A 127172-nucleotide genomic window follows, 5' to 3' on the forward strand; every position below is an offset into this window, starting at 1 on the left:
TCTAACCGATACCGATATATGGCCGACACCGAAAAAATGACCGATATTGCCGACACCGATACATCTCTAATCCATATGGCGAACCACGGCCTATCGTCCGGTTACTATTCCAAGTCGGGTATGGGATTAGTTATATTGTTTGTTTTCGGAACAAGGACTTGGTGGTGGAGGAAGCCGTAACCGACCAGCGGTTACGTGAACCACCCAACGACGGCGAGGAGTCCAGCAATCCTCTCGCACATAACCATACCTGCATGAGATTCGAACCTGCGAACCCACGCAGAGTAATTAGAGGTGCGGTGGCGAGCGTATTCCTAACGCTTAGCCCGTTGAGCCACACCGCCGCGCCTAAACGCTAAGCAATATATAATGAACGTCCAACTGAACCGACAAAGTGGTGCAACGCTCAAGGTCTAATTACGGCATCCTTCTCGAATTGTGGTCTTCTTGCGCACTGACCCTAAATTTGAAAAACTGCTAATTTCTTCCAATCGCTCCCTGAAGGTTATAAATATGTCATAACCAGCATTGAGTTATAAAAGTGATGCAGCCAGACTCTGCCATCATCAACTAACATCAACATCAACTAACATCATCAACTAAACTTGAAATGAATGTTATCTAGAAGCCCTTTGAGGGGATAAATTGAATGTCCATGGCAAACTCCTCGTCGCCGTAGGATGGTTCACGTACACGCTGGTCGGTTACTGCTTCCTCCACCATCAAGTCCAAGCATTTGAAAACTGTCTAACTAATCCCAAGCGAGATATGGTGTGGTAACCGGACAAGAGGCCGTGGTTCGCCATATGATTATCGGTTTTCCTCTCCCCTGGGATAAATATGTAAATCCTATCCCAAAACTATGCTGGTAAATTTTGTGCACGGACACTCATAAAAACAATTATCAGGTAAATACTAATCACAAGTTAACAGGTCTGTAATTGATGAGGCCGATATTCTTGCAATATGCACACAAAACAAAAACAGTAATACGCCAGTTAATGAATGTTTAAAAAGGTTGGTAATTGGCATGGTCATATCATTTTACATAACAAACTGTCAAACTGTACTGGTCAAGGAAGATTAGCTAAAATGAGTTTCATTCAGTTCTTCACCAAACTTTTCTCTTCGACCTTCGTCTGAATAAAATCCAAAAATTAAATCTCCAGATACAAGCAACGAAATTTAAAATACAGCTGTTTATTATACCAAATATACACAAAAACATAAATATATACCAAAAAACGTATCTATCTGTACAGTTGGAGATATCTCATTTACAGTGATCATTGTATTTGCTGATGTGAAGACTAAATGGAACTAAGAAAAAACCGGAAAGTACAAAAACTAGGAAGGTGTCAAAAATATGTCCCATATACAATGGCTCATACATGAAATGCAAAGCTCACCCCAAGCTCAAGGCAGAGTGTAACCTACGGCTGGGAGCGCTAAATGGATATAAGAATAAACTTCAAACATTGGAAAAACAAATAACCAAACATAAACCAAGTATAAAACCATATCAAACACGGGGTATATATAATTGATATTTAACAATCTAATTTATCTACAGATTATACTTGATCATAACTAATTACAACTAATTTTAATTTCAAAATATATACAGCAAAAGTAACCAAAAACATACTAATAATCTAAAGCGCAAATCATGGCGACTCCACGTTTTATCCAGTGCTTCTGCGATTTTTCAGTTGGTACTTCAACAGCGATGACATAGTTGGTAGAATGTCCAGTGGTCGACAGAGTTCCAGCTCTTGTTAGAGTTTTGTAGATTGGGCATAAGTAGATTCCTGATGTTGGTGTTACTCTGCAAAAGAAGGCAATGACATTCAGATACTATCTAATACTCTGAAACATATTTCTCGAATTGCAACGTGAGGGATAGTTGATGAAAATCCAGCAAAAACCCAAAGTGTACGTCAGAATTTGTTTAAACAAAACAAATCATAATCCTTAAAAAGTGGTCATTACTGCAATTAGGTTTATTTTGGTAAAATGATTTGATATTAAAATTAATAATTGCACAATCCTAGAATGCCATGCTACAGTACCGGTATAGGATGTGTAAGCAATCAGAATATGATTTCCATCCCAAAACGCGTTATGCTTCGGCTTACTATATTTACATATGCTGAGACTATGTAATTCTCTAAATAATTGCTTAATTACTTCTATGAAAATGAAGAAAATACATTTAACATCTGAACTTCTGTTTGTGTATGATTGTACCCAAAAGTTTCAGTAATTTAGGATGAAAGTTATGTTCTCTCTAGAATATGTTGTTCCAAATAACATGGGTTCTCTGTTTTTTGGGGTCATCACCTCATACTTGAATTTAAATGCTATTTTGACAGCTTAGTGTTTGCTATATATCAATAAGCTTCCATTGGATAAATCTTCGATAAGACAAATGGAAATATTTTACATATGGGAATATAGTTTGTAAAGACTTATCAAGCACATAAAGTAGAGATTGAAAACACTCGAATATAGTAAGTATTATTGATCAAAAGAATTGTGCCAAATCATACCGATTTGCAGCAGGAACAAGCCACATGATAGCCATATCTGTATATAGTTCTTTTGCTTTGGATTCTGCTAACATACCAGTGGTACCATCCCATCTACAACCTTCCAGAAATAGACCACTGATATAACATCCATCTGGTGGTCGAGATTTCAATTCATCTTTAGATTCTTTCATCACCTGTTATTTAACAACAAAGATGTGAAAAGACCCACACATTTCTTCTTCCATTTTTCTTCGAAGTAATCAGTAAATAAAAAGCTAGATTGCTTGCTAGTGAAACTATTTGTTTCTACAATAACTTGATCCATAAATCAGCTCGGTGGTGTAGTGCATAGTGCTAACCTCTGATAACCTTGCATGGGTTCGCAGATTCGATCCCATACTGGCTCACTAATCCCCTACCCCAAATGGACTTGTAACCGGACGAGAGGCCATGGTTTGCTATAGGATTGAGCCGTCTTATCGCCTTTTCTCTCCCCCAGAATAAATATGTAAATCCTATCATATCTTAAATTGTACTGAACTGACTAAATTTGACATACATATCGAATTCATAGGATTTCACATTTCATGGAATAAACCAGATAAATTATATATTAGAATTGAGCTTGAATAAAAAGGGTAATAGTCTGAATAATGATATATTTCTGAGAAAATGCTTTTATGAACAACATTGACATTAAAATTAAAGTAAACAAAAGAGGAACAAGTCAGAATGTATTAATATGGAATTTTGAGCAACTAAAGAACTCACTTTGAAATCAAATGAAACAGTATCAATGGATACAACTTCTTTTCTTGCATAATTCTGCAAAGTACCAGTCAGAAAAGCCTGAAAAATAAAAGTAATGCACATATTTTTCAATCATTTTCAATGCATTTTCATCTGAGATAGAGGTGTTTAAGCAACAGATATCAGACTGCTGTTTCGACACAGCAAATAAAGCCTATATTAAAAAACATAGTATAAAATGTGAACCTGAGGAAAGAAGAATCCAGATATCCAGAAAACAGTAGGTACACCATGATCAATCCAATGCTGAATAAACTTCATTCTTGCAAGAAGATCTTCAGTCCAAGATGCAAGGGGTTTTAATGATGGATATGCCTGAAATGCAACAAAGGTTTTAAATATCTTATAAATATAATAATGTTATAAAAAATCGCAATAAGAATTGAAAATTTACACAAGAAAATATTAATCATATAAATTTTCAGAAACTACTTTCAGATTTCTTTTCCAATTGTTGATAATTAGGGTCTAGTTCCCTGAAAGCTGTCAAGGACTTCTAGTTGGCGTGGCATAACCATTTTTGCATATGTCATTTCTAACCCTCACCTGATTACGTCATAAAAAAATTACGTCACTACAACGTCACAGGGACAAAATAAGGCCTGTTAAAGTATACGGTTTTTCGTCTAAAATGCGCAGACGATCAACCGAAATCAATCAAGCTATTTCTCTCGTTTTCTCGCCGTACCGATCCCGATATGAGAGAGAATGCTGGCGTTAGCGAGTTCGTTATTGTCGGCGGAGATGCCATTTCAGACGATCGTAGCTTTTCTTTGGAAAGCTCCATGGCGTGATTGTGACGTAATTTTCGGATGACATAGTCAGGTGGGGGTTGGGAATACTAAATGTAAAAATGTTTGTGCCACGCCAACTAGAAGTACTGACAACGTTTAGTGAACATGCACCGATAATTATGTAGATCAGGGGTGGGCACTTCATTGTTTGAGTGGGCCAAATCCAGATAATAACCTCAAAAATCATCGTCAGTGGACAAGAAAAAGCTAGGACAGTCAGGGTCGTAATTCAGCAGGCACAATATTGGGCCGGATGAAACAGTTCAGTGGGCCGGATCTAGCCCATGGGTCATAATTTGCCCACCCCTGATGTAGATGATTTACACTGAGTTCTTTGAATAAAGGTAAATTATACAGGTAAAATACTAATAATACCAATATATAATGAACCACAGAAAATGCTTCAAACAAACCTTTCCAGCCCACATTTCAGGAACAGCATTGATGTATAAACTGTTGAACATTTTTTCCAGAGATTCTGACATTACAACAAGACCTTTGATTGCTTTCAATAAATCTTGAGACGAAGAAATGATGGTTTTCAGCAATCGATTGTATCTGAAATGTCATAAAATATTCTAGAAATCTTTCTCAACTCATCCAAAATGGGAAAAAAGTCATATCTGTATGAGTGAGAATTTTAGAATCAGAAGATACCATATTGATAAAGGTTTAAGTAGCAATTGGTATTCAGTGATTATTAGTAACCTTGCTCAGAATTATGTCTGACAAGTTACGCGCACCTCAGTTCAAAAAATTTTCCCATAAAAATGGTACGAGCTACTAATCACTACCATTCTCCTACAAACTGTTTCGGGTCAACCTGTCACTATGATGTTCCGAGTCCGACCTAGTTAAGTTTAAAACAAAAACTGGTGTTTTTCAATCCACAATATCAGATTTATTAAAATATGGAAGAAATGTGAGTAATGTACCAATCAGGGTCCAAACTGAAACCCTGATCAATGATTAAAGCTTAATTGGGCAAATTTACTATATGTTAACTTATAACACTTAACAAAATATAATATGAATACCTAATTTAAGTGAAATTATATGGAAAAAAGGAAACATTGTGACCAAAATAAATTGATTATGGCAATGAAATGTTACGATATATCTTGTGGCTAATCGATGCAGAACAGCATTCATAAATATCTTGGAATGCAATTTTAGTAGAAAGTTTAATTTTTGTTTCTGCTTGGTGTAGCCATCCATATATGGCATTAATGTTACGGATAATGAATAAATTTTTTGAAGAAAGCATATTCAATAACCATTAAATATAGTCACAATCGACCGACCTGATGACTTCTTGCACTACAACTGTGTTCATTGACTCTTCGTACAAAACAGGATATTTTTTCATCACCATTTCAATATCAACAGGTTGTGGGACACTTTCCAAAATATTCTTTGCAATTTCTTCCACCATCTGTAGTAATAGAATCAGAAGTCAGAGAACAAAAATCAGTAAAAACAATATAAATTTCAAATAGGGTTAAGTGTTTTCATGATGCAATGGCTAATTAATTAACAAACAGTTTCATTCCAATTTCCTTGCCTTCGTGCAGCATTACTCGCACGAATACTTGAATTTGATGCTTGATTGTAACACATCCTGGCTTTATATGCAAATCACTTTTAATACAGGATCACCCAACTTGTGATAACCAAATGTCAACAGAATTTTACAACTTTTACAAATTGAAGTATATACAACTGTTCTGAACAATAATTTATTTAATCATCCAATCTACACTAAATCTGGTAAATTATAATTGTATATTGTAACACAAAGGCATTATTAAAGTATCAGCTAGCATATTTTCATGAAAGTGAGAAATACTGATGAGTCTGTAAGTGAGTTTGTAATTACGTCTCAAATTAGATGACCAGAACTAATGTATTTTTTTGCCACAAACAATCTCAATGGTTCAATGAATACTAATTTGAGTTATGTATTATCTGTTTTTCATTTTTTCCCCCTCGGCACACAAAATAAAGATTTTTCATATTTATACAGAGAAAAGAAAAGTCCATTAAGATGGCTCTAGGTTTGGTGAACCACGGTTTTGCATCTGGTCACCAGTCCAAGGTACGAGAATAGTTTACTATTCATTCATTTCAGATGCTTGGTGGACATGGTGCTGATCGAAGCCATAAGTGTAAGGTAATCCACCAGCGATTAATCTGGCCCATACTATGCTGAAAAAGAGTCTAGCAATCCATCAGACAAAATTATTCCTCACTAAATTACAAACTTTGAACTCGCACTAGATAATAACATGCTGTGATGGCAAGTGTTTTTTTCTACACTCTCCAAATGTTGAGCCACATTTTTACACAATCTCATCTTCGAAACTATAAATACATTACATCAATAATCCTAATTGACACAATTGAATAACAGAAAAAATGGAGAATTATGCAAATCAGACCTCTTCACTTGATCTTCCACCACCAGAGGTTGATCTGGGTTGAAGCATAAGTAAAGCATTGAGAGCAGAGAATGATTCATTCTGAGCAAATGTAATGTTGGCATTGTCGTGCATTCCAAATATCTCTGGCGTATCATTAATCGGAAGACTTCGAATATATTGAATGTATCCCTACAAACAAAGAATACATAAATAACATGCAAGGTACGAATTAGCGCAAACTAACGTTCATAAGGTTAAAAAAGTTACTTAATTGAAATTTTCAAAAGTCAAAAAACCTAGCTAATATCAATTGTGATAAAAACAAAAAAATAATTATTATTCAATTTGAAACGTTTTTCAAAATGTTGTATGGCTCTTTCATTGTCATAAAAATGAAAACAGTCAAAAATGTCACCCAAGTCAACTTAAATATCATGGTTATTTATTCGGAGCCTTATAAATTCTCAGTTGATAACATTATTAACTTGAGCCAGTAACTGAACTGAAGTTAATGTTTTCTTATACTGTATTAGTATATTGTTTTGCACCCTAATATGATGTTCGGCGTAGGTTGTAAGTATTGACTATTTGGGGTCATCAAACATTTTGTTATATAAATAGTGGCAATGAGTCGTAAAATGCCCTAGAATAGCAATTAGTGATGTGATACATAAATAAGAACAACAAAAACATTTTACTATGAGCCCATCGCTTTGAGGCTTGCTTAACACAAGTCACTTCAAAATACACAAATAAAACGTGGCCAAATTTCCTCCTTTGAGCTAATTTGATAATTTTAGATTTGTATCGAGCCATTTCAAGCCAAACTTACATTGTTATCTAAATCAGTGTCAATCTGTTTATAAATTCCACTTTCAGAGTAAACATGATCTGGTTTGAGTACGTCCATACTATAAAAATCAGATAATATATTCATCAGACATCTACGATCCCAATCATCTGTCACTCTACCACCATAATTGATATGACCAGCGGTGTACGTCAAGACCTGAAAAGATAGATGAGAGAGTTATGGGCATGGTATGCTACAAAAAAATGTACGGTATATTGGATACCAATCATTTACTTTCCTAACCAAGCAAATGGGTACTCCCGTAGGATTAGGCCATAGTTTTATTCCGATTTTCCTCATTTTAGTTCTATTACGACTACGAGTTTGAGGAATGTCTGTGTTAGCCAAGTGGACATACCTTCTGCTCATAGGTTTCAGTCCTTTTACACAACTTGACGTAAAGTAGGCAAACAAAATTTGTTACCTCCATATTGATACATAGGCTTCTGGCCGCCAACAAATGTACATACCGGTGTACCAAATATGGAGAATATGAAAATTGTTTACTAGTTTTGTGTTTGTCACCGTAGCTGACAAATTTCCTAATAATACCCTTCAAACTAGATATGAAGTGTCAGTGTTTGTAACTAATTTCCAAAAATGATGAATGTGTACTATCTGTAAGCACAACAATTTTATAATAGCTTTCAATTAAACTGTTATTCACAATTTATTTATATATTTAGTGTTGTTCATTGAAATAAAATTTAATGTCATTATTTTTTCAGTCTGATTTAGAGAAACATGCAAACATCAAACATGCACTTCATGCATGGAGCAATCAATTACAGCGCAAGTGGTTTTTTGATAAATGACAAGGTTTAATAAATTACTAACCTTGGAAGGTATGTCATCATATTCATCCAAGAACATTTTCAACTGAGAAATACAAATTCTCAAATCTCCAGTTGTAAATTCATATGGAATATTGAATCCCAATGCTCCAAATTTTCTTCTTTCTAAAGCAACTCCGTGGAACAAACAAAGGGAGAGGAGAAGAGACTTGAACTCACTCACCTATAACAATTTAGTGATTTTAAAATTGAAAGAAAAATAGAAATACCAATGCAAAATGTTCAAATGCATTAAGATGAGAAAAATCAGGCAGCTAATAAAACAGACAATATTCTGATTATTTCTATTATTGGCAACAAGTCTACAAGTGACTGAACTCAAATCACTGAATATTGAGACAGAATTTTCATGTTTATCTCAATGTAGAAAAAAGGCTTATCATACCCTGAACTATGACCTCTGATTCAGTTAGGCCCAAATCTGGTACATGATTGGTTTGAAAAGTTAAACATTACAGCGGTTGGAGGCTTTAGAAAGCTGTACCTGACCACTGAATACATGAACCATCCAGTGATACCGTGGAATTCCGACATGCTTATTTTATTAAGGGCTTTAAGGACATTAAATAAGTTCTTTCTTTTGCAGTCAAATTGGTTGTCAAATCAAAAAACAATGGCCTGTTATAACATCATTGTTCACATACCGGTAAGTTTTCACTTGACAAAGCTAGCAGTACAAATTTAATGTAAAATAGGAAATCGTCAACCAAAAAAACAGCCTAGCACCTTGCTGCAAGAATTCAAGAAATCATCATTTTGAGACATGTAAGCTCGTAACAAATTAGCTTTGATTCCTTTCGGAGGTTCGATTGTCATCTTACTACCATTCTGTAGAATTGAAACTGGAAACCGGTTGCTTGGCATAGATGTCAACCACAGTCTAAAGTCACGATGGACCTAAAACAAAGCGATTCAAAAATATAGAAAAATTTATATTAAATGGCAAGTTATTACCAAAGATTGCACACGCATGCCTAGATTTGACCAAGTTTAAAATAGGTTTCGACAAAATAGTCACTTTTATAGAAAGAAACAAATACTTGTATGACGAAAAAGACATACAGAATTGTTTTGAAATATATGTTGTTGTTGATTACAAAATGTCTAAAAAAGTTAGGTTGAGGATGGATAAATTTCAGAATGTACATTATTTTTTACAGGGAATCCTGATATATGTAAAATTGCAAAATATGATCTTTTTGCATAAGTCAGATGCAGTGGTGTCATAGCATATGGGTAATAGGATACGAGAAAAAAAATAGTGAATGCCTATTGCCTATTAAAAGTAATACAAACAATAAATGTCATACAAACAATATATTATTACTGCGGGTGATTTACCTTTTCTGGATCAATACTTTCAATCAATCTTTCCAGGGAAGGCATCCAACTTGGTGACAAATGGCAATTTTGGAAGAAAACCCATTTACCACGATCCATCGCACTTCGTAACAATGCTTCTGCTCTAGGACCCTAAAAAGTAGTAAAATACTTTGCTGAATGAATTGAAAAAGTTGAGAAGAACAGGGAATAAGATACGCCCAATTCATATCATTGTATGATTTGCTCAAGCTAAATTTCAAACTTGAGTTTTAGTGTACTGAATTCAAAGTACCTTCAAAAACTTCAGCCTTGAAAAAATATCTTCATGGATCAACCTGGAAAAATTTGATAATCTTTATAACACTTACCTGTCCCTGTCCGAGTGATATAGCAGATAACTTTTTGGAAAATCTCATTTCTTCGGCAAATTTGTACAAATCTGCTGCAGGGTCAGTTCCAGATGAAAGCACAAAAATGAGAGGAGTGATTGCAGATGATTCTTTGAATACAACTGCTAAATCACTGGTCTGAGGCTCGATGAAACGTTGCCCAAGGTATTTTGCAACATAGTCTTGCATTGCGTTGGTAACCTGAGTGATTATAGATAGGAGTTTACAATTAAAGTTGTTTCATCAGAAATGCTAAATTTCAAGATTATTCTTTAGCCTACTAACTTAAAAGTATAGCTGGTTAACAGAGGCTAAAATCACATATTATGGATGAGGCAATTCCATAATAAAAATTCTAGAAACTATATACGCAGTTAAATCTGTTGCAGTACTGAAAAGTCTCTCGCATTTCTCAAAGTGTGAACATGTAATTTATCTTCAAAATTGGTATGTTATAGCGATGACAACTTTATTACTCATCGATCTTGATCGGTAATTATGTTGATAGATATTTGTCTGTTTGTTTGTTTGTCTGTCTGTTTGTCTATTAGAAATACGCGATATCTCACGAAAGCGAGGTCGATCTGCTCCAAATTTCGCATGTGTCTTCATCATATCTTTGACCAGAAGCCTATTGATTTTGGATGAATTATGTCGTATAATTAGCGAGTTATTAATTAATTAGCAGTGGGACACGCGGTGGCGCTTTCGAGTCAAAGCAAAGAATACATGCCGCTACATCGATAAGTCGGTGGTCTCCGATCACTATCTCGTTTCAGTATTAGCTATAATGCGACATTGGAATTTTCCATAGTTCACCTCCTCAGATTATATAGGTTAAATTGTATACGGTACATAACCAATATGGTTGAAGTTTAGACAACAGTTTTCCTTATATTTCCAGAACATTTTATTCACTCAGTGTGACTCTTTTCGATTATTATTGCCAAAGCTTGACCAACAAGGGGTACTGATACAGAATTGTGAACATCAATTTATTTAAGCCATATCTCCCTACTGTACAATACTTGACCATACAAAAAGTGATCTGTGCAAAATTACTATACCTTGTCAGCTCTTAGGCATCTAAGCACAATAATTTTTTGGAAATCGTCAAGATCTTCTTGCCATTTACCAGGCAATGGTTCACGATGAGGTTCGACTGAATCAAAGATGTTTCTGAATCCATCAATGTGATTTTGGAAGTCTTTTGCAAATTCGGAAAATTTAGGCTGCAACAGGTAAAATTAAGATATAATATTAATAGACAAGTAAAGCTGCATTTTACGAAGTATTAAAAAGTAAGTAAATCTGTATCATAATGTATTTTGGTTCTTGCGAACGTTGGTCATTGAAGCCACAAATTCAATATTATTATAGATAGACTCAAGTATGCTCGTATGCTTTCTTATAGCAGAGCCTACATAAATCGTTTCCAGAAAATTCGCCGCAGGAAATGCTGCAAAAGAATTTTGCGGTAAAACAAGTATTTGTGATAAAAACAGTTAGGTTTATAGGGTTTGGGTATGCTCTTAAATAACGAATCTTCTTTAAATAAAAAGGTAGGCTACTTTAAAAACCTAACTGCTTTTATCACAAATACTTGTTTTACAGCAAAATGCTCTTGCAGCGATTCTTCCTATTCGACGAAATTTCCTGTGGCGAGATTTCCTACGGTGAAATTTACTGCGACCAATTTTCCTAGAACCTACATAAATTAGTGCATGGGTTTCGAATGACTAACTGTAAAGAGCTAGAGAGTACAATTTTTGACTAAGGTACACGAACAAAGTGCTACAAATCCTTATCAAAGAGTAGCTTACCAAAGCAGCCAACATCAATATGTCACCCCATGATCTGTCAGAAATCCAGTCTGGAGCAGGGTTTGATAGTTTGGCTGGTGTAACTGTTCCTCCAGCTAACAACCATCTCCATTCATCCATGTCAATTAGATTGTCATTCATTTGGATTCGAGCCTGTTTATTTGAGAACAATATAAGCATTTTTACTGAGATAAATTTGCAGCAAATCATGGTTTTCTACAGCAATTAGATTGAATTTTACACAAAAAATACAATATTTTGAGTATTCAAGCATATATATGATTTACCAGTATTAAAATCTCCACTCCAAGATAAATTACAATACTACTAGACATGGTCAAATAATATGACTGATGTGTATAATCAAGCTTACAAAGATAAGTTGATATGATAATTTGAATATAATGCATCATGGATAGCTCCAATTAAACTATTTATGTTTTGGATATGCCATAAACTATACACAACCATCTTTAGGAATATCTGGATTGAAATTTACCCAGACATTCCTATTTTTGGTCAATATACCATTTGCCATATATTGTTTTTCATATTAACCTATATTTTTCTACTTGAAAATAATTTATTTTAGCTTTCTGAAAAAGAGAATCTGCTTGTCTGATCATCTACTTACACAAAGCAAGAATGCAAACATAAGCTTGTGACGTTCAAACAAAGATCTGCAGACATTGGAATAAAGACTGAACGTATTGTATTCATTGATGTTATGAATTCTTTCCTCAATTGTATCTGAAACAGAAAGAATATTCACCAAGATTATCTACAAATAGTAGTTACATAAACCCTGATTTTTGATCGTATTTAACAGACACCTTCAAGTCTTGAGTAAATTTATATAGTTTTATTCACTTTTAGAATTTTGAAGATCGTCCATAACTTTGCTCGGAGTTGAGTCTTTTGAACTTATTAAGTGCATGGGAATTAAATTTGAGCAGATTCTATAAAAAAGGATAACCACGAAATTGAGATCAAAAAGGACTAAAAACATAGAACTTTAAACTACTAGTGTGCTGATAAATACAATTTTAAAAATTCATATGTTTGACTATGTAAATCAAAAAATATTTCAAATTCAATACCGATATGTTATTGACTAGAATAATGAATAATAGATTTTATTGATATTGGTTTGGTTTTATCCAACAAGCAAAAAATGTACCAACCGGCTCTTGCAGCATTTGCAATGCTGTTCAAGAAAATTCCGACAAACCATTCTAATGAATACTGATACATGGGATCAATATTAGCAAGATCAGACACACAGAAGAACAAGATCTGAGTACGAACAGCAACAGGAATATACTGAGATCTGGTTGAGTCGATGTCTTTTTCTGTCTGCTCTGCAATTTCGACTTTAGCCTGCGCAAAAATGGATTGATAACAAAGGATTTAATCCAATGATTGTAACAACTTGGTGCATATATATAAAAAATGCAGTCTTTTGTATGACAACGACAACTATCCCAACTGCCCCAGGGTTACCGGTACCAAAAGAACCTTGATAAAAAGTAAAATTTTATTCCGCATTTTTTTAAAATATAATTTGTATGTTTTATATGAAATGAAAAATACAGCTTTTGAATCAGATGAAAGAGTTAGACATTGCACTTGTTGCACTGAATAATATTTCTCAAGAAGTTATACATGTTAAACTGAATTAAATATGTAATGAAGGAGACTTTATCACAAAAAATATATTTATATCTCATCAATGTAGTTAAATTTAAGATACTCTGGTATTGGTTGCACGTTCGACAAATACACAGATTACTTTAAAATATGTCTTAATTGAATGCATTTTGAATATAAAACTAATTTTAGAGCCAAACCAATTCTGTACAAACCAATTCTGTACAAAATTGTCTTGAACCACTTTCATGCAGCGCCTGTTGCGTGTTTTAAAACTGGACGGAAACAGTACTTACTGTACAAGCGCAAAATACGATATACACATACAATATTTCAGTCTGGGCAAGCTCGATAGAGCATATTATTACATAACAAATTTCTAAGGTTTGCCGCTACGAAGGTCTAACTCTAAAGTGAACGTGCAGAATATTGTGTGTCTTGACTGAGAAATGACTCTACAATAACAACTATGTAGAATGCAAAAATTATTTTCCCACTCCAAGAGTAGTATGTAAAATTTTATTCGCAACAAGGCGTGGTGGCGTCAGAATGCCCAATTTTTCCTGATTCCGAGCAAGCAAAAAATCGGGCTTGGAGGAAATTGTAAATTAGATACTGAAGTTTAAGCAGTCATGTAACATTTGGGGTTTGAGAATATTTATTTTCTGCTGTTTAGATGATATTGTACATGGATACTTGACAAGGTTTATTAAGGAATTTTCAACACTTGGATCGCGAGCTATTTTGAACATTTTTGTCAATCACTCCTGCTGTACAACAACGTGCATCAAGGAAAAATAAGCTCAGATTACTGAGTACAAAACAACTGAGAAAATGACAACAATGACGAGACATACATGACGACTTGCACACAGACTCACTTTTAACTTCCAATAACAAACTTTATATTTTCCTCTCTTTGTGAAAGCAATAATTAACAAAAACATATCTAATTTTAATATATTTGAATAATTTTCTTCTGTTCTATTAATATTGAGTTAAATGTTAGTAATATTCTAAACCATTAGAATATTTAAGTTGAGATAATCCATACAGTTTAGTGTAAATGAAATAAAAAATACATGTGTTTTGAAGAATTAGGACAAATGAAAAGGCACTTTTTTTGTAAAATTTGCTAGTCTGATCACAATTTTGATGTAAATATTTATATTCAGTACATTCAAAATTGTAAATAATTAGAATTTCATCTTAAACAACTCGGATGAAAAATTCCCTAATTCGAAAACATCGCATATATATACACAAGGTAAAGTAAATACAAGCTTTGCCAACTACTTGAATTTAGAATAACTAATCTATAGCAATAAACTATTTATTTTTATGATCTTTGAGTGTTAATATCGGAACTGTGGAAGTTTTTGTTCATATTTATTTGTCTTTAATGTTCAGCAATTTGAAATCTGAGAGTCAGCATTTACGATGGCTTAAAATTAAAAAAGAACTTTGCATTGTACTGTGTGAATTAATTTGGAGGTTTTCAAATGCAGCACAGCTAGAATTTGAAAATATCTGAAATTTCATACTTGAAAATACTTTTCTGTGATGTATACTCTGGATAGTAAATGACCGTGGTTCACCATATGATTAAGCTGTTTTATTATCTTTCCTTTACCCCAGGATAAATATGTAAATCCTACCCTAATAATTTCATGTTAGCTATACTTTGACATTATGATATCACAAGCGTTCACATAGACATACAGGGTAATCAATTATGCATATTTGAATGAATTCTTTGCATCGAGCACATTGTGTGTCATTGTCAATCATCAAATCTATGAAAATATTATATTTATAAAAATATAATATAAAACAAACCTGAATTTCTCCAGCCTTGATCTTTGAAGCTTCAAGAATTTCAATCAGTTCAACATTATCCACTGGATTTCCCTCTGTTGCACTTAGTCTGTACAAAATTTGATCTTCAATTTCTTTCAATTCTTGTTTCATTTTTGCGTTGGTTATGATCAGTTGATTCTTTGCCTCTTCCAAATCTGGACGTTCCTCAGCTACAACTCGACCAAGAAGCTGATCTTCGAGACCACTGAATTTGTAATAATGAAAGTTATTGAACAGAATTTATTTTCATATTTATTCGACTGAGCCAAACAGCTTAGTTTTAAAAAATTTAAATATTTTCTAAATATTTTTTTTGTATTTCTACAAGAAAAGAAAAAGTCGTAGCGCAATGAAAAAAATATGAAGCAAACAACGATAAAGCAGTTCGTCCTAAAGAAGAAATGTCCTGAAGAAGAGGAAAGCCAATAATAATAATAAATTTGTGAGCAACTTTTGTTTTTATGATTTAAAAGTGAATTCACCTGAGGGCTGCAGTTTGCAGATTCTGTTTCTATATTAGTCTCACAAAAGAACACATTATAAATACAATATGGCCTATAGTATCTAACTGCAAAAAGGAAACATACCTTGGAGCAAGTGTAAAGTTGACCACAGTTACTTTAACTGATACTTCAGGAGTATAATGTGGATTTGGTAACTTTGATGTGATGTAAAGTTTGAAGTCATCGTGATATGGAATCACAGCATCACCAAGTTTGATCACTAGACCACCTTGTTGTTTAAATGTCTAGAAATATTGAATAATGCTATATATGTTCACTGTGTAATAAACATTTATACGGCTAAAACTTTTTCTTAAATCATTTAAGTTTGAGCGTTCAAGTTCAAACCCTAGTCCGTCAAACTATGGTAATATATTGGGTAGTCTAAGAAGAACCACAAAACAACCATCATTCACAACTCATTAACTTAATACATCTGAGTGAAATTGGCCAAGCAATCTTGTTCAGAAAATTCCGCCTTGTGACAACAAACAGTCACAATATTTAGTTGGTAATTCTGATGACTGCTCCTATTGATATAGTATTATCGTCTGTAAAATATTTAAAAAACCTTCAAAAACTTCAAAGCAATTTAATACAGCGAGAATAGATCTTTATAACAGCAATAAACTATGAATGGTTGAAGAGCATGTCTTGTCCATTTGTATGATATGAAAATTGGAATTTTTTTTCAATTTTGTGGAAAAAGAAAAATATAGATGAATTTATACTAAACATTCATACAGAAAGAACTGTACAATTATACTACTGCTAGTAGTGATTTGTTGTGATGCTGCCAATATTCAACTACATTCAATGAGTTTAAAATCTACCAAATCTACCGGTAATTAGAAATAATCCATGAAACAGTGCCATAGTGTAGTTAGCATACTTGTTTCAAGAGAATAGGTTCCAAGGCTGGATCTAATTCTTCCATAACATTTTCAAGTAACATCGGTTTTCCAAATCTGACAGCATTTTCTAAACTTCTCAGGAAATCACGATCAGTGAGTTTGATGACATCGAGTCCATTTTCTCTTTCCATAGCTTTGACCCATTTGTTAGCCTAAGTAAAAATATTTGTCTTATATATTTATACCATGCTAGTGAATTTGTCTTTAATATTTATTTGGCCTCGGCTACTCACAAACTTTTTGGATCATGAATGCTCATAACCATACGACTAGAAGGTGTTGTTCACACATCGACTATGAATAGCATTTTCATACCTATCCCAAAAGGAAGGAGAGCCGATAGGATAGCTCAGTCATATGGTGAATCACATCAGTTTACCAGTTCAGGAGATTCATTTACTAAACTTTATTAAGATTTAAGGTGCTAGTAAAGCATCGACTTTCTCAAAAATCAAAAATTTTAGTGTAATTCACTGAATAATCAATTTGAGCAATTAGGAACTACTACACATTCGACAGATAAGAACTGGTCTATTTTATTTACTTTTATTTATTTCAAAAATTTCTGTGGGCTCTATGTGATTCGTTTTTTTCATGTGATGACGTCATCAAATTAAATAATTGCACACTTTGTGGCATACTACTTCGTTTTGACCCTAGCTATATTTAGCTTCAAACAAGCTAGTAATATAACTCATACCTGTCCTTGTGGATCAATAAACAGTGGCCATCTTTGAGAGTATTGTACAATCACTCCATTCTCAACACTCAAATTATCCCGAGGTAAACCACTGATTTGCCAACTTCTGATTCGCACTGGATCGCTCAATGTGCTGATAAGAGTAGGTGATTCAGTTCTAGGTACTTTATTTTGATCCAAAGCTTGTTTCCACTCATGTAAAAGATCATGCCTGTATTCACCCTGAAATAAAAGAACAGAACCATGAAGGTATTTCATTTTGAAATACAGTCTCACACAATAGAAAGTTACCTTTGAATATTGATTGCTTTTTTATTATATAAATGGACAAATTATTTTAACTATAGTTTGGAATAGTTCTGCTCTGTCGATTTTGACATGCGCCTCTCATTACTCTGAGTAGGTTCGCAGGTTCGAATCTTGTGGGGGATAATTATGTGCAAGAGGAGTGTTGGACTCCTCATCGACACAGGGTGGTTTACGTAACCGCTGGTCTGTTACAGATTTTCCCACCATCAAGTCCATGATCACATATTATTTGAATTGCTATCATATTTTGAAAGTAGAATTCATTTACAATTTCAATAAGTAAAATTTGACGCATACCTAATTTCACCACCCAATAGCAATTTAGAATTTAATGAATTGAAAAGGAAGAATTCTAAACTACTTGGATCACTCATTCCTCAAGCTACTTAAAAATATATACATACAGTGAAGGCTCCCAGGTAAGCAACAGATCCAGCAGACACCATAACATCACCAATGATGTTTGCAATCATGTGATTGAGTCTAGTAACAGTTTCATGCCATCTGATTTTTTCATCGGCCAATCCATTGATCAGTTTGTCTGCTCTGATGAGTCTATCTTCACACTGTTTGCATTTTGCTTCCAAATCTTCCTTCTTGTTTACACCTGAAATATGTTAGTATTGCATTTTAAATGAGCATAAAATATAATATGTAAATAAAGTAAGTAAAAAAGGATACATTTAATATAATTTCTTCAAACTATGGTCATAAAATAGTTATGGTCATTTAGAGTTACCAAATTTTAAATAAAAATAAAAAATTATTTTTTTGGCTATTTTTATCAAGCCAAATTGGAATTGCATGTACATCACATGGAGTTTAATGGTTAATTTCTGAAAATAAAAGCCTATTGTCATTCAATAAATGGTGGTTACATGCCAAATAAATGCTAAGTTATACCAGCCTTGTATTCTTTATTCATTTATCTTTGAATATGCTAAATTGCTTGTTTTGTGATCTGTAGGGAAATAATTGTTTTCAGTAAAATATAGCAACTCCAATTATTGAATGATTCTACAAGTAAATTTGGAAATTCAAATTTACTGCCTCATTCGAATGTTGAAAAAACAAAATTTTTGTGTATACTCTCTATTCAGTAAAATATTGAGAAAAAAAAAATGCATAGAACAAAAGTACTTACACAAAGTGTATTTCTCTTGCAAGGTTGCAATTCCTTGTTCAACTTCTGCAAGTTTACCTTTTGCTTCATCTAAGATTTTCTGAGTAGCTGATAATTCTGCTTGTGCTTCAGCTAATGCAGCACGTTTTGGTGCCACACCTTTTGCAACAAAGTTATATCTAAAAAAAAACAAAAGTAAAAGTTATAACACAGTAACTCATATAACAAATCACTAAAACTGGATGATACCAATTTTGCAAAACTAAACTAAATCCTAAATTTTAATAAATGGAGCAAGCACGAAAAAAACAAAACCAGGAAGAATCCAATCTTGTAGAAAGACTTCAGAGTTAAATAATTTAGATACCGGTAATCTAATAGGCTCATCTGTTACCTCCATAGCTTTTTTCTTGTCAAAAAGATAATGGCATTTCAAATTTCAGAGTGAAAGTGGGTACTCCTGTAGTATGCGAACCAAGATGGCGGACACCGGAACATAGTATGTGTACCAGGTTAGGGTTAGGCTATAATTTTATTCCAATTTCCCTTATTTTAGTTCTATTACGAGTTCGGAGACTAGTCAAGTGACTCCCGTAGTATTTGTACCTGAAATTATGGTCTAACCCTAACCTGGTACACATACTACGTTCCGGTGTTCTATTTTATTTGCTAACTCAATGAATTACCTCACCTGGGTAATAATACTTAGCAACAATAATTTAAACAAAACGAGATAAAAAAAATACAAGTCTGTTCAAAAATATCAAATGCATTCAACTATAGTTGATAATTGCTATTAAAATATTTACCGTAATAATAATTAATATAAGTACATTGTATATATACAACCATCCAGATACGAATGTTCCCAGATCGATTTTAGGAAACAATTTTGAATAAATCAACAAAAAATAAATAAATTCATAAGCTTACTTATGCATGGCTCTGGCCCACTGGCAGATAGAGGTACATGCTTTTGATACTTTAGCAATTGCTTGAGGCATGAAATCTTCATTATCAATATAGGGTTGAATTTTAGTGATAACAGAATCGGGGATGTTGTCACGATCGAACTTGAACAAGGATTCCAGGAACTGAAAGAAATGAGAGAATGAAACAGTGTGCACAAAAACTAATTTTGTTAGGATAAAATATCTGAAAGAAAGAAAACTTTGTAAAAATTACTGATTTTCAGATACGGTAAAATGGAACATGGTTGCCATAAAGTCACGCACCAAGGTAAATATCGAAATCTCAAAGATATAAAAACCTTGGAATCATTTAATCTTGATTTTTTATAGAGTCTTCTTTAATTCATCATGATAACATTCTAAAATTAGAATGAGTCACCTAATAATGTACATCGGCATCATGGTAGATTATGAGTTTTATCTTGGTGCGCGACATAAAATAAGATTATTTTGAACTACCGGTAATCACAATCCAGATGATAATCAAAGTTATTACAATTTCGAACATATAGAAGTATGACTCACTTTGCCAGGATCTTGTAGAAGTGCTTTACCAGGTTCCCAGTAATCATCAACCTTTGTTCCCATCTTTTCACCAGCAACTTTCTTGGGTTTAACTTCCCTCATGATGCATACTGCCTCAATAACAAGACGCACACCAGCTGGTGGCCTCATCATTGCTCTCACCTGAAGTAGAAAATTTTATTTGATTGTTTCTCAAGTAGATTTCAGTTTATTTTTGAAATTAAATTAATTCTCTATTATGCTCTTGCTACAAGATCTTAGATTTTTTAATAAATCTGCATTTTTACCATTTAGAACAGAGGTTTTCAACCTTTTTTCCGTCAAGTACCCCCCGAGTCACGAAACAATCAACGCAAACCCCCGGTAATCAGACACCGAACAAAGTTGTGATATACTGATATATTGACTAGCAATTTGTTGCAACACCAATTTATTGACCATAAGTAACTAAATTAAATCGTCTTTTTGGTATTATTGCCCTTGTCGTCTGCCTAGCTAATGAATTCTTAAAATCTCTCCCAAGTTACAATAAGCATAATTTTCTAATGCTCGCAGCACGCTGTCTTCAGAGATTTCACAGTTTGTACACAAAGCTTTGAATTTCACATCGTTGCATCACAATCACAACAACGCAAGATCAGGTAAAATCTACGTTTCAATTGGCGTCTAGTTTCATTGGGCACGCATTTTCCCATGGTATTAATAAAGGATATTAAAAAACAGCAACATACAAAAACTTGACTGTCATCCAAGTACCCATAGAAATCTTCTCATGAACCCCTGGGGGTTCGCGAACCCCAGGTTGAGAACCCCTGATTTAGAATATGCAAAAAATTTCAATTACATTTTATTTGGGATTTTGACATCCTCTACCATCTTTATTAGTGTTTATGTTTATATGTGTAAAGAAAAGGTAAAACAGAAAAGATGGCTCAATAATGCCAACCAAGGCATTGCAGACCATTCTCAGATACCAGATCATATTAGATATGAGAATAGTTGGCTAGTTAGCGAATTTTTCCAATGGAGTTGCCACGAACTTTATACAGTTGGGCAAGCTTCATTTTCAACTTTCATGAAAGATTTCTGGAAACGAGCTCGCAAACCGGGACACATTCAAAGCTAAAAAAAAGTTCACTTTATGGTCAATCATGCCATAAATATGATAACAAACCCAGATTAAAACTTTGAAAGACATTATCTCATTGACAAGAAAAAAGCCACAAAGTTACCAGATAAAATACTAGATCATTCAAATTATTTTCAGATTGATAATAATGTAGTTATGATGTCCATAACAAGCAGAGTATAGTAATATTTAGCCGATGAATGAATTTTAAAGGCTGGAATCAATCGAAGAGTTTCCCAACATTCACAGGACAAGATTCATAATAACATGCTCTACTTCAAATATCATAATCAAAATTTAACATGGAAGGGAAAACAAAATATCTAGGTATAGACATTCCCTACTAAAGATATGATTCAACAATAATTAGCATTTAAATACCTCAATGACATCATTTTTGTTCAAAGATTTCAAGCTTGCCAGAGCAGCCTCTAATGCAGGTAAAGCTTCATCAAGATCTCGTTGAGCGCTTTCAGCAATTCCTTGTGCTTTTTCTGCTTGCACTGAAGCTTCTGCTTCCTGCTTTTGCACAACTACTTGTGTATCTTTTGCTGTTATCTATAGGACAAAAAAAAAACGAGGCAATAGTTGTAGGATAACTGCTGAAGACATTTGTTGAAATTATACAATCTAACATTTTTAAAGCCAGTGTATCTGATCACAAGCCTGGTACAATTAACTCCACAGGTGAACTGGTTACAAAGTAAGAAAATGCCCATAATCATATTCCTTACTATTTACTGCAGGAAGTATGAGTTTGCGGCTTGCGGCAAGCATCATGAGGAGCATGATTTCTATACTCTGTGCTGTTGCAGAGTGGATATGGAATCGTTGGCTAATACTCTTTTTACTAATAATGTAGTGTTATACTGAGAAATTGGGGCAGATCTTGATAAGTTTACAGTTGAATACTTCACTAAACCACTAAATTGTGGAAGAAATTCATCAAGAAAAATTTTCTGGTTTGTGCAAATCCGAGAGGTGTATATGGTTTCTTCTACAGTACCTTGTTCATAATGAAGGTAATAAAAACTTGATGAAACCGCTTGAAAATAGTTAAAACAAACATAGTTTTATCTTACAGTATCTTTCTGAATTTGTTCCATAGTGTTTGCTGTTTCTATTGCAGCTTCTTCAAGTAATGGCCTCATTGTTTCCAGTTCTTCCTGCATTTTTGCAACGTCATCCGCTGTACTCAGAAGCTACAAATTCAAAGTATTTTGCCGGTAATCAGAATTAAAGCCATCATATGAACTAAGTACAGTGTACACTGTGATATTTGGTAGAAGGTAGAATTTGGTTGAATTAGTCAGTGATAGTGACCAGCATTGTAATATGTCACTTCAATGTCCAAAAATGTAGTCTTGTAATGGTAAAACTTTTGCAATCTTCGATTGAATACTTACTTTATCCAAGCCAGTTTTCATTCTGTTTTTGTTAGTGCTTAGTTCACTGATTTTGAAGCCGATAAGTTTGCTGAATATTCCAAGCAATTCAAGGTATGATGTAGGGGTGACATAATTGTGTCGAGACAATTCAGCAAGAAATCTCTTTGATGCATCAGCTACAGATTGATGCATTTCAACACACATGTTCACCATACCTGATGAAGAAGTGAATTTAATGAAATGAAGATATTTCCTTATCAAACATGTATATTGATATATATATGTGTGATACACATGTGAAATTCACGTCACTTAGTAGGAACCGAGAAGGGAAGGTCAGCGAACATTGCCCCAGGTCTGCGGGGCTCAATCTAACTTAGCTTCAATTTTGTTGATTACCAACCATGCATACTTCCGTCACGCCAACAGCAGGAAAAGTCAAAAAATGGAACAATTGAATTTATTGCAATTGAGTTTACGAGAATACACGGGGTCGAGCCTTCTCTTGAACATTTAGAACATAATCGCAACATGAAGAGTTCAACTTATGTGGAATAGCCTGCAATGCAAAGGCAAGCACGTTTCTAATGCTTAGCAATATTCGCTAATCGGCAAGCCTTAGAGTACCAGTACACTACATCCACAGATGATGATTTATAATCTGTTTATCATGAGATCCACACTAAACTTCAAAATATGTCTCCATTCAATTCATACCCACCTTCCATTAAATCAGCATTCGATGTATCAATATCCGTAATTTCACTCAAGAAAGTGTTTGCAACACTCTGCAATGCTTCTTGTGGCCATTCACTGAACCAATCAATTGTACAGCAGGTGATGAGCGAAGGAAACATACGAAGTCGAGCACGGAAGATTTCACCAATAGGGCTAGTAAAAAGAAGGTTAATATTATGAAAGTGATTCCCAACAGAATACACATAGACTTGTCAAAAAAGTGAAAAACTATCATAACAGTAAGCGGGTTCTAAATCTAAATCATATTTCCAATAGAATATGACATACTATACAATCTGATCTGAGAATGTATTGGCATTACGTTAACTACGATGGCATCATAGGTTGAAGATCCCTCGCCCAGGATGTAATGAATTGGGTTGGTAATGCTGAAGCATTGTTTGGATGAGAAGCATAAGAGTACCATACAAACAAAAAATAAATTACCGTACCAAGTTTTACAAAATATACCAAATTCACCAATCTCAGAAAATTATGTTATACTACCGACCTCCTTGGTAATAATGAGAAATGAAATGAATATATCGTGATAATATTTTGCTACACAATGAATTGAATGAGTTGCACAGCAATAGCATACAAAAATTCCAACTGCATGATACATTTTTCAGTGCCTCGTGGCATTTTGGTGGTTACTCAAACTTTTTTTTGAGGTGAGCCTTTTTCTCTCTAGTTGAGCATGACTTTATTCTATGATGAATTCACTTTGAAAGAAACTGCGATCATTTTCACTCACCTCATACACACAATGCTGTGTAGATTTGCTTTAACACGTTTTGTAAAAGCATTGAATAGGTTTGATTTTGTTGGTGGAAGACCGGAATCCATAACTACTGGTTTCATTGCAGTAAATATCTGATCTTGATCATCAAAATTATAAATGTTCGGTACGTCACCAGAGTTCAGAATATTATTCAGATCCTATAATGAAAGTATCTATGTATATGGTGATTTATTAGAGAATTTGTTCCAAAATTCTGAAGGAAAATGTAGTAAATACTGTCTTTTCATATGGGTTCGATACTATTACTGGACATGGATTGGACCTATGGATTACTTTGCAAAATAATCTATGTTATTAAAAATTGCATCTTTTCGTGACTAGTGGACCAATTGGTTCCAAATTTTCAACACTTAATTGTTGCTATATGGTGAATACGGTAAGTTGAATTTACTTTTTCAAATTTTCTCTGTCCCATAAAGCTCGATATTGCACATAAATTTTGCTAGTTTTAGCATATATCGCGTCACCATGTGGTCTCCATCAGCCCAGTCCACCAATATTTTCGCCCAAGCCAGACTGCCTTCGCACGGTCATGTATTTGAGCATTGCTCGTTTGTTTTTGAAATAAAGTTGAAAATTTATTTCAACATTTTTGGAAATAATTGCAACACTATTTGCAACACTATTTTAATTGCAAACCCTAACCCATTTTTTTTCTTGAATCTAACTTTGTTCAAAAATTCAAATCTACATCTATTAGATCAATATATTAATATCTCAATGTTAAATTAACTTAATGTTATTAACTTGAATTAACATTGAAATAATATTATGAAGAATTTTTTTCAAAAGCATTATTATCATTTGCTAACAAACCTCCAAGAACGATTCATCCTTGATCTGAGTGTCACAAAACAAGAAAACAATTGGTTGATTTTGCAATCCAGCTTTCAACATGCATGTTTTAATGTCTTCCCTCCATTCATTCACTCCATAGTTCTTTGCAAGTTCAATTTGGAACAATTCATAATCAGCCCTGAAATACAATACGATCCAAAAATCTCGAGACATAACAAAAAATGGCAATTTTATACAGCGTGTTGAGACAAACTAAACTCATTTAAGTATGAATGCATTTGCTCGATGAAGCATTTGAAACAAGCTTGCCATCGCAGTTCAGTTTACCCTGCGCTGGTTTGCAGATTTGAATCATGTGGGGAATATTTATTTGCAAGAAGATTGCAAATAGTAAGTAGTAGTCACCTTAGTAAGGTGGTTCAATTAACCTCCGGCCAATTACCCTTCTTCCACCATCCATGAAGTTCATGCATTTGTGGCAAAAAGTGGTTTAATTTTTCCCATCCCCATCATGGAGAGGTAACTCAACAAGAAGCCATAGATCACCATATGATTAGGACATTTTATAGGTTTTCATTGTGATTTGTGATAATTATGATCTATTCCTAATAGTAACATACATATGAGTAGCAAGTCTTGATAAACTCTGTCGCCCACTTCCTCCAACTCCTAGCAGTAAAGCATTTCCAAGCGGTTGACGAATAATACGAGATATTCTGCAAACGTGTTGAACAGCATCGAGGAAAAGTACAAGTTTCATTTGAGCTGTATTGACTTGATTGTAATCTTCAAGGAATTCATCAATGACGCCAATCATCTGTGTTGTAAAATAAATCAAAGTTGTTTTGATATGACCATAAAAACTGGATTACAACATGTTCCTTTTAATTTCATAGGAACTGTTCAACACTATTGAACTTGCAACACTATTCAGTTAGGGACAGTCGACACCATTGGACTATGTGCTGAAGATGGGGTAAAGACACATGTCCCAAAAGTCCACAAATGCACCAGGAGATATTGGTGGAATGAAAACTAAAAGCAGTTCAGACAAAATTAATCAATATAGAATAGTGGTTTTTAATGAAAATGAAATCAATCTGCAACATCTTCGGCATTATTGTTCATCTATATAGTTTATATAAAATGATACAAAAACTACACCTTTTTATGATCTTCAGCATAAAGATATAACTTGTTGTCTGAGTTTGGTTGAAAGAAATCTCCAAACAACACGGGCTTCAGGGGAATAACATCCTCCAATGGCATCTGTTGAAAAATAAATGTCGATAAAAGTCAAAGCTGGTAATAACCATAATGCCATTTTCTAATTTTTAGATGATAATATCAAAAAATGAATAATTCCAAATTTGAAATTTTGGTTATATGCAACATCGATTAATTTTTAGTGAAGCGCATTAAAATATAAAGTTTATTCAAATTCAGTTTATAACACTCAAAGTTGACATGCATTTATGAATGGAAAAAATAAGCTTACAGATTACAGCTCGACGATGTGGCGCATCGAGCTTAGTAACAGGAATAGGCTCTCCATCGCACCTCTGATTACCCTTGCAGGTTCGCAAGTTCGAATGGCTTGCAGGTTCGAATCCCATGCAGGGATAATTATGTGCAAGAGGACTGCTGGACTCCTTGCAGCCGTGTGGTGGTTCACATAACCGCTGGTCAGTTACGACTTCCTCTACTATCAAGCCCATGCATCTGAAAACAAACAACTGGCTGACTAATCCCATACCTGACATGGACTGATAACCGAACGAGAGAACGTGGTTCGCCATATGATTGAGCCATTCTATCGGCTTTCCTTTTCCACAGGATGAATATGTGAATCCCATCCTAATTATTATCCTACAAACGATCATTCGTTTCAATTGTCACTTAAATCTTGACTACCGTATACAATATTAATATTTTTTCTTACTTTGAAATTATTCACAATTTTTTCTTCCAGCATGTTGGAAAACCAGTTTCTATCTTCATCATTTACAAGACGATCTTGAAATATTCTGCAACTCTCGTGATACCACAGACGAAGAAGCATTTCTTTGGACTGTGATTAAAAATATAAATAAAATGATATAAATTTGTAGACAAGGTGAATGAGCAAAATATTCATTGTTAAACTATCGATTCAGTTCCAGCTAAATCATTGAGATCCAAGATGATTAGCTTGTGATATGAATAATATTATGTTGTGGTTTAGTTTAGTGAGAAAAACTGCAATCAGTGATTACATTTGCCCTCGCATGAGGGTCAAAGGGTGAGCAGGATCGATTATTTATAATGAATACCTAATTGTTCAATTTACAATCGACCAAGGACTAAGACGCTGGAGATTGCTACTTTTTTCAGAAAATATTACAAAACATTGTTTTTCGTCAACGTTTGATGCTTGAAATATAGCATGCCAAATTGACCCTAAACAGCTTCTGACATAAGAAACAAGGCACAATCTATTTTATTTCAATCTTAGCGATTTTTTAGCCATTAAACTCTGAGGATATTCCAATATCACAAATGCTGATGTCCTTCACCAGTAGTCCTGATCATTATTTTTGATATGCAACATACAGTATCATAAATATTGGGGCGATGACCGGCATGCTCCTAATGTGTCAATGAGCAATCACAAAGGTTGATGTCTGATTTCAGCAGTTGGCCCACTTGGGTGACACTTACTTCCACTTTACTGACTTCCATCATCAACATTCCTTGGAAAACTTTGGAAAGATCTCTCAAGTTGAAAGTATAATGTGATTTAGCTGGAGTTGGGAGAAGTTGTGTGGTGATTGTATCGTACATGTAGATGGTAGAATCTACTATTTCATTGCAAAGTTCTTGAATATCAGCTGGTGCTGGTTCTGAGGTAAACAAATCAATAATGTTAGATTGATTGACTGGTACTATTGATACATATTTCCAATAGTGATCTAGGAAGTTTTCAGAGGTGTGTTATATATTTTGGGTGAGATAAACATTATTATCTCTCTTTGACTTCGGCAAAACATGCTGAAATAATGAGAGCAAAAATTTTGAAATTGCAGAAAATTAACAAACTGTTAACCAACAGATACAAACTAAAGATGCTCGACTATATATTATTTTCAATTTATAAATTCTATCTTTATATAAATGCATTACAACCCTTTTTAAACAACTTTCAAACATTATAAGCATTTACTTAGCCTTTTTAAACTGTTAGCTAAAAACATACCGGTAGTTTACATCCTTTTATATTTCTCTTCTACTGTCTAAAAACTTTAAAATGAAACCTGACCAATATCTAACTCCTCAATAAATAGATATTAAGTACTTCAGATAAAACCCTCAACTTATGTGTAATAATTGGTAAAGTATCTGAACTCACTTCCGAAAGCAATGAGGCTCTTCGATCCAGCTGAAACATGAATATAATGGTAACTACATTCTTAAATCTTATAGTAAACACCGCCACAATCCAATCAACCATAGCTATAAAACTGCACTTCAAAATGGCAAATTTGCTGTTAATACTGTGGTGATCTTAAAAACTGAGCTGCATAAACTCCATATATTCACTAACAATAACAACTACTTATTCTAATAATACCTGTGCTGGATTAAGTTGCTATAAATCGAAAAAAAACAGGAAGTACTCAATAGATTACTATTCTGAAATGAAGCATTTGAATATATATTCCAAATTTTGAGTGCTCAACAGAAAAGGTATCACACAGTCTCAGAGATTAATGACTAAAAGGGAAAAAAATAAGATGAACTGTAGTGATTGTTACTCATAGCTTTCAGAATGCTGGCACTTTTGTGTGAAAAGTGGGAACTCAATTACCTGAAGTGATATTTTTTTTGAAAAAATGTATTTTTAAATTATTCGTAAAATTGAATTTTTTAAAATGTTTAAAATAATTTATATATTCAAATAATTTTTTAATTGATTTAAAACTCATTATTTTATTTCAAATAATAAAATTAAATTTACTCAGCCAGCTTTGAACAATGGTTGCAAAGATTCTCTTCTTGCTTGATATTTCCATGTCAGTGCAAGACACATAATTGAAATGTCGAAGTAGACGTTGTGTGATAGGATTTCTTCCACCACCTGGTGGTCCCATAGCACAGACAAAGGAGATGTCAACAAGTCTCCTGAAATCACCTAAAATGAAGATTCATGAAGATATCAAATTTAGGAAGTCGTGCATCCTGCTATCCATCAGGAACATCGTATCAGTAATTATGTCCCATAACAGAAATATTGTTCAGGGCTACCGGTTAAGAATATCAGCTTTTATTATATTTGAAAGTATGCTACTCAAAATCTTGAATTCAAACTATAATATTACATCTCAATGAAATATTTTAGATAATGGCCATGATATTGTCAACCTTTTTTGCAGCAAAATGAAAAAAAGATTGTCTTGTCTGCCTGTTTGAACTGTATATTAAATAAAAAAAAAAGGCTGAAAGTTACATGCTTGATTCATGTAAAATAAAAAAATTGTGTTATCTTCACTCAATTTATAGTTGTTCCAATCCATTAAACCAACGGCAGGTCAAACTAAATTTTAACTTTGATGAAAATATACCATGATTCTTTATTAGAGTGAGACTTGACTTTTTTAAAAAAAAAAAAACTTGAATTATTCTAATTATCTCAATATAAAGATAAATTGCCTTACCGATCAATTTTCTGTCGTACCATCCATTATGGTCCATCCATTGTCTCAGTAGTTCGATAGGTGGTTGTGCACCATATTTTTCAAGTGCAGGCATATTCAAATCATCAATGAAGAAAATGGCATACTTTCCAAGAGGTGGTGCAAAAACTCCCTTCCTACGTTTGTCAAGTTTGCCATCAATGAGATCCTACAATTATGAATGTAAATATAAAAAATATATAAACAATTTCAGAACAAGCAATAAAAACATATTATTTCTAAAAGATTGTATAAGAAAATTGGATAGATTTCAAAAACTTCAAAAAACACTCCGAGAGACCGTGCAGTATAGTGCAATATGACATATGATCTGGAGCCAGTACTGCAATAAAACATTAAGACATAAATAAGAGCGAACTATCATCCATTCCACATATCATAATATGCTGAACATTTAATATTACAAATTCTAGTTCCGGCAGAACACAAAAATAGACTACCGGTGTGTCACACTGTATCTTAGATTACTGTACTAGATTTTATTAAAAGTTTCATAAACTCGTACTATTCTCAGTTTTTTTTTGTATGATATAAACGCTACTTGGTTTCAAAAATAGCGAAAAGTGTGGAACGATCAATAATCTATTTACCACACGACCCGATATCATATCTTTATATACAGTAATAGGAAATAAAACTGGAATGTTGATGTCTTTAGAAAGTGTTGTCATATAAAAACACTAAAAATGAGGATCATAAATGATTTGCCTATAATATTTCAAATCATACAAAATATTAAGAGTCGTACTTGTGTTTGGTTTGCAGATGTCTTGGCAGAAAACATCATGAAATTAGGAATATATTCTTGCGGCATTCCTTTTAATAATTTATCTCCAACGACAACTGATTTCCCTGTACCTGTGGGACCAATCACCAGAACCTACAAAATAAAAATATGTTATACATTAAAATAACAATCCCCCTTACAATTAGTCAAATAGCATGTTATATTAGTATGACTCAACTCGACAATCATTGGATTGCCTACCCAATTATTACACTCTGGGTGAGATGGTGGGCATGAACTTTGAACCTGATATCTATAACTTGAGACAACCTTTTTAGCTAACAAACTTGGTAATCTGTTTGTATACGCTTTATTTGGAACAAACTTTCAATACAAATAAATATTATTTAGTACATTAAAATTAACTACTGTACCTGTTTCTTGTTGCATACAAGCATTTCCAGAAGAGCTGAAGTACAGATGGTATCGATTGTGGGAATAATGATATCTGCGTATGGAGTAGCTGGTGTGATTTCAAATGATGGTGCTGATTTCAACCAACTTTTCCAATGGATCTGCAATTATCGATATGGATAATTTCACCTCAGTTTTTATGTAAATTGTCTTGACTCAAGATTGAAATTGGGAATGGTACTTATTAGGGTGACATTTCCCTAATTTTATCGGACATGAAGTAGATCCATAAATCATTTTACAAAATTGTTGCCATTGGGGTTGTTGATGGTAGAAAATTTCCGCAACTTGACGATCAATTGATTTAAATTTTCTGTATGCAAGAATAGCACTATCTGTATGTTTTTAATGTACTGCAGTTAGTCATTTGACTCCTCTTATGTATTATCTTGTCTTCAGTAATATCACCAACTTACAGACATCTCTTTTGTAACACAGTTACCAAACAGAGCAAATAGTTACACTACCCCGATGTTGACAATTTGAAGCAACATTTGGGTAAGTTCATGCAAAAATACTTTAGAATCAAATCATAACAAGCCAAATTGCATCCTTTCAAACGTGCACTGAGATGATCGTTTAAACTATGCCTTTGACACAAACATGTAGTTATGTGGTGAATATTGTCTGGTTAAAGTGTTTTCACTGTAATGCCCAGCCAAAGTGATTGGAAAGTGCCAATAAGAACCTGTTTCCCTTCTGCTGTATTATCCTCATCATCATCCATTGAATCACCAGTTTGTTTCTTCGTAATCCCAACATCATCAAGTTGATAATCATAAACCAGGCCTTCTTCTGGGAACGGTAGTTTTACCTAAATTACATTTTAAAAAAATAGAAAATTGCAAATAAGACAATACAAGTCCATAATTTTTGTGAACTTCTATAAAAACAAATTTAATTGAAAATTTCATATTCAGTATTTTCCAATTCAAGTGACTCCCCGTTTATGCATAGTGAATATTTCTTGTTACATCTAAATATTTTAATAATAATAATCATTCTACAGAGATTATGCTCTCTAAATATGAAGCATCAGTTTAATCAAGATTAGTCTTTTAGGTCTCAGCCCAAGTTGAATAAGCGAATAGTTAACTTGTTTCCTTGTTTTAGATACATAGACTGGATGGCAAAAAAATTTGCAACCGACCTGCAGTTACATGAGCCACCACTATGACTGCAAGAAGTCATCCGCTCGCGCATAATTATAACCTACAAGATTTTAAACTTGTAAACCCACTCAGAATAATCACAGAAATGAATGTGTCTACTATTTTACTCAATCATTAATTATACTTATGGTATATACAAATAAAAAATGTTTAAAATTTATTAAATAATGAAAATATTATCGCTAAAATGTGAGGTAAAATGTTCAAAAGACAGCATGACAGTTACCAAAGAACTTAATCAAGTAACTTGAAAGAACTTTTTAACGCAGGAGTAAAATGATTTAAGTAGAAGTCACCATTCAACACTGTGTCTATTCTTACCTCACATTCTTTCATTTTTTCTCTGACATAAACAGAAAACTTTTGTCGTCCATCATTATCAGTTGTACTTCCAATACTCCAAATCAGAGAAAAGAAAAACCATGGTTCAATGAGATCTGGCACTTTTGCTAGTTGTTCATCACTCAAAAAAGGCTCACCCTGGACATAGAAAATGTAGAATTTTAGCACATATCAGGGCATATTTTGAATCTTCCCTGCTTGATATTCAATATTTCAGCCATGAAATCATCCAAAATTAGCAAAATATGTAACATAACATTGTACACTAGGGAGTCTGAATTTGTAAACAAGTAAAACAAATAAATTTCTGGGAAACACTTTAACGAGAGATTGGACGAGTAGTTGAAATGAAGGGTTTTCAATTTCCATAGCAGCAACAATTTGAAAACTGATTCATGGACCCTTAAATATGCATGTTAAGCATGGGAATCAATAATTAACATTTTTCATTGAGAAAAGTCATTTATTGCACTACATTCTGAAAATGAATAGTCTTGAAATCTGAAGAAACTCCATCAAGCTGCTGTACGATTGCATTTCAAACATTCCTGTATCACAGATATTCTTTCATCTCAAATCATAATAATGTTTTTTCGTTTTATTTGATACTAAAACAAATTGAGATATTCATGAGCTTTTGTTATTCATTAACCAAAATTGAAAGGATTTGAATAGCCATAGGGCAAATATTCCCGCATTGTTCACAAATACAGGGTTTTTCAACATGCAAATTCAGGCATACATACATGTTTAATTGAATTAAACATTACATGCGTTGGCAATACATTGTAACTACTGTAAATTATTCAATAAGAGTATTTCATTTAAGTATGTAATCAATATAGACAATGCATGCAAGATGAATCATATAGTACAAAAACATACAATAATTAAAATTTAAATTTTCATCATTTGACTGAAAATATATAATGCAGTGGTAAATTGATTTTTTCTATAATGACAGAAATAATTAAACAAGCTGGAATTGACAAGAAAAGATTTTTAATTTACTGTCAACCCAGCCAAGCAAGATGGCTAAACGCCTAAGCTGAAGTTAATACAAATATTGGCAATGAAAAGATATTGCAAACAGCATAAAATTGTTTTGTTGGATACCAAGAATTTCCCAATATTCAGAATGATAATTATAGTTTGAGACCAGGAAATTTAACATGCATGCATACTAGGATAACTAGGATAACAAAAAAAATTTGGTAATATATAAAGAACTACAAGAAACAGAAATAAGGACTCCATTTTTTATAGAAATAGTATTTGAAATTAAAAAAGACTTGTGATATAAAGTAATATCCACATAACAAAAGTGAAAAATTATAATATTTGTGCCTATTCGCTACATATACAATGTCTAGTCAACAAAAGATGTTGCCATGCCAACTTACAAGTGACATATATTTTGCAAAACGTGAATCCTTGGCTACTTTAGGTTTTGCTTCTCCCTTTGTTCATAGAAATTAAGTTTACGGTAAATAAAAATATAAACAAAATAATATTCCTCATAAAAATGTCTGCAATAGAGGTGGGATAATGAATATCTGTAGTGATGCTCCAAAAATTCCATCAGTTCAAAAAAATGAGATAATTTTCAAGTCACGTTTAAATAATGATAGCGGAATTATGGTAAGTTAAACTTCAAACAGTCATATTTGAATTAACGAAATCAATATTTTTTATTAAAATATGTTTTTTAATGCAGGAAAATCATGATTTCATTCCATATGAAATTGAAATATTCAAAAACAAAATAAATTACAGGGAAGATACATAAAATAATTTTTTACATGAACTAGTCCTTTTTAGTTCACAAGCAATGGGTCCAATTTGAACACAAACTATACAGGGATTCTATAGAAAACCTAGTATTTTAAAACAACATTTCGCACTTTTTTTCAACTCTTTTTATGAGGAGCATGTGTTGTAAACGTTTTTTTTTTCTTTTTTCAGTTGGGGATGGTTAAAATTATGTGAGAAGTTGACTACTAGTACTCACCACTATTACCACTCATCACTGGGAACATTGATTTTTTACATCTAACTTGAGAATGAAATTGGGTGAAAGGCTGAGTCTCCGCTACCATGATATACATAAATTCATAATTTATGTTTACAACCCCACATTATTCATCCTTATATAAAAACCAATGAAATTGAGAACAAGAAAATAATTTTCTGAATTGAATATAATAAACAGCATTTAACAATAAACAATTCAAAAATTGATCTCACCTCTTTGGGAACCAGTGGTGCAAAGAAACAATCCATCAGTCTCAACATACTGAATACAAGTTGACCATTTACTGATGTAACCATTTCTTTCATCTTGTGACGCAGGAAGTCTATGGAAGGCTGAAATATCCAAACGATTTTGTAAATCAATAAATAACACAAGAGGAATATGCTAAATATGGGTGGGTAAAAGACATAGAATTGAAATCTCTGGAATGCAGAAATATAAAATTGGTTCATAGAATCTAACACACTACACAGGCAGAAGAATCTCAATTTCAGGATATTATTAAATTCAGCACTCTTCCTAACTCTATTTGACTGTGCATGGCATTTGTTATATTGCTTGTCTGAGTCAATAATATAACAGAAATCTATTATGAAACAATTTGTATTCGAACATTTTTAAGATCCCACCCCATAGAAATCCTATAGTTACCTCCAAAAAGCGATCAAAAAGTGATTTAATCTGTTCTTGATGTGGCAACAATACATCTGGTATGTTTCTCATCCAACATTCAACAAATGGGTTTAGTCCAATATAACCAGGTTCAAGATAAACCATACCACAACGAGACACAGTAGCTGGTGATGCAACTGCCAAATCTGCAACCTGGAAACGAGCAAGAGAATATTATTATTGATAGATTGAAATGGATGATTGACTTGACAACATTAGCAAATGTATCACTGACATGTGACAATGTGTCAGTATAAATTTAGAGTGGCATGTGCGATAGGCTAGAAAATTAGTGAATGGGGCTACATATGTTTGAAGCAAAGTTCAAAAATCTTGAGTTAAAGTCCTTATAAGTGTAACTCAAACTTTAACAAAGAGTAAAAATTGGATGGGCCATCTTAAATAAGAGCATTTAGTAATCCAGATCCAAACTATTTTTCAAATTGAAACTTTTTGGCCAGACTTGTAACGGTGGACAGTGAAAAAAAGAGCACATTGAACATATTTAAAACAGCTTTGTTACAGAATATGTTGAATGAAAATTTGACATGAACTTAAATTAGCTAATACTAAATTAAATTTTAACACAAAAAATATTTTTTGATCTGATCATTAGTTCTCGTAACAAAGTTTTTTAATAAAATTTATCAGGATTTTGCTTATTTTCATTCAATCAACATTTTTAGGCAACTTACCTCAAACATCATTGTCATGTGGTCAGTAAGTTTGATAATTTCTCCGCTACTTAGGCATAATTTTTTGTTATCATCGAGCACAGTGTTCATGTTTTCAATCCATACTGCATCAACTGGTCCATCAAACATGTACCTGTTAAAATATTAATATATGTTCTATTTTGATGAAGTTTCATCTTAGGATATGAAAATCTTTTTAAGTTTTAAAACAAGTATAAACATTGTCTTGGTGACTAATGTTTAAATTTAAAAAAGTTGCGACTGTAAAAGTCAAAAATTAAAAACACATTATTTTTAGACTGGTCATTGTGTTCTCATCGTGAGTGACAATAAATGTTGTAAATTTCTCCATGTCTGACACAAAATGAAAAATATCAATTTATCAAATGCAACTTATAAAAATCTTTCTGAAATCTTGTAGAGAGTTAGAAAATGTAGAATTTTGTTCAAAACACAACCACATTTGTCTTGTTGTTTGAGCATCATAAGCGTAACAAATAAGAAGTATTTGGTAAAAACCCCATTTGCACCACATCATACAGACAACCTCATACACACCACCTCATCCAAAGTGTGATAAATTGGGTGTGAATGTGATAATTCGTAATGCCAAAGCAGAAAGATTTCAGTCCTCCCAAAATCAGATACTGCTTGTGCGCTGGGGGGAGATGGGTCGATATTTCATATATGGGATGCCACAAGGGCGAAAAAGTCTCGTTAAAATACATAAATTTTTTAATTAACGATCACACATTCTCACCATCGTTTATCTTCATCAGTGGCAGCAACACCTTGTCGAATTAGGGTTGACAAAATTCCGTCGGTCCATTCATGAGTCATTGCATCAAATTCACCATACAACTGACCCATAGTGATTGATTTTGGATTCAAAGTTTCAACCTGAAACAAATTCACATAATCAAAGTCTATGCAGTATTTATTATATTAAACTACTATGCACTTTGTCAACACATATCTTCGGTACAAGCATGATGCAATTGAATGTGTATCTCAGCATTTATGTCTGTGCATCAGAAGCATAGAACCGGTTAGCTATACCCATGTCAAAGACAGACTGGTAATGAAAAGCTGTGGTACAATATTGAGTTGTCTTACTAACATTACTTTGATCATAAATAAATATAAAATACTCCTCTATTCAGATTGTGTTATACATTTGACTGAATGTGAAATAACAGTTCAATGCGTGTATTGAAATTTCTTGGTTCCCATTTGTGCACTGCTTTCAAATTCAATTCAAAGTGATGGATTTAATGTCATTAGAGTGTATGGCAGCTCAATTTGTATATGTTTACCAAAAGCAAAGAACTATACGTAGGAGCAAAGTCAATAAATTGATTTTTAAAAATCCCAAAAACCAAAAAAATGTAAGAATTGGCAATAGAAAATGGATGTCCCAGACTTGATCTATATGTCCCATTTGTATGAATCTCACTTAATATCAGTACGCCAACATTCAGCCAAAGTATTATATCTTCTATCCTCACCCAAAACATAGCATGAATTCCGCTTCAAATGATTAATTTACCTCCACAATATATGTCTGCCCTAACTCAGAACAGAAGGGCGCATGGGACAAGTGTGGTAAAAAAGGGATAAATATGGAACATTTTTGTGACATCAAACAAAATAACTTCGCTGCACAACAGATTTAAATTTAATTTTCAGAAATAACATATTTCCAATCGAATCACACTCAAAAGATAATAAATATATGAAGATTGCTTACATGTACAGCTTCATAGTTGCCACCACTGACAGAAGGTTGTCCTTTGATATTTGTGAGAGCTTTCGCAAGAACATTCGAACATTTTGTTTTCCCAGAACATGTTGGTCCAACCAACATAAGACCATGCCGTACAATAGTGGTTTCATACAATTGAATGCATTTGGTGACAAATCCTGTAATAACAATGTAATAATACTAGTCATAAAATATTGCAACAGCCATCCAAGTTTGTCAAGAGTTATTATCACATTACATATATAATACTAGATGCTGAAAACACGATAGGATAAGATTTACATATTTATCCCGGAAGAGAGAAAAGTTGATAAAATGGCTTTTCATCTGGCTACCAGTCCATCTCGTATTGAATTAGTTAGCCCGTTATTTGTTTCAGATGCATGAACATGCTGGTGGAGGAAGCTGTAACTGACCAGCGGTTATGTGGGCCACCCTACAGCACGAGGAGTCCAGCAATCGTCTCGCACATAATTATCCTCCACAGGATTCAAACCTGCGAACCCACTCTGGGTAAGCAGAGGTGCAATTAGACATTTAAAGATAGGTGGTTAGCACATTGCTATAACTATGCGGGGGTTGCAAAATAATAAACTACATCTCAGAAATGAAAAAATTCAAGTCATATAGTTGAAAGAGAAGCAAAACGTTATAACAAAAATGTTAATTATTGCACGAATAAACCCAGAAACCATCACATTAATCACCTTCGACATCTTTGCAGCCAACTTTAGGACAAGTTGATTGGATTGATTCCATGAGAGCACCATAATCAATATCTTCTTCTTTAATTTTGGGGAAGAGATCAGAAACAATACCTGGAATTGTGAAAATGATTGAATAGATGAGTGCTTCTCAAACTGTGCATTGCATCGAACTAATAATTTCATTTTGAGTGTGCTACAAAATATCAATCCATTCAGAGAGAGAGAGAGAGCAATAAAGCAGACGATATTGGACACTAAGGCGTGTTAGGATCATTTATGTACAGAAGGCAATCTTATGTATCACATTAACTAAATGTGCATGAGTTTCATTAAAAAATCTTCTTGTCATAATTTAATGGTAATAAAGTTACACTTTATTTCCAATTCATCATACCCTGTAATATCAGAAGTAAATGAGTTTTTAATTTGGAAATTTCGGGAGCCTTTGGATTAGGTTTTATATATCCCTGGAGATAATGAAGTAATCTGACTCTGTATTACACATATTTTTACAGCAATTGGAATAAAATCGATCAAATACTGCATAAACAAAAAGAATTGCAGCAGTTATCAAATTGGCAGAAAATTACGGTTGATTACACCAAAATTCGCATTAACAGAATATAGAGCACAATTGGTATATCTTCCCTTATTAAGAAGTAAATAAAACTATTCAAAGTTCAATAAAGAATGTTAACAAAATCGAGTACCTCTGAAAAGTTTGAGATCATCGAGCAAGAACTTGGGTACATTGACATCTCTGATAGCACGCAAGCAAATCAATTCTTCATTCATTTCTTGATGTTCTCGCTTCAAGTTACCTAGATATAATTTACTTATTAAGATTTCCATTTCTGATAACTAACAGTTATTCTGATTCTTTGAATAGCTCTAACAGTCGTGATGGCTTAACTATATTTTATCATTGCAGGTAAGAACCTTGTATCTGGCCCTTGATAAACCCAAAAACCATAACATCTGTACCAGAGGGCAAAAAATTGAACAAGCTATATCAGGCAGAAAAAATTTCAGAGTGTAGGCATCAAACACCTTAGAAAAAGTAATGGCATACAGGTACATGCATGATAACACTTGTCTATAAAGTAAGTAATAACAGAGAAAAACAGATGAAATAAATCAGTTATTAATAGTCATACCTGCAGCCGAAATGACAGTTTTCACTGCTCTCATACCAAAATCATAATGATCTTGCGAACTAAGTTGTTCAGATGATAATTTGAAAGTCGCGGTGATCTTTCTTGCCAAATGCTGAAAAAAAAAATGAATATGAAACGATCTTATTAAGGCAGGACAAAGCACTGAACAAAGTTCAATTATGCAGACATGCCAACAGAAACAGATATTACAAATTGTGCCCACTGGTTGAAAAAAATACATCAACACAAAAAGTAATATCTTGCCAACCTTTGCATTGCTAAATCCAAAACTGTAGAGTGAAATTTCAGCAATCATAGAATAATCTGGAACCATCATTGCCACTGGTCTGAACAAAGCCTGAGAAAAAATAATTTAAAAAAGGATAAAAAAAAGTATTATAGATGGATTTTTCCAAACTTTATAGGACATAATATTTCGAGTAAAAAAGACAATTTCGAGTATCTGAAATATAAAAAGTGCATTGCTCAAAAATGCTGTTTATTACTAGTCCCACCCACCCTTTGTCCTACTTGTATCACTGGTGAGAAGGAATAGAAAACTTTAGAAATACGATAAAGTTAAAATCTGCAGTAGATTTTATATTATTGGGACAAATGGTACAAGTGGTGATCCTAAAATGATTTTTATTCAATATCATGAATTAGGCCAAAACTCTCGCTTTGCGTAATATCATATCTTCAATCTACGGTATGTTATTTACCTTCAAGTTATCGGGTAACTCTGTTCTTCCAGCATAACCCGGATTCATTGTAATGAACACAGCACATGAAGCTTTAAGATTCAATTCAACACCTTCAAACATGAATCTGTCAAGTCTTTGTTGTTGTGCTTTCTGGATTGTTGCAATTTGTTGAGCAACGACTGATAATACCTGGGAAAAAGGACAAAAACATCAACAATTTTTTATTGAGAAATTGCAACTCTAGTCAAATAAATGACTGCAAATATCTTCACTAAAGGCCAATACCAGCAGTTCCATTGTTTCTGACAATTGCCGATCATTCAAAAAAGAATTCAAAAAGAGTTGATATCATTACTCTTTATTTTGACCTGAATTTTATTTTTAGCCTTCGCTAAATTAACCCTGTTCAACATAACCTAGGATATTTATAAATATTGAGGCCGACTACAAGTCTGTTCAGAACTCTGTTATATTGGCCAATCATGACATGGTTAAATCATCTTATCGTCTTTCCTCTTCCCATCATCCTATCCTAGATGAATATAAAAATGTTGAATTTTGTATAATATAAAGAAATCAATTATACTACCTCAATATCAATTCTGTTGAATTCATCAAAACAAGCCCAAGCTCCAGAGCTAGCAAGTCCTTTGAAAAATTTTCCCATTGCCATGAAATCCAATTGATCGCTGCAGTTGAATACAACTGTTTGAATAGCGAGTGCTTTTCCAAGATCTTTCGTTGTTTCTGTTTTACCTGTACCAGCTGGTCCTGCTGGAGCTCCACCAAACTTGAGATGCAAAGCACCAGTAAGAGTGAGGTAACATCTAGAAGTATATATTTGTATTAAAGCGAAGAAAAATAATGAGGATGATTTTATCATAGTTTAAGTGTAAAAGAGCGTAAACTACAAATACATAAGAGAGAATAGTTGTAGATAGAAAATTGAAAACAATTACTGGTATATAGAGAAGAGCTTAGGTTGCTAATAATTCAAATTGGTAATATATTTTCCACGCTTCCTTAGCTATTCTTGAATACTGAACCTTTTCAAAACCTTTCAGATACACAACCCTCTAAATCTCTTAAGTACTTTCTTTTATTAATAAGATAAATGATAAATAAGTCACCAAAAGTGAATTATCATTATCGATAATATTCAGCATGATATATCTAAGTCACTACATCAACTACAGTCTGTTAGTAATTCTTTGTAGATCGTGGAAAGTTAGTGGAGTATTTTATTTAATTCCAAATGGGTTCCTATTCTTATGCCATTATCAAGTATTTATACAAACTATAATTCTGTTTTGGTGCATATTCAGTAATCATGAACATAGCACACATAAAAAAATACATGCTCATCCACATACACATAAGTCACTTGATTTTACTATAAAATTTCACTGACTTAACAACTCTAACAATAGTTTTTACCTGTCAGTCAATGGAGTGATGACCAATCTCCCAGTGTTACCCAGGTATTCATAGCCATATGCAAATTCAGCATTTACAGCACGAACAAACATATCATCCCTCCAATAATATCTCAACTGACTGATCCATTCAAAATCATTAACGGATTGGATGTTTTCATCGCGCAAGTTGCCAACAACATCTCGAGCATGTACCTAAAGAAATGGAAATTATGAAGCTCAGTTACAAAAGAATATCAAAGGCATGATAACGTTAAATTGAAATTTAGATCTCTATTTCCATTATACCTCTCTTCTTGAAATATGCTTTCACATTCAATAAACATAAAAAAAAAATTCAAGTAGTCTGTTTCAGATGATTGAGGGTTGGAGGTTGCATGTCATTAGTATACATAAAATTTTTAAGGTCAGAAAGAATAGGTACCATAACTAATATGGCACACACTTTTCAAAATTATTGCACTTGGGTTGGGATAAGATGGCTCTTGTCATTGCATCAACAATGTTTGTAGAAATCAACACAAATCCACATACGGTATATTAAAAAGTATAATATTTAGTGAGGGAGCAAGTCAATCAAATGATTAAAAAATTTAGTAAGGTAAATCATAACCCTTATTCCCAAAGATTCAGAATTGAAATAGGTTAGCAGTTTATCATTGCAGATGCATGACAATGAAAAGGAAAAAGTAATATACTGAAACAGATCAGTGTGTAGTATACATTTGTCCAATGTCTCTTATTTCAACATCTTGAGTCGAGATTAAGTATTGTGTACTCAAAAACCTTCCCACTAACCTCGATTACAATCAATGCAGACAAGATCATTCTTCCCAGTTTGCTGAGATTTCCTCTCACAAGTCCAACCAAATCATTTAACATTTCAACCAGCTTTTCATAAAAATTGACAAGATCATGAGCCTCGATAGCTTCTTCTACTGTTGATGCCCAATACACTTGAGAACCAGCAATGACAACTTGACCTGTGAAGCAAACAAGAGTTGTCTTTTTTAATCAAAATCAAGAATGAATACTTTTTTGAATTACTTTGATAATACTTCAAAATTAGACCACATTAAAAACCCTATTTATATTTCATTAAAAGTAGTACACAACATACCAGGCCATTGTAACACCCATTCAGTTCGTTTTGTATTTGGATAAGCTTCAATTGCAAGTTCACATTGTTTGCGAACAGATTCTCTCATGACACGTTCCACTTCTCCCAACCAATCTTCAACGTTGCCTGTAGGGAAAAGCTTTTCAGAGAAATCTACCATTTCACCTTCTCCTGATATCATCTGTGTCATGCTCATATCCGATTCAAATTTGATCTAAAAATGAACATTGTTCCGATGAATTAGACTGAAAACAATGGTAATTTTGACAGTTAATCCAGCAAATCTTTTTGGGACTCTGAATCAAACCGATCAATCAAATCATATTTTATTAGCCATTAGGCAAACGGGCATAATAAATTGAAAGCAAAATAAAAGATATGTATATATATATATATGCCTTTGCCCAGAATGGACAGGATAACCGCGAAATGACTTTTCAGTCTACTTGTCAGAGCTACCTTGCATTAGCTGTATGGAGAAAACTTATAAATACACAGTTGCAACAACATAAGTAACCTAAGAAAAGCATAGCCCTCAATCGCTTTTGTGGGCAGATTTGAGGCATTGGGATGGTCATTCCGTATCCAGGCTGAATAGCGACTGTCAAAACAACGACTGTCATGATGGCGACTTCATAATAGCGACGTAATCAAGTGAGCGACTGTCATAATGACGACCGCATTAAAACAGCGACTGTTATAATAGCGGGGGGGTGGAAGAGTGAGTGTGCGTGTACAAAAAGTTAAGTCGCTATCATAACAGTCGCTGTTTCAATGCGGTCGCCATTATGACAGGCGCTGTTTTGACAGTCGCTCACTTGTTTACGTCGCTATTGTCACGTATTGTGACAGTCGCTATTTGGAACCCGAGCTGGTCATTCATGTAAAGAAAAAACAGAACACCTAAAATTGAGCCCTGAGGGACGCCACAGGTAAGAAGAACAATTTGAAGACTTTTGACTGTCATTTGATGAATGCTCAAATTGTGTTCGATTCGTTAAATAGGTAATTAGGAGACGCAGTGATATACCTCGTATACTGTAATGCAATAATTTGTGCAATAATACTTTGTGGTCTACTGTATTAAATGCTTTTTTTTAAATGTATCAAATGCTTTTTGAATAAACATCCCTGAGATATTTTTTGCGAAAAGTTTCAGCCAAGATCTTTAGTTATGGAATTCACAATCTCATAACTCTTTTCTTGACATATCGAATTGAACTAATTTTAAGTCTTGCATGAATCGACATTTACTGGCACATTACACAATGTGGTTTTCATAGCTATGGTTCTGGCATTTAAGCAGCCTCCTGTAATTTTACTCAGAAATGAGTCTGCTCCACTTCTGCATGAGTGAGCATAACTTTACTTTGAACAAATGCTCTTAAAAAAAATATTAATTGCAAATCGAAGACATACCCTTCTGAACAAATTTAATAACAAAAGCAGAAACATGTGATGAGAGAAAGCCCATCCATTGTATGTTGTTACCTTTGCAATATTTTCAAAGCACTTTCTCAAATGAGGTTGAACAGCAGTAGGATCTTTAGTTTGCGAAAGAATCTCAAGAAGTTCATCATCAGACAGGAAATAAAATCTAGGATGAAAAAATGGAATTTAGAAATAGAATCATAACAAAAGTTGAAGACTAAAGAAATGGCAAATTTACAAAAATTTTCAGTAACTAACCTTGGGAATGCAGTTCTTTTTGTCTCAAGATATTCACTCAGTCCTTTCTGTACTTGTTCCAATAATTTATTACATTCTTTCAAATTCTCCAAAAGCCGAGAATCAGAGCACAGTGAGATGACCTGATAAACACATTACTTCAATGTTCATGCACATCATGATGACTTATTATCTTATACTCCATTATAAAAAAAAAATTGAAAATAATATCAATTCTATTAATCTATATGTATGTGGAAATAAATGAAAGACTACAAAAAATATAATTTAAATTATGATTAATTTACTGCAATTAGGATGGAACAGAACAAAATAAAATGACTCAGTGACGTGTCCTGCCTTCATGATCAGCCAATAACTATGAACTAACAAGCTTTTGCTTCCAAATAAATTGAATTCGGATATTCAAAATCAAAATATACTAAACATAGAACAAGTTCTAGATTTACAATTTAAACATCAATGTTAAAATTTTACGATTCAAGTTCAATTTTATAAACCAATTTTATTCCATTACTTCATGTGTGAAGTTCACAAAGCATGAATGATTAAATTATGATAATTCAAGAATTAATGAAAAAGTTATTTACCATTCTTATTCTATTGGAAAGAGCAACTCTACCTGTGTGTTATCATTTGCATTCTTCATAATTTTCCTCCACATTCTTTCCATGGTTTGATATCTTTTCCCTTCAACAGGTAATTGTCTATTGATATCTTCTGAACTGAAGATCGGTTCTAGGTAGAGCCATGATCTTTGGCAAACCAGCCATTCATCGAGAACATCCTAAATTAAGTAGAAAAAAGTTGAGAGAAATGACAACCACAGTGTCTAAGTCTAAGTAAACTTGTGACAAAGAAGGTAAAAAACCTAACATGTCGAATGTTTTGCAACCTTATGTCAAAGGACGAGGTAAAACATTTAAACGTTTTTCACTATGATAAAAAATCAAAACTAAGATCTTCAATAAATATGTATAAAAACACACCTGTGTAAGTCTGAGTTTCCCTTCCCATGTAGTGATTCTATCTTCAAATGGTTTCTTGTATGGAGAAAAGGACATTGTTTGTGTCATCACAATATGATCATCAAGAAGTTGTGATGCTTCATCTGGTGATTTGATGATAAAAGTACCAGTCTCTTTGTACGATTTCACCTGTCAAAAAATTTTGTGTAAATGTTAAATTTAATGAGATATAAAATGCTGATGAAAATGTACAATTTTGATAAAAATTCTATGTTGTTCAAAATTTGTCAATGATGAAGTCAGTTCAAAATCCCAATCAAACACATACTGTATTACAGTAGTTTCCCAAAAAAAAGAGTTTCTGAACTGTTTTGATAGCTTTACAGGACAGCAAACGTCAATAACAAATTTGCTTTTTAAAATGGCATGAAATCATTAAAATTTAAGTATTAACTAAACCTTAACTATTTCAAATACCTCAAAGTTCACAGGCTCCCATTCATTCTCCATCTTATCAAGAGCTTGTTCAATAGAAAATTCTTTTCCTGCAACTTCAGCAACTTTAGCAATTTTATCGATATGATCTGCCAACTTCATCTCAAGACATTTGCTGAATGTGAGTGATGCCTGACAAGCAAAAAAGATAATAAATAGCAATAATCACACACTAAAATGATCAACTGAAATAAATGTCTATCATTTTGCAATACAAGTTGAAATTTGTATAAAAAATCTAGAGTTTTAGCAATTCATACTATCAAGTATCAAATATACTTATTCTCCCACTCAATTTCTCTGGCGCTTCATTTAATTAGAAATATTTCACATTATATGTGAATACAAACATGAGAATAGTCAACTATTTTCATACAAACGTTCATTCAGATGATTCTTTCATTTCAGTAATATATTATGCCATGATACTGATTACACAGTTGGTAATCTTGGTACACATATCAGTTTTTGCTTCCTATAGTTGTAAAATATTTGAATGGTAGCCGAAAATATATTGATCCACCACCATAGTCTAGTCATATTTTTAAGATGGAGATGAAGTCGAAATTAATTTCAACCTGAAGTGGAGGAGCAAGAGTCGAAAGAACAATTTATGTACACCTCGATTATGCGGTCGGACTACTTTTTTAAAGTTGTTCCTGACCCCACACCCTTGCTTCCTCAGTAAAATTTTTTTCGATAAAAAGCACTTGTGTTCATAATTTCAATATGATACGATACCAACAACAGTACAGAATCGGAGCTCCCGTAGTATGTGCACCAAGATGGCGCATAACCTGAACATAGTATGTGTACCAGGTTAGGGTTCAGGTTGTGCGCCATTCTGGTGCACATACTACGGGAGCGCCACAGAATCAACATGTACAGTATCTACCTTTGGTTGTACAGAAAATCCTAGCTCTTTAGACAACAAATCCCAGTGACGAATCCTCATACCAGGATTTCTCAATCCTTGAATCAATGGAATGAAAGGCTTGAAATCTTCCACTCTACCTTTCATCTGCAGAGCAACTTGTTGAACACCTGTATTGAATCAACACATGAAAAGTTGGATTAATTCACGCTAAATTTCTACCGAGTCGAAAATACATAATAAATTATTGCTAGCATTGTAAACTTAAGATTTTTAATTGCTTGGTCCAACCAAATCGCCCATTGTCTTCAATGATTCACCAAAGATTTGTTAGAAAGTTTAAAGTTGTAAACACGAGCAATCGCTTCATTTTTACATAAGAAAATTAGAATGATCTAAATACGATACGACTTTTTCATATTTAGTCAACAGGGAAGTAAGCGAGATAAGTTTAAGCAGATTTTTCATAAAGTGAACCACATTCTCTTAGCCAGTTACCAGTTTATAATGGATTTTTACAAGATAATTAGTGATTTGATAACAAGCATGTTACTAATGAGTGCCATATTGAGCCAACAGTCAATAAAACAAAAGATATGATCATACGTGAAAAATAACTGTTCTAGTTGTTTACCCATTCTGAGTGATAAACTCAGTTTAATTGATAAAATCAGAACAGAAACAAAAAATTTGTCTGACCAGGAATATCTTTGAACTGCTTTCCACATTTATGTAGAACTCTGAAACTTTCGTTGACATTCCTTTCGAGTTGCTCAGGGTCAATCGAGGTCAGAGGATCATTCATCCATGACTCATGCCATCTGAGCCAATCAGATGTAGTTGTCCACAAGTCACGGAAAGGTTGGAAGTCTTTCATTAACTTGCCCAGTTTATCATACTGCGTGGGATTGATAGTGTTGAAGAATGAATGATGAAATGAATAGATGATTGCAGAATGATGGTGAAATGTCAGATATGAAAATAAAATGACGCAATGTTAGAATTTTATTAGTTGAAGTTAATCATAACACAAAATTGAATCGTAATTGATGTGAGACATAGTCAGAGCGCCAGCCAATGTTTAATTACCATTTTTTTTGTTATACCAATTTTACTTGAGTCTGGGATCAGATTCGAAAGACTGATTTGCACAGAATAGGAAGCCAAAGTCAAAATTTAGGACTGGCTAAATATGAAGCCAGAACACCGAAGTTTTTGTTGTCCAAATTTTGTGGTCATAGGTTAGAAGCTCAAGCCAAAGTAAAAAAAATTGTGTGAAATTGCGCCAATCACAAATTCTAAATATTTTAGAGATTGATTTAATAGCCCTGATTGAAACAAGTATAATTCAAAACAGTGGCAAATAAAATTTAAAAATATACATTGATAAGTGTCTATGTTAGACTAATGGCAAAAGTAGATGTATGCATGGGAAAATTTTATATAAAATATGGATGAAGCGTTAAAATAGTAAAGTAGCATGAAAGATCACTAGGTTTAGGCCCACTATACAATAGCAACATAAACAACTAGTAACAGGCAAACTTTATTTACTTCTGGGCCAAATAAACACATATACAAAGCGTGCGAGCCATATTCATTTTCACCTGGAAGCAAACGACACATTAAACTTTTAATTATGGCGCACTTGCGACTGGTTTGGCTTCTTTGTCCAAAAAATAGGTACAAGCGAATAGGTTTGGAATGTTGCTTGAAAAATAAATATTTTCCCATCCAAGCACTTTGGAAGACTTGAACCTCATTGCCAACTTTCCTATGTTTCCGAGAAATTTTAATACCAAATTTTAAAAATCAAAATAAACTGAACTGAGCCAACTGATGATGGAAACATTCGGCAAGTAAACAGAATACAACTAACATGAGCCTACTCTACTTACTACAAAGCAAACGCCCCACAAAAATCAACATGAATTCGTTCGCAGATAATAATAAATCTATGAGCAATTTTTGTTTTTGTACATAAAGAGTGAGGTCGAGGGCCACTTTGTCTGCAGGAGGTATGTGGCCTGAGGGCCATAGTTTGTCAACCGCTGGTCTAAACTAAATGACGGGAAATATTAAGAACAAGGAAGATGTAAATAAATTTTTCAATACAATTTCACGTTTATCAATTAAACAATAATGAAACTCATTTTTTGACCGACATCATTTTGTTTACAAAATGTAATAATTTGTAATTCACAATTTTTTGGCTTGCTCAAATCCAACCAAGTATCCATAGACAGCTCTAATGAGCATAGAAACAAGTAACATTGCTTTCAAAAATGAGAAAAATCTCACTCAAATGACATGCAGAGAGTGTATGAGAAATAATTGTTATCTATATGTTTGTGTACATCGAACATAACTAAATGAATGCTTTTACACACTGTGATTTGCAAATCTCTGTTAGTATTTAAGCAGGTCCAAATATGCACAATACACCAATGAGTATATGCAGAGAATGATAGATGTTCCCACTATATACACATCCATATTGCTTTTCATTCGGTCAAAAATACAAAGCATTATTAATGTGTTGATAATACCAGACTTGTATAGTGAAACTTCCAAAATATAATTTCACACAGAGTGATTCTTACTGAACAATATTTTATGATTATTTAGTGAATAACAATAATTGTAAATGTTCAAAATATGTATTAACTAAATATCAAAATTGTTTTTATTCAGCATTTTATGTGACATGTTGAATAAGCTTACAATCATAGTTTGAGTTCAAATTCTGATAGCTTCATAAGTTCATAACCTTGAAATAAATTTAGTTTCATAAAATTTTATAAATTTGAATTGTTTAAAAAGCAATAAAAGCCAATTCATTTCAAATCAAGCGTAAAATATTCTGAATGTATATAATCCAATTAGTGAATGCAAGAATAACTCCAAGTGAAATTTTTCCCTTTTCCGTGTTTGTAAAAAACTGCTTCTCGAAAACTCAAAGTAAATGGATTAAATTGACTCAGAAAATTACCAATTTCCGGATTAATGAAATATAAATATTTGAGTCAAATTATTCCATAGTGACCAGAGCATAGATGAATAATTTATATTCTTTCTCTGAGACTGCCTGAAAAAATACTGGTAAAAAAAACAATAAAGAGGCAATAAGAAATAAAAGAATAATTATCCAAATGACAGTTACTTTGAAACAACAAAATAGGAAATTTTCATGCCAAATTGATCGACCAAAATCAAATAACACGATTTAGTAAATTTGTGGTTTTATTTAAATAGCTTTGTAATTTGAATTCGCTTTTCCCAAAGAATAGATTAAAAAAAGTCTTTTGAAAATAATAAATATTCTTAAGTCATGAATGTTTGAATGAAATTTAAAATAAAATTCAAAAATGTTTTTTTTTTCAAACAGTTAATAGGAAAGTCAGGTTGCGAGTAGTTATTTTGAAACAGACAAATTATTGAAAGAAAAAATCGATAGGATAAATGTAGTACAAAAATGACGCATTAAAATTTAGTAGGGTGGGGTTCAATAATATGACTTAAAAACCATGATTGTTCAAAAAAATAACTTCGCTGTTTTGAAATGAAGGCCTCTAAGCACAACATCATGAAACCACCCATATTTTGCTGGTTATTATTTCAAAAAGATCAAATCAATCATAATAATCAACAGAGAAAACTACGGTAACTGATTAGAGCATTTGTTACTATCATTAAGATGGTTAGAGAATATAAAACAAAACTTACATTGGTAACGGGCATGTTGAATAATCTTTCACGTTGATTGTAGACTTGTGCAAGTCCCTGACATTCTTTAAGTTGTTTGTTAATTCTTCTTACTTCATTTGCAACTTCATGAGCTTTATGGATTTCATTGTGAGCAGCAAAACCAGCCACAACCATCTGAAGAATATATATTTAGTTTTGGTACTGTATCCCCATACATGCACAAAATGATTCAAATATTTGAATACATTCTAAATTTATGGTATTCGATATAGTAAATATATGATTGTTGAAATATTTTCAAATAATTTTTTTTCAAAATTTATACCTATAAGCATTCAACATCTGATGGTCAGAGATGAAATAAACTTCAATCAATGTCTGACACAGAATATAAATTCCATCACAATTATGTCTATATTTTAACCCACGATATTATATTCAATTTCTATGAATTAATAATAATTTCTACATATTTCTTTTTTATATAATTTACATATTTCTTTGTTATCTACTACTCAATTACGAAAGTTTTATCGATAATAATCCACATTATTCAAATTATTATTTTAGAATCTATTCGGAAAACAAAATTATACAGTATTGCACGTCCCTGGTACTAGAGTACATTACAAATCTTTATGGGAAAATTATGGAAAATATTTCGACCCGCTTGTATTATCACCAGAGCGCTGATAGCAAATTAAACGAAATTGCATGACTTACATTCAAAGTATCCATTTTATCTTGGAATTGATTTTGATCTGATAATTGTAGTTTGTGGAAATGTTCTTCCAGTTCTTCTAATGACTTGTATGTCGAGTCCATTTGATCTTCCAGTTTTTTCGGCCATCCTATAGCAGTCCATCTAAGACAAAATCATTATATGTTAAAGCTCACTAACATAAAACTGTACAGTTAGCATTTTTGAGCAATAACAATAATCAGATTTTTGAAAATAACTTATATTGCCGATTTTTTTGATCCACTATATGCAAAGAAATGACCTGAAAGGCGTAGGTATTGTCATTTATAAAACTTCAGGATGCAATTCTTCTTTAATATAATACTGTATTTCCTTACTTTCATAAGAAATTTGAACAAAATTCAAGATCCATCATGCTCTTCTGGAGTTGTTAAAAATGTTTCTGGGCTGAGATTTCTATTATTTTGATCCTTAATTGGCCACAAAATATACCGATTCGATATCTAGGACGACCAAATTTTTGTCACCAACACGGTCTATCAGTACACACTTACATATTATTGTGTATCCATGGTATATTATTTAAACTAGTTCAGTGAACTGAATTAGATTTTTTGCGTGGATATGGGTATTCTCCTTAGTGCTTCAAACAAAATACGTGCGCTTCAATCAATAATGATTGATTATCAAATGTAGAACGAAGAACATGAACTTGTATGGCATGACCGAAATAGATATTTTTAACAGTTTCGTTAAAACAATGGACATGGTAATATTAGAAACTCAACTAGTGACCGCCGGCCGAGTTATTTTTATACTGTATTCGTTTCCAACTCCAAGAAATACAAATAGAAATAACGTCAGCACAAGTCTGAAATGTGGCCCGTTGACAGACTCTGAAAATCACTAGAATAATATATAATTACAATTGAAGTCTATGTGTACTTATTAATGTAATACGGGCTGTAGTGAGTGCTGCGTAGCGAGTGTTAACTTCCATACTTATTCATATTAGAAAATGCAAAACTAGTAACAAGTAAATGTATATGATATTAATTTACCTAAATTCGAGACGATGGCTATAATATGTCGTTTGATTTAAAACTAATTATGCGTGTTCAACTACTATATGTTTTGTCTGTTATTAAATTAGCGCAGTGCAAAATAATTAGGAATATGTGAACATTTGTACCTCTTAAGATAAGATTTCTATTGCTATGTAAGCAATAATCAAATCGCATGGATTATGCGAAAGCGTAGAACCAAACCACAAATGGAATTGAAATTGGGGCATGAATCATTCAGGACAGTGTCTGGGTACAGTCTCTAGTCTAGCCTGTTTAATATTAATTAATCATTTTATAGTTTATAAAATCTTGGCAGTTGTTCTAACGATAGTGAAAGTTCTAACGATATTATGACGAAACTGATAACACATCAGCGCGCGGTTTGTGTTGAAGTACGCCAAATATCGATCCAATCAGTCAGATAAACTGCTATAGTTATTTATAACAAACTCTTAAATCACACACGGCGATGAGGTATATTGCATGAAAGGCCTAATACTACTATGATCCAGGAGTGAAATAAACTAGAATACTATAATATAGTATATAATATTATATAGTATTACTATTATATAATATTATATAATGCTTTTTGTGCGCCATTCACTCAAGCAGCTGATATGTAAGGAATTGCAGAAATCTTTCCGACGCGGCATTGACTATCCAATTTATTACACTCTGGATGAGTTGGTGAGTATGAGTTTTTAACCAGATAAACAAGTCAATTGCCCTAATTACTAGGCCTCCGCGCTACAAATATATAACATATTTTCAATATAGTATTTTTCATAAAATAGTGCTATCAAAACATGGCATACTAGTTCAAAAAATACGTCTCATGTGGGCACGAAAGAAGTGTATCATGTGATCTAAGACGTAAGCACAAATAAATTACTTGAACTACTACAACGTTATTTTGACTTCTTGATGCCTGTAAAGACCCATACTTAATTGTATTTTTGGATCTAATTACAAACAATTCCTTGAACAATGCAAAAATGAATTTAACCATATTTTTTTTATCATTTCTGCGATGTTTCTTAAAAATCCAGGGACATTTGCCTCATCATTCTCCACAAAACAGAATACGTAATAAACGTTAAATGTCATGAGACATTCAAACATTTTTTGAGTATTGTTTAGTTAAATTCTAGGTAGAAATCTATTGAAAGCCTACCTAAAAATCGTGTTTTAGTAATTAGATTTTCTCGGAATCATAATTTATTGGTTTTCGATTTCCGGCTTTTTAAAGTAATGTCTAGAAGCAGACGGTGCATTACAATGAACGCTTAAGCGCAAATAGATATTGCATACATACACGACAATACAGTACAATTGAAAACAGCTTGCTTTTGATTAACAAGTTAGAATATTGTAAATTTAAATATTTCAAATATTGATGATTCAATATGTTTTTCAAAGCACCATGTATAACCATTGTATGTGATCGCGACAAAATGAAAACCGTAACTGTATGTATACCCAATTAAGGAACAATTTTATTCTTACACTTTTCCCGAACAATTATTGGCAACATTACTGGGTTTAGAAGCATGAACAAATTTGCAGATAAATAAGGTAAAATTTGGGTAGATGTTTTTCATTAACGACGTACATGTATAGATTAATATAGAGTATAGACGATATCAAAAGCGCTGTTGGTTCATTAACAAAATTGATGGAATGGTTGATAAGAACCAGTGTCATATTTTAATCAGGTACATGATTAGTGTAGTAGATTCTTTTTGTTCAGTTTTTTCATCTTTTTCCGATATGGTTATAGTAGATTTTACCACGTCATTAACAAAATATGTTACCTTAGTTGTTTTAAAAAACAAGTGCCGACTGAAAGATATAAAGGTAGAATGACAGGTTAACAGTTTTCCAAGTATTTATGGACAAAATTGTAGGGACGTGTGAACACATTGACGTGGTCCTTCTCGCGAACGGCTTTGTTTAGGGGTCGTAAACCGATACAATGAGAGCTACAAGTCTCTATGTGCGTAACTCTATTGGAATCACTATCCAGGTAAATACTGTTTCAGGTAAATACTTTTTCAGCGTACTTGTATTACAAGGAAATATAAGGATGGAATAGAAGTTTGAACAGCCTTGGCACGGTACATTGCACAAATAAACCCATGTAAGATATCGGCTGAAGAAGAAATAGACGGACGACAAAAGTCATTTGGTTGTAATACATGATCAATGAAGCGAGATATAGTATGGATAACGTTGATAAATCAATCTGCATTCCGGTTTCTAAGTGTTTTAAAAGATATTAGAGACATTGTGATAGGTTTTATTGCAAAAAAATTAAAACTACACAAAACAACGAAAGCGTGTAGTTAGTGGAAAACAGTTGTTACTGAAAATCTGAAGATATTATATATTTTCGAGGAAAATTTAAGTGCGTATACGCAAAAATTAGACACAAGAGGCATGGGCAAATACACGCAAAACCTAAATAAGCGGTGGCTAATATGTAGGTTGAGGGGTTTCATTTTTGATTACCAGTAATATAAAATTTCGTTTATTTAAACTTGTTGGCGTGAATTCGTTATATGATACAACCACAAAATGCAGACAGACAATTTCGTTCTAATTTGGTTAAAGATAAATTACGAATTTGTAATTCAAATTTATTTAAGTCATTTCCAACACAACAAAAATAATTTCGTTCTTTTTGGCAAAAAACATACAAAATGTCACAGACAGTTTTATATGGTTTGTGAACCTGAAGCGACCTGAAGAACAAATTACGTTAAAGCAATAAAAAATAAATAATTTCGACGTGAGAATAAAATCGAATAAAATCAACTACTTCGAGTAATATACAACTAAAGTACGTGCTTTATACCCTTGCAAATCGGTGAGGATAATAGTTTTTACTAAGCAATTCGTGACAATATGAAACACGAAAACATGACAGATGAAACAACGATTGGGTATAATATTATGTATATTATTAATTTACTTTGGGGTAATTGATAATTGTTTTCCGCTAAGCATATCGATAAAACTAAATTTCTTGTATCTGCATTGCGTGCTAATTTTAAATTGTGGCTGAGGCGTTATAAAAATGGAGCCACCCTCTCCTTATATATTATTAATGGTACGAGGGGACACAGTGTCGTGACTATTTGGACAAAGTATGAGAAATAAGCTTTGAGCTTATCTGCGATAAAGGATGGATCAGTGACAGGTCGAATAAGGGTCTGTCAAATTTGAAAGAAATGGATATACAGCGTATTTGGTTGAAAGGATTACTATCATTTAAAGGCCATGACCAAACGTTGAAACCTATTTGGCTAAACGCGTAGCAAATTGATAAGAATAGACTAAGCCTTAGAGCGATCGATATGAGTGGAAGACGATGCCTACCATTACAAAAGAAAAACTTTTTAGCAAGTTTGAATAGAAAAGTAGGGTATGAGTGCAAAAGACGTATTAACATCTCCGGATATCTTCTTAGAAAAGCAGCGGGATAGCTATTCAAACAAAACGTAGTTTCCCAAGCTCCGACCTAATTTTGTGGTAGAGAAGTCGTTTTTACAATGCAGTAGACAACGATATGCGTCCAAAACAAGAATAATGGCTATTTTAGTCAGGTTAACGCATATATGCACAGAAACATGCCGTAAGTAAAGCTGAAAACGCCAAAGCGTTATTTGCGAAAACTGACACCTTATGCATGATAGAACCCATTGTTCAAGAGAAAAAGATAGATTAGGACAAACTTCTTTCTGATTCTGAGGTACTCTCCTCTTATTGGCAAACCTATAATTCTCTGATATGTTTTCATTATTGTATAATCTTGCGACAGGATGACTAAACCTAACTTAACCTAAGCTAACAGACTTTAAGAAAGGTGGGGCGATAATAGGATAAAACTGATTTTTGGAAAAACTTTTGATATTGAGCGAGTCAAAGTGAGATTTTATTATGAATTTGCCACAAATAAAAGAAGAGATATAGCCCATAATAAATCAAAATCAATTATATTTCCGGTAGAAACCAATTGGTAACATTATGATGGCCCTATAGCGATATTGTGTAATTAAAGTGCAATTTGAACTTCATGCATTCCCCAGATTTCAATCACAGAACTAACATACCATATTCACGTATAAATTTTAACTGATATAGATTAAGAGATCATTTAATGTTAGTTTAAACGAAAATGGGCCGAAGAAGAGCAGGATATCACCTTACAAGAAATTTATTATTGACTATAATAATCTGCATGATACTGCAGTGTTTAATAGACAATGAACAAACATTTGTGTTGGCGGGCAAAACTGCTACCAGGACTGGATTGGTAGCAAGTACATCCAAAGTTGGGGGTTCGTCTAGCGATTCGACAGGTATGCTTTGATATTGTTTCATATGCCTTTTTCAGAAAGTAGATATATAATTAGGATATTTTTTGTCTGTACTTAAAAAGATTACAATCACTGAAACGTACTTCATTTAGTCTATAGGCATAAACGAAATTGAAATGTTATTTATGCAATGTATGAAAGATTCATATAATATTAGAATTCATTTTAATAAAAAGTAAACTAGAATTGAAAATGCGGTTATTGTCTCACTACTAATTTTTTTTGTACACATTTTTTAATTGGTTATATTAGAATAAGATAAATTAGGTTGTCGCTACACCTTTTCCTGTTTATCCAATGTTACTCAATTATTTTGTTACCGTAAACTAAAACAGACAATAAGAAAGAAAAGGGAAAATTAGTTTCCTCGACATTTTCAAGACATCGTCGAGTCGACTATTATTTATGTAAAAGTTTAACCAGCGAGTCTAATTCTAATTATATATATATTCAAATCGATATTTGAAGTTGTTTATTCTCCCTAATTATACTTTACTATTGTTAATATTCAGTAATCGTTCTGTTTAGATTTTCAGAATTCTGGAAGCGTACGTACTACACTCTTTCCAACGGGCAATAGAAGCGGTTCATCCCCTGTTGAACGTCTTCGATATCATCTTATGAACAAATACGATAAAACGTTACCTCCCGTACTGGACTACAGAAAAAGTGTTGAAGTCAAAGTTGACATGACTTATCGACAGGTTAGTTGACTGAAAACAGGCTTTTATAAAATATATCATTTGCAAGTTATCGATTCACCTTCATCATCTCACGATAATGGAATTACCATTGTCGTTCTTGACGAGGGATTTTGCATTGTTAACAATCTTAATTTCCATATTATTACTATGATACGTATTCATAAACACACATTTAAAAACTACTTGAACTGTTTAAAATCGAGAGTGCGACTTGCGCGTTACATCAGCCCAATATCCATTAAAGATTGAATAAATCATGTACTTTTTATGCATGATAAGGGAGGAATAAAGAATGAGCAAAGGGATTTATTCATTTAAAGTTTGGGGACCACTGAATTAGAAAAAAAGTGAATATGTAGTCATAACTACTATATTAGTCACATTTTGAAGGCGGCTCTAGAAATGAGATGTAAACATTTAAGGTTTAATTTCGCTAGGATGCCTTGAACGTACTTTTAAAATAAGTGTTCACTTGAAATCCCCATTTGCTTTGAGCAAGATTATGTACAATACATCATCCGGGCTCAGTCGGTGCTGCGAGGAATCCTTACTAATTGCCTTTGCTATTTGCTTGACACATCATAGACGAGACGGAGATATTGAGATGGAAAATGGACTATAACCCTATATATCCAAACCCGCTAATTTATTAATGTCGTCCAACAAGTCACAAGGGATCCGTGATGGGGTGATGTTCATTTGCCAATTTTATTCAAATTATATCTGATCAAAGAATATGCATATACAGGGTGATAAGGTACATGCGAATGAGCGGAAAAGCGATTCAAAGTTGCTGTGGAAAACGCACCGGCACAAAATTTGTTAGACTTCGCTTTGATTGTTGTTGTATGCTATGTTAGCGTTGCCAACAACATATAAAATGGTCATTTCGTTTTATGTGTGCTAACATGTTTTTCATGCATTCAGAAATGTAGAATTGTTATTTAAGTGTACATTGGGGAACAAAATGAGACAAAAATTTCATTGAAGTCGTTCCTTTTATTTACAGAATAGTATCGTAAATTGTTATCATTTTTAAATTATATTCATAATCTAAAATTAAACTGTTTTCATTCCGATTTCTAGTTTTATACTCTTACGTACTTTATGCGCCAAGGTCACGCGCAGACATTTGGTCCATACCTACCAGAACGTAGGTTTTAAATAACGGTTACGTTCGTCCCTTGCGTGAACTGATAGTGTACTTTCCGAACCCAAATTTCAATTTCAATGTACGTAATAATCACAAATGTTGAAGACATTGAACTGATCAATTCTGTAGAGCGAACAAACAACAATTAGGATTTTAACATGGTCGCCAATATCAATCACGATTCACGAATGGTGGAAATTTTATTTGATTTTGGTAAAGACCACGTCCATTGCCGCCAAGTTCTGCCAAATGAAAACACGAGTAATTATTTCGTTTGACCTTATTAAACCTTTTGCATATCATAGGAACGCCACTGCATTGAATTATACAATCAATATGATCAAAGACGAATTCTAGTATAAATCAATTCAGCACACAATACGCTTTGTATATATTGGCGTGATGTACTACGACGATGAAAATGCATTTAGAAATCACAAATATCGTATATATACTTAGTTTTATGATGAAAAGATATTATAGATGCTGTAAACAGCAATAAACTATGTTGTAAATTGAACTTAGATACATAAGAAAATGGCACGATACCTCATTAAATATGTTTTCCAGCTATATATAACATTTCGAAATAGTAATCGACCCATGCATTAAATTCCAGAAGAATGAAAAATTTTGAGTTTATTTCAATGCTTCCCACATGACTACATTTCAAATAGTGATCACATGCATTCATTTTTTGTATTGATTTGATACAACATAAATCTCAATTTTGACAGAATACTACAACTAACTGTTAATCGATATTTCAAATCAATTCAGACGCGAAAATGTCGTTTGGGTCCCAAATGAATCACGGGGCACGTGGCCACGACATGATGCTTAGAGATAAAAAATAAATATGTTATATGGATATGATTTCATAAAAACAATAAAGAACTCAAGATGCTCAACTAAAAAATAATGTAATCAGTAGTTAGATTAACAATAGTAAGAATATCTTAGATTCATAACTTGAAGTGAAATTTATGTGTATGTGCAATAAAATATTTGAATCATGCAAAAAGTAACGATGTTCATCACAATTGCACACTAAAAATCGTCCTCGAATTCATCATTTAAAACACATTTATGAGATTAATATTAGATAATTCTAACTAATTAACGGTAACTAAAATTTGCTCGATATGATTGGAAATTGTTAACTATTTGATTTTAGTGCTCATGGGCAATTTAAACTTAGCCACCAATGCTTCGTAACACCCATTTTTCGATCAGAATACATGTTGCATGTCAAAATGTATATTTGCATAAACCAGTTACCCTATTCTACATGAATAGCAACAGCAAAACAAACGGAAATGTCAAATGTATTAGGTTAAAACCTATTTGACAATCGTTCAAGATAAAGTCCATGAACAAATTACCCAGAGTGAGGTCGCTCTTTAAAACAGTTGCGTCACACCTATGAAATGTACTTATCAGATAATGTGGAACAGTATAAAAACCGAAACTATACCTAGGTTATTTCCAATGCAAAGTTGAAATGGTCACCTATGTCAATTGTCACCAAATATAATGCCACTTCGCAGACAAGACAGACAACATCACGAGCAACCGATGCGCTTCTGGCGCGCTCTTTTTTTAAACGTACGAGATCAAATAGACAGCATTACGTAATGAATTTCCGTGGAAGATACTAACAATTGCAGCAAATAATAGTTCAGTAATATGGATCAAAATCACATTGACGGTGTTGCAAAAAATCGGAAATTCACAATTGCCCTTTACACAATGTATATTTTTTTATTTAATAATTGATATATGCTGTTTGAAATTTTATATGGAAATCGAGTCTTGTGTTATCGCATTAGTGACAAGCAGTCTGTAGTTTTAAATCGTCTCCATAAATATTTAACGAGAAGAAAATATTTAAAAAAGTGAAAAAAAAAAAACGCATTTGCAAAAAACACAAATGCAAATTTGAGGATTAATAGTGTTGACAGTCGCAAATTTTGAAAACTTCATATTATACATAGAAAGATTCGAACGTTTATACCGGGAGGAAATGAAGATGACGAGCCGGCCTAATCATATAGCCTACCACGACCTCTGGTCATGTCACCAGTCCAAGTTAGTCACCTACGTGAAATTATTTCATTGTCGGGCAATAGTTACATTATATGTTAGTCTCTCGATATTCACTTTGTTTTATATTAGAATTTTCTCAAAAGTTACTTGTCATTTCATCGAAGTGGAGGTTCGACTAAAAACGCACTCAGCAACAATTGTTTCGCCACCAATTTTTCTAAGATTGGCACAATAAACGCTCAAGTAATTAACAATGTCTCACTGATGTAAAAAGTGTGATGAATGTGCACTCGCAGTGGATTTTATGTTTGTATCATGATCATTTATTCAGCATTATAGATGTCGTATTTTCTCAAAACAATAGTGGAAGCGCCCACAGAAAACGTAAAACTGCATTACAGTAAAAAAATAACTGAATCTAAATATACAAATGCCGCAAAGGTAACGTAACGGGAATTTTTAGATATAATGTATTGTCGAGTAGCTACGTACTACGTACAATTTTTGGACCTCCAGAAGTATGTGCACCAAGATGGCGCACAACCTGAACATAGTATGTGTACCAGGTCAGGATTCAGGTTATGCGCCATCTTGGTGCACATACTTCGGGAGCGCCCAATTTCTATGAAGGTAACTGGAAGCAATGTACTGAACGCTCGGCACTAAGCAGACAACTGATGAAAAAATTCGTCAGTTTCATGGAAATCTATAGTTAATTCGTGTTATTTTTAATTTTCAGGTTCTCGATTTAGATGAGAAGAACCAAGTTTTAAAAAGTTTAATCTGGTATAGACAATACTGGAGAGATGAACATATTACGTGGAAACCAGAAGACTATGACGGGGTGGACGAATGTGAGTATGGTAACAGTCAATATCATGATGAATAATGATATATGGTGGGAAACAGCTGGTCTGGTAGTGTAATCCACTTTTGTATTATCGGCATTGTATCGATCGCTTTGCTCCTTAAAACACTCTAAAATGTACACACAATGAAGAAGAAGTAAATTAGGATGGATTTTTGTCTTAAAATGTATAGGTATAATGGTGACAAGGCAATTAATTACATGGGACATACCATACCTATAAATTTATAAGGATATTCGAAATATTCGCCATATTTAATTATCCATATTTTATTATATTTGATGGCGTTTCCGTTACAACATTATACATGAATGTAGCTGATGTGCGAAGTATTGTTAGTTTGCAACCCTTCTGTGGATAATTATTGCATTTTTGGGTGCAGCATCGTAATTTTTCTTCGAACAAACAGGTATAAATGATAAACATGCGGAATTATACAATTTGTAATATTTTTGATAATTTTGAAAATTCAAAACTGCCCAAGCGAACGAAGTCAAAAATGAATTTTTGAACGCCACACGTGGTATATTGCTACAGTTTTGCATTTAAAAAAAATTATAATTTTGCTCTTATGGTAGTCTCATAGGAAGAAAAACGAGCATAACTTGCAGCGACGAGTTACCTAATCACATACACACATAATAACAACGATGCAAGTCTGAAGACGTTAAGAGATACAACAACAAAAACGTTGCTTATGGGACTCAATAGCATATAGTTAGGGCGAAACGAAAAAAAAACCAAGTTGTCGTTCTTAGGCCTTCCAATACCGGTAACGAAACGCTGACATTCGTGTCCATGAATTTGAAAAATGTTATCTTGTTTCACTATAGGATAGCTGAGAAATAATCTCAGTTAACACCAACCCATACAAAAGTTAAGTTTTGAAAACAAAACGGTCGATAGATTTTTGTGTCACGGGGGTGGTGTATCTGAGTCATCAAAAGACTGTGCGAAGCAAATTGAAATGAAGGGAGATTTAGTAAAAGCGAGATGAATGCTTCTAAGTCTCTTGTTTATACGACATTGTTGTTAGAGCATTCATCCGCAAAACCATTCGCGCCATAGGAGCGAGAACTACTGTAAAGAACCAAATATGCGGTCCATTAGACCAAATACCAAAAATATTCGGCTTTTCACCACCTTTTCCAGTGGTGCTTCTATACCGAGCCGAGTAAAATATCATATATATTTGAAATATTAAATGGCTCAAACCTATGTGATTAACTATCTAAACATGCGAATTGACCAGGGGCGTAGCCAGAAATTTTCAAATGGGGGGGGGGGTTCTGATTTTTTTTTTTGCCAAGTTAGATTGAAACAGCTAGCGGGTCCGATCGAACACTGGAATACGCGTGTTTTTAGTAGTCTTGGGGGTCAAAAATGCATTTCAAGCTACGGAAAATTGCTATCTATGATACAGAAAATTGATGTTATTTTTTTTTTAATTCCATAAGGGGAGGGAGGAGGGAGCGACCCGCAAAACCACAGCCCCCACCCCCCACCCTGGCTACGCCACTGGAATTGACTACGAATATACGACGAAATATATCAACGAAAAAGGATATATATTTGGACTGAAGGTGTTCAAAACAAAAACCAATACAACAATGAAGATCTGCCTTGAGATTTTTCCATGGTTAAATTACATATTCTTATTACTAAATTACTTGATGTATCACGATAGTCACGAGAAAATAAATAAGTTCAAACGAAAAAATATGAATTCCGGCAAAATTAATCTCAGATTCGTAGGAGCATTGAAAATTGAAATATCATAAACCTCGAGAACAACAAAATGAATAGCTCTAGCCATCTCAGCAATAGCTACTTTTAACGAGAATGCTTTAATATTAAATTCTCAATCTAAAATTCCCACTAGAGATATCATCACATCAATAATGCATCTGAATTACTTTTGATTCCGATTGCGGTTATCGCAGAAACCACTACGTCCACAACGAAAAAAAGTATTGTGTCATCGACGCAAAATCTGACAATCAGAATCCTTATAAAGAATAAAATCACCGGGAAAAGCGAAAGAGCATATGTAATCGCATAAAGAATTGATAATTTATCAAAGGGTAGAAGAGTAGATGGATGGATTTCATTCATTATTTACAGTAATTCCTTCGGGTTGAGTGCGAGAAAGTAGATCAACAACACAAACTCAGGACGCGATAGTCGTTAGTAATGGTTACTCATTACCACGAAAATATCCATCGTTGAATATATTGAGGTGGTCTGCCTGTACCAATAAAAAATTCTGGAATAAAAATGCTTCATCCAAGTTATTTAGTGATTTTATGAGCATTTGTTTTGATGATTAGGTTATTTAGAATGAAAAACTACTAATTTCTTATTCACACAATGTGTTGTGTAAGTCGGTAGTATTGGTTACTCATTTCAATGTTGAACGATGTCATAACCCAGTGGTTTCCAAACAGTCGGCGTTTTCTGTGTAATTGCCATTTTAATTTAGTAAACAATTACTTTTTTTCGCTCGCGTTATGACTCGATACAAAACGATCAAGCCTGTTAACATAAACGTTGATAGAGAAATAGGACTGCGTTTATCGCACAAAATCCCATGTATGGCATTGATTAACTATGCATATGTCTCTTCCTTGTATTACAGAAAGTAGATGCGTCGTAGGCTTAAAAAGTCACCTCTATCATAAGCAATGTCACACATTCAATGAAGGGAGATAATTTATTGACTTTTACAGTGTGGATTCCATCATCGAGTGTGTGGCGACCTGATATTGCAGTGTATGAAGAAGTTGGAGCACGTGATCTTTCACCACGACTACCATTCATCAAGTTGACATCAGAGGGGGATATAGAGTACGCAGAACCTTCCATCTTAGAAACGTCATGTAGTGTGGATACCGCGTTTTTTCCCTTTGATTCTCAGGTGACTGTGACTAATTCCGTGTCTTTATTACCAAAACAGAAGAATATGGCACCCTACCCTTACATATTTGGTCAATAAGTTCCAACCTTTATGATGAATTCGTAAGTCCTCTAAAGTCCTCCCATGGGAATGACTAGTATGAGATATGTGCAATTTCAGATGTTTGGTCAGATCACTGAATTGGAAATAAACTGGTTACAATCATACGATCAAGCAATCTTATTCCATTTCCTCTGTCCCATTTTAGGATAAAAAATTATATTATACCATTTGTGACTTGTGTGACAAATTCAAACTGTCCGGAGAAGAGAGTCACAAAAGATATTACCAAATGTCAATTTACTGTCTATTTTCTTTTAACCTACCTATGCCAAAAAAAATGTTATTTTTAAAATTATGCTAACAGGTTGTAATTCTCATTTAATTTCAGCTATGCAGCATGACATTCGTATCCTGGACACAACCTGTAACACGAATTGACCTGAGTGCTAAACGAGATTCGGGACTCATAGACCTCGATTCTCCTCTCTATTTTATTGATAGTGGAGAATGGGTATTGCAGAAATTTGGAGTGAGGAAGCAAGTGAGTATCTGTGTTTATAAAGTTATGTTTACAATATTTAACAATATATTTGTAAGAACACGTATGAAGCTGAAAGGTGTGAATGTAATGACACCAAAATTACAGTTGTCATCATAGACAACATCAAAATTTATGACATTATCTATGAAGGTATCAGATCAGTGCTCGGTGGAAGTGTAATACAAAGTGAAAAACATATCAAAAATATTTTGCTAATTAATTGAATAAAACCAAATTATCAAGCAGGTATTGGTCAAAACATAATATTAGCATAATTCAAATTAAGTGATTAAGTGTTACACAAGACAAATCACAAAGTAATTCTGATATAATCTTCTTTTTTTCAGATCTCAATTTACAATTTAGATGGACTGTCGAACACATCATCAGATAATGAGGTGGTTACCAAACAACAAAACAATGCATTTTCCTCAGGGGTAACAAAAATGAAAAAGCAAAAACTAAAACAGCTTTTCTGCATTCGTAACATGCATGGTTTTGCTCAATATTAATTTTTCTCCGCAAACATGTTTGCATTTTAACAACTGTCCAGTAGTGTGCCTATATCTTTTTCTGTGTCGCATGTTGCACAATTTGCACAATTGCAGGAGCACAATAAACATTTGATCACAAAATGCAAAAATTCTTCTTCATTCAAATTTTTTTCATTTTTGTAATTCAACCAAATGTAGTTGAAATGAGGGTCACATATAATAGATAAATGCCTCCATAAAATGCCTATATTACACCCGCACTGCTATTTACAATAAAATCATTCAAGGGCATGTCACTTATGTTCATGATTGATTAAATGTAACAAGCCAGAGTGTGCATTGATTCAGTTCAAAGTAAACCATGTTCAACCAGCTCTAAAAGTTCACTTATAGATTTACTGTGTATTTCTTCCAACTAGTAATCAATTCTTCTATCATTAAGTGATAAAAGATAAACTGTTGCATGTGTAGATAGAAGCGTAGTAAATAAAAATCAAGTGTGCTTAGAGAACACTAACCACAAAAAAACACGATTTATGTGTTTGCATCATCTTGGAAGATGATGTAATTGAATTACAGAATGATAAATATTTTATAATATTAATCTAATTTATCGACATCGCTAAGCGAGAAATTATGTTTCATGTCCTCATTTTACATTTTAACAGATATACAGCCGAAAAATTGACATTCCATCTACAGAAAGAGCAACAGCATCGTATGTAAAAAGAAATCTCACATCGCAAATGTACTCAGAGGTAAATTATATATTCTGTTTTTAAAAGAGTGATTCTATTTATAATAATAAACAGATAAAGAAGGTTAACAATACTAGTCAATACAAGTCACAGACATTAATATAGGATAGAAAAAAATTAGAAGTTTGAAATTGAAAAATTAAAGGAGATAACATATATTTTTAATATGATTTAATCCTACTTAATCAGTTGATTGAAGACACATGTTCGAAACAATCATTTTTTATATTTCTATACCCCACAGAAATAAGATTCAAAAACATGTTCAAAACGAGTTTTATTTTTCAATGATATAGCATTTCACCCATATAGAACTAATCCACATGAAGTTCATTAGAAACTGTATAACTATATAATATCAATGTATGTGGAAGTGACTAGAATACGAATCTTCTGCTAATATATATCAAATAAAAAACGAAACCTAACGCAATTGCATTATTTTTAGATTCGTTATTCCATCATTATTAGAAGAAATTCATCTTTGTATATGCAGAGTATGCTTTTCCCAAGCATTCTACTCACAAGTGTTGCCTTGTTGGGTTTTTATCTTCCCCCAGATTCAGGAGAAAGAGTTGGACTGCAAATTACTATTCTTCTTACTTTTATGGTTTGTATTGTTTATGATAGGTTAGGTTGAAAACAACAGCTTCCAGATAATGTTTTCAGAGAAAGCTAATAAGATTGAAAACGGAAATTGTAATGTAATTAACTTTAATATAATGTTAGAAAAAATAATTTCTGCAAAGTGTTTTAATAAGAGAGTGCACAATGATTTTCTAAGAATATCTTGCAAAATTATTGTAAATTACAAATATTAGAACAAACTTTTTCATATCTACAACTTTGTAGCTCAATATAATATGAAGTTCTATGAAATCAACTAATAAATCTACGAATAATAATATGGATGTCACTGTATCTAATCTATTTTCCAGGTATTCTTGCTCACTGTTGGAGAAATGTTCCCTGCATCAACAGGGCCATACCTTGGAATATATTTTGTGTTGAGCATGGCACAACTGGGAATAAACATATTCATGACAGTTGTTGTACTACATCTTCATTTTAAACCTTGCCTTCAAAATAAATCATCATGGAAAACTGACCATAAAGTTACTTCCTGCATGAGCAGCGTGGGTAAGTCACTTTACAAAGTCACTGACAAAGTTAATAACAATTTAGTATTGATGGACATATTGAACGTTATATATTTCAGCTGAATTTCTATACACTCTTAGAATTAACTTGAAATCAGTAATCAGTATCATAACAGAAAAGTTATTTATTTTTATGAGATCTTTCACATAGATTTCGCAGCAGACTTATCAGTTGGAATCGAAACCACTATTCACAATGAACAATGAACATACAACTCACATCCAATTTTTTTTTCTTCAATTTACATTTGACAGATTTTGAATAAATCAAAACTAAAAAATACAGATGATTCTTGAATTTTAAATGCATAACCGCATGTATGCATAAAGACATCCTTTATCATGTTATTCTGATCTTGCTCTGAACATTTACAATCAGTAAATCAGATTACATGTCACTAAATTATTGAACATGGAGGCCTGAAGGGATTAAATCACAACTAGCAAATCAAGCACCTTGGAATTGACACTTTCATGCAAATTCTATTGCCCTTAGTGTATTGAAAATTGATAAGATTTATCAACATGCCACTAACCATTTTGCGCTCGGGAGTCAATTCAACATTCGAGCAATTTGGTAATAATATGGATTCAAGCTAAATTTCGGGTCCAGTCTACTGTATAATGACAGTGTTGCAATTTGATAAGCCTGAAATAAAATGATCATCCGACTACAAAATCCCTCACCAACCATACTGTTTCTGATCATAAATTTGAATAATGATATTAAACATTAAAAATCGCTTCGGGATATCTTTTCTTATTAAGCGAGATATCTGATTAGGTAATATTTCATATACCGGTAAATATTTGTTCATTTATTTTGGCCAACTAGAATTATTAGTATTCAAAATTGTAAAGAGCAAGCTGAATATAATGATACCAAATTTTCAGTATAGTTTTTCAAAAACTGCATACAAAATGCGATAATGAACACATAATCCCATTTTCCTCTCACATTTACAGGAAGTACAAGGGAACCTGACAGTGCCATACCTATCTCATTGCGTCGGTTTTTACAATTTTGTAATAAATATTTTGCAATTGCTGATGATGGTGTTGCATGGATGCTTCCAATAACAAAATCAAGAACTAGATTACCAAGTGATAGATATCAAATCAAAAGAGAAGCAGATGAACGAGCACAAATACTAAAAAAAGAAAAACAGCATAACAGGACCAAGGATAAACAGGAAGAGGAAATGAACATTCAGAAAAATGGATCAAAAGCTAAACGATATAGAGAAATTGAAAGCCAAGAGTAAGTACACCAAAATATTGTCACTGTCAGTATTGACTTGCATAATTTATAACTATACCATATATGTTAATTGAAATGGTTGTACTAAATCTTTCATGGGTGCATTTGTGACCGCAGACTAGGGTTAGGAAACACTGTACTCTACTGAGGAGAGTCAAAAATAATTTAATGTTGGCATTTAATGTTAGCATCTCACTCAGTCATCATTACCAGCCCACAAGATTGGGCATAGTGAGTGGAATTAGATGTTTCTGGTGGAAGTAGAGAAAATCAGTGATTGACCAACAATGATATAGACCTAAAATTCCTCTTGTTACTGATCATGTGATAGTGAATGTAACACCACATAATCCTCATTTTCTAGTCTTCTATCAATTTGTGCCTATATACTAGTGATTCGTCAGCATAAAGTTGGCTCAGATAAGTTTTTTTTTATTAAGAGGTCATTTCTAACAACACAATTCTATTTATTTGAGGAAACAATCAACAAAGGGGGACAACTTGGCAATGGTGGATGAAAATCCACAATGTAAAGTAAAAATATTACAACCAAAAAAATCTCCACCAAGCGATTCAAGTAAAAATGAGGAAAATGTATCTCAAAGAGAACAAGAAAATCCAGAGACTGATATAGAGGAGGAAACTGATGCTTTAGAAAGCAAAAATATGGGTAGAAAAGCAGAACTTCAAAGTATGATTGACAATTTTCGACTTGATGTGCAAGATATAGTTCAAGTTAATTTTGACAAAAAATTCAATGAAAAAGACACGGATGAGATCTTAGAGGAAAAGAGAGAAAAAGAACAAGAAGAGTGGAAAAGTGTAGCACGAGCTGTTGATAGGTTGTTTTTCAGACTTTATCTTTTTATGATGTTCTCTAGCCATGTAATTTTAGGTGGTATTGCTCTGCATGCAAATTTTACTGGTGAATGGGAATTGTGATAAAAACAAAATGCGTCAAACCGTAATTACGAGAGCATTATAAAAGTAACATTGAAACTAAAATTTACAAATTTGAGTGGTTGGTAAGAATTTAATTGAATGATTCTGTTAGTTAATGCCTTTTTAATAAAGTATTGACTATATTTTATATACAACTGAACCTTTGTAAGCCATATTTAGCCTTTTCAGTCTTGATTTTTTTGCCTGGAATAAGGAAGGGAAAGTTATTTGTTTGCTCATGCTTTCACTTTTTTTCAAACCCATCATGTCTAGTTGATATCCTATCATGTCACCAAACAAAATATTTGGAGAGTTGAGAGATTGAATTAGCTATGTAATTTTAATATTCATTTTTTTTATTAAATTTATTTTATGCATTCCAATGCATTTTTTTTTAATTTGCATGCATTACTTCAGTGTCTTATTGATAAAGTGTTACTTTTTTTTTGCATTTTCTCTTTGCATTAGTAGTTAATTAGTAGTAAAATGCAGTATAATTACACAGAGATAAAACCATATTTTACTATATTTTTTTGAAACTCCAGGCTCAGTAATTAGTGAGCAATTTTTAAGAGCTTGACTGTTACCACCTATCCTTGCAGATGGACATTGTATCAAAACAGCTACTGTAATCCAAATTCTTGACAAAGTGAATCATTCATTTTGAATAATGCTTTACTTTCTTCTTTTTTATGTATTTTCGCGTTGTAAAACTCAAAGTTACTATGTTTCTTCTATGTATACTTCTTCAACTAAATTGGATCCAGGGCAGATGAGAAACTATGGATTATCTTGTTTTATGTTTCGAATACAACATTCATTTTTTCAAGTATGTGCCCAACTTGTTCGACTGAAATCTTCGGCAAAAGGTATGGCTGCCATATTGCTACTTGAGGGCTGTTTTAGTACAACCTCTTCTCCGTGAATGATTTAAACGCCTGGGGTAGGTAGCCCATTTATTATCTCTTGAAGTTTCCTTTTCATAACTTCTATATTTTGGAATTCTCTACCTTCCGATACAATATTCTTGGACCTTCCAACAAGACTCCTCACAACAGCTCTAGTATAACATGTTGGATGATTAGATTTAAACTTGATATATTAATCTATACGATTTTTCTAGTGATGTAGTGAGTTCAAGAATGTTTTACACAATGTCAGTTCATTGATGTGTTCAAAAAAAATCATCTGCAACATTCCTTTTCATCATTAAGGTTGTTGTGTAATCAACATATCTTCTTTAGAAATGAGGCATATAATGGAATAATCGCTAACAATCGTTTCTCCAATTGTGTTTACCAATAAAGGCTACAAATCGTCACCATTTAGAATTTGCATACATAATCTACCTCAAGATTCTTCGTCAAAAGTACCTTTGGTCTAACATAAAGTCAATTCTAGTCGATTATCAGTAGCTATACAAAGGATGTCATACAGATACACTATGTACACTAATGAAATAAACAAAAGCAATACATTACCTTGATAGAGGATATAAACCACAGCTTTGAAAGCCACTGACAGGGTAATTCTCGATTTTTAAAATTACTATACAAAATCAATGAATCATGGCACACATTGATTTTCTTCATTTTAACTTAGATCTTATGCCACAAGATGAGACTGCTGTTTTTATGCTTTTATGACTAATGTTTAGGCCTCATTTGGTGAACTGATAACTATTCTAACCATCTGTCCTGTGTACTAGTCTTGTGTTATCTATTATCCACCATGGTGGAGTGGAATTTTATCTATCTTATCTTCATTCATGCCCTACCAAAAACCTAAGGATAATATTCGAAAACTCAATTATCAAAAACACTCATCAGTTCAAAAATTGAATATAACAACAATGTCCTATTTTATTATATGAGATCCGAGCAGAATCAACATACAGCCGATTGTTATTTCCCGGTCGATCATACTCTGCAATAATTTGACAAATTGGATGGATATTCAGACAAAAAATAGATTCAAATTTTTACTCACTTTGTTACAAAATCATCCTGTGAAAGATTGTAGTTGAATTCTTCAATAAGTTCATAATCAACCATCGCATGATCAATGACTTCAACATGGTTGATAAGTTGTTCAGGTACTGACTTCATCCACTCTCTCATCTCACTCAATTCTTCAATCGTGTTTGGCTTGTCATACAGCTTCCGACTTATGGTTTTGCATTCTTCACAAGCCTAGAAAATTTAAACAAACATTTTAGATCTGCTGTGCAACAAGATATGTCAAATCTTGTATATAGAAAATCATTACACTACATCAGGGTTTCTCAAACTTTCATGATCCTTTGCTTCATTTCAACTTCTTTGCATCAGAAGATGATAAATGTAACTTCGATTTGATTATTGCTTTTACACAAACCACTTCATGAAGCATTATCATACAAAATTTGGACTAGTCACCAGATAGTGAGCTGAGGTTTGCCATTTATTTGTATTTCCTATTGATTGAATATCAAAATCTTGTCTTATAATTACAAACCTCTGTTGCTTGTATTCTCAATTTCTTGGCAAGCAATTCAAGCACAGCATTTGCTAGGGCTCTTCGTTTTTTGGAAAGAGTTTGTCGAATATTCTCTGTATTAAGATAAAATGCTCCTATTACAATGTTAGATGGTATGGTGTTTTCTAACATCTCTTTCTCTGCAAGATGCATGTCGATTTCTGCCTTTACTTGTGCAGCTGTGTGCTCTTGTGCATCAAAATCACTGCAAAGAAATAACGAAAGTAGGGTTTATTTTGTAGTTTTCTGATTATTTTAAAAAAATCTTTTTTTAAGCATGATTACACAGTTAAATATGACTAATTTTTTGATACAGTGGCTCTCCATCAACAAAAAGCTAATGATGTTTTCAATGGAATCAAACTTCTCATCAGACTCTACAAAATATTACAAAAACTAACAAATATTTATAGCCTATACAAAACAAACAGCCTGGTTTCAAAACCTCAAAAAAATATTGTTTGTATATATTTAAAGACATATTAGGTTTTCTACTATTATCAAACTTGCTATACTTTACTAGCCTTTAGAATTTTTCATTGTGGTTTCACGCCACAAATAAGGTTGAAGACCACTGCTGTAGTGAAATGAGGGACTTTCCACAAATTAGTAATCGGGTATGGGAGATATGCCTAAATTGCAGTACATTTTCTTTCTGAGCAGTCTTAGCATAATATTAATTTACAAATTTTGGAAAGAAATAATCATGCGAAATCTTTATTATTCCCATTTAGAGACTGGATGTCTAATTAGCACCATATTTGTAAGTCATTTTCTTCTGGTATTTAAAAAATACTATCGTATTTTATGTACCATGAGGCGCACTGTTAAAAAATTGCTTAGATCTGGTTTTCATTCATACAAAAGGCACATCCGGGCTTTAAGACACAGGAGTTCTTAAAGCAAAACCGCTACTGGTTTTGAGTGTGGACAACAAACCATAGAGCACTACCTGATCCATACATTAGCCGCACGATCGATTTTCGAGAAGTGTGCCTTCATAAAATACAGTACTATAAAAATTTACCTTACTTGAAAATAAAAAAAAAGATAAATTATGATTATAAAAAATGTATCATGTTCACAACACTTACGCAATGTAGTCATCCACAACAAGATTGAATAAATCCAAGTGTTTTTCATAACAACTTGCATAAACACGCAATGGTATCAAGGCCTTTTGTATTGCATTCCTATAAAATGAAAAATGTCTTTTGTCAAAGAAATATCTAGCTCCCAAACCACAAAACGTAATTATTTTATTAATAATTGTTCAACTTCTTCATCTTCATCATGTAATGATAGAATTTTCCCAGCAAAGGATAGGTAAAAATTAAAATACACTCCAATTTTCTGTTAAATTACCTTCAGAGTAAATTTTGATGTAAAATGAATATTTTGTCATTGGTTTGAATGACTAATCTTGTACAAACTACCATATCTCACCACATTATCCTTAAATTCAAAAGCAGTAAAACGAAGCATTAACCAACCAATCCAAAGTTCTTTCTACATCAGGGGTGGCACAAGGTTTTTGGACCAGAGGTCACATATTTTGCCCACCTAGGTTGGCGGACCACGTAAGTGTGACGTGAAAAGCTACATTTTATGAACAATATTTACAGTATTACAAAAGCAAAAGTGGAAAACAATAAGCCTCGTGCCAAACTAATTTAATCGCAATCTCAACAAATTCCTTGAGCTATTTTTTAGATAAAACATCAAAATTTGGTTTTAATTTGGTTGTAGCATCATCAGTCGGGCCAGATTGAATGACCCAACAGGCCAGATTCGGCCCCAGGCCGTAGTTCGCCCATGTCAGGTCTGCATTCATTGCTCTATCGTTAGTTTAATGGTGACCAACCTGATAGTTTTTCTGAGTTCCTCAATGTGAGGTTCATGAGCACCTACAGACTCAAGAAGAGGAGTTCCTCGCCAAAACAATTCCTCAAGAACATGTCGTTCAAGTTGGGGAACATGTTGAGTGGATCCGATTGCATTGTCGAAAAGTTTGACTAGAACGGTCTCAAATCCATCATAGGGCGTGCTGTAATGAATCCCATCTTGATCTGAAAACGTACAAAAACTTATTATTAAATATATTAACGAAGGCCAAGGTTAACATGATTAAATTTGCAAAATTATTTTGCTTCCGAGACCCTATTGCTCAAATCTTGAGATTTAATCCATGTCCACTACCTCACTTGGGGTCCTAAAACACTAGCTCCTTGAAGGGCTGCCTGTTCAGAGTGAAGAATACCGAGAGATAATGATTTATATCTGAAAACATCATCAAAGTACACATTGCAGTAAAAAGAATAAACAAGAAGGTGTGGAAACGTTGTAAAACAAAGATAGTAATTTCTTTATCAATATATCAGAGACATTTTCATATCATATTAGACATAATCTATCCTCTTTACTACTCTCTAACGAGGTGGAGGAAATGGGACATGGAATGAAATCTTTATCCTGCAACAAAACGTAGTTGACCAGACATTGTACCCGCTTTTCCAAATCTGTTTGCTATCTATAAATTATATTATGCAATGAATGAAAAGAAAAGAAAAATGGTCCCGCTATTCACCTACTACAAGGTCCACAACAAAAAGAGGATTTTTCTTTGGTTTGAAATTTGAAACAAGTAAAGATTCTCCCCATGTTAAATCTTCTTTGCAATCCAGAACTTGATAACAAGCATCCAACACCATTTGTGTAAAACTGACAAGAGAATCTTGAACGAGATACCGAAGAGAATCCTAGAAAAAACAAAATGATTTTACTACATGACACAAAAAAATAAAAAAAATCTGCAATATAATTGCTCATCACCTCTTCAAAATAACTCGCAAACTGATCAAATACAAGGCAAATTATTTGTTAATTTGTAAATTTGTTATATTCTTGCATCAAAAAGGATAATTAAGTTATATCATAAATATTCAACAGGAAGAATCCAATATGTTTACATCACCGTCTATCATTGGTATCTATTACCTGAAAAGCTATATAGGGCATGATAACAGGAAGTAGCCTACTTGACAAATAACTAGGAGGCAGTACACTATACGATTCATAAGGCTTATTCTAAAATGAAACTGAACAAAAAAAAGTTCAATATATTAGTCAACTTTTTTAGACTTTTTGTGTGGTTTTGCGAGCATGGTAAGACCCAGATTGCCCGAGCTAATATCACTTTATTGTTCGTATTCCAACTCCTCCTATGTGAATGATGATATAGGCATGTAATATCACAATGCTTTACAGGCTACAGGCTCGATTAGAGAGTATTCATCATGTTTTTTCGCTTATCCTATGTGTCACAGAGTGTGATTGCCCTGTAGTACATTTATGTCGCATGTTAGAGGTTCGAAGTTTAAAATGATTATACCTCATTTGAAGTTTCATCCAAAATAAACTATTTTATCATCTATCTCATGCAATGCTATGTGAAGATAACAATGACATACCTGCATGCAAAATTTCACCATCTCCATGTACTTTCTCAGTTTTGAAATTCTATAAACTTCCCAATTTGATTCATGTAAATTGAACCATCCTTTTCCAACATATTGAAAACTTCCTCGTACTGCTGCTCTAAGAGTGGAAATCCAAGAATCTCTCAGAAAAAGTTGAACCTGGAAATAAAAATAAAAAAAAATTTTAGTAAAATTTCATTTTAATATAAAAACAAAGCATTGGAATTACGGTAGCATCTTCGCAACATCTGTTCTGTGCTCAAAAACTTGCAGTCATGAAAGAGCGTCGGATTCAACTGTGGTGCTATCAAAGGTATAAAATTCTCCGTTCATGCACATAGTGCTTTTCTAATTTGAAATTGAATTGGTTAGCACTTGAAGTTGAATATTTTGATAAACGTTCAACCATGCAGTTTCAAAGTAAGCTCAGATATATTACTTTAAAATTTAAATAAATAGGCAACATTAAATAATATATGAAGATAAACATTTATGAAATCCTTATTTGTATCCACTTTCAAATCGAGTTTAAATCAAACAGGAGAAGTACACCTATTGTCTATATACAGATTATTCTGAAATTAGGTAATTTGATCAATCTCCTGCCTACCTGAGTGTATGCTTGTGACTGTGTTTGTTCAAACTCCTCAAGCTTCATAGATTTTGTGAGGGTTGTGTTGAAAAGAGACATCACTTTGACTTTGTTACATTCAGCATGAACCTGCAATGACAGAAAAAGAAATTATAAACACTTCATTGCTTAAAATTTCTATTTTTAGACATAATGTGGACTTGTGGATCATTTTGGTAAGATATTGTTGTACTTCTCTTAAACCACTGACCAATTGTCCAACCTTGTCTCCTGAAAAACTAGCAATATTTCATAATAGAAAATGTGAAAACTGATTTTCCAGTCAGTTATTTCGGTCAGATTTCCTGCCTGGCTTGATAACTAGCCCCAATTGTGAAGTGAATGACACATTTCCAATAGTTTTGAAACAAAAAATTATTTTCAAGATTGTAATTTGTTCAATGTCCTAATGAAGATTAATGTGACTGTAATGCTTGGAGATTCTTAAAATAAATAGTCATTTACTTTAAATCTAAATTGCCATTCAAAGCAGATTCAGAAAATAATAATTTGAAAATGTTCATAACATGAAAAATATATGACGATGAAATAAATTTTGAATAACGTCTTAACATACCTAATAAAGTTCAATGACACCATAATTGAAATCTGCATGAAACTCTTCAATATAAGGCTGAAGATTTCTCAGAAATCGGAAAAAAATTTCCATTACATAGTATAATGAAAGTAACACATACCTTGCAAGAAGCAACAATAGCTTCAACTCTTGTCCACAAAGAATTAAAGGCAAAACTGTCTCTCTGATCTTCAAAGTCATATTCTGATATATCGTCAACACAACCTATAACAAAATTATGTAGTGTTTGAGAACTGAAGCAAATACCAATATGTAAAAATATAAGGACAATGTACAGAGAAGTTAAAACAAAATTTTACAGTGGAGTGGTACTTGCATGCTGTATACTTGTATATATATCCAATGATAAAATTGATGAAAACCATGAAGTGAAGTTAAAAGTAAATTCCAAAATTTGGAGAAAAAAATGTTTCAAGAAGTTAAAAATGGAAGCTTCTCACATCAGCAAGTTAAACTGAATGAACACCTTATTATAATTCACTTTTATGAATCATCAAATAATAAATGAAACAGTCAAACACAGCAAAAAACTTTGTGACAATAGTTATAATATCCACCGAATAAATAGAATCTTGTTTTGAAAATGATAAAACAAAATCTGTAACATTATATCATTCTTGGTTGTACTTCTCACAATTGCCTGTATTCAATTTCTCATTTCTCAAATTTGATTACTATAATTAGTCATATCTTTTTTGCCGAAGACAAAGAGTAAGGAATTGAATTTCATATCCAACAATTTTCAAACATAGATCTAGAAATTCCTAGTACAGGCATAATATAAAGAACGAAATGAAAGATTTTGCTGTTCAAAAAAAGGTTGGGGTATGACACATTGTTGTGTGAAAACATATTTCGCTCGCATTTGGCCAAAGACGTATAGAACTGCCGAGTTTGGACTGACATAAAAGATTTCTTATATATCGCCTACTATTGCTTGACCACAGAACTTTAAACTGTCACCCAGGATCAGACTATAACAATACCTTTCGGTCGGGTGATAATCTCTGTTGGTTCTGGAATGGTAACATATGCATATTGCTTTCTGTCTTTCGAGATGACTTTATCGAATGTTAACTTGTTCATTGAACGTTTGAAATCCAAATTTACTTGGGATTCCATTTTGTCAATACATTTCACGACACTGAAATATAAAAGTAGAGAAATAATAATTTATCATTCAGATTTTATTTTACTGTTGGGTAATAAGTATTCCAACACTCCTTTTAAAATACCATAAGAGCATGAAAACAAACAAATAACAGTGAGTGTCAATGTATCAGTAAAGATGAACATAATTCCCTGTAGTTTTACCCCGAAACATTCTTCAGTTCATCTATACGATTTATAAAATTCATGTTTGTTATCGTATTGGACTATTCTTAAACTTTTTAACAATGAGTCAAATATTTTTCAAAATTTTATTTCAATATTTAAAAAAAAAATAAAATTCTAAAATAATATAGCAACTTATTGTTAAAAACATAATATTTGGAAATCGCATTTAAAAATAATAGTACCTAGCAATGTCTCTACATTTTTTACTGCAAGTACTTACGCAGGATCATCAGCTCTTAGATAAGGAGTAGACAAAGATCTTTCCTTCATTCCCTCAAACAACTTATCATCCAGTTTTAAGACATTTTTGTCCAATGGCATGCAATCAACATACAAGTTGTAACTGAAAATAAATGACCATATTACTGAGAGAGATGTATAGTTACAAACACAAGGTCATCAGAGTCATCCCATATTGACTATTATGTATAAGATTTACAGTTACTCAATGTGTGTAAACGACAAACGTTGTATAAAAAAGGCTACCTGTTGGAGAGTTGATTAGTTTTTTTACAGAATATTTTTGACTTTTGGCTATAAAATGGTTGAAATACGAACAAAACCTGACCTTAATAGATCTGTCAGTCAGGTAGGCTACTTACCGCATTGTTTATCTTAAAACAAAATCATTGAGAAAATAAGATGCAAAATCAGTATAAAACAAGTTGAAATAGCATCTGTGATGCAAAGCAATTTCAATTTCAATGATTTCATAACATAATTGAAATATTTGTAATAATGAAATTCAAAATTACTAGAAATCGATAAAGTAAAGGAAATCGAACACAAACATAATATTTAGCAATTCAACCAGATAATATTGGAGAAGGCAACAAAAAAATCTTAATGATTTTTTTTCAATTTTTAATTCTTATAACATACTCAAATATTGGCCAGTTTTTTTAAGAATTAAATAGCAATTTCTAGAAATAAACAGCCTTTTTCATCTCTATGTTAAATGGGAAAATACTGAAATATAATAAAGACGTATGCCCTCACCGAATCAAGCCTTCTGTATGTTTTCTCAATCGATATGCTTCAGCAACTCTATGAGCAAACACATGAGGATCTTCCGCTCTGAACATGAGTCGAACTCTTGGGATCCAATATTGACCAAGAACATGAATTCGGCCGCCTAAAAAATGATACGATTTATTTTGCTAATTGCAAAAATATGAAAACATTCTAAAATGAATATTGTCTGGTTATCATGGTCCTATGAATACTTGCATTTCTATATTTAATTTATCTTGATTGTTTTATTCATTCAAGTTTATACCCATTGATATAAATTTTGTTAACCACTCATAACCATGATAATCGACCACGTCAAGTATAAAATCATAAAAAATTCTGGATGTCAGATGTAGGCTATATAAAAAAAAATTGTATTGTAAGTGGTTGTCATAGTAATTGAGAAATTTATTTTAATGGTGATCTGAATAAAGAGAATACATGATCTTAACATTGAAGAAACAATGCAAAGAAAAACTTTTGTGCAATTTGCCTTCATATTACCTGTTTACCTTCATCATCAAACTAAACAATGAGAGACTTCAATACAGTTTCGAATCATATGGGGAATAATCGCATTATGGTACGTAACTGCTGGTTGGAGGGCTGCTCGCAGTCAATCTACTTGAAATTACTTATAGCCATGGTGAGCGGTACTTGATGAAGGTCTTTGCGGGTGGCCCCCAGTGAACAGCTCCTGCACAACGAGGGAGCTGGGGTTGAGAGTTCAATTTACGGATATCTGTCTTAAACTGTAAAAAACAAACCTGATTTCTTGATTCCGCCATTAACAATTGGATTTCCATTACTATCAATTATTCTTCCTTCATCATTTATCTTCTGCACCAACCACAATTCAGAATCAGGATCATAATCTAAAACTCCTACATTAACCCATTTGTACATGATGCTTGGATCTTTAGGATCAACTGAAAATAAACCAATATTGTACACTGAGAAAACTTGTTTTCCTTTTAATGATTTCTATTATTTCTATATGAAAATTAATGAGGACCAAGAGTAAACAATTAAGAGTCTGAAGATGAGTTGGAGATGTTGGACTGTATTCTAATGCAGCAATGATGATAATATACATATTTACAAGTTTTCTCAGAACAAGGCCTCGTAAAAGCAGTCATTGATATACGAAGAACTACTATTTTAGAGTCAAAATTTTTAGCCAATCCAAACTTAAATTTTGGTAACATATTAACATTATAAACATTTTAGAATACTTTTTATAGGTGTGAATTGTATTGCGAATTTACCTTATTCCAGGGATGAGTAATCTCTATCACATTCCAGTTCGAAACTAAAATTTTACCACAAACCAGCATTGTAAGACTCATTTTTCCACTTAAATTGCTAATCTAACCCAATTTTGTACCGACAGAAAATTCGAATGTTGATTGACATAAAATTTGCATTATTGAGTCATGAGTGTATTATTCATGTAAATTTTACCACAGTATATTAAAGTTTTTTTTTTTTATGTAGCCTACCATCTGACAGAAATTGTGTTTGACATGACAAAAATGTATCAATACATTCAAACAGGTAAAGTATACAGTTAGTCAGTAACAGAAACCAGGTTGGTTGTTTACCACTGCCTGATATAATAGTAACGAAATATGGCAACAGAGTAAGTATAACTTTGAGTTGGGTTGCGCAAGACTAACTCCCTATCTTTTTTCTATGCCTTTATGCTAGTGGATCTGTATGGGTATACTGCAAGGATGCTGTAGCTGGAATAAACATGAATATTCTATCCAATTACAGAGTCCAGTTGCACACTAACACAAAAGTATTTCTGTAAAGTTTCATCCAATAAAAGTCAGACTTCCTCAGACAAGAAGTTCACAACAATGGCAAGAAATGAATGGCAATTTGTGTTAGTGTGCAGCTGGACTTTTTATTTGGATAGAGTAAGTATAAACTACAAAAAATAGGAAATCCCAGATAGGAAATTTCACATACCTGGTTTAACTTTATCTTCTGTTGGCAACAAAGCTTTTCCTGGTACTGGTTTACGCACAGTGGGAGTTTCATATCCAAGAGAAAGCCATTCTTCCGGCGTCCTTGGATCATATTCTGTATTGTCAAAAATGTGTAGAGGAAGAAATGGTGGAAATGGAGCTGGATCCGGTGATCGGTTCAATACAACTTTGTGATCTTTTGGTTGTCGCTTTGGCATTAATTTATTTGAGTCTGGAATTCCTTCATGAGCAAGTAAACTTGTCAAACGCTGTTTCGCATAATGTCTTTTCCTCCTGTAAAATATTAAAATATGTAATAAATGATATCTAAGAATGACTTTTCATGATTTAGAAAATCAAGATTGAAGTTACAACTTACAACCTATTAATTTGAAAGAGTCTTAGAGTCATTAAAGACCAGCTTCGTTTTTTATAGCATTGGGCATTGATGATAATTGTATCTCCGCACTTGATCTCGTATGACCAAAACATCTGGTCGAAAATGTCTGTGGCCCAAACCTACGGTAAGTCCTATATTAACACTGAAACTAGACAAGAGAAACAGAATAAATTTAGAATAAAATTAAAAATGCTCAAGTATGTATACACCTACCAACGAAAAACAATGTAGGTAGCTACATAAAAGAGAATGACAATACTTTTGAAGCAATATGAAAGAGAAAACATGTAATTTCTGAATGCAAGAACATGGGATTAATCTGGTGCAGTTTTTTATACCGTGTCCAATACTGACCTTTCAATTTCAATTTTTCGAGGTGTGTGTCCTGGTGGAACATAGTATGGTGTTTGTACTTTAGGTTGCCAAGCTCGAACGGGGAAATCTGTTTTGGTTGAAAGTTCCGTGGTCGGACCATACTTTTGTCTTTTTATTTGATGTTCAAACTCATCATCATCGGCTTCAAATGTTGTAACTTGAACAAAAAGATTAGTCTGTAGTACAGAATAGTATCTCCAAAATTATATACATCTAAAAAGGTGGATGATAGCTATTGTGAAGTTTTTCTCTCAATGTTCTCTATATTGAATAAAGTCTGCTGTGCTTAGCTACTGAATGCTGTATTGACACAACTTTTTCACACAAGAAATCTCTGCTCACAAGAAAGGCAATAGCTCTTGAGAATCGGAGTAATCATTCATGGAATTAATGCAGAGATTTAGCCTGATATGAACTTTCAATTTGCTATAATTCACCATCATTAAAATTAGCATTGTGAGTTAGACAATCAAGTAGAAAAGTCGAAGAAATTTCGAGGTAAATTTTGATTCTGCTCTGCTGGGATCACAATTATGCAGAAAAGTAATTGTATTCAGTTAAATTTTCATTTGTACCAATTCGCTGTGTATTAACTTTATGATTATTTTTGATTCGTATCAAACATAATTCATTAAATACATCTAGAAACCATAAATGAAACAATATGTCAATATTATATGATAGTAAACTATAGAAAACTGTAATATGACTCTCTGAATTCCCTAAAAAATTGAAATGATGAATATCAGAAATTACTTTAAAGTAGCCTACTTTCATTTAAAAAAGTCTTTAAGCATCCTTACTTACCACTAGGCAAATGCTTTTGAGTTAAACTTTGCCAAAGTAAATCTTGTTGAGCATTTGGACCAGAATCAACATCCTGGAAATAACAGCAAGTTGGTATGCATACAAAATAATATTTAAACTGATGAAAAATCAAAACTAAACTAATGCATTTATAAAAAATCCAACAAACAAGTGTTAGAAATACGCTCGTCGCTGCACCTCTGATTACCCTGAGTAGGTTCGAATGTTCGAATCCCATGCTGATATTAAGTGCAATGGATTGCTGGATTTCTCGTCGCCGGAGGATGGTTCACTTAACCGCTGGTCTGTTACAGCTTCGTCTGCCATCAAGACCATGCATTGGAAAACAAATAACTGACTGACTAATCCCATATCCGACATGGACTGGTAACTGAACGAAATCCCATGGATCGCCATATGATTAAACCCGTTTTATAAACTTTCTTCTCCGTCAGGATAAATATGTAAATCATGTCCTATCCTAACCGAAGTTTATGAAAGTTCAATAGGCTTATCTGAATGGGAACATATTTTAAAATTTTGCATTGCAATTTGCAATTCAGATTAATTCCAAATAATACATATAACAGATTTTTTGGATATGAAAAATCATGATTTGTGATAAAACAGAAAGTTTAATATCAGAAGTTCAAAAGTTTTTAAATTTGAAAAATTCCAATCTTTTTGACTGTTCAATTTGACCTTTTCCTATATGCCTGAATATAATTTGCAGTTGCAAACTATAAGCAGCATATATTGTCTCTCAAAAATTCTGAACCAATATGTAAGTAAGTAGTATATTAACATCAACACGCCCATACTATAAGATTCATACATCAGAGCTATTAGGTCCATGCGTCAGAAACTAATAACTGGTTAACTATTCTCATACCTGACATGCACAGGGAACCAGACGAGAGGCCATGGTTAGTCATATGAACAGGCAGTCTTACCGGATTTCCTCTCCGAGATAAATACAAAAATCCTATTTTAGATTATAATAAAGTATTTGGTTCATATATCAAACGCTAGTCTAATACAGCATATTACCATCAGGGTATCTGTGGCTCCAGGATTTATGATATCGGAATAATAGCCTCTCTGTTTCATTGCTGGATATCTTGAATGTTGTTCACCATTCGTACCTGCCGTCTGTTGGAAAAAAATTTGTTGCAGCATAAATCCAGCATGTGAGAACAACAGTGCGACACATAAACTGCATTACATCATCAGGCATAAATGTATAATCACAATGAGGTATAAGAGGCAAATAATAATACGGAAGCTTGGCATCAAGATATATGAAAAAGGGTGATACACACATAGGTTGACACTGGCTACAAAGCCATCATAACAAAACCCTTTGATAAAAATATTTGGTGATCTTGATATTATGTCATATATCGGTATATGGGGTGTATTAAATTATCTTGTGCATTGCATGTGCCTGTTACCAAGAGTTGATAAGATAAATAAAAGGAGCCCATTCCTGAAATTTATATATAGATATTAATGCTTCAACAGTCACTCGCAACTCTTTTACATTTAATCTAGAGCCCATAATGTTGTATTGGGTAATCCTGCATGTAATACAAAAAGATATATTGAAAAAGATGTGCTAAATAAAAATTTAATACATAACAAAGCAAAATAATTCAATAATTAAAAACCTGTGTTCTTGTTCTCAAACTGTGGTGAGATGCAGAAGATGCAAGCTTTCTTCGACTTTCCATTGAAGTTCTTGGTGGGTGTGGAGTACGAAATCCATGACTACTACCACCAGGATATCCATTCGGATAGCCGTTCATTTTGGTGGATCAATCTCAATCATGTGCTGATCTCCAAATAATCTGATGTGAAATACTCATTGAATAAACAAAAAAATCTGTTTCAAAGGTGCAAAGATATAATAATTATGAACATTACATTGTAATCAGATGGCATTGTAACATTGTTCTCAAATCTTAATGCCAAAATACTCAATCTACCACTTCTTAGCAGTCAGATGACCAAATATATTCAGGAGGCTGAATTATGCAAAACGATTGTCAGAGATAATGTTCATTCAGCCATGCGATTCAGATTTGGTCGTACTAAAGCCTTTTAGCTGCATAGGAAAATATCATCTTTTGTGGACGAGCTGCTGAAATTGCCTCCATTCTAATTAAAAGCAATTTTGTCTTGAAACAGCCAAAGGAAAGGAAATCAGATTTGGTAGCAGATTTAGTGTCAAATCAATTTTTAGTTGGGTTTTAGACAAAGCTTGACAAAAGGTAATACATGCTTGTTATCTATTGCAAATGAAATAACATTTACCTTTTATTATGACATGGTATTTATAATAATAGTATTTCAAGCACAAATTTTTTGAAGAGGACAAAAAGTCTATCACCATAAATCTTGTCCATTCCTTTTTAAAACAATTCCCAACATAATATAGGGTGGTGTAGCCAGTCTGCGGACGATTTCATTCAAATCGCTATAAAACAAAATCCCATATTTCTAACCCGTTACTTTTTTCACCGTAGGTGCATTGGCATTTATTCTACAAGCTAAACCTCGAATTAACTTTCTACGGCCAGGGGTTAAAGCTATACAAACCACCAAAGTACGACACTCTGAAGACGTATTTGCAACCGAATGACCAGTGTGCGCCCATGGATTTCAAGCCTTGAACATCGTTTCTGCTGCGTCAAGACTAGGGCATACGCAGCCATGCGTGAAAAAAATGGGCTTCTAATTGCATTTCTGACTGTCATATATTTTAAGAACACGGTTATTTCGAACAAGATTCGTCAAATTATAAACAAAGCACCGCATCACAGCAACCAAACAGACAAAAACACGGTGGTCGCAAATTGGTCGACAAAGATATTATCATTGTATTGGAAATGTGCACCCCCCTATTCCCCCTCCTTTAAATGTAAAAACATGAAACTTAACAGATGGTTGAAAGAAACACAACTCTACCCACCTGCTAAGTTTCATCTCTTTATCCCTTATATTTGTAAGGATTTTTAGGCTTTTTTAAAGGAACAATGGGTAGTTGGCGACATGGAAAAATGGTTCGTTTTTTTTCTTCAGTCGTGTTTTCGAGGGTAACTTTTTTGTTTGTGGCCGCATTTTAGTGTTATTTCACAGAACTACGAGGGATAAGTGGACGATAACGCGTGAGAAATATTGTCGCGGTTCGTTGATTTTTTCGGCACTAATTTAATCGATGAAGTTGATGGTCGTAAATAGGTCCTGGCCGCAAAGTGGGCAAGTCACCCTAATACAATGTATTATGCATGTACTCTTTCTCCAATCTTATTTCAGAAAACTTTTGAGTTAAGTGACAATAGTGGCATTAACCTAATTGGGTTAATAATTCTTATGAAAAACCTCCAATGTTTTTATATGATTTGTAGTCAAACTATAACTAAGCAGAAGTTGGCCAGATAGACTATAGCAGAAATTTGCTGTCAGATGCACTTGTAAGGGTTTTTCCTTGGTAACGGTGCATTAAAGTTGGGCATGACTCTATGAATTAGCATAAGATTAAAAATATGAAGATTTATGTCAAATCGCTAAATTAAATTTAATGAATTTTGTATGTTTTCAAGGAAGTACATCAGACATAACCGAATTCAGACGTTAATTTTGGTTTGGGTTTTGATGGTAAGGACTTCCAGTCATTAAACTGGCAAAAAACAAGTTGTAGAAGAACTATATTAAATAAAATGTCATAATTATGACGGGATAATTTACTATGCCCACACTGATAAAGTAATGCATATTCGTTTCTCCTGCCGGGCCTATACTTCTCGTGTATTTCACAAAATGCAAAACTGATGTCTATTGTTTGCCTGCTTATTTAGTACTCATAGTATCTTGATAAAATACTGCAAACTATGAAGCAAACTTCGTATAAGTATTTGATACAGTATGGTAGTACGCGGATCTAGCACTGAAGGCATTGGCAGCGCAGCAGTCGGCTGAAGACTTCTTACCTAGTTCGGCTGTTGGTGTTGCCATAACTACGTCTCGCATTTGCCTAAACTTTGCACCATAGCGCCATATGCCGACGAGACGAAGAGACGATTTGAACCGAGAGGGAGATTTTGGAATACAAGAGCTATTTTTTAGTGAACACAGCAATCTTAATATTTCGAGCAGCAAATAATACATCCTAATCAAGTATATACTTTCTACAAGCGTTTATAACGTATTTCATAACCTGGCAGAGAATTGAAATCACGAACATCCAACGAATCGATAGAAAATGAAAGTTCCTAAGATTTTATATCCATTGGAATCAACTGGTTGCAAAATCTTATTGATTTGGAAAAGGGGAAATGTTCTACGAATCCCCAAATTTCTTCGGGTATTGAATAAATAATAAAAATTATTTCATCTAATAAAATCGTCCGTTTTTCATAGAAGTAAATATAACAAATAGAATAATCCTAGTACAATAACAAAATTAAAACGTCCGCTAACAATTTTACAATTTTGTGTAAGAGAGCAAACAACACAAAACAAATAAAATCAGACTGCGAGAAGACGCTGTTTACATGGCCATTTCTTTACATTGGCTTATACTTTACAATTGACAAGTGCCAATATATATATATATATATACATATATATACCGTATTAAGATTACTCGGTAAATAAGACGAAGCCCGTTTTAGACTTGAGTAAATGGATTTTTGCATATAACCTCTCAATAAGACGAGCAGTAAAATCACATCAACATCAGAATCTAAATAATTACCATTCAACGGCTTCTGAGCAGTCGCCGCGTATGCGCATTGGTTAAAATAGCCTATAATGACTTTTTCTTGTAGCCTAATATTCAATCCATACCAACTACGGGAATTCAAATTGTCTTTCAATTTTAATCTAATTGTGTTCAACGTAGTCCACGATTGCGTCCACTATATAAAAACATTACCGATCTAAAATAACACGGCAATCTGCCAACATGTTAATGTGAGATAAACGACCTGATTATATTTAGTTTTAATACATATATTTGCGCTCTTGCGAATTCGTTATCGCCGTTATAAAAATCCCAAGATCAGCTATAAAATCCCGGAAAGTACAATTTCATTAACGACAATAAATATACATATATATAAAGTGTATATATGAAACATACATATTCATCAACTCGAAATCTCCATGAAATGGAATGTGGTTGCTTCATTGATTTAGTTGTGATGAATTTAATCTGCGATTGCGACTATATAAATAGCATCACTGCTCCAAAATACTAACGCAATCCGTGGACATAAACATGTACGATACGATGTTGTTTCGATTCGTATTTTTGTAATTTAAAAACATATCTGAGCTGTTGCTGCAACAATTATTCCGCTTCAACATATTGCTGCCACTCATAATTTTGAGGATATCACGGTAGAAAAAAAACTTAAGTCAGCGATAACATCCCAGAGTTAAATTTATGAAAAAAAATAAATTAAATATACTTTACATTACCGTAATTACGGTATTATACATATATCATAGTCGCGTCAGGCTCTGTCGGTAATTGTGGAACACGAAATGTTTTTGTAATTTGCAATGTATAAAAATCATCTTTAATCTGTCACGGGCCATTCTAAAAGAAAACTTAAATGGTGTTTCCGTTTCATTTTTAGTTTCTTATTATACCGCTTTTAAATCAAGAAAATTTGGGTCACGTATTCACTCCTTTATTTATCTTAGCATCTTGCCACACATGATTATGTAATAAATAAAATTTGAGTCACATATCGTCACGCTTATAACCGAATTGCGTAAGTCATTTTTGGCGATTTTGAGTTTTTTTTATAAAATGGGTATTTATGTAATGCTGCGCACCTGTCTGTTAACTCAGATTTTATTTTAATAATTCCAAAACCCATAAAAATGGAGATTTAGTATGACATGCCCATTTGTGCAATTGTTTCGTCATAATGAATTATCATTGTTACCGAAGGGCTATTGTGGCGTCACAAAGGCAAAATAACCTCTGCGAAGTATTTTCGAGTTTTTGCATCTAGGATTCTACTAGCTTAGCGCGTATTAATTTGAATTTATACTACAGTATAGAAGGCACTTGGGTGCACTTGTGATATTCACTGTCTGAGTCCAATTCACCTTGGTTGGCTTTTATATTGGGTGCATTGCTGTTTTATTCTTTATATTTAATCTTAGTAATATTTCGGTGGGTGTGCAGAACGTGTTATATTGACGAAATATATATTTTTAAACAAAAAAAATGATGTAATTGAAACTGATTAGCTATTTTGGGGATTAGACATTATAGATACGGAGAATTACATTCGTTTTTTGAATGTTTAGTTTTCAGGACTGGTGCATAGTAAAGTTGCAAAATTGCGTATGTCCCCAAGTCATAGACACATTTCTGCCTAAGTCACAGTGCGCCATTATGACGTCACTTAACTGCGTCATACAAATTAACTTAAACCCGGCTACGATAAAAAAAATTGAACCATGGCAAATTATTGACTCTCAATGGCATAACAATATCATTAGGAAGTTTTTTACGTTTTTCTCAAAACTGCTAAAAATGACTTACGCAATTCGGTTATTAGCGTGACGATATTCTCTCCTTTATCTTAGCACCTTGTCACACATGATTATTTGATAACTCATATCTCACAACCAAAGTGACTATTCACTTTGCTCACAACACAAGTGCCATGGTTGCTTAGGAACAATGAAGTAATTGTCGTTGTCCTTGCGGCACAAAACATGTTGAGGAAAATTTGCGACTGTATGAATAAATGCTGAAATGAAAGATGTTTACGGCTCAAATAGGACATCACGCTGCCCGAAGCAATTGTGATTTTCACAAATGGCAATCCCACGTGTATGGGTAATAGCCGTTCACTCGTGATGCACACGCAAATGCGACAACTTCGAATACTGACCTGATGAGGACGTTATGGCGGATGAAGGTGTTTTGTGGTTCAAATTTAGTATTAAGGCGACACCAAAAAAATGAAAATTATCATATATACTCGCCTAATGAGAGATTACATCCTGTCATCCAAATAATCCCAAATTGAACTCTTTTACTTATTAATGGAATTTACTCCTTTCTAATTTAAGAAAGAATATCAAGCAAAGCCAGTAAATACCTTGTGTAGGCTACAATGAATAATTACAATTATAGAACAATGTGTAGAGAAAATTTCGCTTGGTTTATAAAATAATGAGTACAAAATGCAATAAGCTACAAACACTATTACAATTTATCAATTTTGTTCACTTATTCAAACTAATTAGTGATAATTATGCTGTAAATATTGTTCATTACGAATTCTACGATAATTTTACGTCTGAATAATTTAAGAATAGAGATGCACAGATTTGTTTTAGTCGAAGATCGAGTTCTGGCAGGCTGTTTATATGTTATCAGACAGACATAAGGTGTAGGTAATGGTAACAATTAATACCGAACATCGTTTTTGTGTCGTTCAGTGATCATAACAAAAGAAGAAATACCACTCAGGTTAGCGATCGCTCCCGGAATATCCTTTAAACAAACGGGTCGATATAGTGAATTGTCTTCAAATTGGTTGGGCAAAAACAAATCAATTTCGGTTATTATTCTTCGCGATTTTATGTCTATTATTTTGTTGACCCATGAGCAGTAAACACATCTCGACGTCTTAGACCTTTTCTTGTTAGTTAAACGTCTTGGGGGAAGTAGTACGATGAACGAGTCAAGTTATCAAGTTTATGTTGGAGGCGACGACGCTTTTTTGCCATTTTTCCTGATTGTTGGAATCCTTCTGGCAGTTGCCGCAAACCTCACACTCCTTGTGGCGCTACTGAAAATTCAAGATCTGGAATTTTACTCTTTTATCAAACTGATGTGTTACTTGGACCTTGTCGCAGCGGTTACTGTATTTCCAATGGCACTGACAGTTTCCGCGAATCACGGAGTCCTGAATAATCCTGTTTTTTGCAACATATATGGGATTCTCACAGCGTTTCTGAACCGTGCGTCAATGCTGAATGTGTGTGCAATAAACGTTGAAAGGTAAGATTGAAACAAGAGTTAAATATAACTTTTTCGTGGTAGTAGGCAAGATAAAATGTATATTTAAGTAGACCTACATAACATATCAATTCAACCTTCACTGAAGAAAATCTGGAGCTAAAACCATGTGATATTCGAACAAAATATAAAAATTCTACCCAAAAGGTTTCAAAATCACGAATCCTGCACCAATCAATGGTCAATATGAAAAAAAAAACACTCTACTGCAAAATATTATAAAGAAGCCCGTTTTACATTTATTTCAGATATTATTTTATTTCCCGTCCCATGCACTACAATCATGCGATGCCAAGCAGTTTATCAACAGCTATAAATTGTGGATTGATGGGACTATCTCTGCTGGTGGCCCTAGGCCCTATAGTGGTTTCATTGTGGACCAACGTGGATGCCTACAAACCTTTGTCTTATGCACCGCTCTGCGCCAGCATCCCTACAACGGCGATACTGGTATTATTGGGATATGTTGACGTTATTGTTTCATTCTTTATACCTTGGTGCATCATACTTGCCGTCAGTGTTGGTGAGTTTTAAAATATTTTTGCGATATAAGACACTTTGTTTCTCTTTAATAATATATTTATATTTCCGACACTAAATTGGAATAAAATAGTAGCATATGACAAAAATAATGCAGTGGATTAGAAGTTGGTTATTACTGCACTTGAAATTTGGATAATTTGAAAAATAAATAAATAAGAACAGTCAGTGTTTGTAGAGGTTTTTTGTAAGTATAGGGCATTTGCTTGAAGCCACGCAGACAACCAGTTGGTATATATACATGCTTTTAAAATACTTTTGAATCTCAATAAATGTCTCAGATTATTATTAGGCAATCCTAATAACGACATGCTTATTTACAGGTATGTTGAATATAGCCTGCAAAATCATTCACCCGTCTGTACAACCCATCAAATGCCGGCCAATTGCACGATCGAGTAAGTTTTAAAATCATATCGTCACGCTAATAACCGAATTGCGTAAGTCATTTTTAGCAGTTTTGAGAAAAACGTAAAAAACTTCCTAATGATATTGTTATGCCATTGAGAGTCAATAATTTGCCATGGTTCAATTTTTTGATCGTAGCCGGATTTAAGTTAATTTGTATGACGCAGTTAAGTGACGTCATAATGGCGCACTGTGACTTAGGCAGAAATGTGTCTATGACTTGGGGACATACGCAATTTTGCAACCTTACTATATGCACCAGTCCTGAAAACTAAACATTCCGAAAACGAATGTAATATTCAGTATCTACAATGTCTAATCCCCAAAATAGCTAATCAGTTTCAATTACATTATTTTTATGTTTAAAAATATATATTTCATCAATATAACACATTCTGTACACCCACCGAAATAAGACTAAGATTAAATATAAAGAATAAAACAGCAATGCACCCAATATAAAAGCCAACCAAGGTGTATTGGACTCCGACAGTGAATATCACAAGTACATGCCTCCTTATACTGTGGTATAAATTCAAATTAATACGCGCTAGGCTAGAATCCGAGATGCAAAAACTCGAAAATACTTCGCCGAGGTTATTTTGCCTTTGTGACGTCACAATAGTCCTGCGGGAACAATGATAATTCATTATGACGAAACAATTGCACAAATGTGCATGTCATACTAAATCTTCATTTTTATGGGTTTCGGAATTCTTAAAATAAAATCTGAGTTAACAGACAGGTGCGCAGCATCACATAAATACCTATTTTATAAAAAAACTCAAAATCGCCAAAAATGACTTACGCAATTCGGTCATTAGCGTGACGATATTCGAAATAGGATTATCTAACAATTTTTAGCAAGTTTACATTTTTAAAAGCGTATATTTTCATTCAAGATGGGCCATGCAAATCAACTCATCTTCCTGGTGAAATGTCTCTCATAAATCATCATATCTTCAGACTATCTGGAAGGATTAATAATACGAGGAATCCAGCTCGAAATGTCCCCCATTTTGTTCCTCCGACACGGCCCAATGGTAATTTGAAAGCTTTGGTAACCATAACTACATCGTTGTGTGTTTTCACTGTTCTGAATGCACCGATGGCCGCATTCATTATCATAATGTGTTCTAGCTTTGAAAACAACTCGAGTCGAAGCTCAGAAGGGCCCACTCTTGAATACATAGTCTGCATCACTATGTTTACAACCTATTTCATATATCCTTTGCTAAATGGGCTCACGAACAGGGAAATACGCATTAAAATGCTTCAAATGGTTCGAAATAGTATGAGTCTTCATATTATCGACATCGAAGAGATGAATGAGATAAGCAGCATTGGAAGTAAGGTGAATATACAAAGAACACCTGTGAAGATTATAAAACACAAGAACACAAACATCAATATTCAAATAGTAGAAGCAAGCGTTCAAAACTCAAGCTCTATCAATGATGTATCGCATCATTTCCAAGCTAAAATGACATCGTCTAAAATTCAAGAGTCATTTACCGAAACTGTAATCGTCCATGAAACTACAAATAACATTCATAGTGAATATTCGCCGGAAAGAAGATCAACTGCACCAGGTGGTAAACGTGGACAATCGCGTGAATATAAAATGGCATTTGCCAGTAACTTGCCCCCCCATTTGAAAACTTTCGTTGTTACACAATCCTGTCCTTTGCCAAGGAGGGGTCCCAAAAGATCAAATTCCGCCTCTGATCAATTAGGGCATATGAAATGTATTGCAATAAGGAGACGTTCGAAATCATATACCAACCCACCTTTTGGGGGTAACTCATCATATTACAATGAAAACAACAATAACAACAGGAAAGTCTTTCCAATTCCGAAACAAGAGGAGACGATAAACTTGCCTGGAATGGTGATATGAATTATAAAGCGGACATTGATAAGAAGTAATTTTGTGACATAATATCCCTGTAATTGCTAGTATTTATAGAGCGAGATTGGTAGGACTCGGCCAAAGCACCACCTGTCAACAGATATCATCATAGTTCTCAAATCATAAAAAGTTGAGTGCAAATTCAACAACACAGGAACAATCTAATAGAATTACGTTAATATTAATTGTCTGGTGTAAGTTTCGTGCAATATGTCCATATTATGAAAATTATGTACAAATAATGAGATATATACTTAAAAAGTTGTGCTCAGCCGTATTAAAATGGTTTATTTAACTGAATGAAATATATTTGTATATATAAGCAACAGAATCCCTTGATTTGCCATCGTAGCGTAGCAGATGAATGATTATTACGGATTTCAACAATTTTCTATAACTGAATGCTATCAACACATGCTAATCATTGATGATCTACGCCCTACGGTAACAAGCACTCATGAAGGCGTTTATTCCACGCAAAAGTCTGTTCACTCGATCCCACCAGAGTCTAAGAGCTAGCCCAGGTGGAGTAGTTCGACTGTCGTGTTAAAACTATTTCAATTTAGACGTTTCTTGGAAATTTCAATTCAATTGTGCAAATTTACATTACGTGATTATCAGCAACACTATTGTGTGTTATACGGATTTCCTTATTTGTAAGCAAAGTGAGATTCCGTACGTAATTCAAAGTTGAATAACCCGACTTTCGGATTGCTCTCAAAGCCACCGAAATTTATTTTGATCAGCCGAACAGTATGCCTACGTGTTTCAACGGCATGAGTTTCTTGCACGTCAGTTTATGCAGCCATGTGCGCGCAATGCAGGACAAAGAAAGAGAGAAACGCGGGGTCGCAAAAAACGTTGTTAAGGGTTGGGGCAGATTTATATTATGTAGCAACGGTTTAAGGTAAGCATATGAAGCGGAATTCATGATTTGCTCTGGGTAAGTAGAGGTTTGATACTTTGGCAGAAATATTCTCAGTGTATTCATTACATCCCGCTTTTTGTATATTCAATGCATCTCTACCAGCCTCTGCGAACTGGAAGATAACGATTTATCTGACCTACCACCCAATTTGATTTCTCAATAGGTCGGCTAACTAAAAATTTCTGCTGAGCATTCGTTTTTTCCCGCTTTCCTTTCTAAAATGCTGAAGCCGGCTGACTGACATAATTCCATCAAATCCCTTCAAAAACAACCATTCATATTTTAGTTATCTTAAAACAGCTAATCAATCAACAGAGAAAATATCGCTAAGTAGTAATATAGATTAGTAATAAAAGAACACAATCGATAAAAAAAAAACAGAGACCACATGACAATGAAAGATTTTCAGATAATTAACAATTCATTGCAAACACAGAGGCATATAGAAAAATTCTTCAGCTCAACAACATCAGGATGAAATGATGATCCACAATGTATAGTTGAATAATGAAGGGAAACATTTGTAATTCTTTCATAAAGCTTCAGTGTACTAAATATTCAAGGGGGCAGTTAGAGCAAGACGAAAACCAAGATTTTAGACATCTTTTTGAAATCCTACAGAATTCTACCTAGCGTTTTGGCCCTCAAACAATTTTACAACAGCAGAGTACTACATAATCCAATGTGTGGAAAATGGAGAAAACTAATAATAATAATTTAAAAGCATCTAGTCTGATTGACTATACTCCCTATCTTCAAACACATGCTTGTCCTTGCCTTTGTTTTAGTAAAACATCTAGAGACAGGTTTGAACAAGATGATGTAATAAATGCTTTGTACGTTATATGACTCTATAATGTAATGAGCTTCATCAGAATTATACGAAGAAATAAGAAGATTTCCACTATTTTAAATGAATGCACCAAAATCGAGTGCGAAAACAAACATTAATAAGCAAAATTAGAATAGTTTTGTAAAGTATTTTTACACCAGTTAATTTGGGGAACCCATTTCAAATTTTTGTTTACCTCGCCAGTTTTCTTACCACCTCCCATGGTCATCCCAAATTAATTATGAACCAAATAGAGATTTTATATAATACTGTTATATGACATTCAAAACAATATAAATGTATGGTTCAAAAATCAGAAACCCAAAGAAAATGTTTTATGATTTCTTTTTGAAAAATCATATATGTCAAATTTTATAGCACAATATTACTGTTTTGTATCTTTAAACTAGCATGACACTTAAAAACCTTGTAACAATAAAAATGAAAATATCGTAAGTATGGCTATCCCTGACAAAAAAATCTCAGAAATACCTTTCTCAGTTTATCTCTCGTTTCGTTACATTTACGTAAAAAAAATGAAATGAACTTATTTACGATGAACTGCTAGTACTAGAGTCATCATCATAAGACGATGTTCTTTTTGCAGTTCCATTTTGTCCCAGAAGACTATTACGATCTCCTGATGTATATTCTCCATCTTCCAATAAAGTGTGATGATCAGAAGAGAGTGGTCGCTTTGCCGGACCTATGAATACCAGAATGAATATAAAGATTTCAAAAAGACATAATGCAAGAAGCCCTAGAAATCACAGAGACAAATCAATGAGAAAAAAATCAGTGGTCTTAATCAGGGATGACCAAAATGAATCTATACCCGAATACATTCGAAATTCTTTATATTCGATATAGTAAATTTTGGAACTTAGGAAAAATGTAAAACATTTTTTATATAAAAATTTAGAATTTTAAGCCATCAGACAAATAGATCGAAACATATGATATCCAAACTGGTAACGAACAACACACAGAAACCAATGACCTATAAGATTGTCTCATTTTAGACACGATCAACAATCAACATGTAGATATAGTGATTTATGTAATTTTCCACATGAACTTGCTACCAATTTAAAATGTATTTAAATTCTTTATTCGAAAATATTTTCTATGCATGTATACGGATTAATAAAATATTCGGTTTTGGCCATCCCTGGCCTAAATAAGCCAAATAATCATTACCAAAGTCAAAATTCGATTTGTCTATATGAGGCTATGTTAGAATGAGATTTCATAAATTCAGATACAATCGAAGGACAGAATAAAAATGCAAATACATGAAAATTAAGGTTTGTTTCAACCAGTAGGTTAATTTAATAACCAAATAACCAAAACATATGTATCATCTGTCAGATTTGCTACCTATATTGAGATAAATGTGTTCTAAAATAAACAAAGGTATTTGAAAATTCATTATTCGAAAAAATCTGACAAACTGACTATATTATGCTATTTCAATTGTGGGTATAAAGATAGACATTGATTCATGAATAATTAAAATACCATTTCTCTTACCTAAATAACTTAGTAATATAGGCAGTAAAATAAGGCCATGTGTTGCTCCAAGTACCACAATCGCCAGGTACATACGGAAGTAGAAAATTCTGAATATTTGAGAAGTACTGAGAGCCAAAATAGAAATTCCCACAAATTTTGTCAAAGTGATTCCACTGAGCACCTGAAAACAATTAATAAAATACAAATTTAAGCTTAAATTAAACATGACCTCCTTAGCATTGAGTCAATTCATTAAATACAACACCATATGTAATAGAAAAGCACCTACATAATCCATGAATCCTAATTCAAATAGAAAAATCAATAAAAAAAATCAATGACAGAAGAGAATAAAGTATACATAATGAGTAAATCAATACTTTCATGACGATATAGTAATATTTTCTAATGAAAACATTGAACAGACTAATAAAACCTAATTTACTACAATGTAGCATAAAAAGCTTAAATTTTGAGATGACCAATTCTTATTTTTCGAATGCGAGTAGAATATAATGAATTTGATCATCAAAAAATTTTGTACAAATGTTTCTATGCAGTATTAGATTGACAACAAATTTAGGTCTTATCATAAACAAATATTGAACACAGTTTATTTCAAATTGATTCGCATTGAACATTCTTTCATACTACGTTTAAAATTACAATATTGCACAAACGAGATAACTCTTCCAATGTCCCCAACTTTACACAAAAAGCTATAAATCCTTGACACAAAAAGTAAAATTGAGGTACTATAGAATAAAGCATTACTTTTGGGCGTGATTAGTCCTATTTAGTTGAGCCTATGAATGAAATACTCATACTTACAGAACTTCCCATTTCAGAAAGAGCTTCATCGGCACGAAGCAATCTACTCGATCTCTGACTGAGTGCAAACGCCCGAGTGATGTGAGAGCAAAATTCAACCGAAATACCAACAGCCTGAAAAAAAAAAGAATATCAGGCTGGAATTTAGAACACCTATATCACAAATGGGTTATGCTTACTCATCAAAGTACATACATTACATTTACATGCATCTATATTCCTGAAATATAATTTTTCCCATAAATTTTTTGTTACATCACAACTACAGTGTATAACTGATGACAAAGAACAATGTCATTTAGTTCAGGTGTGTGCAACCTTCAATACAGGAGGGCCAGGTACAAATAACGAGTGGAGCCGCGGGCCGCACCTTTATTTGGTTGCAAGCACAAAATTTGTTTCTTTTTGTTATTGATCTTATGGCCTTATTAGGGGTCCTTGCAGAAATTATGAGTTAAGACGCATATATTCCTGGCGAAAACTGCTATTCAATTTAATTATCACAACAACTTGAATAAATTCAATGAGAAACACGTTTTAATGAAGTGTATTTTGCTAATATGGTTACGTTGGAACACTCGGGTATACCTTTGCGACGCAAAGGGATTGGAATTTCTTGCACATATCAGATTAAGATAAAAATCAAAACTTGTTTCACGAGCCATCCACCATTCAATATTGGCACTTCTCAGCGGGCCGCACAATTTTTCCTTATGGCCCGCGGGCCGCAGTTTAGACACCCCTGATTTAGTTAGTTTAGGTTTAACGTGATATACGATTCATGTCTTCAAATTGTATTTATTCAGATATTTTTTCACAATTTACCCAATACATATTAGTACAAAATGGAATTATTATATAAATTATTTGAAACCCTATCCTCAGATACTTCAATCTAAGTTCTTTTCAGAACACTTAACAATAAATATTTTCAAATACTTTTGCTTTTTATAATAAAATCTTACATAACAATACTATCTTATATCCTGTACTTACCATAACTAAATTTACTAATGATACTGCATTGAGCGGAATGTTCCATAAAAACATGACTCCAAACATGTTTAATATAATGAGAGATATTACTGCGACAACTACTAAGGCTGATATCAAGTCGAATCCCATCATGACGAAAACGATAACAAAGATGACAGCAAGAGAGATGGCTGAAAAATAATATTTAAAATGTTGATAGATGCCATGAAAGTATAATGCGCTATAATTCTTATTCAAGATAAAAGATAAACAAAACAGAATAATTCAGTATTCATAATTATTCAAATAAAAAAAGATTTTTGATTATAGAATACGAAATATACACTAAAATAGCTTATACTATTTTTCACAAATGATTGTATTTAAAAAAAAAAATTTTGTAATTTTGGGATAAACATTGTTATGATTACAGTAACTCATATTTTTGTCCCACTATCAAATGGTGCTTCCAGATGACAAATTCTCAAAATCTGGAAATAATTACACAGGTATAACCACTTTGAAGCATTCAAATACTCCATTCCATGAATGTTATATATCAACTAATTCTATGATCTATTCAGAATAATATCAACAACATGAAAAGAATATTCAGAATACAACGTGAACCAACTTACTTAAATTGAATCGTGTATCGTCGACAATGGTTAAATATTGTTCATAATAAACGTAGAACACAGAGTATGGGAAGACTTCTACAGAACTGTTGATGGTAGCAGTTATATTCTCCGCTAACGAATTTGCTTGTTTCAAACATTGAATAAAATCTTGAGATGTTTTTGCGACGGTGTGATACGTCATGAAGTAAGTAGCTGTAAAAAAGTAGCAAATGTTAAAATTCAAAGTTATTAAATAAGTTTGAGACATATTTATTTAGAACAATATTTGCTTGATCTCCAGGCCAGGGCTAATTAGCTACTTTACCAGACCAGAGATCCGTAAACTAAACTCCAAAGTAACTGGAGTCTGGAGATATACATTTCAAGGAAATACTTTATTTCACAGTGCCATAACTTCAGGTTGAAGGAGTTGGTTGATGGAAAAACAATTCATGAAAACCCAGTTAATGGTGCCAATGGTTCAAAATAAACAATCGGATGAGATCTGAAGTAAAGACTCCGATCTGGATTTGGACCCACACTCCGCAGGTTGAGTAGCCCTGCTTTAGGCAATCAGGGATATATAAAAAATTTCATATTATTTAGAATAATAAATATTTTTGACTGAATGAATAGCCAGTATATACGTTGACTAAAAATACTTTGATCTATTACGAAGGAAAAAACAAAATCATACCTCCAACATCTGTGTCCAGTTTATCATCTGGATTAGTAGAATTAATTATTTTCACTCCACCACCATATGCAGCATGTCCACTGTAAAAAAGTTGGTTAATTAAACATACATCCCATTATAATTTTGAACGTAACAATATACAAATGTGGTGTTCGTATTATAAGATTCCATTAAATTGAATATGCATAAAAAAAATAAATAAAATCTAAATCGTAGAAATTTTTAAAAAGCAGCTCATTTTGTGAACTGGATGATATGAATATACATTTCAAACATCTATGTTCATAGAGTTATTGTGCTGTCAGTCTGTAAACCTATCCAAAGCCTACAAAGTTTATTGAACAATTTATAAAGCATGCAAAAAAAAATTTCCTAGTTTCAAAAGATTATCAACAAATGGTAACAAAGAATCTATTTATGACTGTTTCAATTTGTCAAACCGACTTACCCTTTAGCACAATTAGCTTCAGGATTATCAAGTAAAAACCAAGGTAAAAACTCCATAAATTCATGAGCACTGGGCCTGGGATTATTGGTGGCTTCTGTCACGCTTCGACAGAAAGTACAATTGGCTTCATTCTTTGGTATCTGAAAAAGATAAAGTAATCCCATCAAAAAATGAAATAGAAACAATGAGAAAAATAATAAATTGAAAATTTTTTTAACACTATGTTTTCATGCTTTTCGCTCTGAACAAGTCACAGTATAAGAATCCACTGATATGTAACCTTACATTTTGTGGAAGGATAAGAATCAATCCGGATCGGCAATGAATACGCAAACTCTATTATACTCTGGGTGAGGTGGTGGGCATGACAATTGAACATCTCATGCTAACAAAGTTACGGTAGGTCTAAATGCTATGACCCCTAAGCCATGATGCTTTTACGACTCAAACAAATTGTAAGCAATCTAATCCAGCATGAAATATTTAATGTATCTATTCATTAATTTAACTATTTATATTTAATGTAACAAATTCAAACAAAATACTGTTAAGTTTGTTGATGGGTGACACAGTTCACAGTTCAATAAATTCCAACTAAAAAAAAACACAAATTAAAATTCATTCCAATAACCTAGATGGGTAAATCTACATTTTTTTCATTTGCAGTGTATCCAAGTCTCAACTTTACTTATTTATGTATTTACTTACTATGTATTTAAGAAATACACTATTTGATTTATAGTCAAATCGAATAATATAACAACTACTCACAGTGGCATTACAAAACTTATCAGGTTCATCATTGTAATATCTGCAGCATGATGATTGTGGCTTCAACCAAGCAAGGTAATCATCTAACCATGATGAGGCTTCATAAGCAATTTTGGAACTGAAAAAATAAAATTGGCATGCCTAAAAAAATTGAATTCACAAATCACAAACAAAAATACCAGAACACGCATCAATACCAAAAAAACCAGCAGTGCATTTGTGATAATTTTTGAGATTAATATTAATATCATGAAAATTCTTAATGGAAAATAATACAGAAATTAATAATTAAACATGTTATTTTATCGTTGATTAACAGCCTAACAGGCATAAATTTTATATAAACACATAATATTTAATTACTATATTGAATAAGACAACCATCTTTGTGATATCCATTACACATTCGAAATTTTTTTTAGATTGTAAGAAGACTAACATCTACACCCTGTATAACCATATGATAATAAATAATGAGACACATTATAATAACATTATTTGAAGATTGGCCACAGCGTTTTTTAACAACACTATATCATGATTCATATTATTCAGGAAATGTATGGTTGTAGCTGGTAGCTCGCGCATGAAAGAGTCAATGCTTAAAAAAAAATGAGAATCAGCAAATGAGGTGTGGTGTATTTTCTTTATAAACAGAATATCGAAATTCGTTCAAATGCCCAGAAGTAAAAACAGGATTAAATTGACAGGACTTACTAATTAGGCATCTTTGAAGCATATGATATTTTCTGAATCAATGAGTCACTAAAACATCCGTTACCACCACAAATATGATTCGATCCGTTTACAGTTTTGTAATCATATCCTTCCGGTACGACAAAATATACAGGAGCACCCACAGCAAGATAACTAAAAAAATTAGGAAAAATTAGCCAGAATTCCTCAAACAAACAATTTACAGCAAAAAAAAAATGTGTGTGTGTGATACAAGATGTATGTACAATGCTTGTGAAATTATGACTTTGGCCAGGAAAAACTTTACAGAATAAAATCTGTGTGTGTGTGATACAAGACGTATGTGAACTGCTTGTGAAATTCTGACTTCGACCATGCAAAACATTACAGAATAAAATCTGTGCGTGTGTGTGTGTGATACAAGACGTATTAACCACTCCTAACAGCCGTTTTGAGTCTTGTTACAGTATCCTTGCACTCATGCAATACAGTAAATTTAGCAATTTCGACGATGGATTCCTTGAACATATTGAGACATTGCAATTATGGGACAGCGGGGGCAGGACAGCAGTACAGGTAAAACACATAAATTTATATGGTGATTTAAGTATTATTAAATCAAAGATGCTGGTACATTATTATAAGGAGATAAAGCAAAATATAGGGGCGTGGTATAAAGCAAAATATAAGGGCGTGGCAAAAAATAAAGGGAAAAAAAAAAGTATCTTACTTGTTAATTCCAGCAAAATAATCAAGAACATACGAATCACTTGGCATTGATAGTGATTGATCGAGTCCTATTTCAACTTTATGAATAACTGCTCCACTGAAACATGCCATTGCTGTGAATGAAATCAAAACAACAGGTTTGAATTATTAGAAAATTAGCCTTTAGAAACGGTGAATGTCTAGTATTTGTTTAATTATAGTTTCCATGTCAAAAATAATACAAATAGAAGATAAAAAAAATACATATGCCAAGGATGAACATAGTTGATAGTTGAAATATTTTTCCAAAATTAATTTTTCATATTCATAATATGACATGATTGAATGACAAGAAGGAAGATTAATCTAAACAAGATATAACCTGGCACAATAATTCTGAAATATCTAATATGATTGTGTCATCACAAAATAGTTAAAATTGGTTTCAGGTGGAGCTGAAAACAATTGTATGTTTCATTTCTCATGAAATGTTTTTTTATATTGTAATTGTAAGTATTGCAATTGTCAAAATTGATAATTGAAATTTCTCAGTCCATGTACTTATTGGAGCAATTACGGTACAATCTTGCTACTAAAAATATTGGTCACTTACCCATGAAAATAACGGTTAATATAGGCTTCACATATTCAGAAAGAACAAATTTTGCAACAACTGCTCTCATTAATCTATGAAGAATTCCTTCTGATTCAGAATCTGGTGATTTGTTATCTTGTATGAAACAACAGCAATCGAATCTGTTTGAGGCCTGTTATAAGATTTAGATCAATCAGGTATTTCATATATTTACACATAATGATAGATAGAAAACAAAATGACCCTTTATAATCTCTTCAACTGAGAGGATATGAGCTGTAAAACAACATTTCAAATTACTAAAAAATGTTTCTGAATAAAGCAAAGTATACTACATACCTGTCTTTTCACGTCCAAAGCTAGCACAGCAACGAAGCAGGTCATTTGTAGAATAAAATCGGTTAAAACAGCCAAACCCGCGAACAATGAGAATGTCTTTACTGCAGGCATAGTTGAGAGACCACCTTAAGAAAAAAAAGGGAATTTTTTTTTAATATTATTTGAAGAAAAATATCTAAATTGACTATTCATTTTTAACATAAAAATCAAAGCACATTGAAAACTAGTAAATCAATTTTATACTAAGGTAAATGATTTGGTCATGTTTAATTTCTACATTTTGATTATCGTGTGAAGGCTTGTGACCAGGGGAAAGGGAGGGTTCTGAAATTTCTGGGTCCGGCCAGAGACCGGAAAACTGGGGTTTTCAGGAGCCTTGAGGGTCTAAGAAGCGTTTCGAAGTACCGGTACTAAAAATTGCTATATATTTCTTTTACATTTTAAATGGGTGGGGTTTAAACTCCCAGACCCCCTCTGGCTAGGCCCCTGATGGTGACAGTAGTGTAGGTATTAAGAAGCAGAACCCCATACTCAAAATTACAAAAATCTTACCCAGAAAGAAGGCAAGAGACTCTGACATGGATGACATGAACATGCTTGGTGCTACATCACCGAGAATTCTGCCAATTTGATGTTCTGGTGTCTCTTTTTGGCTTCTTTCATCCCTGAAATTAGAAAAATAACTAAAACAGTGAAGTCTATATTATCAAAAATTTTATTTCAAACTAATCTAAATCCCACCTTTGGTAGTGTTGCACCAATATAAAAATATTATCGACACCAACAGCGAGGACGAGAAACGGTACAACTTCTACGATGATAAGCGTGAGAGGAACTCCAGCATAACTGAATATACCAAGAGATACACACACGGAACACAATACAATCAATACTCCTGATAATCCAACAGTCAATTTGCATTCAATCTAAAGAAAAAAGATATTGGTGAAAATATTTTGATCAATAAAGAACAAGCTAATCCCGCTACAGAGAGATAATGATTTTCTAGTATAATTTAAATATTGAAAAATTAGTTCGACTTATTAGGTAAAGAATTTATTCAACTACATATTGGTTTGACCCAGTTGTTCTCAAACGGTAAGGCGCACCCGGCAAGGGGAGCGTAAACAATTTATTGAGGGGGCGTGAAGCTAATTAAAGACAAAGATTTTTCAAAGAAGATTTTTCCACACAATGGAATCATCAAAATCGTTTTTTTTTTTTACAAAATCCATTTAATTTTCATAATTCTAAAACACTAGATTAAAATTGTACACAGCTACCCCTTATGAATAATAAATTTTGCTGTATTTGTTGAGTTGAAAGCAGTTGAGTCTTAACTACCTAAACACAAATACCCACCATTATTCTACCAGCGTGGCAATTTGAAAATTTTCCGAGAGCAATTGCAACATATGCAAACATGATTAAATAAGACGTAGCAATGGTCATAATGTCAGCACCAGATTCCCTGTTGATCTCATCTTCTATGGAACGCTCAGATGAAAAAGCGACAGTGAGATTGTCACTTGTGTAGTTTTTCATGAATTCGATAAATCTGAAAAATTTAGATTTAATAATGAGTGAAAACATTTCTGAAGTTATTCAAAGCTTCGTCATGAACAAGGATCTAGCCAAGCAGTCACTGATAAATACTACAGGGTAACGTCAAAAAACAGAACCCCGGTTATTATTACAGAGTTATCAACTCAAATAGAGTTGGACGCAGGTCACCATTCATCAATGACTCGAAGTAACTCGAGTCATCTAACTGAAATAATTACGAATTGCACTCAAATACCTGCTAGTGAGACTTGGCTCAGTTATCCAACTCAACCTTGTCAAGAGACTGGAATGACCAACGATTAGACATAATTTGACTCAAAATTTTTAAGGAATATACCCAACACTGGTACATAGTTTCATTCCAAAACAAATATCTTATTATCATCATCTTACTTTTTCTCCCAAACTAAAGCCCTTCCTAACTTCTTTTTATCATTGTAGATGTTGTTCACAGAAAAAGTGATTACAACTGCAGTTGCATTCAGATAATTTTGTTCATCGAATCCGCCAAGCCCCACCCAAGGGAAAACTGGACCCCCATATGTGCCGAGACAACTCATGTGGAGTTTTGTAGCATCATCGGGAACAGTGGGGCCACTGTAACAAAATTGAAATTATGGTATTAAATCCATTTGATATAAAACAAGTGATAAGAAATATACTTTTAGAATCGCCCTCAATTAACGATTGATGCAATATCACCTATGCAATAGATATTTCCCTTATTCATGGCTTCATAAAACTTTTCATATAATTTACCATTGCGAAATTTTTGATGCCTTTTCTGAGTGTATTACATTGAATTAGGATTAGAGTGTGTAAAGGGGTATGCAACTTCCAAACGCACAATTTATTTCAAAATATTCAAACAGCTGTCGCGAAAATAACCTGGTAGCTAATTTAGCTAAGTTGATTTATAATTAAATTTACAAAACTACAAAATTTCAGTTTAAACAATAAAAACACGTCAATGTACACAACCATGCTTGAAAATCTGTCAGATTAAAATAAGTGACTATGAGGCACCTAAAATTTCAATTGTTGCGTTATTGCTAGGGCATTACAACGAAAGTAAACAAGGAAGTCGATGCTACGGGAAACATCTATTACTAATACTATTTTCAGAACAGAGAATAAGTCACAATGCTGGGCAATTTTTTATGAATCGATAAAAGATGCTATTATAAGAGAAAAGTTATTCAAATGGAATTTCATTTGGCACAGACATTCCATCCATTCTCTACATATTTCAAAATAAAACTTGAAACAATCACTCACTTGACACATGCAATTAAATGGTCATGAAAATCTGCTTGGATACCGAAGAATTCATCTCCAATTTCTCTATCTAGTTGCGAGGCATTATTTTGGAAATAATTAAGTGGAGACATGATAGCACAATTCTGGTTATATGGATCTAAAGGTTTGAGACAAATATCTTCCAAACCAATAGTTCTGTTTTCTTCTGGATACCAGGCAGTGATGGATTCCACAGCAAGTTGAAGCTCTAGAATCTGCAAATGATGAATTGTCAGTTGAGAGATTTAATGAGAAAATTCAGGTACCGGTAGTAATGTCTTAATTAGAATAGTTTTGATAGTATAGTACTATCCTATTACTCAGCTTAGATTTAATTTCAAACATCCGAATCTAAATTAATCTACACAACAAGGAAGAGAAGGCATAAGGTTTACATACACTTTTCGATCGAACTGTAGCATAAACTTCCAGAGAAGTCTATATTGACATACACAATGATAAAGCGCTGACAAACCTCTTTCAACAAAGCTTTGTTTCCCAAGATTGGACCAAAATGAACATATTTTTGATCCTTTGGATTTGTACTTTCAGTATATAACTTGTATTCATATGTTTTGTTACTATTAGTAGTGATGATCAGTTGTTCGGTCCTGAAAAATGCAAATATTAAAATAAATATACAGATAATGCGGCTGATATTAGGCACACATGGCTCGAGTCTAAAAATGCGCTTGCAATTTCAATACTATTCTAAGTGATTCAGAAGTCTTGCTGCATACTAACACAAACATATTTCTGTAACATGTATCATAGTTGAACAATGTGTGTCTCAGGAAGTTTGACCTTGGTCAGACATCCTCAGCATAGCATCCTCACATTATATGCATATGAATACATGGGCACAAAAGCATAGAAGAAGGATAAGTAGTTAGTCCCACAGAAACCAAATCAATAGTGCAAATTTTGATCACCTTTCATGAATTCACAGATTAAAACACAGTAATGGGTTCTAAGCGTCTGAGGGTTGGTGAACTTTAAGCAGTTCGAAGAGTGATTCACATTTGTTACATAATTTGTTCAACAAAGTTGAATACCGAACATATGTAGTTATGACATGTTTTTTTTTTCTAGTAAACTTACCTATAGAAAGGATCAAAATGGCTATCAAAATAATTTTTCCTTTGTCTAGCTGTGCTTTCTGGGGAAGACCAGAGTTCAACTGGATCTGTTGTTACTTGAAGTTTGACAAGACCAGCAGAGCAGATACCAACAAAAACAATACCTGAAAGAAGACAGCAATGCTTGAGTATATAAACTTTAATATGTCTACTGCAATATCAGCAGAATCCCAACCGAATGTTAAAAAAATGTACTGTATATTATATGAAAGTGTTCTTGTGAGTTACAGAAAACAGCAAAATTTTGGGTGGAATACTAATCCCTGTAGGACTCGCAAAGAAACCTGGGAAAAGTAATAGTTTTCTAGCGACTTCTTCCCTCTATACTGAAAATTTGGAATCAAATGGTCCATTAGTTGAGCAGAAAATGGATTTTTTTTCACACCAATTTCAAATTAGGAAAAATTGCATATGTCGATCCCCTTTGTTCCCCACAAATAAAATATGTGGAATTCGAAAACTGAAATTTGAAAATAGGAAAAATTGTTAATTGACAGACTCACTCACCTACAATAATGACGGTAATAGGATGACTAGCGCACCATATTCCCCATTTTGTAAAAATATGCTGCATGGCCCTGTCTAGTTTCAATCCAAGTCTTGTCAATGTTGAAATGTTGTTGTGGCTATCTTTGTGCCTAAACATAATCAAGCACAATTTATTTATATAGCGTAGAATAATGTGCATGCACATGCTTGATTGTGGAATACAGTACATTTCATTTGATTACTATCTAAAATTCAAAGGAGCAAATTTGTATAGGCATAACAAAAAATTTGAAGTCCCAGTTAAACAAAGCATTATTGTCAAATCTTGAAAAATCAAAAATCTCTCAATTATTAGAACAGTAAAAACGGTCAGATCTTACACTTCTATCACTGAATGAAATCGTAAAAACTTACGAGACAGTGTTGATGGTTCTGACACCAATATCATCAGTCGATCCATATCCATCAGGATAAGAATCATTTAACGTCTGCAAAGATGATTTATTTGATTTCCTAACATTATAGCAAATCACTGCGGACACTGTAAAAAGTAAAATAAAGTTAATCAATAAAAGGTAGAGAACACAATTCTGTATTTGTCGTCTCTGCTACTAGGGTACTACCATCACATAACACCACTTATCTAAGCTACATGCAAGTGGCAATTGTTAATAATAAATAATGGCCTGGTCTGATTATGAAAAAAAAAGAAACTCCATCATTATCCTATTTTCATTTTGTACTACATTTGCATGAATCTACTCATTGAATACATACATATTCCTTTGTCAACCTGCGTCAATCAAACTTAAACAACACAATTCGAAAAAAGATGGATAAGTTTCAAAATTTGAAAAGTAATCATAGGGATGGCCAAAACCGAATATTTCCATATATCGAATAGCTTACATTATGAGAAAATATTTTCGAATTTGGAATATTGAATACATTCTAAATTAGGGGGAAGATCATGTGAAAAATTACATAAATCACTATAATTTTCATGTTATTCATATCTAAATTCTAAAACGACATACCTATAAAAGTCGTGAGGTGCGTTTGAATACGCTCGATTGGCGGATCGGTAATCCCATATTTTTAAATTTAGAATGTTCTAAATTATTCCTCGATCCAAAGATTTACAATATCAAATATAATGAATTTTCGAGCGAATATTGAATTTGATTCGAATGAAATCGATAGTGTGCTATCTATTTTCATATTTAATACTCATAAAAAGTATTTTAACAGAAAACTCTAGTCCAGGTTATACATGGTATATGACCATAATAACTGAGTCAAGATAATAAATAAAAACAACTTACAATAGGAAAGTGACATTCCAACAAAGAAAAACGACATGATAACATAGACAGGATCATTGTTGAATAATTTCCATGGTTCTGGAGGAACAGGGGGAGATGGGGGTGGACCCGAACAGGATGCGGGACAATCATTACAACTGCAACCTCCTGCAACATAAAAAAAACAAATCAACATTTGCAACGAACAGAGCAAAACCCAACTTCGCAAAAATACTTTATGCCTAATGTAAATTTTATCAATCCCATTGCATCATCAGAAAGTAATAATTCATTAATAATCAATAGTTTTCTTCCCTATATTTGTGATTAAAGGTCTGTTTACTCAATTTCCAGGCCACTCAAGTTGATTAACCTTAATATACTCAAGTAACCTCACATGATCAAACAATTTTATTCACATTAGTGTTTGTCAAAATTAATATACAAACAAATTATTTGACAAGGGGAAACAGAGACAAACAAAACTACTTAAAACGTTAGATCTGCAAAAACAATGTGAGCAGAACTTGATTGGCAGACAAAATAAAAAAAAAGGAATAACAGAATTACTTGCTATAATTGCCAACATTGATTTTTAGTCTTGCATTTTTTCTCAATCTATGAAACTAGAAAAATCATCCCATACTTCATCGTTGCAACATTTTTTATGATTATTTTTGAGAATGTTTCAGAGAATTGGAGCTTGCAAACAAGGTTATATGTACTGGTATACAATCATCAATTTTTATTGAAAATATTAAATCACCTGTCATTTTTAAAAGTACTGTAGCTAATTTTAGCCTAGTCTTCTGCATCATTTTCGGGTATAAATTACCGCAACAAAACTATAACTTATTATAAGGAAAATGACCATTGAGTTATCTGACGATTCCTAAATTTCTGTAACACATTAAAACGAAGACCAAGGTCAAACTTCCTGAGACACACATTGTTCAACTATGATACGCGTTACAGAAATATATTTTTGATTCCTAAATTTCTGTAACACATTAAAACGAACAACTGCTATCGGAATCATGTAAGAGACCCAACTTTTATACAAATGTTCAAAGATCTGTCGAGTGAAAAAAGTGTACGAGTGGCACCGCACCACAAACTTCAATTGATCCAAAAAGAAAAAAGAAAGTCGATGCTCGGGGAAACATCCAAAAAGAAAACCACTAACATTTCCTTCAATTAAATTTATATGCAGAACATTATATTCTACTACAAAAGTCATAGCACAAGGTAAATAAACAAATATTACCATCTCCATTGTTAACGCTCTCATTGCATGGAATAACTTTGACATCCATAGCATGATCGGCATTCGGTTGAAACCCAACATCAATTTGAAACGGGGCAAAACCATTGTCTGATGAGAGCATGTATGAGATCCATTTCTAAAAAAAAATGGAATCATAGAATCGGGAGTAGAGGATAAATCCTCCATATAGCACTGCTTTTCAGGACAGTATTACAGAAAGGTCAGACTTTAAATACATGCCTTTTGGGCCAAAAAATTTCCAATTAATTCAATTTTGATAGTATCAGTAAAGAATAATTTCAGCCTTCTTAGCATAATTTTTTAGTCATAGTTATTACCCAAAACAGTGAGTAAGTAAATATCCTGAAAACAAACCTCAGCTGTGCAACTTGAAGCATAAGGCCCGCAAAGTAAGTCCATAGCTCTGGCGTTAGTAGATGGATTGGTGACATGATCACATGAATCAAACATACCGTCAGCGTATTTTTTAGTTATATTGTAAAATATCTCAGTGACATAAGTTTGGTTGTTGAATGCATGATATGTACCAGTATCTGTGAGAAAAAAAAACAGGATAATTTTGTAAATTCAACAAAAATTTCCACATTTAATATATAGGAAGTATTCCGATATTAACCACAAATCATAACTATATTTTGTTAGATATTGCATACCATACATGTAACGAAACAATCTGTACTATTTTGCGATTGAATCACTACATATAATATGATGGGGATTGGGTTTATTGGGCATAGATCCAAATTATGTATGCAAAAAACATGATTTACACATTATTGAATTGAAAGTAGTGATAGTCTCAAATGGTGCTAAACTTAGATATTTTAAATAAAAATCTACAAAAGTGTTTTCTCACTAATTGAAACATTACAATTACCACGATTTTGGTAAACAAAATAGTTTTAAAAATTTAGGACTAAAAAAGGTTGAATGAAACAAATCTACCTTGACACAAACATTGTTCACCCTGATAAAATTAACTGCATTACTCACCTCCTTTAGCAAATTTTGTTCCGTTCACATACACACTCTGATTGGGACTACATGTCATTTCACAGAACAATGCCATGAAATTATGAAAACATGTTGGACATCGAGAGAATGCTTGATATGGAACCTGTACATTTGACCTTATTGTCTCCAACTGGTTAATGTCACAACAAGTTGTAGTGTTTTCACCTGTAAACAATATGAAAAACATTACAGCTAAATATACTATACATAAACTGTTGACGAAGTGAGATAGATATAAATTAAATTATTTATCAAGTATTGGAAATATCAAAATCACGAGTGTTCAGAGCGATTCAAATATCAATAGATTTCAAAGTTAATTATATTCAGTATTTTGAATTTTTTATTTTAGAAACATTTTATAATATAGGAGATATTCAAAAAATTGGGATTTTGAGCAATTAATTAAAGTCTCACAGTATGATTAATAATATAGCAAACTTTCCTTAAATTTCTACAAACTAAAAATTAGAAAATCAGTCAAGGATGTTTATCTGTAATTTTCATGTATTTTCAAAACAAACTCATTGACAACATTTTGATATTTGTGTGAATCCTCTATTGAATAAATTCAATATTTTTGTATCAAAATTTTTTATTTTGCAATCTAGTCAACAGAATAGATTATGGTTGGTTTTGGCTCTCTTTAAATTCAAAATCACATTTACTTTATTTGAAATTTAGCCTTTTTGAAGCAGAATAATGAAAAATGTAAATTATTACAAAATGCATTATTGAACTTTTCTATACAATTTCTGAATTTTCTATACAATGAATCATTGTAAAATATCTGATATAGGGTTTAGATTGCCAACTGAAACTATGAATATGTATGACTATGACATAAATGTTTTTTTCCCTTTTCATTAAAATTTAAAAACAAGTGTACTCTTTTCCATTTTGGCACCATCAGTGATAATCAATTGTAAAATCATATATAAAAAGGAAACTACAAATTCCATGGAGTAGAGAATTATCAAATACCAATGGTCAAAGTCCAACAAGTATTGAACAAAGAAATGCACATTGATAAACAGGATAATGAACTGGCCTATATGCAGTTGTTTGTATAGAATTCAAAAAGTACACAAAGAATATGAAAAAAAAAAGAGTACAAAATCACTAACATTTCATGTTAATTATTTTATCAGTCATTTATTTGTCCCATGGAAGGATAAATGCACCATTAGATGAAGTCAAAAATGTCAAAAAAAAAATTTCGAAAATGCCAAAGATAGAAAAAAATTAGTCACACAAAGTATGATATTTTTGTTTTCATAGTTATATTTTCATTTTTACGAAAATAAAAGCTAAATTCTTTTTAAAATCTCACCTTTATGAAGAGCTGGGCAGAGCTCCAATAATGTATCGAGACCTTGTTTATCCTTTAAAAGTGGAGCTTTTTTATTGTAGAGGCAGTTCAGATTTTTTGATGTTGCTGTGTTGGTAGCACATTCTCCATACATTATGCAATATCCTTCCTTGTGAATAGGTGTTGAAGCATCATCAAGGCAAGAGGCCGGCAATACAACCTGTTGATAAAAAAAAAACAATCAGCATCAAAAAGTTTTTCGCAGAGATTGTGATCACTTTTGTGGGAATAAAGACTATAGAGAACTATGATTCTAAAACTTTGAACTCTCAACACTTCTGGCCTTCTGCTCTTTCATAAAAATACCTACTTTTGCTTTGAACACTTGTCATTCCATCAGTCAGATTATATACACAATGCCAACTGCAAAGCATTCCAGTGTGAAACTCAAAAATCTGAGTTTTGAGGGATTTTTTAAAATAAAATAAGAGAAATCGATCTGTTCAGGTTTATACTACTAAAATTGATGTTTGTATAAAATTGTAACATGTAAAAAGAATCACAATTATTTCCCATAGATAATAATTTATTTTCATATAAAAAAGTTCACAAATTTGTATGCTTACCAGCAATGATGCAGCAAGTAGCAATATATGAATTCTTTTATCCATTGCAATCAATTGATATTCTTCGAAATAATAACACTGCTCTTCAACATTAAAGTATAAATAGTGTACAAATTGTCTAGTCTCAAGTTAAATCAGAAAGAAGTATTCTGTAGAACAAGAAGAAAGTAATACTGTATTTACTGACATACTTACAAACTGATGACAAATTAACCAGCTGAACAAAAATGTTTCATCATTTATGTATATTACATCAACCATCAGTAGTGTACCACAAATTCTTTCTCTAAATGACACATGACAACTTATACATTATATGCTGGTAGTGGACTGCACTGTCTTATAGATTCGTCAATACGCATAGTCGCAACTACATGCTAAACATGCAACAGTGAAATAAATATTTACTTCGATTAGGCAACTCATCTATTTATTTGATACTAACAAATATATAGTATTGGTTCCGACTGAGGCCACCAAGCATAAAAAAACAACTGTAAGCCGAAATCTCAGAAAAGTGGTGTGATATTCTCAAAGCATGAGTCATAAGGTCAGCTGATGTCTGGTAGGTGTATTGGTTAAAAATTTCAAAAGCGATATCTAGTTACTACTGTGAAGGGTGACTCATACCCAACAAGCAGTAGGGAAATGGTATTAATGATTAACTTCAAATGTACCTATTATTTATAGGAATATTCAAAAAAATTATGTTGAGATAGATGAGAGGATTAGGATTATTTGTTATGCCATTGGCAACCTGTGCCATGTCTTTGTATGCTATATAAATTTAAACTAGACCCTTTCATTGAAGGATGGCCAAATTTGATCTATTCAAAATTATTATTAATTAACACAACTGATCATGAAACTTTATATCAGAATATTAAATATTATTAAGCAATTATAATGCTGATTCATGAATATACTTTATTATCTCAATACTGAGAAAGTTTCAGGATATCAATTACATGGAGTATGGCAATGCAACAGATTGTTTAATAATCAGGTCATGAAATAATAATGATATATCTAGTCTGTCTCCATGCATGTATTGGTCAGCAAATCAATTTTTATTGATCTGTGGTATCAAATATTGAAAGTACATAAAGCAAGGGTTAACAATATATACATTTCAAATATTTTGAAAGGTATAACAACAGCCGCACACAACTGTGCACAGAAACCATGTTTCAAACTAATCAATAAGTTGCTTAAATGACAAGAAAATATAGTGCACCGACTCAGGTCATTCTTAGTGAATAAAATGACACATCCATCACATGCTCTATGTACAGCATTCTGATAAGCTGCCAATCATTCGAAAACCGGCTTTTAAACGTGACAGAAAGGACATATATGGAAAAGTTTGAGCATGATCAATTATTATAAACTTAACATAAATAGGTATAGGGACAGGGCAGTTAGCAATCAAATAACTTCTTATTCCAAATACATTATAAAAAAATTTCATTTTCAAATATCGAACATTCTGAACTGAGTCGTGTTCTCAAGAAAAAAGTACACAATTTCCTATATCTTGAAATTTTGAAAATGCGTGAATGAAAATTGAGGCCTGGTAACATTTTCAAAAATTGTTAACATCAAAGTTTACTGTATCACATATAAGTAAGTTACCATACTCCAATTTCGTCTACTCAGCCTATGGCAACAATTGGTCTGAAAAAAGGTTTTAATTATGGAAATATACTTCTACGTAAGTTCCCGACACTATTTAAAAACCGAAAACGACTGAATAAACCGGGAATAAAATTCAAACACCGGAAATTCATATTACTAAAATAAATTTTCAGGTTATGGTTATTACAGAATTATCAATAAAATATGTATAATCCTCAGTTTTTATCCCATTTCTTTATGCAATGTCTGTGTGAAATTCATTATATCAAAGAGTCAGCAATATTTAGTGTGGAAACAAATCGCATAGAATGCTATTGCTAATAACAACAACCTGGCACTATTATTGTTTAAAATAAATTTGTTCAATATACATAGTGCATATTTTCTATCATGCAATTTGCTTTTACTAAAATTGCTGTTTACATGTACCATCATATTTACATTGTAATGCTTTTATGCGTCAGGCTGATGTACATCCGATAGCGATAAATATTTTTTTACCAATCACAACTCAGCAAACAGTTGTACCAATGATATGATACAAAGGTCAGATTTCATATTAAAAAAGATATTACATAACCGAAAAAAGCGAGAATCGAACAAAGAACTAATAGGATTATATCAGATACAAACAACTGATAAGACAGGAAATAATATGGTATAGACATAATAATAAAAAAACACATGGTTATATCTGATAGTTGCAACTATATTTCTGATATTTAATTTTATTTTTAATAATCAAAGTCATCTACTTTATAAAGAATCACGATACTCAAAATTTTACTCGGAGAATTTTAAACATAATAACTCCACTGAGTAAATGGTGAATTTACAATTCCTAGTTACAATATTTTCAAATATCATTCAAAGTAAGACCTATAGACCGGTCTTACTACTTACTGAATACAGCGCGAAACACCGCAATAAGCGCGAAACAGCGCAAAACAGAGGGAAACAGCGCAAAACAGTGGGGAAGCAGCGCAAAACAGTGTGAAGCAGAAAAAAAATTTTGCAATGAGTTCGGGGCACCTTGTTTTGAGTTGGAGTATCACAGCAGCAAATTAAAAACACCAACCAACGTATGTAGCCAGTAATGCTGTAATGGCAGGTCTGCCCCTGCTGGTGACACATCTTGGGTACCATAATTTAGAACATTTTCCATATGGATATGGTTGGCTTTAGGGTTAGGTAAAAAGGGACCTCCAGAAGTATGTGCACCAAGATGGCGCACAACCTGAAAATAGTGTGTATGTGTGTAGCGGATTCAGGTTGTGCGACATATCGCTGCGCATACTTCTGGAGCACCAAAAAGGTAGATAAAATTTCGCATGATGACCTATAATCCCGTACATAACCTTGTAAATATACCGGAAATAGCGCCATAAAACCATGGAGAGAGGCGCCGTGGTTATTTCGTGGCAGGAGGTGGTAATGACTGCGTCTCCTGTTTTGCGCTGTTTCCCTCTGTTTTGCGCTGGTTTCCTTCTGTTTCGCGCTGTCTTCCTCTGTTTTGCGATGTTTCGCGCCGGTTTGCGCTCTTTGCGTGTTTCGCGCTGTATTCAGTAAGTAGTAAGACCCCCTATAGACAGCCTACATGGCACAAGAATATGTACAACATGATAGGAACAGATTCAAATATTATCTAAAACATGTGATAAAAAATCATCTTTCCATATATTTTTTTGAGGTGTATCAAAGCTATTTTCGCTAAAATGTAATATATTTTGGTAGTTCGAAAGCTGTATCTATCTGATTCATTAGGATGCAAAGTAATGACAAGATATCATCAAAAAACAGGTCAATGATCTCTCAATCAAATAAATAAAAACTTAAGTAGTGTCATTGACATACTTTTTGATAGTTTTCTTGCTTAGGCTCATTATTTGAAGAACCAGCGCCACACCAAGCAATAACAGAATAAAAAGATGACTAATAACAGAATAAAAAGGTGACTATACTATAAAAATTACAAAAAGGGGAACAAACAAATCTAAAACCAATGATATTAACAGTAGGAGAAAAATTCAGCTATATCGAATTGTAAAACAACTTGAGAAGTTAATGAATGTTAAATTGGAGTTTAGGTTGCATAAAAAAAAACAATGAAAGTAAACTTGAATGCCATTTATAATCATCAAATGATTTTTCCAGTTAACAATTGTTCATTTCATTTTATAACTTAGTAAATTCATGCTGATATGATAAAATCCATTGTGTACAAACAGTCTTTCTAAAGGATATTGAGGTAGTAATTAAAGTACAAAGCAAAATATTCAAAACAATACAAATCCCATTATTAGGATTAATTTTATGGCATAACGATACAGTGCAATGCAATAGTATGCCAAAACAGGCCCTGGGTTTTACAACAGCGGTACAGTAAAACAAGATGTTAAAATTCACAACTTATTGAGAGAATTCATCAATTGTACTATTCTCTTAGTCTTACAAATAAAATTATTGTGTTTGAAGCAACAATTAAGTAATAATTATGAATAACATTATTACACAAAAGGATTTTCCTACCATAGATGTAAAAACAGGTCAGCTATTTGTGAAACTAGTAATACTGTGAATCGTGGATAATCAAAACTGGAAAGCCTAATATAATATCTGATTCTGAAAAAATATTTTTAAAAATAAATCATCCAATATATGATATAGTGTAAATTCAGTCATGATTAACTGAGAGCATGTCCAAATTCTAAAAGATGATGAAACATTATGATGAACTTCAGAAACTCATTCCTTTATACAGTTATAGTCAATAATTCACTAACAAAATTAATCATCGGAGATTAGTTGCCAATACCATCTTCAGAAAGTTCCCAAAGTGCACTGTTTCTTCACTGTCTTTTCTATCTGAACTGAAATCACCAAATTTATGAATTGAATTCCTGCGCGGAATAAACTTTCTGACAGACGTGTTTTGTTGAAACTTGAAATCAAACCAATTTTCAACTCAACAGGAATGTCAGTACAGCAAGATGTCCCTTGCCAAATAGGGTATAGCGTTCTGCCTGAGACAGACTTTTATTTAAACATAAAAATTTGGGCTGGATTCTAACATCACTTTTTGGTTTGGAATTATATCTGTATATACCAGTAAGCAGTTCAGCAGTGTATAGCGTTTAATTTCACATTACATTTTTGTTTGCCGTTATTCAGTTATTTGAGTAACGTTATTTGAGAAGCAGTTTCAGAGTTTAGGATAGGATTTACATGTTTATCCCGGGGGAGAGAAAAGCCGATAAGACAGTTTATTCATATGGCGAACCACGCCTCTCGTCCGGTTACCAGTCCAGGTCAGGTATGGGATTAGTTAGCCAGTTATTTGTTTTCGGAAGCATGGACTTGATGGTGGAGGAAGCCGTAACCGACCAGCGGTTACGTGAACCACCCTACGGCGGCGAGGAGTCCAGCAATCCTCTCGCACATGATCATCCCCGCATGGGATTCGAACCTGCAATCCCACGAAAGGTATTCAGAGATGCGGTGAGCCGGTGACGATCGTATTCCTAACGCTTAGCACGATGCGCCACACCGCCGAGGCTACTTGCTCAGTCTGTCAGTACCGTACCGTATACATGCGGTGAGTCGGTGACGATCGTATTCCTAACGCTTAGCACGATGCGCCACACCGCTGAGGCTACTTGCTCAGTCTGTCAGTACCGTATAATACAGTAATATCTGAATACCGTATATACCGGTAGCCTAATTCTGTAATTACGGTATTCAAAAATGCTTTGTAACGCCCTGTGCAAACTTGTCATACCTGTCTGCTTGTATACAGCATTTGTATAGCGCTTATAAAATTTGTATGTAGCCTAGTACCAATATCTGGAAATTGAACACAGATACCGTAGGTCTGTAGGTACCAGAACCTGTCTGCCTGTAGACTATTACCGGTACCGGTACTGTATTATGCAGATACAGCTGTACAGAGATACCGTACCAGGATACCCTGGTGCATTTACTGATCTAACGTTAAATGTTATGTAAACACAGAAACATAGGCTACATACCTAGGTAGGTACAGCTCTTTGAATCCACTTAACTCTAACAATTTCCAGATATTGGTACTAGGCTACATACAAATTTCATAGGCGCTATACAAATGCTGTAAACAAGCAGACATGTATGACAAGTTTGCACAGGGCGTTACAAAGCATTTTTGAATACCGTAATTACAGAATTAGGCTACCGGTACGGTACCGTAAAAGCGCCTAACTTCGGACAAAATTACTATACTTTCGTCAATAACTCGGCCATTTATTGTCCAAACGGTGCCAAAATTGCTCGGTAAAACATTCGTGCGGTAATTTACATTCCCTGCAAATTTCGGTTCAATTGGACTATTTTTACTATTGAAATAATCGATATTTCTTGCCATCTGACCGTTATCCTTCACTGCCCTAACTTCGGACAGTCATTTTCTTCACTGTGTAACCGCGACGCACAGAGAGAAAGAGGCTTCCGATGCGGATGACGTAATCACGTCGTTGCGTGAAGATAAGACGCTCGATCGTCGTCGTAACGTAACATTGACGTCACGACGAAAATGCATTATTTGAAACCTCCGTCGTCCCATGTTTACATCTTTCGTTCGTTATTTTCGATACTTCCGATGAGTATAATAACACGTTAGTCATTTTAATCAGGAAATACATACGTAAATATATCTGATGCGGCCCGTTTCAATCCACAATTAAGTATTTTAACGGGCTTCTATCGAAGTCTTTGAAGTATTAAATATTCTCGACAGATAGCTTTTTTTATTCTGCGCGGTTATCTTTATAAATGATAATTTATATCAAACACAAGGTAAATCCGATTGTAAAGTTTAATTTAAAATTCAACTTAATCTTGTAAACATGTAGGTCCCGTTTATTTGTTGGAGATTAAATTTATTTTTAATTTCGAGTGAATAAAATTCACCCAGGCCGTATTCAATAACTGTCATTTCGACTACTAATCATAAAATAATGGTTAAGTCAGTGCACTGTGCCATATGGACGTTGGAATTATCATAGTTTTATATATTCGATTTTTAACGTCATCGATTAAGTGTGACATGTATTTTCATTAATGTAATTTTGGCATATATTCATACATGACCGAACAAAATACAAAAATATTACGTTGGAACGCCGTCTTATCTTAACGGAAATTGTCATATTGGCTCCGTTGTGTCTGGCGTCAAAATTCATTTCCGCGACGCAGTGTGACGTCGTTTCGGAAGTGAGCGAAAAATAATCTACGTGAGGTTGACGTAATTTTTGACGCTGCGTGAAATCTTAATATTCTTACGGAATTTATAATTCAGAATTTTAGGTTTTATTTAAATCTCGTACGACATCTTGCGATCACTCAAATAAATTATATACATTGTTGTCGCCCTCTACCGAATGATGGTATTTTGACGACGATAGCTTCAGTAGGAGCGACGCTCTGCGCCGTTGAATGCCGGGCAGTCAATTTTAGGCAAAATTTCCGTTTTTTTACCAAAAAAATAATTATGCAACATTAAAAAAGATGAGAATAGATGTAGATATAACAGCGCAACCTATAATAATTAAAATTAGCAATATACGGCGCGTTTTAGCCAAGATATGGCCGTTCAAAAATTTTGTCCGAAGTTAGGGACTGTCCGAAGTTAGGCGCTTTTACGGTATATATTCAGATATTACTGTATTAGAGCGGGAAAATATCCGATATAACGTCGGTTGTGCTACGGTCAGACTGTACCTAGACCTTCCAATTTCAGTCCTGATCATAACTAACGGAGCAATAAATCACATTATATTAGTTATAGTCTAGTCATCGGTAACGGTACACGATTGCAGAACACAGTCCATAGTCGAAGTCTGGCAACAGCGCATTTCTCCCAAACAAAGATTCCAGACGCCGCCCATGGAAACGAAGATCACGCCACTTTCTGAATTCTGTTACGTCATATAATATTCAGTCGAGTGAACATTGGCCGAGCGGCTATCCCGGTATGTTAGCCGTTGGGCTATCCTAATTAATTGTACGATATCGCGACCTACCGAGTGTTTTTCATATTGTAATATTCAATTTTAATAAAAAAAAATTCGTCCTAGGCTTTATTCGTTCACCAAGCCCGAAAAAAAAATGATATTATGTACTGACTTCTTCGCCCCAGACTAGGGTTGGTTTATCCGGATAACGGTTAACCGGATAACCGGTTAACCAAGAGGTATTTTGCTATCTGATATCCGGATATTATTGTGACGGTTAACCGGATAATATAGCAGTATAAATAATGCATATGCGCATTGGTGATTTTTATATTTTTTGTTAAGTGGCGACTGACATCTCCCAGAGCCAATGGTCAGAGCATATAATAACCACATTTTATACACACTACTCTATATTTCAGCCATCTCGGAATGCTGGAGTGAACCTCACTATTACATCACAACGCATAACAAATGTGATTATTGCGTATTTGCGTTTTAGAAGTGCTCATTCGCTTTATAAAGTTAGACTGGAACTGGAGGTACAGTGTAAGCAAGATTAATTCAAACGAATTCAGTTGAAAAGCATTGGATGGGTGGGTGTGAGTTTGTTGCCTTATGGTCGGGTGTGACTTTTAGTTGTTGTGTGTATTGAAGGAACGCATTTCATATTGAATTTCGGGGATTTATTTACAATACTTCGTTTTCCATGTAAGCCTAATCTGTGGAGCATTTCAAAATTTTCGGTACACGAACGCATGTTACGTGCATGTTTTTAAGCTTGGTTTTATATGTTTTTTCATTTCCGTGTTTCAACCGAATCAATAGATATACCAGCCGAAATAAATCTATTCTATCTAAGTCAGGTGTGTGTTTAACTAACTTAACGTGAATCAAATTTAAAAGCCAATAAAATGGATTTCAAGCGTTTCAAAAGTGACAATCCTGTGTGGAACTATTTTTTTCGATCAACAAATGGAGAAAGAGCAAAATGCGAGACGTGTGAACACACAGTTTCTTGTAAAGGCGGATCTACTGGTGCTATGAGAAACCACATGCAGCTTAAACATAAGATTGCTGTCGAGGCAAAGAGGGCAAGGCAGGAAGAATCTGCCACGGCAGTCAGCTCTGCATGTACAAGCACTATAGATCATTTTTTTAGGCCAGGCAAAGAATCGCTAGAAAGAGTTGTTGCAGAGTTAGCCGCAGTGGATAGAATTTCTTTTAACACGATTGCTTCCAGCAAGCAACTGAGACAAGCATTTGCAGCAAGAGGGTACAAGCTACCACAAACAGTGCAAAATGTTAGAAGCATTATCATGACATTTTTTCAATTACTGAAAAGCGATACAAAGAAAATGATTGAAATGAAAATAGAAGCTGGAAAATATTTATCTATAACTCTTGACGGATATACAAGCATAAGAAGCAGAAGATACATAAACTTAAATCTGCACTACGATTCGGACCAAGTTAATTTAGGAATGGCAAGAATAAAAGGCTCTATGCCAGCTGAAAGAGTAGTGAATTTAGTAAAAGAAAGATTGCACGAGTTTGGTCTTAATATAGAGAATATTGTGGCAGCTACGACAGATGGAGCTAGCGTAATGGAAAGCTTTGGTAGAATGATAGATTGTGTCCATCAGCTTTGCTTTGCGCATGCTTATCATTTAGCAGTAACTGATTTCTTGTACGCGAGGAAAAATCCCTTTGAAGGAATAGGAGAGGAAATGGAGAATTACGATGGGTCCGATTCGGAAACTTCTTCAGAAGAAGAGACTGGAGTAGGTGATGATGTACTTGTAATTGTGGTAGAAACTGAAACAGTGGGTGTAGATTTTCAACGGATTGTTGCTGGAGTGATAGAAAAGACCAGGAAGTTGGTTACGATGTTCCGGAAAAGTCCAATTAAGAATGAAATTTTGCAAAAGCACATCAAGGAACAAATTAAGACAGAGCTGAAGTTGATTCTAGATTCGAAGACCAGATGGAATAGTCTTTTGGAGATGATTAAAACGTTTATTAGAGTTGAGAAATGCATCAGAATTGCGATGGTTGAACTTGGGATTTCTATTACTATTACAGAAGGAGAAATTAAAATTCTCAAAGATCTGATTGAGGCCCTTGAACCTGTCAAACACGCTGTAGATGGACTTTGCAGGAGGGACGCTACACTTCTGACAGCCGAGCGGATTCACGAATTTGTACTCAAAACTCTCTCTAATTCCATTTCTTTGTACGCAGCATCTCTGAAGTCTCTTCTTGAGGTAAGAATCAAAGAAAGAAGGGACACATGTCTTATTCATCTGCTCGAATACTTACACGATTCAAGTTTTATTAGTGAAAATAAACTCGATACCTTCGGCCAACTTGGAAATAGAAACAAGATATGTGCTCTGGCTGCGAGCCTTATGCAAAAGCTGCTTGGAAAAGAGTCTGACAACAACTTGGTATCATTAGTTTCGACTGTATTGCCTGAAGAACCGACATCTCTGAAGCAAGAACTAGAGCGTGCTATCAGGTCAGCATCAAATCCAGCAAATCGAACCACCAATACTGCAAATCTAAACAGAATAACAATCCAAAAAGAATTCGAAGTCTTTGAAGCTTCAGGACGACGGCCCGCCTATCTTCAAGCTTTGTATGAAACTTTGCTTACTATCCAGCCTACCTCCGTGGAAGCAGAAAGAGCATTCAGTGCATCTGGGCTGTTCGTCACAAAACTTCGGTCTCGTTTACATGACTCCACTATTGATGCATTGTGCTTCATACGAAATGCATTGCAGAAACAGCAATAAAACCCGCTCATTTCAAACGTTTTTATGTGGCAGTTTGTTTAGTTCATCACATGAGAGTATATTCCGATTTCTTTCTTTTTTTCTGTTGTTATCTATTTGCCATACCCTCCCTAGCTACATTGCTACTTTTGCCGTGGTTATTGATTGGTAACTGATCAATACCGAATACTAGGGATGTCCATTTCGTTTAGAGTTGTATTCGAATTTTGGTTGATCTTAAAATGTTCAGAACTTAAGACAGCTGCCGATCGATTTTTTTCTTGTTACGTCGCGTAGTTCAAAATAAATACGTAATTTATACTTATATAATGAATACTTCGCGACGATTTGGGAAGTAGTCGCTGCAATCGTTGATAATACCGCCTAATTTTTCAGTTCATAATAATTTTTCTATTGCGCAAAATATTCAATTTGTGGCCGATTTGAGCATTTCAAAATGTCACTTCTACTCTAGATATGAAAATACGTGGTGAGCTGCACGAATAAATCCAGTTATAATTCGTATTTTTGTGATCTTGCAAATTTATCAAATTTGAACTAATATTGCAATTCCAATGAGTATAATTTATTTAGTACAATAAATGCAGATATTAATATATCAACATATTCGGGTGCGGTCCCATCGGAATATAACGCCGATAATTTTTTTTTATTTCACCCGGAACTCAAATTCTAGGCGCGCTGTTAAATCGCAAAAAAATTCGTAATAATCGTAGTTACGTGATGTAACTTCTTATCAAATTAAAACCGGCATAATGCCGATGTTAATTCCCCAAATAATTACGCGACGCGGTAGAAAACAATCAGCGATGCTAACAAAATCTGCCTGTAAAATTCGACCGCTTTAATTTGTGACTTTTTCGAAAATTTTAAAAAGAAGGGCTGTTATCACATTTGTGGTTTTCATTGAACTTTCCCAAAATAATTTGTTTGCAGAACGGTCTATAATATTTCAGAAAAGTTTAATTTGACAGACTTTGTATCGTGTCATGTATTTCATTCACTGACCTAGGGTAAAGTTGTTCAAAAACTGGTGCAGCATTGTTTCGGCCCTATTAATTTAGTTTAAAAGGTATTCGAATTAGATTTAAAGTTGTGGCCTAATTAGTACAAAAGTGAGAATATTTACAGTGACATGTTAAATAAGTGAATTTTTCAAAGTAGAAGAAATTTCTAACTAGTTCGTTTTTTTCAAAATCATTATTTTTCTTCGTCATTAAAAATTCCCGGATTTTGCCCACTCCCCTGTATTATGTTTTTCTCATAAAAAAAATGTTCGAAATGCATGATTTTGTGTGTTCATGATTTCATTTATATGTATTCTCTTACAGTATATATAAAGTACAGGGTTTATTTCGTCGTGCAAGAAATCGCAAAATAATACAGAACACAAAATACTATACTATAGAGCTTTGTGATGGTTTTCGGTCAATTCACCGCAAAAATCTTGTAAAATGGGTTCTCTAAAATTAGCAGTAACTATCCGGTTAACCGGATAATTGAAATGGCAAATACCCGGATATATCCGTTATCCGGATAGTAAAAATTATAGGTATCCAAACTAACCCTACCCCAGACGGTATCCGTAAATGTGTTTTACCTTATGATGAGATCAGTCCGTAAATATATACTCTTAGTCACACCCGGTATGACGGGTATGTTAATCGTCGGTCACACCAGAGACAATGCATAACAATGCAATGTTATTGAAAATCTATTGTCACACAATAAACAAAGGCCTTTTATCCGTATCTTCTGTTTCACTAACAGTGACTAACGTGTTGTATTATTTTTTGTTTATTGTCTTTGAAAACCGCAGGTTGCAAGCGGTGTAACAAGAACACGTTTTCTAACACTTGGAACCATAAAACCAATGTGTGATTATCAGTGAATCTGTAATTATCGGTTTGATGTATATTATCGGAAAATTTGAACACCGCATTAGCGTAATGAAGATCTACTTCGAAGTCGCACCAACTTAATATTTTTCAGCAAATAGGTCAGAATACAGAAGCAATATCGCAACCGATCATCGCAGGCAGCTTCGGAGACCTGCATTCTCCACGATCGCGCCCTGCTTGACAAACTTTTTAAAAATCAACCTTTATGTAAAGTTTTGCATTAAATTGGTTTTCATTCTGAGTTTAGATATTGTTGTTACTATTGACTGACTTGTTATATATATGTTGAAATACACGCTTGGTTTTTTTTGGCTATTCTTACTTGCATTGCGGCTCCTTACAACTTTAAGGTTTGGAAATTAGCCCTGGAACTGAAAAAGCTTGAGAACCACTGTTCTAAAGACTGGCGCCGTGTGACGGGATGGGAGATTGAAAAATAGGATTCATATATATATATATTAGTATATCAAAAATTCCACATAAATTCAATCGTGTTGTGAAGTACACTAAGAAATTTACTGCCGCCCATTCCATATCTGAATTTTTTCATTGTGATGCCACGCACTTTGTTGTTGGGTATCTTAATGATATTTCTCGCCCCCACTTGGCACACCGGACTAATACGCTTTCAATCGACCCCTTCCTCACCGTTGTAGTGGAGTATTACCCTTTCTGGGCCTGGGCGCTTCTTGTTTGCCTCTCCACATTTATTTTTGGCGCCTTGATTTCCTCTGCAATATGTTTTTGTGCTATTTTAAGTTTAGACTTTTTTTTTATTCCGAAGGGGTTCTGGTTGCATATTTATTTCTGGCGCTTTGATTTATTCTTTCGGTCATGTCCTTTTGCAACTGGAGTCATAACCTGTTGGTATTTTCGCGATTACCTCTGTATGCCAAAATTGATCGAAATAATCATTTGTTGATGGGATCTATTATTTCCGAAACTTTCATTCGGCATTCCATAAGTAATTTATGTTATAAAAAGTGTTTAGCTGACCGAAAACACCGATTCAATATATTCTCTATTTATTCCTGCTAAACAGCATTTTTCCCAAAGCAACCAGGAACA

General features: G+C 33.3%; 4 protein-coding genes across 8 annotated transcripts; 2 read left to right on the forward strand and 2 right to left on the reverse strand.

The window, feature by feature from the left end:
- Positions 1–1022: 1022 nt before the first annotated feature.
- Positions 1023–84750, reverse strand: LOC120331653 (dynein axonemal heavy chain 1-like). Of its 4 annotated transcripts, XM_078113550.1 has the most exons (82): positions 84540–84750; positions 83920–84021; positions 82870–82942; positions 82042–82219; positions 81289–81581; positions 80079–80240; positions 79297–79432; positions 78518–78640; positions 77946–78103; positions 77060–77163; positions 76341–76451; positions 75722–75889; positions 74839–75010; positions 74116–74320; positions 73346–73444; positions 72231–72456; positions 71724–71926; positions 51413–51554; positions 50708–50863; positions 47681–47879; positions 47003–47151; positions 46090–46239; positions 45634–45801; positions 45267–45431; positions 44645–44766; positions 44447–44552; positions 42956–43169; positions 42634–42818; positions 41837–42030; positions 40989–41226; positions 40418–40588; positions 39964–40053; positions 39696–39807; positions 39249–39359; positions 38539–38649; positions 37817–37989; positions 36827–36966; positions 36067–36199; positions 35351–35524; positions 34912–35031; positions 34068–34124; positions 32644–32802; positions 31839–31964; positions 31111–31251; positions 30698–30829; positions 29911–30097; positions 29214–29387; positions 28605–28634; positions 27917–28098; positions 27159–27287; positions 26381–26485; positions 25837–26033; positions 25235–25394; positions 24371–24555; positions 23597–23766; positions 22894–23090; positions 22570–22689; positions 21869–22045; positions 20359–20520; positions 19796–19956; positions 18884–19041; positions 18144–18346; positions 17431–17652; positions 16709–16882; positions 15901–16061; positions 15293–15518; positions 12988–13183; positions 12438–12553; positions 11804–11956; positions 11048–11212; positions 9960–10181; positions 9610–9741; positions 8995–9165; positions 8252–8431; positions 7394–7570; positions 6580–6750; positions 5443–5573; positions 4552–4696; positions 3531–3659; positions 3306–3383; positions 2553–2728; positions 1023–1828 (listed from the first exon to the last, which is right to left on the reverse strand). In XM_078113550.1, exons 1-82 carry the CDS (start codon positions 84675–84677, stop codon positions 1648–1650), a joined length of 12792 nt encoding a protein of 4263 aa, XP_077969676.1. In that variant the 5' UTR covers positions 84678–84750; the 3' UTR covers positions 1023–1647. The 4 variants fall into 4 exon arrangements, with proteins under 4 accessions (XP_077969676.1, XP_039254709.2, XP_077969677.1 ...); XM_039398775.2 differs by lacking the exon at positions 34068–34124; XM_078113551.1 differs by lacking the exon at positions 28605–28634.
- On the forward strand, positions 56540–70473 carry LOC120331651 (uncharacterized). 2 transcript variants are annotated; one of them, XM_039398772.2, is made up of 11 exons: positions 56540–56826; positions 57373–57548; positions 61490–61604; positions 64349–64536; positions 64967–65119; positions 65467–65556; positions 66282–66371; positions 66820–66981; positions 67310–67511; positions 68498–68792; positions 69269–70473. In XM_039398772.2, the coding sequence occupies exons 1-11, from the start codon at positions 56643–56645 to the stop codon at positions 69732–69734; spliced, it is 2121 nt and encodes a 706-aa protein (XP_039254706.2). In that variant the 5' UTR covers positions 56540–56642; the 3' UTR covers positions 69735–70473. The 2 variants fall into 2 exon arrangements, with proteins under 2 accessions (XP_039254706.2, XP_039254707.2); XM_039398773.2 differs by having other exon boundaries at positions 56541–56826; positions 65467–65517.
- Positions 84751–90291: 5541 nt separating the features above from the next.
- LOC120331111 (G-protein coupled receptor 61-like) lies at positions 90292–95139 on the forward strand. The gene is made up of 4 exons (XM_078114065.1): positions 90292–90913; positions 91180–91454; positions 91795–91869; positions 92782–95139. Exons 1-4 carry the CDS (start codon positions 90585–90587, stop codon positions 93777–93779), a joined length of 1677 nt encoding a protein of 558 aa, XP_077970191.1. The 5' UTR covers positions 90292–90584; the 3' UTR covers positions 93780–95139.
- Positions 94976–113949, reverse strand: LOC120330689 (NPC intracellular cholesterol transporter 1-like). The gene is made up of 27 exons (XM_039397575.2): positions 113784–113949; positions 113179–113377; positions 111825–112010; positions 111186–111364; positions 110811–110946; positions 109565–109711; positions 108654–108780; positions 108258–108388; positions 107713–107854; positions 107087–107222; positions 106591–106826; positions 105706–105909; positions 105109–105304; positions 104488–104672; positions 104299–104411; positions 103747–103871; positions 103426–103579; positions 102835–102946; positions 102126–102278; positions 101409–101526; positions 100638–100777; positions 100190–100269; positions 99511–99705; positions 98894–99063; positions 97898–98011; positions 97085–97247; positions 94976–96257 (listed from the first exon to the last, which is right to left on the reverse strand). Exons 1-27 carry the CDS (start codon positions 113826–113828, stop codon positions 96103–96105), a joined length of 4041 nt encoding a protein of 1346 aa, XP_039253509.2. The 5' UTR covers positions 113829–113949; the 3' UTR covers positions 94976–96102.
- Positions 113950–127172: the final 13223 nt, after the last annotated feature.

Source organism: Styela clava, chromosome 6 (assembly GCF_964204865.1).
Source record: "Styela clava chromosome 6, kaStyClav1.hap1.2, whole genome shotgun sequence".
Classification (NCBI taxonomy): Eukaryota; Metazoa; Chordata; class Ascidiacea; order Stolidobranchia; family Styelidae; genus Styela; species Styela clava.

What these genes read in the sequence shown, in the direction of transcription:
- LOC120331651 (XM_039398772.2), top strand. Translation starts at nt 56,643, where the DNA reads ATGGGCCGAAGAAGAGCAGGATATCACCTTACAAGAAATTTATTATTG. An exon ending in TTCGTCTAGCGATTCGACAG is followed by an intron (nt 56,827 to 57,372) that starts GTATGCTTTGAT and finishes CGTTCTGTTTAG; the next exon opens with ATTTTCAGAATTCTGGAAGC. An exon ending in TTTTTCCCTTTGATTCTCAG is followed by an intron (nt 64,537 to 64,966) that starts GTGACTGTGACT and finishes ATTTAATTTCAG; the next exon opens with CTATGCAGCATGACATTCGT.
- LOC120331653 (XM_078113550.1), bottom strand. Translation starts at nt 84,677, where the DNA reads ATGAACGGCTATCCGAATGGATATCCTGGTGGTAGTAGTCATGGATTT. An exon ending in GCAACTATGAAGCTGTACAT is followed by an intron (nt 36,967 to 37,816) that starts GTAAGCAATCTT and finishes AATTTGTTTCAG; the next exon opens with GTTGAAACTTTGAATCCAAA. An exon ending in TGAAAACTGGCTTGGATAAA is followed by an intron (nt 22,690 to 22,893) that starts GTAAGTATTCAA and finishes TTGAATTTGTAG; the next exon opens with CTTCTGAGTACAGCGGATGA.
- LOC120331111 (XM_078114065.1), top strand. Translation starts at nt 90,585, where the DNA reads ATGAACGAGTCAAGTTATCAAGTTTATGTTGGAGGCGACGACGCTTTT. An exon ending in CATACTTGCCGTCAGTGTTG is followed by an intron (nt 91,455 to 91,794) that starts GTGAGTTTTAAA and finishes GCTTATTTACAG; the next exon opens with GTATGTTGAATATAGCCTGC. An exon ending in CCGGCCAATTGCACGATCGA is followed by an intron (nt 91,870 to 92,781) that starts GTAAGTTTTAAA and finishes TTTTCATTCAAG; the next exon opens with ATGGGCCATGCAAATCAACT.
- LOC120330689 (XM_039397575.2), bottom strand. Translation starts at nt 113,828, where the DNA reads ATGGATAAAAGAATTCATATATTGCTACTTGCTGCATCATTGCTG. An exon ending in TATTACCGTCATTATTGTAG is followed by an intron (nt 107,855 to 108,257) that starts GTGAGTGAGTCT and finishes GTCTTCTTTCAG; the next exon opens with GTATTGTTTTTGTTGGTATC. An exon ending in GAAGCTAATTGTGCTAAAGG is followed by an intron (nt 100,270 to 100,637) that starts GTAAGTCGGTTT and finishes ACTTTTTTACAG; the next exon opens with TGGACATGCTGCATATGGTG.